This window comes from Ovis canadensis, chromosome 16, assembly GCF_042477335.2.
Source record: "Ovis canadensis isolate MfBH-ARS-UI-01 breed Bighorn chromosome 16, ARS-UI_OviCan_v2, whole genome shotgun sequence".
NCBI classification, from domain to species: Eukaryota; Metazoa; Chordata; class Mammalia; order Artiodactyla; family Bovidae; genus Ovis; species Ovis canadensis.
In genome coordinates, this window is record NC_091260.1 from 75,907,527 (window position 1) to 76,051,705 (window position 144,179).

At 48.1% G+C, this 144,179-nt stretch overlaps 1 protein-coding gene and 1 non-coding gene across 3 annotated transcripts; one reads left to right on the top strand and one right to left on the bottom strand.

Moving 5' to 3' along the window:
* Window positions 1-2,367: 2,367 nt before the first annotated feature.
* On the bottom strand, window positions 2,368-103,913 carry ANKRD33B (ankyrin repeat domain 33B). 2 transcript variants are annotated; one of them, XM_069556075.1, is made up of 4 exons: window positions 103,071-103,913; window positions 44,380-44,509; window positions 19,551-19,691; window positions 2,368-9,273 (listed from the first exon to the last, which is right to left on the bottom strand). In XM_069556075.1, exons 1-4 carry the CDS (start codon window positions 103,434-103,436, stop codon window positions 8,444-8,446), a joined length of 1,467 nt encoding a protein of 488 aa, XP_069412176.1. In that variant the 5' UTR covers window positions 103,437-103,913; the 3' UTR covers window positions 2,368-8,443. The 2 variants fall into 2 exon arrangements, with proteins under 2 accessions (XP_069412176.1, XP_069412177.1); XM_069556076.1 differs by lacking the exon at window positions 19,551-19,691 and having other exon boundaries at window positions 103,071-103,876.
* A 4,569-nt stretch (window positions 103,914-108,482) lies between these two features.
* LOC138422042 (U1 spliceosomal RNA) lies at window positions 108,483-108,646 on the top strand. Its single transcript, XR_011249720.1, has one exon. It is a non-coding gene; the product is annotated as a U1 spliceosomal RNA (small nuclear RNA).
* Window positions 108,647-144,179: the final 35,533 nt, after the last annotated feature.

Genomic DNA, 144,179 nt, shown 5'->3' on the forward strand with positions numbered 1-144,179 from the left:
AGACTGGGGCTCAGGACAGGCCCAGTATGTGCACAGCAGTGGGAAGGAGAAGGCAGGAGTTTTTGCTTTTCTGACCCCCAACCTCTGACCTCTCACCTCACAAAGGACATCATACGCTTCAAACAAGGGAGCCCCATTGCAATGGGGCTTGGTCAGGAAGGATGGCCAGTCTGCAGCTTTCAACCATCACTCAGGTTAGAAGGTAAAAACTGGTCCCCCAAACCCCATGGGCAAGAAGTGGGGGGACCGTGGGATGGCTCACGGACCCCTCTACCCAGAGAGTGGGGACATTTGGCAGCCTTCTTCACAATAGGGTGGCAACCTCCCCACCACAACCCATATTCCCAAACCCTCCTATCTCTGGTGGCCCAGAGAGGAGCCCTCCTGGTCCATCTTCTCCACTCAGTTCTTGGTCCTATTAAAACTTCTTTTTCCAAACCATGAAAAGCTGACATCGTATCCTTGCAGCTACATGACTTCTTGATTTTGTGTTTTAAACAATGCTTTTGAAATAGCAAGGTGGATTTGCATTTCATTTATATACTTATAATTTTTTTATCCAGAAAAATGCATCAACATTTTGTTCAGCTTTGGGGGTTTTTAAGTGAGAGCAGTGATGAGCTTGGGCAGGATGAACAGGCAGGCGATGAGAGGTGGGCAGGGTGGTCCTGCCACAGGGACAGTGGTTCCCGGGGGACAGGGAGCTGTGGGCGAGCTGACAATTTACCTGAGCCATCTGCACATCAAAGTATTCTGTCAGCAGACTGGGGGGTTTCCGGGTCACCGTTCATGTCCTTGGCTGGAAACCAGCCTGGTCGTCATTATGGGAGACAGCAGGGACGACCTGCTGGGAGCCAGTGATCACATGAAGGGCTGCATGCAGAAGCTCTTGAGGAACTCAAGGGCCAGGACTTCTTGACCGCAGGACTGCCCAGAGCAGAGGCACTGGTCCTGGGGCCTGGCCAGCGGACGGGAAGAACATCCCTGGAATACCGTGCCTTACGGCCATCTCTCACCCCTCCTCATTCTCCCAGTCACCACCCCGCAACCCCTCCCTGGAGCCTCATGATGCTGGAAGAAGGTTCCATGAGCAGGGTCAGTGGGGAGAATAAAGACCGCCTCTCTCACTTTCATGTCAGCTCACAAATTTCCTAACAAGGAGGGTCCTTTGTATATTGAAAATCCTTGGACTGCAAGGAGACCCAACCAGTCAATCCCAGAGGAAATAAGCCCAAGTATTCGCTGGAATGATTGATGATGAAGCTGAAACTCCAATATTTTAGCCACCTGATGTGAAGAACTGACTCACTAGAAAAGACCCTGAGGCTGGGAAAGATTGAAGGCGGGAGGAGGAGCGACAGAGGATGAGATGATTTGATAGCATCACTGACTCGATGGACATGAGCTTGAGCAAACTCTCAGGGAGAGGGACAAACTCTCAAGGACAGGGAAGCCTGGCAGTCCATGGGGTTGCAGTCAGACATGACTTAGCGACTGAACAATAACAACAATATATACTTATATATAAATTATACACACACACATATACACACACACACACACACACATATATATATATATCTGAATCACTTTGCTGTATACCTGAAACTAATGCAACACTGTAAATCAACTAATAAATAAACACCCATGTAAGTGTATTTCTAGAAAGATGCACAAGTGTCTGAGGGACTGCCCTGAGGGAGCTTGAGTCATTTTTCATCCTTTATTGTATTTGGTGGACTTCTCTTGTTTTTGTGCATTACTTTTTTAGCTGTTAAAAGAAAATGAAATTAATTAATTCTTTAAAAAGCTTTCCAGGGATGTGTTTTGGATAAAGAAAAGAAACTAAAATGCATTTATGCTGTACCACTTACATAAAAGAACACATATAAAAATAAAACTACATTGCTATTTCTATATAGCTGTTGTTCAGTTGCTAGCTCATGTTTTACTCTTTGAAACCCCATGGACTGCAGCTCATCAGTCTTCCCTGTCCTTCACTATCTCCTGGAGTTTGCTGAAATTCATGTCCTTTCAGTCGGTGATGTTATTTAACCATCTCATCCTCTGTCTCCCCGTTCTCCTCCTGCCCTCAATCTTTCCCAGCATCATGTAAATAAATACAGAGGGACATGGCTGAAGGAAGCCTCCCTACCAGTGGGCACTTCTGAGAAGAGGCAGGATGCAAAGAGATTATTTTCACATGTAAAAAAAACTTACCTTTGAGATACAATGTGAAAAATTAAAGTGTGTCAGATGAAGGAAGTACACACCCACTTTGATAAAAATGAGTAACATTAAAAATACTGGTATCATAGTATCATTTCCTAATTTATACACACTTAAGTTTATCCCAATAGAACACTGTTGTACCATAAGACTGTTTATTTCACAAGTGATTTTTAATTCTGTAGCCACAGTTTTACATGACCACATCTTGTTATACTTTTTAAACTTTAGATACAGAGTTTGTTAGAAGGTAAAGGGAAAGACACATTCTTTCTGCTGAACAAATATATCCCATCTAACTTAAAGATGATTAACCTTTTGGATATCAAGAATTGAAATGGGTGGGGTCACCTTTATTTGTAGGTCCCCAAATAGCCCTGAGGTCTAAATAGGAAAATATCTTTTATAAACCGTAACAAAACTCTCACCTCAAAATAAAACGCTATGAAATTTACACAATTATATCCTTATTCAACATTTTTACAATATCCAGAAACCTACCAGATTTTTAGAAATGACAATGAAAGTAGTTTTACATTCAGAAAACAAAGCTTATACCAACATGACATAACCTGAAACCTGGCCCCTGTGCAGAGTGCACGCAATTCTTCACCACCCTTGTTAAAGACACATATCGTCAGACACCCAGCGTGTGCCAGGCAGAACGAGGGTTTGAATGAAAAGGATTCCAATGAGATTTGCCTTGCCTGTTTGTTTCAATGGGCTCTATTACTCAAATTCCCTGGGATGTCCTAAAGGTTCACAGGGTTACTGGTAACACTGCCAGGTTTCTAGCATCCTTTTCTAGTTTTCATCCAGTTTTGAAAGAGCTATGCGGTTCCAAACCAGCTTCCAGAACGTCTGCTCAGAAACTGGTGTTAAAGTGCTTCAATGCGACCTCCCAAAAATCTGATAAAGCATCAGCACAGGCCACTGCTGGGCCTGCCTGGGTTCATTTAGTTTCTCATCCACATTTTCTTCAAGAGTAGGAGAAAAATGTCCCATTATCATGAAGTGATTCTCTCAAAAACCAAACAGCATGAGCAATGATCAGTTAGCGCATCTCAACACTTGGACAGACTCGGGAAATTCTCAGAGCCTCCGCAGGGTACAGTTCTGCTTCTCAGGTCAGCCTGATACCGAACCATCTGTGACCCCGGGCTTCATGCCTGGTGGAGTTCCCCCCAAGAATCCCCTCTGGATTCTGCCACTCCGTGCCAGGGACGCAGCCAACAGCAGAGAGGACCCAGGCCTGGCTACACAACCTTGTCCAGGAGCCGCCCAGGCCAACACCACCGTCCAACAAGGACACCTGGGTGATGACACACTGGTTGTGTTCTGTGCCACACTGGAAACACTTGAGGGATCCCGGTGGGGGGTCTTGGGCTGTCTCATCCTCAAATACACTAGGTCATAGCTGACATTCCCTGGGAGCTATAGTGGCAGTCCCCTTCGTGAGCACAAAACCCGAACTCCTTCCAGTGTGTGTGTGTATGTGCGCGCGTGCACTCACATCACATCACACGCCTCCACTTGCAGCTGAGAGCCGTCAGACCACTGCAGGGCTTGCCTTTCACAAGAGCCTTATTTCAGGCTGGGTCAGGGGAAGGAGAGATTGAACAGCAGCCATCTCATTCAACTGAGTTCCTCAAAAATGAGCTAAATCAAACCAAGTTGTGGTGGTTTTGGGAGATGGGGCGATTTTGTTTTTCTATTTCTTAAAAAAAAAAAAATTTCCAGTGGACTTTTTCTTAGCTGCTGATTTTAAGTGTTAATGAAGACACACGAATTCAAGGGCACATCCCTGAGCCGCTAACACAAGAGTTGCCCAGAGGTTTGAAACAAATTCTCCAAGCTGGAGCAGGCAGCGCAACCAGGGTTTCAGGAAGAGCTGTTTTGTTGCAAGTTTTTTATAGCAACAGCCTCCCCACCACCGCCAGCACACCATGGTCACAATTATGTATCAATTTATGTATCAATGCCAGTTGTCCAGGTGAATGGGACTTTGTTGTCTAATAGCTCCTGATGGATCATCTCGCTTTCCTTCGCAAGAAGACATGGTCCCCCAGGCCTGACTGAAAGGGGCTCGGTGTGAGCCTGCTGCCCAGAACAGCAAGGACCAGACACACAGACCAGAGTCATGAGGGGTCCCATGAGCCGAGCACTCATAGCCAAGGGCAGAATCCAAACAGTTCTCCATGGGGCTCATGAGCGTGGGTGGCATGTTAGAATGTCCCCAAATACTTAAAAAGTGCCAGCATTTGACAAAAGACAGTTGCAACGAGAAGCTTACAATAGTTCCTGATCAATCTCAGCACTGCAGGGAATACCTGCATCGTATTGGATATCAGGACAGAAGATGAAATAGCAAAGGGTCCCAGGTGAGCCTGGGACTAGGGCTCATTTTGCAGAGCAAGCTGGGACGAAGGATGCAGAGATGGTCTTCTGTCTTAATGTAGTGTGGGTCAGGGGGGAAAACTGTGCCCCTGCCAGAGGCTGTAGGTCACAGATCAGCCCTTCTTCTTAGTCTTGGCTCTTCATCCATCCCTCAGGAGTGCATCTCTTCATAATAATTGGGTACCTGTGACTCTTCCTGGAGACCGCACACTCTGCATCCAATTCAGGACGTGGTCTGGCCCCACCTCGTGGGATTCAGTCTCAGAGTCTCATCTCCACTCAGTGGACCTTCCAGAGACCTAGCTGGCCACTGACGGAAGTGGGCAGAGGCAGCTTGGACTGGCCTGCCCCCTCCCCGCACCCACAAATCCCACTTTCCAAGTGACATCACAAACTCGACCCTCCACCGCAGAAGGAGCGAGTCGCAGGAGGGCCGGAAGTTGAGATGACGACCTAGTGCAATTTCCAAGCCTATTTCTGAGGCTTCTGGTGCCGCCAGGAGCCCATGGGGAGGCGCAGCAGAAAAAAGTCACAAAGGTTCATAATGTTGTGCATTGCATTCCTCGGGTGTAGCCAAAGACATGGAAGGTCTCTGAACACCGCGGTCATTCCAGCTTTTCCCTCCCCTCTCCCAGCAGTGAGCCTGGCACGGGGCTGACTGTAGAACATGTGATTCACGGGAGCAGAGGGAAAAAACCGTCCTCACACCACACACGCAGGTATCAGACGGGGAGGAACCAGTTCTAGAGGTAAAATCGATGGGCAGCCCATCTGTGTTGTCACAGCCACCTCTTCGTACACAGAGGTTGAGTTTTTTTTTTTTTTCTAAATACAAGGGTTCGCTTCCATGAGAGGCAACTGAGAGGCCCTGTGAAGTGATTTCACGTCCACTCCAAAGCCATTTCAGCCGCCAAAGTCCCGAGTTTCTAAGAATCAAGAAGTCTCAATGGGAGGGGTGATTCCCAGGCATCGCCCTGGGGAAAAAGCAGCACTGACATTATCTTAGAAATATTTCTTCTGTCTAGTGTGATAACAACTCACTCAGATGCTAAAAAGTATTAAAACATACTTCACCTTTCCTCCTAACTCTATTTATATATAAATCCCTGAGAAGGTACCTGTCAAGTTGAAATTCACTATTTACAGTTAATAAACATCAGGAGTGCAAAGCAGACACCGGATCCTCCTTGTTCTGTGCAGCAGGGCGGTGCTCTGATCTCTCAGGTGAAGCTGCAAGTCGCTTCTGACTCTTCGCGACTCCATGGACTATACAGTCCATGGAATTCACCAGGCCAGAATACTGGAGTGAATAGCCATTCCCTTCTCCAGGGGAATCGTCCCAACCCAGGGATCGAACCCAGGCCTCCCTCATTGCGGGCGGATTCCTTACCAGCTGAGCCACCAGGGAAGCCCCATCTGTCAGGAGAGCAAGCTAAATCTCCCTCCCTAAATGGCAGAAAGGTGGTGGGTGGGGCGGAATTCTGCACAAAAGCAGCAGGTGAAATCTGCGGTCCATTCACTCTTGAGTGTCTGGAGGGCACGATGCGGCAAGTCATCAGGGACACTGTCGATCTCCCACGACTCCACCACTTTCTGCTCTTTTTAGACCTCTGAGTAGTGGCGCCAGGGACGATCAAGGCATTTTAGCAAAATCTGGAGCAGAAGATAGGCAGAAAACAGAAAGAATAAGGAGGCAAAAGGGCCAGCAGGGAACTTACATGGTGACAGAGCTGGGGGGGGTGCACTGCCCGTCGGTGCCCCCGTCCCTGATCGACACTGGAGGAGAGGGAGGGGTGAGCCCTTGGGGAGGAAAGTGCAGCCAACCATTCAAAGCAACCAAAACATATCAACACAAAACATGGTCTTACTGGCCCATCAGGGAGACAAGCCGTGTTTCTCTCCACCTCGGGGGCCAGCACTCATCTCATCCAAAGGCACTTGGCCAAACCAAACTCTTAGGCTCAAGGGTGACCCACAGCCAACCACATCAGTGATGTTCAAAGCGGGTCCAGACCTCTGGGCCATTCTTCTTGGGCCCTTCTGGAACTAGGGAGGAATCCACTAAAATCTGACTTTAAAAGAATGATTATCGTCACATCTGCCTCCCATTAGCCTGGGTGCAGCCTGATGGTCTGTTCATCGAGGGTTTTGGAGAGATGAGTGTAAAATGCTCAGTGTCTGATAGTGGGGGGTGGGGGCAGGAGGAGGGACAGCCAGTGCCATGCCGCCCAAATCACGAGATGGATGGGCACTCGTCACCACATGGCCAGGGAGCACAATTTCCCCTGTGAATCCAGAGACAGAATAAATGGCTTCCCACTGGTCTGCAATATTTTAAATCTATGGCTTATACGCAGGATAATATTTAAATAAAGTGCTGTTGGTAGTGCATATGTGAAAGATACTCTGCAACCCAGAGAGCCAGAGATTCATTAGCATTTCTCAGCTTTTTGGAGATACAAGTATGGACAGAAAACTCCCACGGAGCGCTCAGGGCCTGGGGCATACCACACCCATGTGCTGCCAAAGTTCCCGAATCTTGGCAAGTCTACAAAGCCTGCATGAGGAGGAACTGAACATCAGGGGCTTTCATCAAAGGAAAAATAAAATTCCACACCAGGTATCTGTCAGAATTGAGTCGGGAGGAGGAAGCAACCCAGCTCACTCCAGGAGAATTTGCCAAAAACATGTTTGCTTAACATTCAGCTCTAATCCCTATTTCTCAAAAAATGTATGGCCCACCTGTCAGTAGTTTGCAGAACTCTACACTTTTAGCGTCTCTTTTTACATCTTAAGGATATTTTAATTCAATTGTCTAAGAGCACATAACTTAATTTTGTACTTCTAGTAATAATTTATTAGAGTTGCCCCCATTTTCTTAAACACTTTTTTTCTATTTTTGAGTATGTTCAAGACTTTATATGCAGATTATCTAAAACCCCTTGCTTAAAATGAGCTGAGTTCTAGCAATACATACACTCTTCTACACAGTCTCATACTTTGACAATTGGGCTTTCTTCATTTTTACCACTGGATGGAAAAGAGAGCTTCAGAAATTAAAGGTAATTTGACTCCTCTGTCTTACTTGATTATTTTGCCATAAAGCAAATGGCTTTATCCAATAGAAATCTTCCACATCACTTAATCCAAATAAGGACGTGTGGTGCTTTTGAGCACCCCCAAGGAGATGGAAAGGCAAAGCCCCCCAATAAAAAAAGCAAAAGGGGGCCGACAGGAGGAGAATGCCACAAATTCTATGTGAAACAGAATAGAGATAGCACAAATAATTATTGCTAGAAACAGTATTTTAAACAAAGGGTCTTCAGACAAATGCATTAAGACCGTCATAAATATTTACAAACAGCCTTGTCACTGGTCAAGTGCTGTAAGTCTGATCATAACTGAAAAATACAAAACTATACAGAAAATGTCCTTTGGATAAACTGGTCTTAAATTTTTCTGCACTGAGGTTCTAAGGGGGGCTTCTCTGCTGGCTCAGTGGTCGAGTTTTAGGTAGAATGCCCACTACGAATACTGATTGCTGGGGGAACTGGTTTCAGGCGATTCAATTAGGGCTTGGCCCAGTTCACTCTTGAGTGCAGCCTGAACAAACAGGAACGTTTTCTGGGCCGCGAAGGGAGGCTGTGCACCCTGGGAGGTGTTGTGCGTAAAACGCAAGGGCGGGGCGGGGTCGCACACTTCCAGGGAGGACCGCACCCAGCGCCCCGACGCCTTCCCCAGGGCTCCCGGCAGTTTCGCATGCCCGGCCGGCGGGCTCTGCGTCCTGCCTCGCCCCCGCGCGCCGGACACACCCCCCTCACGTCCTTTTTCTCCAGGACGACGTCCGCTTTTCCTTCTGCGCGGCGGCCAGCCGCTGCTTCTCCGCCTCCTCCGCCTTCCGCTTCTCCTCCTTGGCCTCCTTGTACCGCCACTTGGGCAGCTGCAGGTGGCTGCTGTCCTTGGTGCTGCCCCGGGCCGCCCGCTCGGGCTGGAAGGTGGGCGCGGGCGCCTTGCTGACACGCACCTTGGGGACGGTCACGCCGGGCCGCACGCTGCTCCGCCGCAACAGCTGCAGGGGCAGGAGGCTGGCCCTCCGGGGAGCGGCCGGCGGCTGCGAAGACGCGAGGCCGGCTCTGGGGGCCTCCTCTTTGGAGACCCCCACAGCCTGGGAAGTCTGGGATTGTGGCTCGGGGCCCTCCGCCTTGTCCCTTTCCTGGGCTTGCGTGTCCGGATCCCCTCGCGATGCCAGGATCTCCTGCACAGCCAGCCGCCTTTTGCCCACACAGGGGGGGCTCTCGGGGCACACGGTCTGGCAGACGATGGCCACGGCAGGGCTGTAGAGGCTCGTGGTCATCTTGACCATGTGGTCCAGGGCCCCCCCATCCTCCAGGCCTTGGCGCGAGCGGGAGGTCAGCGTGGACCGCACAAAATCCGTGAGCTTCTGCAAGCAGCTCTTGGATCCCGCGGGCTTCTGACCCGCTTCCAGGGCCAGTGGCAGCTCTGGCTTGTACTTTTCCCCAAACTGCTCCGGGCAGGGTCGCTCCAGTAGCCTCTGGATGAGCCGAACCGCTTCAAACCGTCCGGTGTAGGTAGCCCACTCCTGGGAGGACATCCCCCGGCGGGAGTCCCTGGCGTGGACATCCGCCCCTGAAAACCAGAAAGAGAAAACAGGAATGGGTGGGTGCAAGCAGGCCTTTTCCTTTCCACAGACAGAAAACAAAAGACACAGAAGACGGAGACAACCGCCTCTGCCTTGGAGCTGGGCCACCTGATGAACCCACACCTGACTGTCACCTCCGGCATTTACTATTATAACACAACCCACCTTTAAGTGCCCGACTTCATGGTTTGTGCTGTGCTTAGTCACTCAGTTGTGTCTGACTCTCTGTGACTCCATGGACCATAGTCTGCCAGCCTCCTCTGTCCATGGGATCCTCCAGGCAAGAATACTGGGGTGGCTTGTCATTCCCTTCTCCAGGGGATCTTCCCAAGCCAGGGATCAAACCTGGGTCTTCTGCCTCGGCATGCGGGTTCTTTACCACTAGCACCACTTGAAAAGCCCCTCTTTCCTATAAAGAAAACTGCCTAAACTCAGCACCTAAATTGTGGAATTTTTTTTTTTTTCATATAGAAATAAGACTTCATGGCTTTCTAGCAATGGAGAGACAGGTGGTTTGTAACACCTGGTGGATGCTACTAGAATGTTCTAAAAATACTACCAGTAACTATCACTGGCAAAGCATTTGCTGTCCTATTTATCTATCAACTCTCCTTTTCCTCCAAGATCTCACTCCTGGAGGTTATGATTCTTATTTTTGCAGGAAGTGTGTGTTTGTTCACTTTGGGTGCTTCAGGTTAGCTGGTCACGGGTCTGTCATCTTTACCAGACTATGGGCTTCCAGGACAGAGGCACATCTTAGTTGTTTTTGCTTTCTGAACACATATCATTCTGATTGGTGGGAGGCATGCATTTAATAAACGTCTGTTACAATGGATGCCAGTCATGGTCGCTGAGGGCACTGCCTGAGTCCTCAAAGCTGATAAGAGAGAAGCGTCCAGACCTGGGTCCTGACCCACAATAGTCTGCGCTTCCCCCTACCCTGCAGGGAGGCCTCCTCCTCTGTGAACTTTCTGTGTCGACACAGCCCAGGTCTAGTGCTCAGGGATTTAATCCCACCGTAATCTAAGTGTACTGTGAAAGTGTTTTGTACATGCAATCAGCATCCACAATCACTTGACTTTAGGTCAAAGAGATTAGCACCCAAAATGTGGGTGAGCCTCCTTCAACTAGCTGAAGAACTTAGAACAAAAGCTGACGTTTTCAGGAGAAGAAAGAATTCAGCCTCAAGACTGTAGCATCCACTCCTGCCCAAGTCTCCAGGATCCTGGCATGTCCTGCAGATTCCAGGCTTACCAATGCCAATTTCCCTAAAACTTGTTGCTGTTCAATTGCTCAGTCGTGTCCAACACTTTGCAACTCTATGGACTGTAGCATGCCAGGCTTCCCCATCCTTCACTGTCTCCCAAAGTTTGCCCAAAGGCATATCCATTGAGTCGGTGACACCATCCAACCATCTCATCCTCTGTCATCCCCTTCTCCACCCTCCTTCAATCTTTCCCAGCATCAGGGTCTTTTCCAATGAGTTAGCTCTTCACATCAGGTGGCCAAAGGATTCAAGCTTCAGCTTCAGCATCAGTCCTTCCAATAAATATTCAGGGTTGATTTCTTTTAGGATTGATGGGTTTGATCTCCTTGTAGTCCAAGGGGCTCTCAAGAGTCTTCTCTAGAACCACAGTTCCAAAGCATCAATTCTTCGGAGCTCAGCCTTCTTTATGGTCCAACTCTCACATCCATACATGACTACTGGGAAAAAAAAAAACCTCCCTAAAATAATTCTCTTATTATATATTTCCCACCCATTCTGTCTTTCTGGAGAAATCTGCCTCCTACATCTCCCTTACACAAGTCACTTCGTTCACAAATCTCCCCATATCACCAACTGCCCCTCCTAATACTGCAAAGTTAATCTTCAATTCAACTTGACAAAATGTTTGTAAATTTCAGTAAAAGAGAAATTAATAAGGAATTGCTGTTCAGTTAATCTTGGTCCAATCTCAGCCATATATTAAAAATCATTCAAGATTTCACGTCCCCTTAGTCATATTTCCACTGGCAAAACAATGTGGGGAAATAGGGCAGTTATCTAGCCTGCAAGCTCTGCAGAGACCAGTCTTGGAAGAGGCTTCTGCATGTACATCCCACATAGACTGGAGTGTCCGACACTCGAAGGCTGGTGAATAAGCACTGAATAGAGGAGGAGGGGTCTCAGTGGCTCCCTTGCCCTGCAGCCCCCATGGCCCATGGCCTAGGCAGACCCAACTCACCTGAGTTCACCCAGTAACACTCTTAATTCTGTGACACATTAAAGAATCACCATATTAGAAGAGTGGTAATTATTTGAAACTGGAAATCAGGATGGAACTCATTAGCTAGAGTACAATTTATAAACTGACTCAAATGAAAAGGGGGCAGTAAAAATGTCATTGCAAAAAATAGATGACACATTAAGCCTTAATTAATTGCATGTCACTTGAAAAGGAGCAAACTGCAAAATTAAAATCTTAATGAACACTGCCTGAAAGAGACATTTTTCAAATGCTAGTGGAAAACTAAAGGAACAGCTGTCAAAAGTTGAGTGTGCCTCTTCCTCTCCAAAATCATCTTGGAAAGTACAAACACTCGAAAGAACAAAGGCCATTCTGACTGTAGTGCCGCCCAAGAGTCTTGAATACTGCTACAAATGAGGGATTCACTTCCTTAAGAAATCACTGTGATTCAGGGTAATATTAAAGGCCTGGACACAGTCATTAAATCATGACAGACAAGTACTGACGATTAGCATTTTATGCATATACCTCTGAGAGAGTATGGAGCAGCTCTGAAAGGCCAGTGTACCAGTCTCCTGCCCAGGAGACTCTTGGTATCCTCACCCTCACCCCCACCCCCGTTGGTTCACCCAGGGCTTCAGCAGTGTAGACAAGAGCTGAGCTCCTGACAGTCAGTTCATTTGCTACCAAGTTGGGTGCTGTGAGTTGTCTGTACGGGATCCTCTATTTTATTCAAGGCAGCAACTACTCAGTTCTAGGCACTCCACCATCACTGGTCTAACCCCGAGTTTCAAAACCTAAGAACTATTTGAACGGTGGTGTTTGAGAAGACTGAGAGTCCCCTGGACTGCAAGGAGATCAAACCAGTCCTTCCTAAAGGAAATCAGTCCTGGGTGTTCATTGGAAAGACTGATGCTGAAGCTGAAACTCCAATCCTTTGGCCACCTGATGCGAAGAGCCAACTCACTGGAAAAGACCCTGATGCTGGGAAAGACTGAAGGCAGATGAAGGGGATGACAGGATGAGACGGCTGGATGGCATCACTGACTCAACGGACATGAGTCTGAGTGATCTCTGGGAGGTGGTGAAGGACAGGGAAGCCTGGCATGCTGCAGTCCATGGGGTCACAAAGAGTCGGACGCGACTGAGCACCTGAACAACACTGACATTTGGGCCAGATGACTATATGTGGAGGAGGCTCTCCTGTGCATCACTGCAGGACTTTAAACAGCATCCCTGGTCTCTGCCCACTAGATGCCACTAGCACTCCACCAGTTGTGACAGCCATAAATGTCCCCCGAGGAACCACACACATCCCCACCCCACTGAGGATCAGAGTTCTAACCTCTCTGACCTGCGATCTTGCCTTCCATTTTCCCAGCCTCCCTTATAACTAGTCAGGGAGCCCCAAAGAGAAGGCCATTGCATCCCTGATCAAAGGGACCCCTGGGACTTCCTTGGTGGTCCAGTGGCTAAGAATCCGCCTGCCAATGCAGGAGTCACACAGGTTCAATCCCCGGTCTGGGAACTAAGATCTCACACAGAGGGACAACTACACCCTGGGGACCTCAACTAGAGGGTAGCCCTTAGAGCTACAACTACTGACACCCACGTGCTCCAGAGCCCACACTCTGCAGCAAGAGAAGCTCCAGCGATGAGAAGCCCACACACCTCAACTAGACGGTAGCCCCCACTTGCTACAAACAGAGCAAGCCCACACAGAGCAACAAAGACCCAGTACAGCCATAAATAAACAAAGTGATTAAGTTTAGAAAAGGGGGCCACGTTATCAGTGATGCTGCTTCCTGTCCGCGACACGGATCTGAGGCTGGCACTCCGGTGAGCATCCCAGCTCTTCATGAGGTGACCAGTCAACAGGGAGGGGCGGGGGGGGGGCATGGAGCTGTGGAGAGTGTGGGGGCAATGCTGGGTCAAGAAAAGGATAGAGGAAGAAACCTGGATCTGTGATGTTCTCAGGGAGTCAGGGCCAGCTGTGTTGGGTGACTTCTAGTGAGCTGAGACAAACAGATGCTTGCTTTATTTAATCAACAGTCAAGTCGGGGTTTCTGTTACTGGAAGAGGCAAACCTCCTAAAAGGGACTAAAGGAAGACAATCTACCTTCTGTTGCTCATTCTTAGGACCCTTTGCCCCAAGAGTCAAGGCTGGGTCCATGGGACCAGCAGGAGGTAGGCAGAGCCCAGGATGCATCACTTCCTTTCCTATGTCTCCATAAGCCCCCAACCCCATATGATGTGCTAACACACTTCAGTCATGTCTGATGTGTAACCGCATGGACTGTAGACTGTGCAACCCCATGGACTGTTGACAGGTTCCTCTCGCCATAGGATTCTCCAGGCAAGAATACAAGAGAGGGTTGCACGCCCTCCTTCAGAGGATCTTCCCCACCCAGGGTTTGAACCTGGGTCTCCTGCACTGCAGGCGTATTCTTTACCATCTGAGCCACCCCAGGAAGTCTATCCCCGAGCAACCCACCCTTCAAACGAAGGCCCCACTCCAGTTCTGCCCAGCCCCACCCCCACAAGGGGCCTTTCTGCTCATGTTAGACATGAGTGGGTCCCTGCTCCATCCTGGAAGGGGGGGGGGGTGTGTGGTCATCTTTCCCTCCCCACCTAGACACAGGTGATTACAACACACCCAGAGAGCTTCCCCTTTTGTGGTCAAGGACTGTTAAGTTTCCAGCCTTATCAGAACAAAACAAGATAAAACCACCGGCACAGGCCGGCGCAGGCGCACCGACACCTGAAAGGTGACTCACAGTAACCCTGCGTTCATTATGCCGCATTTGTAATAAATCAGCATTGCGTGTTTGCCCTCCCCCCGCTCCCCAACCCCCTGGGGTTTCACTTGGGTGCTCGTGACTAAGCGCCTGCGGGCAAGGAGGAAGTTACACAACCTACAGCTGTCAATCAACCGGTCGTCAACTTACGCAGAACGTAAGGCGGGATTTTCCACCCCGCAAAAGCAACGCTACCGCGTAGAGGGAAGGCGTCTGGTTTCCCTTCTCTCCCTCAGGCGCATACGTTTGCTTTGCTCAGGAAAACTCTTGCTCCTTACAACTGCTCCGTGTCTCTCAACTGAATTCTTTCTCATCAAGAGGACAGGAACTGAGGGAATTACTCTATTCTGGCAGTGACGGTCACACAAGATCACTGTGGACCAGCCCTTACAGGCCTCCTCCTGGACCACCTCCAGCCTGTATCTCGGGCACCTGGGGTGTAATCAATACGATATATTCAATATGATATGATATTCTATGTGATATTCAATATGATATGCTATTCAATATGAATATCATATATTCTATATATAATCAATATATCACCTTGGGGTATAATCAATATGATATATTCAATATGATATGATATTCTATGTGATATTCAACATGATATGCTATTCAATACGAATAGGATATATTCAATATATTAATCAACATGATATCTTGGGGTATAATCAATATGATGAATCAGGAGGCAGGGTCATCAGGAAGAGCCCTTAAAGGCAGGGGTCCCACCCCATCCCCAGGCACTTCAATCTGAGAGGTCTCAGCAGCACTGATTCCCACGTGCCCACCCGGTAACTCACATGGCTTCCTTTTCCAGTCTTCCCAGTCTGGCTTCCTTATCCCTGGCTGGCTTCCTGGGGTGACTTTCCCGAACAAATACTTGCCCCTGGTCTCACTTTCTAGAACAAGTACTTCCGTGTCCTTGTCTCACAGCTGGCTTTCGTGGGTGCCCAGGCTGAGACCATGCCCTCGATGATATAAAATCCCTGATTTTTTTGTCCTTCCTCTGCTTAATAACTTGAAACTATTCCAACTTAATTATGGGAAATCCATGTTTTCCTCTACAAGCAGAAAGAAAACTCTCTGGGGACATCGTATCCTTCGGCTTTCTGGAAACACACAGTCAGGGCTTGCCTACAACAAGGATGAGGATGTGATCAGCAGCGGTAATGCCTCTGCTTGTTAAACGAGCCTCCTCCGCCTTCCCGTCTGTTTTGTTCCCCACACTCACAGGGAAACTCGGAGCTTTTGTTTGCTTGTGTTTGCTCCCCAGGTGCTGCAGCAATGACACACGTCAGGTATGAAAACCAGCTCTCTTAAGCAAGTCTGGGACCTGACAACCTCCGCTGGGTTCTGCTTCTCTTCAGAGATAATCACATCTTCCTTACGGTTCTCGGAGCCACTTATTAAACAGACCTGTTACTTAGGGGCATTAATATTCCACTGAATTAACAAGATTCTGCAGTCAGCACCACCCAGCCCCAACCCCACTGTGATATCAGCAGAGCAGACAGTTCTCCTTAGGAAGCCAAAAATGAAAGAGCCAACAGGTGAGCTTTTTAGAACCTAGTTATATTTTTATTAAAAGCCTAAGTTTTGGTAATTCTGACATTACCTTGTTCTGCCTGACAAGGTAAGATAAGAGCTCATAGGCACTCATAGGTTATGAACTATTGGAAAATCTGAACAGTTTAGGGGTGGCATTCAATTCAATGATTCATCATTTCTAAAAGGCAATAGTTCTTATTAAGTATAATGAAATTCAACCCAGATTCAGAAAGACACTCAGGTTCAGAAGAATACTGAACTTGAAAAAATGAAAATGAGATACACAATTTTATCCTAATCATTATTATGTAGTAATGCAAAATGCCTTTTGCTTTTAAAATGATCACAGGATGACCTGATTCTGTACTTTGCTCTTAGCTGTACATAAACATCAATCCAAAAGCAATGCTCAGATTTTAGGATCTTTACAGGCTTTAGTTTTTCTTAATAAATTCAAATGGAAATAAGAAGACTTTAAAAGATTGATGCCAACTGTTTAAATATCTCAACAAGTACCCTTATTGCTGTGTATCAAATTCAGAAAAGACATTCAATCACGTATTGTTTTCTCTTCTAAAACACACACACACACACACACACACACACACACACACACACACATCTACTGTAAGAGAAAAACGTAACCCACCTTCCTGGGGAAAAGTAGAAGATGACTTAGTGCAAACAGCAGAAAATGAAAATATTCTAAAGTTAAACAACAAAAGCCTTAGAGGGCAGTCAAAAGCTTCCTGAAAAAAGGTGTCAGATTCTCTCTTCACTTTCCCCATCGTTTCCCATTTACATCATATCAGTGGCTTTCAACAACAGTCGACTTTCCCAATAGGGGACGTTTGGCAACGTCCAGAGATATTTTTGGTTGTCAAAACCAAGAGGTGCTACAGTCACCTAGCGAGCAGAGGCCAGGGGTGCTGCTAAACAGCCTGAAATTCACAGGACTGCCCAACCCTGAAGAATCACCTGGCCCCAGTGTTGACAGGACCAGGATTGAGAAACCCGAGTTACAAGCTCATTACCCTCCATAAGAAAGTAAAGTATCTCATCATAAGCATATTTTCAAAGGGAAAAGTATCCCATAGTTTTTCATTTAACAAATCATATTAAACACACAAAGTCACTAATAACCAACTTCCTTGGTGCTACCCGCCCTTGGTGGAGGGGAATCTGCCTGCCAAGGCATGGGACACGAGCTTGATCCCTGGTCGGGGAAGACCCCACATGCTGGAGCAACTAAGTCCGTGCCCCACAACTACTGAGCCTGTGCTCTAGAGGCAACTACTGAAGCCTGCATGCCCTGGAGCCCGTGCTCCCCAAGGAGAGACGCGACCGCAATGAGAAGCCCTCGAACTGCAAGGAAAAGCAGCCCCCATTCGCCACAAAGAAAGCCGATGCACAGCAACGAAGACCCAGCACAGCCAAAAATAAATGAATAACATAAAATAAAATAAATAAAATTTCTTTAAATAATAAAATCCATAATAACAATAATGATAACCAAATCTTCCCTGGTGGCTCAGATGGTGAAGAATCCACCTGCAATGCAGGAGACCCTGGTTTGATCCCTGAGTCAGGAAGATGCCCTGGAGAAGGGAATGGCAACCCACCCCAGTATTCTTGCCTGGAGAATCCCATGGACAGAGGAGCCTTTGTGCGTGGGATCACAAAGAGTAAGGCACGACTGAGCAACTAACAATTTCACACTTTTTACTTTTTCAACCATTACCGACGGCTTCCTCCATTCCAGGCAACCGTCAGAATCATGTGTGAACTCAGTCCGTCCCCATCTCGACGCTCGGCAGTAACTACTGATGGCCGCTGAATATCACAGAAGAAACAGGCCTGGGGCAGGAGGTGATTGGCCTTGTGGGTAGAGAGGCTGAACGGAGGAGCTGGAATTTGACACCAGGGTCCAGTTGGCTTTATGGATCTTTCTGCTCTGACCACGTTCAGTCCAGGGATGCGGGCCCTAGAGGTTTGTACCCGTGAGGGATTATTCTAGACTGATGGGGTTGTGATCACGCAGGTGGAAACAGGAAAGGATGAAACCTAATGCCAAATTTGTTAACCAAATAACAGAGGAAAAGGGGGAAAACACATTAGCATTACACTGTCTTAAGCAGGCCCATCTCTCCTGAGATCTGAAAAATGGTTCTGAGATCCTATAATCGCCTGAAACCTGCACCAGACCCAGGAAAAGAGAAAGACAGGAAAGCCCATGCAAGGTCTAGAGTGATTAGGAGGCAACTCATCTAAAAGCAAGAGGGCTTGTAATTCAAATGAATTCACTGGGGGAAATTCCTGGATCAACATGGTAAGATTTGGTGGTGAAAGTAAATGGCTACACTCAATTATAAGATCCAGAAGTCGTAAAAGCAGATGAAGGACCCCCCAAACACAAAAGCATCATAATCACCATTTAATTAGGAGGAACCATCCCTCCCCAATGTTCCTGATAAACTTCGTGGAAACTGTTTGCTGTTGTTTAATTGCTAAGTCGTGTCTGACTCTTTGCAACCCCATGAACAGAGTAGCCCGTCAGGCCCCTCTGTCCCTGGGATTTTCTAGGCAAGAATACTAGAGTGGGTTGCCACTTCCTCCTCCAGGGCATCTTCCTGACCCAACGATTAAATTCAAGTCTCCTGCACTGGCAGGCAGATTCTTTCCTGCTGAATCACTAGGGAAGCCCACAGCTCTTTAAAAAAAAAAAATGAAACTGTCATTGAGTCAAAAGCACAATCAATGAAATTAATTTCAATTAAGATCTTTTTTGATTACAAAAAAGTTTTTCATCTTTGAAGCCTGTCTTTACTTACAGAATTTATTTTTCTTACAGCATTTCCTAAAATATTCCAGTTAAGAAAAGCAGGAGAAAAACTAAAAAACAATCCAAAGTAGGTTGGGAATCTTCCAAGTCCAATCTAATCACAAGGCAGGGGTCTTCCCGGTGTTGCTAGCGGTAAAGAATCTGCTTGCCAGCGCAGGAGACGTAAGAGATGTGGGTTCACTCCCTGGGTTGGGAAGATCCCCTGGAGGAGGAAATGGCAACCCACTCCAGTATTCTTGCCTGGAGAATCCCATGGACATAGGAGGCTGGAGGGCTACAGTCCATGGGGTCGAGAAGAGTTGGACACAACTGAGCGACTTCACACATGCACACACAAGGTACCGAGATGGGAGGGCATGCCATCTCCCCGGGAGCTCGTAGGGTCCAGCGAGATCAGCTGAAGCCAGTGCCAAGAACAAAACCAAAATAAATGAAGATGATGAAATCAAGTAACAGCAACAACAGCGTCCCCCACTGAGTGAGATGTTAAGACGCTCTCTCTGTGCCTGACCCTGGGTGCGGGCTTCATGAACATTTCTCACTTAATTGTTAGAATAACTCAAGGAGGCTGTGCTCTAGGCACTGACTCTCTTTTAGAATGAGGAGGAAAAGATCTTCAATCTTCACTGCAACAGATGGGATCTTTCTAGTTGTGGTATGTGAACTCTTAGATGTGGCCTGTGGGATCAAGCTCCCTGACCTGGGATCAAACTCTGGCCCCCTGCCTTGGGAGTGTGGAGTCTTAGCCAGTGGACCAGCAAGGAAGTCCCAACATGTATTTTTTAAGGCGCACAGTCAGCACTGCCTGGGGCCGAGACCACAGGAGACAGGTGGGGACGTACCTGCTAGCATCAGGGCTCGGATGCACTCCGTCCGGCCCTGCATGGCGGCTTTCATCAGGGCCGTGAACCCGAACGCATTCCTCCTTTCAAGGTCAAGACCAGGGAAATAGTTCAACAAGTAGTTGGTGATGGTGACGTGCCCTGCAAAGAGAAACGCACACGTGGATGGACCACCCTCCACAAAGAGCGAGCATCCAAGAGGGGCTTCCTACACGCAGAGCGAGACAGCGCAGCGTCCGCCTGCAGGGCTGGACCATCTTTGGGAGGGTGGGCAGTGTGTGTGTTTGCCTCCCAAGCCACAGGAGAAAATTCTCAGGAGTCCAGGATACGAGGCGACAGAGGACCCTGCCTGGGCCACAGCGCTGCTGCCTCTGGTTCACTTGAGTTCCCTTCTGCCGACCTGCTTGAAGGCCAGCTGTCCAGGCAACCCGTTGAGGGGACATGGGGAGCAGGGAGGCTGCGGGGGTGGCGAGGGCAAACCTGAGCTGGTCGCACGCGGATGCTGTCAGCTCCCAGCAGGAGAGGGCAACGCAAAACAGAATAGGAAGCTTGGAGCCATTTCCCAGAATTCCAGAGCCTCAGGGAAGAGACGGTCTGCATCTCATCACCATAGCAACAGGATGTGTTAGTGCACACTGCCACCCTGGCATGGCTCAGAAGGTCCTCTCTCTCTCTCTCTCTCTCTCTCTCTCACACACACACACACACACACACACAAATACACACAGAGAACACAGGGAGTATTGCTACCCAGACCCTCATCCATGAACCCAAGCAGGTAATAATATTCGTATCAGAATATAAATTTCTCCCCTTCATCGCCCTGTACTTCCAAAAAAAAGGGCCGGATTTTCTGCTCATTCCCAGAGGATTCTCAAAAAGCCTGCACACTCTTAGGTAGCGGTGAATAAGGAGAACATCATGTGAGAAGCCGTGTTCCCAGGATGCTCCTGGTTCACCCCGAGAAAGATCCTCAGTCAACACACAAAGAGGCTCTGGGGTCAAATGCCCATGCTGTCCGAAGCCTGCTGTCTGACACTGGGCCGGGTAACTCTGTTGCGGGGCTGTCCTGCACACTGTGGGATGGTCAGCCACCTCCCTGAACTCTGCCCACTAGACATCGTAGCTACCACACCTTCGTCCCTCCCAGGCATGACAACCACAAGTGTCTCTGGACCTCACCAAGTATCGCCGGGGGGTGAAATCAGTCCTGTTGAGAACCACTGTCCCAGAGGCTCAGATGTCACCTTTTCAGGACCAAGGTGGACGACGGCCTCCCCTCCTGCTCCCCTTAGCCCTGACCCCGGCACCCCCAGCCCCTCCTGCTTGCCATCTGCATCCTGGCCCTAATGATGGCTAACACACCTCGGGAGTGCGGGCAGTCTGCACAAGGGCCTGGCTGCCAGTCTCCATCCTTTTGAGGGGGAGCTGCTCTGGGTCTTCGTTCCTGCGTGAGGGCTTTATCTAGTTGCCGTGAGTTGGGACTACTCTCTAGTTGCAGTGTTGGGCTTCTCACTTCAGTGGCTTCTAGGCTCCAGGGCTCAGAGGTTGCAGGGCATGGGCTGAGTTGCCCCTCGGCATGTGGGATCTTCCCGGAGCAGAGATGGAACCCATGGCCCCTGCACTGGCAGGCAGATTCCTCACCACCAGACCACCGGGGAAGTCCCCAGTCTCCATCCCTCTACCCTGAGGATTCAGCTCTGAAATCCCCCTCATCCCCACCCAGTGCAGGTCCCTCGAAACACCTCTCACTGTCAGGGCTGCAGGTGTAGGGCCAGGTGGACACTTAGCTGTACTTTCTGCTGTTAACTGGGCACCACTGGCTCCCCTCAGGGAGGCTTCTGCACCTCGAAGAGGCCAGGAAACCTGAAGCTCCTTCCCTGACTGGTACCAGGAAGGGCACCGCGTGAGACTGGGGATATGGCAGAAGAGGTAAGACCTCCCTGGTAGACTGCAGGCACGAGCCCAAAGGTGCTTCCTGAGACTCACACACACAGGCACACACACGCCCTGCACACACACACACACACACACACGCAAGCACGAGCCAAGAGGTGCTTCCTGAGACTCACACACACAGGCACACACACGCCCTGCACACACACACACACACACACACACACACACACACACACACACCCTGCAGGCCGGGAGGCCGAGCAAACAGAGGCCCCCAGCACAGCGGCAGGCAGAAGTCCCCTCTCCTGCCGCAGTGGCATTGCCTGGGCTCCGCCCCGGCCCTGCCAATACATGCACGCCCCTCAGTAACTAACTCCTCCCATGTGGGAGCCCTGTCCTCCCTGTCATCGCACCCCGATCGAGACAGATGTACAGGTGGGACTGGGTTTCCTTCCTCAAACAGCACCAGACGCTGCAGGCTGCTGGCCGAGCGATAGTACCTTCTTCTCATCAGCCTTCGGGTTAAAAACGAAGAAGCAGCAAAAACCAGGGTGTAACTCTAACGAAAGCAGTGTGGTCTGCCCCGGGGCAGACCTCAGCCCACCTCCTGACATCCTCGCCAACACGAAAAGGTGAAGAAACATCGCTGACTTTCTGGGATGAGCGCTGACTAACACGGTCCTGTCACGGGGTTAACAAGCCAGAAACAAATGGGTGGGACCTTTCCGTTCTGTGACTCACAGGTTCCAACCAGAGGCTGACACTTTTTGACTCTCTCCTGTTTACAGAACCCATGCCGCCCCACCCCCCGCCCCGCCAACCCAGGAAGGATGCTAGCTGTCAGATCCCCAAAGCAGCTTAACTGGGGGAAACTGTCAGGGCGGGGGCAGGGGGAGGGGCGGCTTTTGATCTCAGTTGCATTTGTCGTCCAGCTAAGCGCTTTGCAGCACCTGTCAGTTAGATTTAGCCAGGGTCGTAGTGAAACAAATTGCAATTTGCTTAGAGCCATTTTTTCTAAAAAACATGAAGGAGTGTGTCGGACGCATTTTCAGCAGGATGTCCTTTGCACTGACATATGCTAAACGCTCTGAACAGGCAGGGAGAAGAAACATCTAGGATCCACAAAGGAAACGGTCCATTATATAGATCTGTCCTGCGCGTTATGTAGAGACCGGAAAAACCAACACGCAGCCCATGCATTCTGACAACTTGGACTCAAGCTGTTACGACCCATGAAATCACCCCCAGGTCCCGCTGGCGTCCCCAGGATGACAGAACAATACCTCTTATTGCACAGACAACCTCACTCAGTTGAAACAGAGGATGGACCCAATGCTGCTAAGAATGAATAGATGTTAACCTTCTTTACTCCGTCAGTTCAGTCACTCAGTCGTGTCCGACTCTTTGCGACCCCATGAATCACAGCACGCCAGGCCTCCCTGTCCATCACCAACTCCCGGAGTTCACTCAAATTCACGTCCATCGAGTCCGTGATGCCATCCAGCCATCTCATCCTCGGTCGTCCCCTTCTCCTCCTGCCCCCAGAGTCTTTTCCAATGAGTCAACTCTTCTCATGAGGTGGCCAGATTACTGGAGTTTCAGCTTTAGCATCATTCCTTCCAAAGAACACCCAGGACTGATCTCCTTTAGAATGGACTGCTTGGATCTCCTTGCAGGCCAAGGGACTCTCAAGAGTCTTCTCCAACACCACAGTTCAAAAGCGTCAATTCTTTGGCACTCAGCTTTCTTCACAGTCCAACTCTCACATGCATATGTGACCACTGGAAAAATCATAGCCTTGACTAGACGGACCTTTGTTGGCAAAGTAATGTCTCTGCTTTTCAATATGCTATCTAAGTTGGTCACAACTTTTCTTCCAAGGAGTAAACGTCTTTTAATTTCATGGCTGCAGTCACCATCTGCATTTTGGAGCCCCAAAAATAAAGTCTGACACTGTTTCCACTGTTTCCCCATCTATTTCCCATGAAATGATGGGACCAGATGCCATGATCTTCATTTTCTGAATGTTGAGTTTTAAGCCAACTTTTTCACTCTCCTCTTTCACTTTCATCAAGAGGCTTTTTAGTTCCTCTTCACTTTCTGCCCTAAGGGTGGTGTCATCTGCATATCTGAGATTATTGATATTTCTCCCAGCAATCTTGATTCCAGCTTGTGCTTCCTCCAGCCCAGCATTTCTCATGATGTATTCTGCATAGAAGTTAAATAAGCAGGGTGACAATCTACAGCCTTGACGTACTCCTTTTCCTATTTGGAACCAGTCTGTTGTTCCATGTCCAGTTCTAACTGTTGCTTCCTGACCTGCATACAGGTTTCTCAAGAGGCAGGTCAGGTGGTCTGGTATTCCCATCTCTCTCAGAATTTTCCACAGTTTATTGTGATCCACACAGTCAAAGGCTTTGGCATAGTCAATAAAGCAGAAATAGATGTTTTTTCTGGAACTCTCTTGCTTTAAGATGATAATTAACTGAAAGGAGCTTTCTCCTTGAGTAAGAGATAGACAAATGAAAGGTAGGTAGATAGATGATAGGTAAGTAGATAGAGGGACAGATGATACATAGGTAAGCAATAGATAGATGGTAGATGGACAGACAGGGAAGACAGACAGACTGATAGGTAGGTACATAGATTGATGAAAAAATCATAGGCAGGTAGGTAGATGGATAGATGACAGATAGATAGTGAATAGATATGCAGGCAGATGATAGGTAGATAGGTAGGTAGATGGACAGATGGTAGATAACTAAATAGAACCCGGCAAGGAGATCCAACCAGTCTCTCTCTGCTAAGTCACTTCAGTCATGTCCAACTCTGTGCGACCTCAGAGGGCAGCCTACCAGGCTCCCCCATCCCTGGGATTCTCCAGGCAAGAACACTGGAGTGGGTTGCCATTTCCTTCTCCAATGCAGGAAAGTGAAAAGTGAAAGGGAAGTCGCTTAGTCGTGCCCGACCCTCAGCGACCCCATGGACTATCCTAAAAGAAATCAGTCCTGAATATTCATTGGAAGGACTTATGCTGAAGCTGAAACTCCAATACTTTGGCCACCTAATGCGAAGAACCGACTCCTTGGGAAAGACTTTGATGCTGAGAACGATTGAAGGCAGGAGGAGAAGGGGACAACAGAGGATGAGATGGTTGGATGGCATCACCAACTCGATGGACATGAGTTTGAGCAAACTCCGGGAGTTGGGGATGGACAAGGAGGCCTGGTGTGCTGCAGTTCATGGGGTCACAAAGAGTCAGACACGACTGAGCGACTGAACTGAACTTCCTTATAAAACAGAATGTGTCTCCCATTAAAATCTAGTTTGAGCCTAGTCACCATGGACCACATGGAATAGGATTTGGTCCCTGAAGTCGTCAGAGTGGACTTTGACCACATGCAGCTCAAGAACACCTCCTCCCATGGAGCCCATGAGCCTTACCCTGCCTAAAGCAGGGCATAAGTGGCCCAGGGAATAAGCTAATTCTCGCTGACACAGCTTCAGCGGGGTGACTGAGTGGCTATGCGGATGGAGAGCTGAGCACTGAAGAGAGCCAGCTCTGGGAACACCCAAGTCCAGGCTCTGAGCCTGCCGCTTAAAAGCCGGGTGACCTCGGGGAGGTCAGCCAACGTCACTGAATCTGTTTCTACAACGGGAAAAACACAGACAATATCAACCTCACAATGGTGAAAAAGACAGGAGACAAGGTATGTATACAAAGTGCCTAACGGACAAATCTCTGGGCAGAAAAACGCCAAATAACTTATGCACGTGCTCGAGTCCCAAGGAGGTGACACAGTAGAGCCCACCCCTTCACTCGTGGGCTGTAGGTCCAGTCAGAGTCCAGAGTCCAGACCGCACTCCCAAGAGCAGACTGTGAAGACGGCGGCGGGGGCGGTAATCTTCCACGAGAGAGGTCTGGCCAGCACGGCCTCAGCCTGGTCATCGGGGTCAACAGTCATGTCCAGAGTGTGCGTGGACAAAGATTCTCTGCTGATCAAACTTCAGTCGGGCTCCTGAACCTTCTCCCAGATGCATCTGTGCCCTTCCTTGCAAAATCTCACTTTAGCAAGAACCCAGCTAGTCAGTCAACTGAACTCTGGTTAACTCACCCCTGCCCCACTCTAGTATCTGATCTGTTCTTCATTGCCCACCACGCCTCAGGGGCTCTCCAATCACCCCGGCCCGTCTTCATCAGGAATCTGGCTAGGCTGGTTTGGCCAGAATCCCTCTGATATTCCGTCTTAGTAATTTTGCATCCATAGACCCCTCCCCTGCCATTCTGCTCTGTGGCTATCAATTCCCACTTGCCCATTGCAATGGTCCTCACACCTGTCTGATTATTCTGAACAAAGTCAGCCTGACCATCTATAACTGGTGTCATTGAACACTTTAAAAAAAAAAACAAAACCCTTTGTGGGACATCATGAGAATAGTACTGTCCTTTGTGGTGCTCCTTTGAAAAACCCACAGCTCCACTCTCATCATGAAAAACCAATAGACACACACAAATTGAGGGACCCGCTACAGACTACTGCCACCCCAGTGTCCTTGCCTCGGAAATCCCATGGACAGAGGAGCCTGGCGGGCTACAGTCTGCAGGGTCGCAAAGAGTCAGGCATGACTGAAGTGACTTAGCACACACACTGCGGACTGCTAGACAAGCACTCCCCAGACTGTCAAGATCATGAAATCTGAGAAACTGTGGAAACCAGGAGGAGCCCGAGGGGACATGACAACGAAACGTCACGTGGGATCCTAGCCGGGATCTTGGGACAGAAAAAGGACATTGGCGGAAAAACGAGGAAGTCTGAATTTTAACAGATGGACCTGAGTGAATAATAAAAATGCATCGATATGGGTTTATTTTGTTCAATAATAAAATTTGTGTCATAATAGTGTAAGATTCTACCACAGGGGTAACCAGGTGTGGGGTGTACTGAATTCTCTGCACAATCTTTGCAGTTTTTCTGTAAGTCTGAACTATTCTAAAATCAAAAGTTTGTCTTATGAAAGGGGAATCTAGGCAAGGGCCACTCAATAGACTGTAAGGTAGGGATAGTGATTCTCATCTGGCTGCTAGGTGCTATCCACGCCATACACAAGCCTCACCAGTGGAGTGGGGGGTGGCTCATGGGTGGGCGTGCAATGGACAGAGAAGATGGTGACTGGACCCCAGCAGTACAGGAGGGTGGAGAGGAGATGTTGACTCAGAAGGAAGTGAATGGACACGTCTTGGTGATTGTTGGGCTGAGCCCAACAATGGAAAAGCCACAGGTAACTCCTGGGATCAGCCCAGCCCCAGGGTTCTGACTCTGCTTTGGATATTGCTGTTGCTGTTGTTTAGTTGGCCAATGGCGTTTTCTCTGAGAGTACATGGGGGTGGAAAAGTCCATGGTGGCCAAGCCTGACTTCCTATCCCCCTATCTATGTTGCAGAAGAAAAGCAAAGATCCCTTTGGATCACTGCCATGGTTTTAAAGAGAAAAGGTTAATATCTATACACGCTTAGAAGCATCATGTCCACCCTTAATTTCCATTGAGTGACAATCCCCCAAGCCCCAAGTGGGGAATTTTAAACTTTCCCAGTCTCTTTTATTTTTTTCTGAATTATTTATTTTTTGGCTTTGCTGGGCCTGTTGCCACCTGGGCTTTTCCCTAGTTGCGGTGAGCTGGGGCTGCTCACTAGTTGCAGTGCGTGGCTGCTCTTTGAGGCGGCTTTTCCTGTTGCGGAGTGCAGGCTCTGGGCTCAAGGGCTTCAGGAGTTGTGGCAGGGGCTATGATTCCCTGGCTCCAGAGCACAGGCTCAGTAGTTTCTGGTGCACAGGTTTGGTTGCTCCACCGCATGTGGGATCTTCCCCGACCAGGGATCAAACCCATGTCTCCTGAATTGGCAGGTGGCTTCTTTACCCCGAGCCATTAGGAAAGCCCTAAACTCTGCCACTCTTAAGTCACCTGCCTTACAGGAAACCCCTTTGCACCTCCTACTTCACAGAGGAAATTGAAACCACAGACGGGAACTCCCTCTACTTTCCCCCCATCACCCCCCAAACTTCCCCACATCCCTCCTAGAAAAGAGGGGAGGATTCTTCTCCTATTGAAATGCCAATCTCTCCTCCCCATCCAGTGCTCTAAAGACATTCCCCATCCACTGCTGGAGAATATATTCATGCTATAAACAACTTCCTCTTTCTCTTCAACCTCTCCCACCTTGCAACTTCATTCCCACCAGACTGTATTATGGCTTAAATTTTTCGCCTTTTGCCATGTGGCTTCAACATTCTTCAGTTAAGAACACTGGGACTTCCCTGGTGGTCCACTGGTTAAGAATCCGCCTGCTAGTGCAGAGGACACGGGTTCCATCCTTGGTCCGGGAAGATCCCACACGCCGCGGGGCAACTATGCCTGTGTGTTACAACTACTGAGGCTCTCACACCCTAGAGCCCATGCTTCACAACAAGAGAAGCCACCACAATGAGAAGCCCTCACACCACCAGTAGACAAAGCCTGAGCGTAGAAGTTAACACCCACTGCAGTCAAAGGAAACAGCGCTGGCCCATTGGACATCTGTGGAAGCGCGAAACACACACGCTGGCGGGACTGTCTACCTAAGGAGAACATGCCAAGATGATGTGATGGTTCCAGGAAGAGGATGAGAAACGCACGGAGCAGAGCGGCCCAGGCAGACGGGTGCGGCTCACTCACAGACACGTGAGCAAAGGCAGTCTAGATCAGCTGGCTCCCAGCCCATCCACAGATAAAACTATAAACATACGTTAAACCAGGGCTGGAGATTGTCATGCAGCAATAAGCTGGTACACGTGCTCAAGGATCTCCCAGCTTAAAATACACATGGCCATCTTAGTCCATTCGAGCTGCTGTAACGAACTGCCATTGACTGAGTGGCTTAAACAAGAAATAGTTATTTTTTTCACAGTGCTGGAGGCTGGGAAGCTCAAGGTCAAAGTGCCAGCAGATTCTCTCTGGTGAGAACCCACTTCAGAGCCCACTTCCTGGTTCACAGATAGTTGTCTTGTTGTGTTCTCACATGGCATAAGGGGTCAGGAAGCTCTCTGAGGTCTCTTTTACGGAGCACTAATTCTATTTATGAGGGATCCCCTCCTCATGACCTAATTATCTCCCTAAAACCCCATCTCCTATTACCATCCCTTGGAGATTAGGATTCAACACATGAATTTGGAGGGGGGACATAAACATCCAGTCCATTGCAATGATCAACAAGAATCCCTGTGGCCCTGTCTTTGCATTCCAGTCACCTGCCAATCATCTGACATCTTTTCAGTCTGAATTCCAGTCACTTGCTCTCACTATTGCTACTTACAGCCCCACCAGTTCTCCTGAAACCGTCTTCCTTCATTCCCCGATGACTGTCTTGTACCAAAAATCCGACAGTTATGAGTCAGTTCCCACCTTACTAGACATTTCCGTAGCATTAACCACTTGTCTGCTCCATCCAACACTTTCTGCAAATGTCCTGATAGCTCACCCTTCTGATTTTCTTCCCAGCTCTCTGGCCACCCCTCAATGTTCTTTGTGAATTCTTCTGTTCTCTGCTTTCTGAAATGCCACTGTTCCTCAGATGCATGACTAAGCCTTCTTCTCATCCCGTACACCCTCTCTCGGTGATCCTATCCATCCTCACGGATCAAGTCACCAACCTAAAACTTCCAGATCACGTATCTCTAGCTAATCTCTTTTCCTGAGTTTCTTACCTAAGCATTTGTCTACTGGATATTTCATCTTGGGCATTCCACCAACAAATCAAACTCAACATATAAAACTCCAAACATGTTTCTTCCACACCTGCTCCTCCCATCCACATTCTTCATCAATGAAATCACCAACCACCCACCAAAGTGCCCAAGCCAGAAGTCTGGGCTTTCTCTTCAGCCCTCCCCTCTCTCATCAACATCCAAGTATGGAGGGATTCTGCGAAAGCCACCTCTTAAACATCTTACAAGCGTCTCCATGCTTCCCCATCCCCACGTCCAACCTGGGTGAGAGCCACCACCATATCCTTCCTGGGGTCCCTTCCTCTCCTAACCGAACTTGTTGCATTTATGCTTCTTTTTCTACACTATCAGCAAGAAACTCTTCTGATCAACACAACTACTACTTAAACCCTCTCATGCTTTCTACTCTTTAGATAAATTCTCGACTCTTTAACCAGCTAGCGTCTTTCTATCTAGCCCTGCTCTCTGGAGGGTAGCAGAATATACCACCCGAAACACCCAGCTGCGGCATAAGAATTACTTTAAGCCAAAGACAACGGAGAAGAAGCAGATGCAGGAAAAGCTCCCTGTCCTCCCCCATGTGCCCCAAAGCGGGACATACATTTTCTTATTTTATTCTTTTATCTTCCCAGGTTTTATTGAGATATAATTAACATCTAGCACTGTGTTGAATTAAGGAGTACAGTATAATGATTTGACTTCCATATATTGTGAAATATTACCACAGTTCAGTTCAGTTCAGTCGCTCAGTCATGCCTGACTCTTTGCGACCCCATGAACCGCAGCACGCCAGGCCTCCCTGCCCTTCACCGTCTCCCGGAGTTCACTCAGACTCACGTCCATCGAGTCAGTGATGCCATCCAGCCATCTCATCCTCGGTCGTCCCCTTCTCCTCCTGCCCCCAATCCCTCCCAGCATCAGAGTCTTTTCCAATGAGTCAACACTTCGCATGAGGTGGCCAAAGTACTGGAGCTTCAGCCTTAGCATCATTCCTTCCAAAGAAATCCCAGGGTTGATCTCCTTCAGAATGGACTGCTTGGATCTCCTTGCAGTCCAAGGGACTCTCAAGAGTCTTCTCCAACACCACAGTTCAAAAGCATCAATTCTTCAGTGCTCTGCCTTCTTCACAGTCCAACTCTCACATCCATACATGACCACAGGAAAAACCGTAGCCGTGACTAGACGGACCTTAGTCGGCAAAGTAATGTCTCTGCTTTTGAATATGCTATCTAGGTTGGTCATAACTTTTCTTCCAAGGAGTAAGCGTCTTTTAATTTCATGGCTGCAGTCACCATCTGCAGTGATTTTGGCGCCCCCAAAATCTTATCCAATGAGTCTTTTCCAATGAGTCAACTCTTCGCATGAGGTGGCCAAAGTACTGGAGTTTCAGCTTTAGCATCATTACCATAGTAAGTGTAGTTAACATCCATCATGTCATTCACATACCCAAAAAGGAGTATGGTTTTTCTTCTTTGTAACAGACATTCAAAAACTCCTTTCCTTGGTCTTGTCATTTCTCCATAAATATATGGAGATGGCATACATTTCCATCTTCTGTCTTTACGGAAGATGACATATAAGCCAGAGTTCTGAGCCACCTGCTTGAGTTACTCATCTTTACCTGGGTGTCCCCCACTTAGGCATGAGGTCCATGTGTTCACAGATGTCTGGTTCTCTCTTGTTAGTCTTTTATTACAGGGGTCTCACTTGGGAATCCAGTAGGGTAGAGAGAAGGTTATTTTTCCTTCCCTATATCCCCTCTTCATCCTCAGCTCTTGTACCCATGGACTCTGTAATCACACATCTCTCTCTCTCTTTTTTAAATGGTAACTGATTCATATATTTGGCTGTGCTGGGTCTTCACTGCTGCTCGGGCTCCTCTCCAGTTGCAGCAGGCAGGAGCTGCCCTCTAGCCCGAGTCTCTCGTTCTGATGGCTCCTCTCGCTGCGGCTCCTGGGCTCTAGAGCATAGCCTCAGTAGCTGCGGTGCTGGGACTTAGTCGCCCTGCAGCATGTGGGATCTTCCCCAACCTGGGATCTGACCCGAGTCCCCTGCACTGGCAGGCAGACTCTTTACCACTGAGCCGTCAGGGAAGACCACAGCTCTCTGTTCATGCACCCGTGCGCCCTGCCTTCTCTAATCCACTGGTCTTTGCAGTCCCCCTGCCAGATACGTTCTTCCTTTGCTTTTTACCCAGCTACCCGATGGGCCACCCCTTCCAATGGAAGCTCTGCCCTTGTCCCCCAAGATCGAATCAGGCACCTAAACCATGATGCCTCACAGTTCACATTTCCATGTGGCCATGGATTCCCACAGCCACCATAACCCTCATGACCCCGATCGCAAGTCCAAAACTTCCAACGGACAGCACGCTTGGTAAGTATTTAGTAAGTAAAAAAGCTGAAGGATTCCTACTTCTCCCTTGGAAGATGGTCACGTATCAAAAAAGTTGCTAATTTTCAAGTCCATGGTGGCTGTGTCGGTAAAGAATCTGCCTGTAGTGTAGGAGACCTGGGTTTGATCCCTGGGCTGGGAAGATCCCCTGAAGGAGGTCATGGCAACCCACTCTAGTATTCTTGCCTGGAGAATCCCCATGAACAGAGGAGCCTGGCGGGCTGCAGTCCACAGGGTCTCAAAGAATCGGACATGACTGAGCAACTAAGCACAAGTCATAAAAACACATCATCGAGATCACGTGGCCTTCACAATTAATAGTTTTTGATTCATTCAACATGTAACTGGTATCAATTACGAGCTAAAAGTCTTGTTTATGCTTTCATTCAAGGAAAGGAAATAGACAATAAACCCGTGCTGCTCTAAAAATGGGAAAGCATTACTGAATTAGGGTTGTCTAATGGCAATCCCTTGGACTTCAAGGAGATCCAACCAGTCCATCCTAAAGGAGATCAGTCCTGGGTGTTCACTGGAAGGACTGATGCTAAAGCTGAAACGCCAATACTTTGGCCACCTCATGCGAGGAGCTGACTCACTGGAAAAGACCCTGATGCTGGGAGGGATTGGGGGCAGGAGGAGAAGGGGACGACAGAGGATGAGATGGCTGGATGGCATCACTGACTCGATGGACGTGAGTCTGAGTGAACTCCGGGAGACGGTGAAGGGCAGGGAGGCCTGGCGTACTGCAATTCATGGGGTCGCAAAGAGTCAGACACGACTGAGCGACTGAACTGAATGGCAATCCACTCCAGTATTCTTGTCTGAAAACACCCACGGACAGAGGAGCCTAGTGGGCTACAGTCCAAAGGGTCACAAAGAGTTGGACATGACCCAGCACACACACACACAAAGACTTGACTGCTCTGACAGCAGGTACTCAGAGTGGAATTTCCCAAATGAGGCCAGTAGAGGGAACTGTTGATTGGAAATATCAGGTCCCAGCAGCACCAACAAAGAGGACAGGTTCTTTGTTCCCATCCAGAAGAGGGGGCGGGGGAGCTGCAGGTGGGAGCAGCAGTAGGGAGTACACACAGACCATCCTCTCTAACTGGAGAGCACACACAGACCATCCTCTCTAACTGGGGAGCACACACAGGCCATCCCCTCTAGCTGGGGAGCACACACAGGCCATCCTCTCTAGCTGGGGAGCACACACAGGCCATCCTCTCTAGCTGGGGAGCACATACACGCCATCCTCTCTAACTGGGGAGCACACACAGGCCATCCTCTAACTGGGGAGCACACACAGGCCATCCTCTCTAACTGGGGAGCACACACAGGCCATCCTCCCTAGCTGGGGGGCACACACAGGCCATCCTCTCTAGCTGGGGAGCATACACAGGCCATCCTCTCTAGCTGGGGAGCAGGGCTAGCAGCTTCAAAGGAGGTGGCATTGCTGTGCTCAGTCAGAAAGGCTCAGAAAACTGGAGTTTATGGGAAAAGGCAAGGCAGTGCTAGGAAACCTGAGAGACGTGCCAAGCCCTAATTTATTTTAAACAGAAACCGAGTAAAAGCAAAACACTTCAAAAATCCATAAAAATCACAATGAAGTCAGACTCAAATCACGATTGGGTGTAGTGATAATAAAATAAGATAAATACCATGAAGAGGCATTTATCCCTGGCTTAGGCCAAGTCACACACTCTCCTCGAAAGTGGGACCCTCCCCAAATCCAGTTCACAAGTCAGAACACACACGGGCAGCCTGAGCCCCCCGGCCGCTGCCTGAAGCCTCCTGTCTCTAGCGGCAAGTGACATGAAGAATGTCATGAAGGGCTTCTTTGGGGTTATCTGCTCGGTTGTGTCTGACTCTTTGCAACGCCATGAACGGTAGCCTGCAGGCTCCTCTGTCCATGGGATTTTCCAGGCAAGAATACTGGAGTAGGTTGCCATTGACTCAGTGGTAAAGAATCCACCTGTCAATGCAGGATACATACGCTTGATCCCTGGACCAAGAAGATCCCACATGCCGTGGAGCAACTAAGCCCATGCAGCACGACTATTTAGATCACACTCTAAAGCCTGGGAATCACAACTACTGAAGCCCAGGAGCCCTAGAGCCTGTGCTCCACAAGAGACGTGACTGCAATGAGAAGCCTGCTTACCACAACTAGAAAGTAGTCCCCACTCTCTGCAACTAGAGAAAAGTCAGCACATTGCAATGAAGACCCAGCACAGGCACAAACAACAAATAAATTAGTTAAAAAATAATGCCAGACTGGCTCTCAGTGAATTTTCTGAAGAACTTTAAAGATATGTCCAAGCAATAACAGGCTTCAAGGATGCACCAGAGGCTATGTGTGCTGAACCAACTTGATATTATCACCAGTTCAGAAGACCCCTGTGGTTTTCTGATTTCGTCTTACTTCTGCCATTCTGTTAAAGGTGCACAAGAAAGAGGAAAAGGAAACTCCTAAAGTCATCCAATATTTTGGCCACCTGATGCAAAGAGCTGACTCAGTGGGAAAAACCCTGATGCTTTAGAAAGATTGAAGGCCTGAGGAGAAGGGGATGACAGAGGATGAGATGGCTGCATGACACTATCGACTTAATGGACATGAGTTTGAGCAAACTTTCAGAGAGAGTGGAGAACAGGGAAGCCTGGCATGCTGCAGTCCATGGGGTTGCAAAGAGTTGGGCGAGATCGAGTGACTGAACAATAAACAAAGCCAACCCCCGGGATGTAGTTCATTCCTTCCATTATCTCACTTTATACTTTGTTAGGGCAAGTCTGGTAGAGGTTAAAATTACTGGCTAAGTGATATTTAGGGATTCTTGGAGGCTTTACTTTCATACATTCTCGCCATAGGAAAAGCCTAATTCAGGTTCAGTTCTATCTTTCTTTTACATTTTATTTTTTACGTGAACCATTTTTTTAAAAGCATTTATTGAATTTGTTATAATATTGCTTCTGTTTTGGTTTTTTGACCAGGGCCACAACGCATATAGGATCTAAGCTTCCAGACTAGGGATCGAACCCCCACCGTTTGCATTGGAAGGCAAAATCTTAACCACTAGACCACCAGGGAAGTCCCTCAGCTGTATCCTGATTCTGCAGAGGACCTGAGAAAGTTAGGCTTTAAAGAGAACACCGGACAGGCAGATCAGGCATTTGCATCCTAATTTACACTCCAAGGCAGGGCTCTTGACTCTCAGCCGAGATACACAGCTGTGATACCAAATAATACAAGTGTGTGGCCACTTCCCAGTCTTCCTTAACCACACAGATTCAGTGAGGACCAACGCTGACCAGACCAAGTCAACTGGGGTCACTGCACCACCCTGGCCAGTGACTTGTTTGGGCAGGGCCAGGCGTGTGAGGCAAGCCTGACAGCCGTAACCAAAGCTGTGCTGGAGGCTTCTGGAAATGCTCTCCCGTCTCAGGGAACAGAACACGGACCGGGACTTGCTCCTTCCCGAAGCTTCCTACGCTGTAACATGAAGCCACACTGCTTGGAGCTGCCAGGCCATCTTGGGACCAGAGGGAAAAGGTCAAGATTATTTCTGGGAAGCCAGGCCCAGGTCCTGACAACACAATGCCACAAAATGAAGCAACCACCTTTCACCCCCAACTGTTGCCTTCAGACAGGTCATGTTGCAAGAGAAGGCCGTTTTCTCATCGTGGAAGCTTGTTTCATTGGACACTGAGGAGACTGCACCCAAAAGCCGAAGCAGATCCTGCTGCTGCTGCTGCTAAGTCACGTCAGCCGTGTCCGACTCTGTGTGATCCCACCAGGCTCTGCCATCCCTGGGATTCTCCAGGCAAAACACTGGAGTGGGTTGCCATTTCCTTCTCCAATGCATGAAAGTGCAAAGTGAAAGGGAAGTTGCTCAGTGTCCGACTCTTAGTGACCCCATGGACTGCAGCCCACCAGGCTCCTCTGTCCATGGGATTTTCCAGGCAAGAGTACTGGAGTGGGGTGCCACTGCCTTCTCCAAGAGCAGATCCTAGGCGCCAGTAAAAATCACAGAAACGCAATTGCACCTGGTGCCTCAGACGATAAAGACTCCGCCTGCAATGTGGGAGACCTGGGTTCAATCCCTGAAATGGGAAGATCCCCTGGAGAAGAAAACTGCAACCCACTCCAGTATTCTTGCCTGGAGAATCCCAGGGACAGAGGATCCTGGCAGGCTATAGTTCACTAGGTTGCAAAGAGTTGGACATGACTAAGCGCTAACACACACACAGGTGCAAACAGTAAGGGAAGTGCATTTGAGCTGACGCGTTCTCAGCCCTGCGGGACACGCTGGGAAACTGAAACTGGTACAGCTTTTCCTAAAAGCCCCTTGGCAGGGCCTTCCCTGGTGGTCCAGTGGTTAAGACTCCACACTTCCACTGCCGGGGGCGCCTGTTCAGTCCCTGGTCGGGGAACTAAGATCCCACAGGCCCTGTGGCACAGCCAACAACAACAGAAAGCCACTTGGCAGGGGCTCCGTAAATGGACAGGTTGAAAATGTGCCGGTCCTTTGATGAAGCGATTGAGTTCTGAGAATGTGTGTGTACATTTCTTCTCTTTCCTTCTCTGCCCTGCTCTGACCTCCACAAACCACACCTACTGGGTCCCTTAGCCCTGAAGTCTCAGGTGTGACTTAGCAGGGGCCCTGTGGAAGGTGCAAGAGGGAACGCGCCTCTGGTCCCCGCCTGCCTTTCAGCTTGCAGGGCTAAGGCGACCCAGGCTCCAGCTCCTGGGGGCAACCCTCCCCCTCCCTCCCCGCCCTGGAGACCCTTCCCTGACCTTGGGCCCCATCTCCACTTGCAGTCCCCTTACCCATTCCTCGGTTTAGCCTCTGAGCACACCAGCTACTCTGCTGTACCACAAAGGATGTTGGCAGGTACGCGCCCCACCCCTCCAAACTGTCCCCCTCGCATCCCACCAGCCCCGACCCCGACACGAACGGCTGCACTCCAGCGTTGTCTGTAATTGGCTCATTCAGAAACCCTCGAGCATGAGGCTTTAAATTCAGGAGACAGGCTTACGTGGGCCCCTTGTAGACCCAGCACTTAACACAGTTGTTGGACTTGAAGTGACTGCCAGATAAATATTTGATTTGAAAGAAGATCTTGTATGGAAACATGAGCCAGAGTTGACTGACTTTCTCAGCTACTGGACGCCAGGGACATGGCTGTGAACACACCACCACTCAGGTGTGCGCTGTAGGAACCAGGCAAATCTCATGTGCACTGGTCCACACAGAAAGATCTAGATCTGCTGAGTGAAAACAATTAAAGTCAAGTCTCTACAGAACTGCCCCATCCAAGTAAATAGAAGGTGCTTGCACACGCTGGGTGTTTGAAAAGGAGAGACTGAGTTCTGGAAAAGTAACCAGCTGGAACATGGCCAGTCTATGAGAGAACTGGGGAGAGAAGGGACATTTATCTTATTTTTTTAAACAGTTTTTAAAAATATTTATTTTATTTATTTGGATGGACCAGGTCTTAGTTGCAGCATGTGGGATCCAGTTCCCTGAGCGGGGATCAAACCCAGACCCCCTTGTACTGGGAGTGCAGAGTGTTAGTCACTGGACCACCAGGGAAGTCCAGGAAATTTCTAATGATTTTTTAAAATAATACTTCTGTAGTGATTTTTCACTGTAAGCACTTATTACTATATGTTTTTGGCAGTAAGAAACCATCAAATAAATAAAACTGTTATGGAATTGGATTAAAATGGGGGCATCATTTGATTCTATCCACTAAAATCCCAAACAGCCTCTTCGGTTAAAAGATCAGTACGTGAAAGTCATGAACAGAAGCTCAACTGCTGGCCTTTATCCTCGCTGTGATCTATCTAGTGATGGCTGTGTCCCTGTGATAACATCTCACCCAGCTCCGTCCAGCCCCAGCTCAGAGACCCGCTGACAGGCACCTGGGCCACCATTCTGTATGGGAATCTGTAACACTCCAGTTCTCAAAGTGAGGTCCCCAGACCTGAAGCACCAGCCTCGCCTGGGAACTCACTGAAACGCACTGTGCGCGTCTCACCCCAGGCCTCGCTGTTGCTATTTGCTAAGTCGTTTCCGACTCTTTCTGACCCCACAGACTACAGCTCGCCAGACTTCTCTGTCCATGGGATTTTCCAGGCAAGAATCCTGGAGTGGGTTGCCGTCTTCTGCTTCAGGGGATTTCCCAACCCAGAGATTGAACCCGAGTCTCCTGCACTGGCAGGTGGATTCTTTACCACTGAGCCACCTGGGAAGTCCCAGACCTACACAATCCAAAGCTCTGGGGACTGGGTCCAGCCATCTGGGTTAAAACACAGATTATCTACCCATGGGTTACAATGATTCAGCTTGTAACTGAGCAGGATCCTCCGGGGCCTTCCCAGGACAGACACCCCCACCCCCACCACATCCTCTGCCAGCCTCTTGTTTGTACAAAAAAAAAAAAGTTAGCCTCCTAGGCCTTCCCAAGTTCCAAAGAATAAATTTAATCAGAGTAGTGAGAAACGCAGAAATAAAAGAGAACAGTCAAGCAAAACAAATGAGTAATAGTTTAGCCATTAAACAAAGTCAAGGACCTTCAGTTCCTTCTCAAGGGCCACAGGTAATAATCTGAGCCACGTCCTCTGCGCTGTTTTGCAGATACTGAAACCCCCACCAGGTGGAAGAAATTAACTGTATGCTGCCCATAAGCACGAGACCCCAGACCGCTGGGAACCAGAGGCTGATGAGGGTGACTTCCAGTTATCTCACCACCAGCCAGTCAGCAGAACGTCCACGAGCAGATCAGACACCTGAAACCCCTCTTCCTCATCCTGTCTTTAAAAACCCCTCCCTGAAAGCCTTCGGGGAGTTGCAGCCTTTGGAGCACTAGCTGCCTGGATTCCTTACTTGGCACCGGCAATAAACGCTGCCCTTTCCTTCACCACAACCCAGGGTCCGCAGGTTGGCTTTACTGTGTGCTGGCAAGCGGACCCAAGTTTGGTTCAGTAACAAGCTCAAGGCTGACAACCAAGCTCTGTGCTCCGAGGTCATGATACTCTCAGGGAAGAGGGCAGCAAGTCATCATCCCCAGTTGTATCAAAATATTAGGGAAAAATCGCGTCCTCCCATGGAGGCAATTAAGATAAAGAAGGAAACACTGTTTTCTTTAAAGTATAGCACCGTAGAGGATGAGACGGTTGGGTGGCATCACCAACTCGATGGACGTGAGATTGAGCAAGCTCCAGGAGTTGGTGATGGACAGGGAGGCCTGGTGTGCTGCAGTCCATAGGGTCCCAAACAGTTGGGTACGACTGAGCGATTGAACTGAACTGAATAGAACAGAAACCACACTCCACCCTTCCCCGCTCCCAAATAATTCAGTGCCAAACCTTGGTGGGCAGAGCCAGGAGGCTCCCTGCAGGCCTGGGTGGGTGTCCCAGGGATCAGGGCCCCAGTGGAGGGAGTGGGCACCGTGCAAGGGGGAGGGCAGTCCATACAGAGCATGGACAAGTCAGTTAAGTAGGTCAAGGGCTGTGGAAGCCAGGAAAAAGAGGGAATGCATTACATTTTGTTTCTAAAAGAAGATAAACAGGATCCATCGACACGTCCAATCACTAACAATGGTTCCCTCCAGAAAGCAAAAACAGCAAGAATTGCGAGTGAGGAGCTAAGCGATTTTCACCCTTAATTTAATTGCTTGTGTTTTATTTTCCAAACATGACCTACTATATTTTACAATCAGCTTATCAGAACATCAGCAGGGCTGCGTGGAGAAAGCACCCAGGAGAGCCGCCACGCTGCCAGCCTCCTCCGGCACGACCCAGTCTGGGTCGCAGTCCCAACCCCCCACCACACCCACACCGCTGGTACCCACACACTTCAACACACCCCAGCCATCTGCATCCCACCAGCTGCTCTGCAGTCCAACCTTTTTGGAGGGGAGGCTCCACCAGGGACCACGAGCTCTCTTGAGGGCAGAGCAGGAAGTCCATTAACACAAGAGTCTGCCCCCTGTCCCCACTTCCCACAAGAGCAACGGGCAGAAGACTTATCTGTACTAAAAACCACAGAAAGACACCATCCACTGGCCGGAATTCCTGGGAGGAATTTCTGTCAAATGCAGTAGAGACAGAAGCAGGTTGCAGGCAAGGACAGGGCATTACGGGTATTTGACCTGTAATGTACGGGTGAGACCTCAGGGGGCTCCACCAGTGTCCCCAGAGAAAGAGGGGCTACAGAAATGCATGGAGACCCACTGATGCCGTTTCCAACCCCCAGGCACACGAGCCAAGCCCATGGTGCCCCCACGCCCAGCTCCTGCTGGCTGCAGAGACAACACCAGGCAGGGGGCAGGGGACATTCAACCATGATGGCACAGGCTGCTGCCCCACCCCACGCCTGCAGCCCAGGGTGGGGAGCAGCTGCGGTGACCGACCCCAGCCTGCCTGGGTTTCTCCCTCTGGACCCCAGGCTCAGACCCAGAGCCTGGAAAACACACGGAGCCCTTTTTTTCTCTTTTTGCTGAGCCTCTCTCTAACCTTGAAAGGACCTACACCATCATCAGTTTAATTTATTGTTTTTTTATTGGAGGATAATGGCTTTACAATGTAGTGTTAGTTTCTGCTGTACGACAAAGTGAATCAACTCTATATATACATATATCCCCTCCCTCTTAAGCCTCCTTCTCACAAGGCCCCATCCCACCCCTCTAGGCCATCACAGAGCACCGAGCTGAGCTCTCTGTGCTGTACAGCAGCTTCCCACTAGCCATGTCATCTTTGACTTAAATAAACCAGTCAGAGAAGCACGAGCCCTGCATAAAGATAATCAAACTTCATATTCCTCCAAATTCCTATGTTGAAACCCCAGTCCCCACTGTGTCTGTACTTGGAGACGGAGGTTTTGTGCAGGTAACTTAAGGTTTAATGAGGTCATGTGGGTGGGGCCCTGATCCAACATGACTGGTGTCCTTACACGAGGAGACACCAGACCCCTGGATCTCCTCTCTCTGCCGTGCGAGGACACAGCAGGAAGATGCCACATGCAAGCCAGGAGGAAAGGCCTCCCCAGGAACCAAGTGGCCCAGCACCTTGACCCTGGACTTCCAGCCTCCAAAACTGTGAGAATTAAATTTCTCCTGTTTAAGTTCCTAATGTGTGGTATTTTTGTTAATAGCAGCCCAAATGGACTAAGACATTAGTACGCTCATGAAGAAAAAACTACATGAGTTTGAGCAAACTCTGGGAGATAGTGAAGGACAGGGAAGCCTGGTGTGCTGCAGTCCATGGGATTGCAAAGAACCTGGACACAGCTGAGCAACTGAACAACAACCCAGTGAATAGTGTTAAAACAAACTAATGAAGTCATGTGAAGCATTTCCAAAGATCTTAAGAGTAAAGAAAAGAAAAGAAAAAACAATGACAGAGAGTTTTGAAAGGAGGATCTAACTTACACCTAAGAGGGAATCCTGGGAAGAAAAAACAAGGCTGAGGCAGTGTTCAAAGAAGTAACAGGAAAGTGTTTCCGAAAATAAAAATATGCCTAACATGAGTCAAACAAAGAGAGAAGGAATGGAAATACACAGTATGACCGTTTTCGGGGTTTTTTGTTGGCGGTGGTTGGTTGGGTTCTGTGCCTTGTCAAGGATTGGGGGCAGGCATCATCACAGTCTAAGATACATCAGGGTGTCACAAAGACAAAAATCAGGCTGGACTCAGATTGCTCCTCTGCAACACGTTCTTTTTTTTTTTTAACAGGAAAATGGCAAGTTGTTATTTTCTGTGTGACTACAAAATAAAAATATTTTCAAATAGGCAAGAATTCAGAAAGTGCCTCATGGGTATTGATAGCATAGGTACCACTAATACCCCTACACACACAAAGAGCTCTTGCAAAGAAGTAACCTCTTCTTCCTGTTGCTTCTCATACTCTAGGATGAAACTCGGGCTCCAGTCCATGCCATGGCCCCGCTGCCCAGAGATGCCTGACAACCTGTGGCAATCCCAGTGAGAACTGGAGTCTGGCACTCCACACTCTCCACCAGCTGCAGAGACAGCTTACCTAGATGGCTCAGCATTTCAAAGGCCTGGGACCCAAGTGGAGATGATGTTTCTCCTTTCGTATGTCCCCTCATGACCTACCCTTTCGTGCACACCTCTTTGAGTTGGCATCACCCCCCGTCCAGAAGGGCTGAAAGCCAGCCCAGACCCACCTCTCCCCCCGTGGCCCACCATCTCAACCACTGGGACCTGAGCTTTCTGCCACACAGACTGCATTTCTTCTCTGCTCTGTGACAAGGACTCCGTGTCCACCAGGGTCATCTCGCCCCTGTCACCACCCACCCAGCCTCATGCCACTCAAGTGCATCTCCTCACCTTGGATCTAGACCCTTGATCACCTGGTCCTGCTTCCTCATGGGGCCACTTCTTCCCCATCCTGGAGGCGTGCAGTCCTTCGCCCTTCCTAAGATGAGCCAGCTCCCTCTGGGTCCCCGGGCTTTATGGTGTCTGAACAGGCACTGCCTGCCTCTGACCTCTGCAATGCCCAGCACAGGCCCCCTCCTCCATGACCCCAGTCCCAAAGCACCAGGCTAGACGGGGTGTTCTCACCCCAAATCTCCAGACACACCTTCCATCAGAGCCCCATCAGATGGCTATTTAGCTGGACAATTACTCAAGGGCAGAAACACCCTTCACTTCACTACCCCTGGTCCCTGCCTTGGTCCTTGGTCAATGGGAGGTTAATGAGTGATAAGGCCTCGGTCACTGAACGCTTCTCACAAAATCCGTTTACTCTTGTGCACCTGGGCTTTCAGAGTCTGGAGTGCCTCCTTATGAGGGAAGGCTTCACGCCCTGTCTTGCACCAAGGCGGACAGGTGCGAGTGAGCACAGTCGAAACACCTGGCTGATTCTGGGGGTTTTCCACCTTAGGCGTCTTGATTGGAAAGCAGGTGTGCACAGACAACTTCCCATTAAAAGGATGAAACGGCAGGACGCTGAGTCTCTGCTTCCCCCAAGCTCCAAGATCAGCCACTCAGGCAGGCTTAGACATGGGAGTCGGTGATGCAGGGTAGGATAGCGAGGTCCCCCTCGGGTGGCCCCCACAGAAGTTCCCTTTCCAGAATCAACATGCAGTCTGGCCCAGGCATTTTCTACAGCTTCCTGGCCCTGACTCCAGTTCTCAGCAGCTCTCAGCAACACTAAATCATGGCCCACATTCCTTTCATAGACAAACTCCCTTTCTTCTTAACTCAGCCTGAAGCAATTTCTCTGCTGGAAGCTGAGAACCCAAGTGATGCAATAGATAGAATATTGAAAGCCAAGAATTTTGAAAGCGGTCAATTACAAACCCAGTTAATGCTGCAGTTACAAATAAAGCGTATCTGAAGGAACAAGCATAGTTTCGTGTTCGTCTCACAAAGTTAGGGGAGTTAAGTTGCTCAGTCCTGTCAGACACTTTGTGACCCCCATGGACTGTAGCCTACCAGGCTTCTCTGTCCATGGGGATACTCCAGGCAAGAATGCTGGAGTGGGTTGCCATGCCCTCCTCCAGGGGATCTTCCCCACCCAGGGATCGAACCCAGATCTCCTGCAGTGCAGCCAGATTCTTTACCATCTGAGCCACCAGGCATATCCGAGTCCAATTCCAAAATCGGAGAGCTGTGCACGGTGTGCTTGGCAATGCTGGTGTAAGGATCACCTCTGGAGACGAAAATCCTGGGCAGGAAGGATGCTTACCCTTTACAAGGTGCTCTCACCAACAGCCCCGCCTTGTCACGCTGACACCCTCTCAGCAAGAAGGCCCTGGTTTTTCTCTACATCTCCAGGAAAAGTGCAAAGTTACCTCCTAAATGTGTCCATATTTTATACAGTAACTGTCACTACGGTCTCTCCCACTCATGAGTTCACCAGCATCTTTCGGACCCTGGGTCTCCGAGCACTGGTGGGGTGTTAGGCTCTAGGAGAGCTGACATGCAAGCTGGGTGCCCAGTACAGTTTCACAGTTAAAGGCTTCCGGCAGCTGCAGAGCTAATCCCGCCCCACACTGAGTCCCGCACCAGCGGGTGAACTGCGCTTGTAACAGAGAACAGACCCTACTCCATACTGGATCTATCCCTTTCCCCGTAGCCCTTGTGCCCCAAGGCCTGTGCTTAGTCATGCAGGATCTCCACCTTCTGTAAGACAATGACGCCTCGAGCCTGAACTGTACAGGACAGCCCATTCTCAAGGCTCTGACCTTTAAAAGTAGAACACATTTCCGTTCATATAGAGATTAAGGGTGGCAGAGCAGAAAATAACAATTGTCCTGGTGGAGATTTACAGGAACCTTGTGACCAGACCTGCCCAGACAGCCGCAAGAACAGAGGATTCTAGCACCGAGAAGTTGGTCAGCGACCAGCCACACACCTCCTCCCCCCTTTTAGTAAAAATGAAGCCGGAATTCTAACTCGGGTAAGATGGTTCTTTAGGGGCCCTAGTCCACCATCTCCTCGGTCCTCTGGCTTTTTGAATAAAGTCACTATTCCTTGCCCCAACTCCTTGTCTCTGGACTGACTATCCTGTCCTGCAGACAGCAGTATGGGCGTGGACTCAGCAACACACTGTCCCAAATGCACAAACAGAATGCACCCACCCTCAACCCTTTCCTGTCCTTCTCAGCAGTAAAGCATGACCTCTGATCAGTGGCACGCTTGCGACACCAATCTCAGGAGCCGAGGTCAAGTGCAGGCCCTCACGGCCTGGGGGCCCTGGTCCGACCTCGTGGGCTCTGGGGAGGGAAGGGGAAGCTGGGTCTTACCTGCCTGGGCAGCCGTGATGAGGGCCGTGTTCCCCTCGCTGTCCTGCCAGTTGACATCAACATGGGGGCACTCTGCTAAGACCACCACAGTATCCACAAAGCCATGGTAGCAGGCGACAATAAGGCCGGTCTAGAAATGAAGAGGGAAGTGGGTCAGAAGGGCAGAGCGAGCACCATCGCCGCAGACCCTGCCAGTATTCCGGTGGGCGGGACGAGCAGGGGTGAGAGGTCAAGGACCCAGTCCCAGTTCTCAGCATCCAGCTGGAGCAGCCGGCCATGGTCCGTTCTCACGTGTGTGCGGAGCGCCCTGCCCAGACAATTTTGGGTACGCCCTGCCCTCCGGGCGCTTGCATTCCATTCTTTGTTGTTTGTTTTTACATCTACATTTATTTCCATCTTCAGTTATACATCTTGAAAACTATGAATTCATATCAACAACTAATTTTAATCCAACCTCACTAGGTTCTTTCTAGTTTTTCTTCCTTGCCGTGAATGCAATTCCCTTTGTCAACAATGAGAACACTGGCTCTCGTTATGCTTAAATATTTATTTATTTATAAAATGTCTTGCATTTAACTATTTCCTGCCTTTACCATGATCCCACCTCGACACAGATTTATTTCTCATCCAGCTCCAGAAGCCGGGGCAGCCTGCCAAACGGAAGTCTCTTACTTCCTTGCAGAGTTGCCAGGTATCGATAATTTGCATTCCATTCTAACCGGAGGAAAAGGCATCCGCTACAGACCTGAGACATGAATGTGTTACAAAGTAGACTCCTCGGGTCAGGGAGGTTGTGAGGCCAGGGTCCATGTGGCTCAGCACCCGGAGCAGGGGAGGGTTCACTGAGACGGGACATTGGATGTGGACAGAGGAGGTGGAAGAAGATGCCAAGGGGCCGTGGAGGGGGAAGGTGCAGACAGAGGGCCAAGTCTGGCCACCCAGGGACCAGCCTGCAGGTTGCTGACCACAGGTGGTCTCAGTGGCCAGGGCAAAACTAGAGTTTGCTCTGAGTGAGATGGGGAGTGATTGGGGCAGTCCACTGTCAATTGAAAGTGAAAGTGAAGTCGCTCAGTAGTGTCTTTGCGACCCCATGGACTGTAGCCCACCAGGCTCCCCCCTCCATGGGATTCTCCAGGCAAGAGTACTGGAGTGGGTTGCCATTTCCTTCTCCAGAAGATCTTCCTGACCCAGAGATAGAACCCAGGTCTCCCGCATTCCAGGCAGACGCTTTAACCTCTGAGCCACCAGGGAAGCCACTGTCAATTACCTGCATTAAATTCTGGCTGTTGGGTAGAAATCAACAGAGTTTTCTATCCAAGCAGTAACAGTTTTCTGTTTTATTGACTACGCCAAAGCCTTTGACGGTGTGGGTCACAACAAACTGTGAAAAATTCTTAAAGAGATGGGAGTACCAGACCCCTTGACCTGCCTCCTGAGAAACCTGTATGCAGGTCAAGAAGCAACAGTGAGAACTGGACATGGAACAACAGACTGGTTCCCAATCAGGAAAGGAATACATCAAGCCTGTATATGGTCACCCTGCTTATTTAACTTATATGCAGAGTATATCATGCAAAATGCCAGGCTGGATGAAGCACAAGCTGGAATCAAGATTGCCAGGAGAAATATCAATAACCTCAGATATGATGGTTGAGGTATGATGACACCAACCCTTATGACAGAAAACGAAGAACTAAAGAGCTTCTTGATGAAAGTGAAAGAGGAGAGTGAAAAAGTTGGCTTAAAACTCAATACTCAGAAAACTAAGATCATGGCATCCAGTCCCATCAATTCATGGCAAATAGATGGGGAAACAATGCAAACAGTGAGAGACTATTTTTCTGGGCTCCAAAATCACTGCAGATGGTGACTACAGCCATGAAATTAAAAGACGATTGCTCCTTGGAAGAAAAGCTTTGACCAACCTAGACAGCATGTTAAAAAGCAGAGACATTTCTTTGCCAACAAAGGTCCGTTGAGTCAAAGCTATGGTTTTTCCAGTAGCCATGTAGGGATGTGAGAGTTGGACTGTAACGAAAGCTGAACGCCAAAGAATTGATGCTTTTGAACTGCGGTGTTTGAGAAGACTCAAGAATCCCTTGGCCTGCAAGGAGATCCAACCAGTCCATCCTAAAGGAAATCAGTCCTGAATATTCATTGGAAGGACTCATACTGAAGCTGAAGCTCCAATACTTTGGTCGCCGGATGCAAAGAACTGACTCATTGGAAAAGACCCTGATGCTGGGAAAGATTCAAGGCAGGAGGAGAAGGGGACGACAGAGGATGAGATGGTTGGATGGCCTCACCAATTCAATGGACATGAGTTTGAGCAAGCTCCAGGAGTTGGTGATGGACAGGGAGGCCTGGAGTGCTGCAGTCCATGGGGTCATGAAGAGTCGGACACGACTGAGGGACTGAACTGACTGACTGGAGTGGAGGGTCAGGGGTGTGGTGTTCTCATTCCCATCAGCCACACATACAGCTCCTAAGGCCCTTGGAATGCAGTTTTTGTGTGCTGATGAGATGACTCACAGTGGGGGCGGGTGCCAGGTGGCTTCAGGTTGGAGCTGGTTTCTAGAAAGCTTAGAAGGGTTGATCTGTTAGTTCTACTGCTCCCCCCCACACACCCACTCCTATCTCTGGGGTGGAGTAGAGAAGGATTGAAAACTGAGACCAATCACCAATGATTCAACAGCTGTACAGACCATGCCAGTTAATGAAACCCCCATAACATTTGAAACAACAGGGTGCAGAGAGCTTCTGCATTGGTGAACACACCGTGGTGCTGGGAGGTGGAGCTCCTAGAGGGGGTAGGGAAGTCCCACAACCCTCCGCCCACACCTGGCGCTTTTCTTCCCTCTGTGCTTCTGTTCCTGAGTTGCAGCCTTTATAATAAAGCAGTCACAGGGCTTAAGGGGCTTCCCTGGGGGCTCAGTGGTAACGAATCCACCTGCCGATGCAAGAGAATCATATTTGATCCCTGGGTCAGGAAGATCCCCTGGAGGAGGACATGGCAACCCACTCCAGTATTCTTGCCTGGGAAATCCCATGGACAGAAGAGCCTGGTGGGCTGCAGTCCTTGGGGTCGCACAGAGTCAGACACAACTGAGCAACTGAGCACACACACAGTGGGACTTAATGCACTTTCTCAAGTTCTGTGAGTCGTCCTCACAAATTACTGAACCCAAGGAAAGGCTGTGGGAACCCCTAAATTTATAGCCAGTCAGTCAGGAGGAGGCCCCTGATCCCGGCGACTCACATCGGAGGTGGGGGCGGCCTTGTGGGACTGAGCCCTGAACCCACGGGGTCCCCACTGACTCCAGATAATGTCAGAATTGAACTGTTGGACACCCTGCTGGGGTTGGAGAACTGGAGAATTAAGTGTAGAAAAACAACCTGGATTTGGTGTCAGAGAAAACCCACATGCTTGGCATGAGAAAAAACAACCCCACAGGGACTCCTGCAGATGCTGGACAGACGAAGATGCAGGTGGTCACTCTGCACCGGGATCAGGACAAAAGCCCCACGTGCCGGCCCCCTGACCACAGATTTCTAGCCTCCAGAACCCTGAGAAACAAATTCCTGTTGTTAAGCTTCCTGTTGTTGGGCTTCCCTTGTGGCTCAGCTGGTAAGCAATCCGCCTGAAATGCAGGAGACCTGGGTTCGATCCCTGGGTTGAGAAGATCCCTGGAGAAGGGAAAGGCTACTCATTCCAATATTCTGGCCTGGAGAATTTCATGGATGGTATGGTCTATGAGGTCACACAGACCTGTTTTATGATGTTTCCTTAGAGCGGCCAAAGGTGATCAAGACACTTTGCAACAATGGATTCAGTGACAAATAAACCCCAGAGTTAGAAATCAGGAGTGAATGAGCAGGTGACTGAGCTTTACCAGTCGCACCCACCAGCGCTTGGGGATGCAAAGCTGAAGTTTAGGGCAACCCCACGGTGGCTCAGCTCTTTTTACCAGATTTTTTTTTTTTTTTTTTTGCTACACTGGGTCTTTGCTGATGCACACAAGCTTTCTCTAGCAGTGGTGGGCGGGGACTCCTCTCTAGTGGCGGTGGGTGGGGACTCCTCTCCAGTGGCGATGGGCGGGGACTCCTCTCTAGTGGCAGTGGGCGGAGACTCCTCTCCAGTGGCGGTGGGCGGGGACTCCTCTCTAATAGCGGTGGGCGGAGACTCCGCTCCATTGGCGGTGCCCAGGCTGTTCACTGCAGTGGCTTCCCTTGTTGTGGAGCATGGGCTCTAGGGCCCTCGGGCTTCAGTAATTGCTATTTGTACCAGATTTTTAATAAGAATGTAATTTTTCATGGAATGGGGAGAGGACGTGAGCAACCCCCCTGCTTATTTCAATAAGGCTCCAAGTTGCTCTCCCAATATACTATACTAAATGTCAAGCATTACAATTTTTAAAGAGTACTATTGATTCTTTAATGCTGACATTCATACTGCCGCCAAATGAGCTGTATAATTCTGTGACTACAGTAAAGGCTATTTCATTTCTTCTTGCTTATGCATTCTTTGAAACAGGTCATTCTATCTATAGGATGAAATGTTTCACAATAATTTAATTTAAAGGAGAAAAGAGCATGGAGTCAGCCCAGCCAGGCTCTAACTTACAAGCTTTCTGTGTCTCTGAAAACCAGAGTTCACTGCTACCAACACCTCTGTCCCGCCAGCTAACCTGTCGACTCACTGCAATGGCCCAGAAGACGTGAGATTCCCCTTGAACTTCTTTGAATGATAGTATTTCTCAAATATTCTACAATTTCCTCCTGACTTACAAATGAGGCATGTTGTACAAAATATAGCCACTTCCTTTTTATATAATTCCATAAGAAGTTCAGATTTACCACAGGAAAAACAATCCAAAAATATAGATTAGAAAAAAAGTTTTCAGTCCAGACACAATCACACACATACTTTAAAAAAAAATGTAAACCAAAACACAAGACTATTTGCTGTATGTTTGTCAGAAATACATGGTAACAAAAGTACTTGTGTGTCAACGTTTCCAGCGGCCACGGGGCATTATACATATGGCATAATCTTAGTAATTTAATGGATTTCTACTCTTGGACTCTTGAGATTGTTTTCCATTTTTCTCCAGTATGAGTCAAACCTGCCATGAAAATTCCTAGAGCTGAGGCTGTGTGAGTATCATTTCTTATTTTTCTCAAGAGACATTCTTAGAAGTAGTATTTCTGGATTAAAGGAAAGAGTTATTTTGAAAGTTTTTTTTTTTAATATATATATATTGCAAACCTGTCCTACAGAAACATCTTAAAGGACATCTGCCTTTGCTAATCCTGCCATCCAACGCTTAGGTAAGATTCGGGGAGTTCTCTGGCAGTCCAATGGTTAAGAAGCCACACTTTCACTGCAGAGGGCTCAGGTTCAATCCCTAGTCTCGGAACTAAGATCCCAGAAGCCATGTGGTGGTGTGGCCAAAAGAAAAAAAAAAAAAAGAATTCCAGATTAAAAGGAAGAATTCCCTTTGGCAAGTAATGAATAGAGAAATGCTCCCCAGGGTTCCTGAAGTTCTCGATTCTTTCAAATCATCACCTCCACTCCTCTACCCCAACAAGAAGGGTCTTTTCTAGAATCACAACACTTCCAGCCCCTAAGGTAAGCCTTCCCCAAATGTACATAGGCCCTTCCTGAGAATGGCCTTGGAACTCTTAGCATAACCTTAGGTCAGAAGTGAAGATTATCAGAAAAATAACACAGATAACAAAATATAAGGGCTCAGGATAAAATGGTGCTGAACACAGAAGTAGTAGCTCTAGTCTCGACAGAAACTTCCACGACTATTAAAAATCATTAGCTGGGGCTTCCCTGGTGGCTCAGAAGTAAAGAATCTGCCTGCCAATGCAGGAGACACGGATTCTATCCCTGGTCCAGGAAGATCCCACTCGCCATGGAGCAACTATCAGGCCTGTGCTCCAGAGCCCAGGTGGGCAACTGCTGAAGCCTGTGGACGCTAGAGCCCGTGCGTCACAAGAGAATTCACTGCAGTGAGAAGGCTGCGGACCACAACTGGAGAGGAGCCCCCGCTCACCACAACTAGGAAAAAGCCTGCACAGCAAGGAAGACTCCACACAGTCAAAACTAAATAAAATTATTTTAAACCCACAGCAACAACAAGAAAAAATCATTACCTTTTCTCCTATTTTCTGGGAATCTGTCCCAAATATCTAACATTGCATTTTTAAAACTAGCGTTTAGCTATAACTTCAACTCTTAGGGGGCTTCCCTGGTGGCTCAGATGGTAAAGAATCCACCTGCAATGCAGGAGACCCAGGTTCAATCCCTGTGTTGGGAAGATCCCCTGGAGAAGGGAATCGCTACCTACTCCAACATTCTTGCCTGGAGAATTCCATGGACAGAGGAGCCTGGTGAGCTACAGTCCACGGGGTCCCAAACAGTTGGACACAACTGAGCAACTAACGCACACACACAAACTCTGTTTCGTCCAGAGCATCTTGGTACCCCTTACAGGAAGCTGGAAGGAGAGGTACACTGGCAACCCCGGACCATGGCCTCCCAAGACCATTCAGAAAAGACCTGTTGCAAAGGAAAGTACTGTTCCCCTGCTGAATCCACAGAAGCCCACTTGGCACATGGTTCTCTGAAGCCACAGACAGTTTATTTTTTTAATTACAAGCAAAGCATTTATGAGAATAAAATATTGTTATTAGAGTAAAATAAAAGTAAGCTACCTACAAGTGGAAGCCTCCATATGGAGATCAGCTAGAAACTCTAGGTCCTCAAAGTACAGCCCTAATTTTCAAAGCCTACATACAGTGAGAAAGACTGAGCAACAACAACCAAAATGTCACACTGTTTTTGCTTAAAAACTGTAAGCATTTGTATATCAAAAAACAGAGATAAACAAACCAAAACCCCATTCCTTGCAGGAAGAAGGGATGATATAGGTACTTCCCTGCTGCTGCTCATGCTAAGTCACTTCAGTCGTGTCCGACTCTATGTGACCCCATAGATGGCAGCCCACCAGGCTCCCTCGTTCCTGGGACTCTCCAGGCAAGAACACTGGAGTGGGTTGCCATTTCCTTCTCCAATGTATGAAAGTGAAAAGTGAAAGTGAAGTTACTCAGTCGTGTCCGACCCTTAGCGATCCCATGGACTGCAGCCCACCAGGCTCCTCCATCCATGGGATTTTCCAGGCAAGAGTACTGGAGTGGGGTGCCATTGCCTTCTCCAAGGTACTTCCCTGGCAGTCTATTAAGACTTCACCTTCCAGTGGACAGACTGCAGGTTCAGTCCCTGGTCAGGGAGCTAAGATCCCTCATGCCTCACAGGCAAAAAACCAAAACATAAAACAGAAGCAAAATTTTAACAAATTCAATAAATAATTTTTTAAATGGTCCACATCAAAATAAACTTTAAAAGAAAATTTTAAAATGAATGTATAACACTAGCTTCCTTGGGTGGCTCAGACGGTAAAGAACCCATCTGCAATGCAGGAGACCTGGGTTCGATCCCTGTGTTGGGAAGATCCCCTGGAGGAGGGCATAGCAACTCACTCCAGTATGCTGGCCTGGAGAGTCTCATGGACAGAGGAGCTTGGAGGGCTACAGTCCATGGTGTTGCAAATTTGCCATGACTGAGTGTCTAACATTTTCTAACGACATCATTTATTATATTAACAGACTAAGAGGGAGGGAGAGAAAAAAGATCATCCTCTAAATGTGTTAAACCTCTCAACACACACACACACACACACACACACACACACACGAAAATGGACACAAAACACTTAGAAGGATTACACCAAGATAAAACGGGAATGGAAGAGAGTTAATTTTATGTGTACTCAGATATTTCATCAAACATCATTCTAAATATTTCTGTGAAAGCATTTTTTGGATGAGATTAACATTTAAATCAGTAGATGCTAAACGGTGAAGACTCTTGAGAGTCCTTTGGACAGCAAGGAGATCCACCAATCCACCCTAAAGGAAAGCAGTCCTGAATATTCATTGGAAGGACTCATGCTGGAGCTGAAACTCCAATACTTTGGCCACCTGATTCGAAGAACTGACTCCTTGGAAAAGACCCTGATGCTGGTAAAGACTGAGGGCAGGAGGAGAAGGGGACGACAGAGGATGAGATGGTTGGATGGCATTACCGACGTGATGGACGTGAGTCTGGGTAAACTCCAGGAGTTGGTGATGGACAGGGAGGCCTGGCGTGCTTCAGTCCATAGGGTCACAAAGAGTAGGACACGACTGAGCCACTGAACTGAACCTTCATGATGTGGGTGGGCCTCATCCAATCAGCTGAAGGCCTGAATAGAAAAAGACTGATCTCCTCCAAGCAAGAAGGGATTCTGCTAGCAGACTGCTTTTGGACCTAAACTACAATTCTCCACTGGGTCTCCACCCTGCAGAGTTTGGCTCACCCACGCTTCCATAATTGTGTGAACCAATTCCTTGAAATAAATCTATCCCTCCCTCATATATAGAAATACAGACATAAATGGACAGCTATGGATAAATCTCACCAACTATACAGCTATCTCTCTAAATCAACATGTGTGTATATAGCTACAGAGGAGCCTGGCGGGTTACAGTCTGTCCATAGGGTTACAAAGAGTCAGACGTGACTGAGCGACTGAACACACGCATCTAACTATGTGTATCTCTCTATATCCATAGATACACACACTCTCTTCTGGTTCTAGCTCTCTGGAGACCCCTGATGAATACAAGGTCGGTGGGGATGGAACATTTCAGAGAACTCATTTCACTTTTCACTGTTTCAGTATAATTGTTGCGGTTGTTTAGTCACTGATTGTTCAGTTGCTAAGTCAAGTTGGACTCTCTGCCACCCCATGGATGACGCCATGCTTGCCAGGCTCCTCTGTCCATGGAGATCTCCCAGGCAAGAATACTGGAGTAGGTTGCCATTTCCTTCTCCAGGGGATCTTCCTGATTCACAGATTGAACCCATGTCTCCCACACTGGCAGGCAGATTCTTTACCACTCAACCACCAGGGAAACCCTTTGGTACAATTAGAATCCTCTAAAACAAAGCCATATTCATGAGGAACTTACATGATTTTAATTCACAATAAAAACAAGCAAGCAAGCACAGTATTTACATTAATAAGTCTCATAAGGAAATACAGTTTTATCACAACTGTAAACAACTAAAAAGAGAGAGAGAGAGAACCATCTGTGAAGAGGGGGGTGGGGGCAGTGGGCAAGAGAAACGGGAGCTCACGAACAGCGAGGGGAGAGACGGAGGCACCAAAAGGCAGTTGCAAAGCCCACAGCCATGTGGCACAGTAACGCAGTAATCCCCCTGATAATACAGAAGAAAGGGGACATTGCCCATTTGCAATCGTAAGAAAACATTTCGCCATTCATAGTGCAATTTTTTAAAGGTCAGTAGAAAGACAGTAAACTTTAGTTAATCGAAAATTTTTTATTTCTATAAAATTCCTTTCTCCATAATAATACCATCAATAGGAGCAGGGAAAAGTTTATGTGACCTTATGAAAGAAATTCAGAATTCTGGTCCTCTAAGGATGTTTGTCGTCATTCAGCCACTAAGTCGTGTTCGAATCTTTGCAGTCTCGTGGACTGCAGCATACCAGGCGTCCCTGTCCTTCACTATCTTCCAGAGTCTGCTGAAATTCGTGTCTATTGAGTCAGTGATGCTATTTAACAGATGTCTTCCTCTGCCACCCTCTTCTCCTTTTGCCTTCAGTCTTTCCCAGCATCAGGGTCCTTTCCAGTGAGTCGGCTCTTCAAGATATATTTCTAAAAGGCGACCACGCATGACCACTATGGTGGGCATAATCTGTTAGGTAAAATGTGTTGGGCATTGTTTCAATAATCTCATTTATGATTAAGCACCATGACAAGAAAGTTATTTCCAGGATGGTCACTGCCAGGTCCCTGGCCCCAAGAACACAGCGAGGCTGATATATCCTTGTTGAATACATGAAGTAGTACCAGAACTTTGGTAAACAGTTTCTTTCTAGACGGCAAATGGATTTGAACTTCCACCATCACATTCGTTGGTAAGGGCTTCCAGTGGTAATGCCAGTGGTAAAGAATCTGCCTGCCAATGCAGGAGACATAGGTTCAATCCCTGAGTCAAAAAGATCCCCTGGAGAAAGAAACGGCAACCCACCCCAGTATTTCTGCCTGAAAAATCCCATGGACAGAGGAACCTGGTGGGCTACAGTCCGTGGGGTCACAAAGAGTTGGAGGAGAGCTAGTGAACTAAACAACATCAAAGAAGCCCAGCAGCTATTACAGTAACATTGCCTTGAGAACAGGAATATTTCTTGCCATATCAGGAAACAAGGATGGCACAGTCACCAGTGATTGCAGCCACCAAGGACAGCAAGTTGGTGAACCCAGGGGGAACTCAGGCAGGAAAGAACACCTGCCATCAAGCAGCCATCAGACTGCAGCCACTCGCTATGGTGAACCCGGAGGAAACTCAGGATGTGAAAACTCAGGACACTGGCCCCAGACAGCTGAGGTGCCTATCAAAGGAATGATCTCAGGGGGCCCAGTCTTGCATCTTCCCATACATAGGAAAGCACTAAATTCCATACTTCGGGTTATCTGGTTTTCTTTAATCAACAATAATCCTTTGCTGTTCAGACTTCATCCTTTGTTGCAAAACTTCTACACAACCTGGCTCCTCCCCCAGGGTTCCTTGAGATGCTCTCTGCCAGGCTTAAAGTCCTATAAATTCCCACCAAATAAAACACAACTCTCAACATTCAGGTGTGAGTTTGTTTTTTTTTCCCTAAATCAACAGCCTGAACTTGCAGACTTTAAATAACTCTCATCAAAACTATTACTTTGTCAGTGTGGGTTAGGTGTCATGTATCTCATGAAACATTGGCAGAAATTCCCTGGCGGTTCAGTGGCTAGGACGCGGTGCTTTCACTGCTGGCGCCCAGGTTCGATCCCCGATTGGGGAACTAAGATCCTGTAAGCCACGAGCTGCAGTCAAAACAACAACAAAACTGCACACAAAACAAAAACAAAACCCACATTTGCTGATACGTGTGACAGGACACTGCACTCTGAGGCTTGTTACCAGGTCCCCGGAGCCATGTATACAGCTGGGATAGCAGATGGGGTCAGGGGGCAGATGGCAGGTAGGCAGTAAAGCCCGTAATCTCAGAGAAAGACTGTCCGTGAGCCTGAAAATCTGTCAGACAAACATCATAAAACAGCTGCTGGGCTGGCCTTCTAGCACTAAAAAACTGCAGCAAAGTTTTCCTCTGTTAACTTGAAAGACAATGCAAATTAATATCAGGGCCTAAGAAAAGAATATATTCCACTGGGGGATGAAGGTGGAGATCCATGGTGAAAATAAATTATACTACTTGGTTACAGCAAATACAGTGTTGTAAGAGAGACAAGGTCCCCATGAGGGACTGGCTTTGTGGTTCAGCTTGGCTCAGTGGTGCAGACACACAAATAGTGTAAGAAGGCTGACTTGCAGTCTCCATTCTGAAAGTCTTTTGAAAACACCTTCTCACCATCTTGTGAAGCTCTTCACCCAACAAGACTCCGAAGGAAAGGGGCATCTTAAAAAGGGCTTAAGAATTCCAATTTCCCATGACAATTAGCTCATTATTTCAACATATTATAGAAAGAAATGATGGGTATGAAGAGGCTATAAGGTCAGCTCCGCAGGCAGGAATCCCTTACATGGGCCTAACCTGGAATGGGGCTTCCCAGATGGCTCCATGGTAAAGCCAAGGCAAGAGACCCAGGAGACACGGGTTCAGTCCTTGGGTCGGGAAGATCCCCTGGAGGAGGAAATGGCAAACCACTGCCGTATTCTTGCCTGGAGAATCCCATGGACAGAGCAGCCTGGTGGGCTATAGTTTATGGGGTCACAGAGTAGGACATGACTTAGTGACTGAGCACAATCTGGAATGATTGTGAGAGAAGGCGCCCTCTGTCATGTGGGGATACACACACACACACAGACACACACAGACACACACACACAGACACACACACACACGCAGCTTGCGGGGAAGCCCATCACTGCAGGTCTTAAATTCTTCTATATGAAATGGTGCTGGGAAGGCAAACCCTTGCCGACTGAGCCAGGGCTGCTGAATGAAGTCAATCACTAAGCACAGGCAACAGGCTTCCTCTCAAATCCCCAGGCATTCAGATTTGCGTGCACTTTACATGCTATGACATCAGTTTCCCTGTAAACGCACTTGAGCTGGATTAGTCTCCGCGGAGTGCTGTTACAAGTCTGGAGGGAGGAAAAAGGGCATGTCCAGGTCTGGTGCAGCAGGGGTGGGGCATGGGGGTGACCACTGGCCGTCAGGCAGACCTCCAGGGGGTTTCCCACCACAGGGTGTGCCTCAGCACTCTCAGCAGCCCAATCACAGCAAGGAACCCCACGGGCTTTGCACAGCTCCTGTAACAAATGCTTCCTGAGGGCTGAGTTGTGCCAGGGATCAGCTTGACGCTGGGGAACCAAGTGGAACCAGACCCAGTCCCTGACCACCTGTTGGCACTGGCTACCACCAACCCCAAGGCAAAAATTCCAACACCGAGCAAACTAAAACAGAAATATAACAAACACGTTCATGGGATCTAGTTCCCTGACCAGGGATTGAACCCAGGCCCCTCACATTGGGAACCTGGAGTCTTAGCCACTGGACCACCAGGGAAGTCCCCTGGCACGTTGATTTCTGGCAGAAATTTGAAACAATTATGAGGAAATATCAGCTTTTGTTAATGTAGCTGATGAGACGTAAGTGTTTGTAGGCAAAATAAGAGGGCAGCAGAGGATGAGATGGCGGGAAGGCATCACTGACTCAATGGATGTGAGTGTGAGCAAACTCCAGGAGATAGAGAAGGTCAGGGAAGCCTGGTGTGTTGCAGTCCATGGGGTCGCAAAGAGTAAAACATGACTTAACAACTGAACAACAACCACATATGTATATCTATAAATGTGTCAACAGTTACTATCTACAACAACATAGTAGTATGTATTTATAAATGCGCCAATAGTTTTGGAAAGAATTGTCCTTTAAGATTATGTCTTTGCTACTTGATTGGCCATCAAATGTACTTTCCTCTATAAAATAACAAGGATAGGCAATTTATGATTAGCTTTTTAATTTCTTTCCTGGCATGAAAAATGAAAATTTGATAATGATCTCATGCCACATATTCCAAAAACATCTTACACAAGGCCAGCACACCAGCCTGGAAATCACTGTTCCATGAATACCATTTAGCGCCAGAGCATGGGCTTCTGAACTGAGCCCCCTGGTTGGGTTCTCCCCAGGGCCATACCTTGTCACTACGCCTACCTGTTTCTTGCCTCGAACCTTTGCAGACCCACCAGTCCTCATCATTCAGCCCACCTGTCACTCATCAGATTCTCCTAAACATCCTGAGTCAAACCCTTTAACTACTTATTTTCTGAGGCTCTCACTGGACTTCCCCGCACACTCTGCTCCTTACTGGAAGGTGCTCAAAACGGAGAGCACATCATGGAGCTTTTTTAACTTTTCCCCCAGTGCCCGGTGTCTGCAAGACACTGAATGAGCACTTTCTGAATGAATGAAACACCTCTGAGATGTGTCAGAATCTCCCACCAGGACAAGGACTCAACTTTGAACTGCAGCCCTGAGGCGAGGTGTCATGAGCTCCGGGCTTTTTATCTTACTTCCACTTTAAATAAGGAAATGACTCAAGGTCCTGGGAAGACCTCAAAGAAGACAATTGCCTTTAGTGTGGTAAGTATCACCCTAGGCTGGTGAGTCCAGATCTGAGGCTGGATAATAGAGATATGAAAGCAACATCCAAAAGCAAAGAAAACGAAGGCAGTTCCAAGAATTCCACTGCAAGGATTCATCTTAGGGACATCAAAAGTACGTCAAGAGATCTATACCTGCAAAAACCCGAAAACCACCCGAATATACATGGAAGATGAGTGGCTAGTGAAGCACACACACTGGGGATACTTGTTGACCCCAAGAGGAACGAGGCAAAAAGCACGTGCTGATGTGGGAAGAGCTTCACAGGGTAGCAGTAAGTAAAAAAAGAAGAAGAACCACAGGTAGGAACAGTGAACAATCAGCCCTACATATCCACGGGTTCCACCTCTCCGGATTCAAGAAACTTCGGATGGAAAATACTTGGAAAAAAAAAAAAATTCCAGAAAGCTCCAAAAGCAAAACTTGAATAGCTATGTTCTGTCAACTATTTACATAGCATTTATATTGAATTAGACATTATACATAATCTAGAGATGATTTAAAAGTCCATAGGAGAATTGTATTGGTTATAAGCAAATAGTACATCATTTTATTTAAGGGACTTGAGCATCCTTGGGTTTTGGTAATGAGGGACGCAGCATCCTGGAACCAGTTAAACCTTGGATACCAAGGGACAACGATGTACGACATAACCTCTTTTGGGGTGGACTTCCGAAATGTGTGCATGGCGCCTGCAACGACACTATTAGTAAAAGATCTTCTACTTTTCCGAAAGAGGATATAAGAAATTTAACTGGTCACCTTCAGTACAAACTGGCAAAGAGGAGCCTTCAAAGCTGTACTTTGTATTTGAAATCTGTTTCAACGTCCTTTTGAGGCATGTACATTTTCTCATTATACAAAGAAAATGATATTGGCAGTGAGGTTATAGGTGAAACTTAATTTTCACTCAGCTGCTTTAAATAAAGAGATGCTTAATAAATTGTTTTAAATAAAGAAATAAGTATTACTAAACACAAAACATATAAAATTACAGCAGGAGACTTCTTTCAGCAGCAGGGCTTACCTTTAGATTTATTGTTTTTGTTTAATCGCTAAGTCATGTCCAACTCTTTGGAACTCCATGAACTGAGCCTGCCAGGCTGCTCTATCCATGGGATTCTCCAGGCAAGAATACTGGAGTGGGTTGCCCTTTCTACTCCAGAGGATCTTCCTGATCCAGGGATTGAACCCATGTCTCCTGCACTGGCAGGTGGATTTTTACAACTGAGCTACCAAGAAAGCCTCTATCTTCAGATTAGAAATGGATAAATTCAAGATTGTCATAATTCAAAACAACTTCCCTGTAGACTAATTTTGCATAAAATGTGAATTTTATTGTCACCGCAAACTGCTTGTTTGGATTTACAATAGATTGTTAGTGATTTCTGGAAACTACTTTGTTCAACTATATATAGTCTTTTGTTCAAATCCAATAATATATATATATGTATATATATAATTATATATAAAATGTATATAGGAAGCCACCCTAGTGGCTCAAATGCTGAAGAATATGTCTGCAATGCGGGAGACCCAGGTTCAATCCCTGGGTCAGAAGATCCCCTGGAGGAGGGAATGACAACTGACTCCAGTCTTCTTGCCTGGAGAATCCCACAGACAGAGGAGTCTGGTGGGCTACAGTCCATGGGGTCGCAAAGAGTCAGGCACAACAGAAGCAACTTAGCACACACACATATGCACACATACACACATACATATATATATATATATATCCAAATACATACATACAGATACTTTTAGTACTCCAAATACTTTTAATTTGTTTGTATACTCCTATTAGGGAAATTAAATGAATAGTCTGGCTTAGGTTTCAGAGATAAAGCAGAGCAAGCCTCTGACCTTGCTTCTAACCTGCCTGGACACTACTCTGACGGTGGGTGACTATGAGTGACTGCCTGCTGGGAGTGCAAGACTGGCAGCACGGTAGGTAAGGTGGGAGAGAGATCTTGAGATTGTTGAGCCCCCGGAGGAGACCTGGCCAACCAAGCCCCAGGCTTAGTAACATTCCAAGTTTTTTTACAAAACAAAACAAACGGCATTAACTTGAAACCCAGCTTGCAATCTAGTCACAGACTGATGATATCAGTTTGCATTGCCGTTGTGGGATTACAAAAACGGGAACCCCAAACTGCAGTCTTTGAAGTCTCACCCACGGAGCGGAGCGGATGTGCTACCTGGGACCCTTTCCCAATTGGAACTTAAGATGTGCAGAGACACGGGACTTCCCAGAGCTGTTGGTCAAAACCCATTCTGGGGATATATTCCATGCTCTTTCTAGTTCTCTTCTTTTAATGTTAGTAGATTGAAAGCATGCTAGATAATTCTCTAATAAATATTTGTAGTATTTATTTGTATACAACGAATGGCTTGTTAACAAATCCTTTGAACCTGAGATGAAAGTGAAAACTTTTGCAAAACAATTCCTATTCCAAAGGCTATATACCCCAGAAGCTTGTCTAATTTTCTCAATAATAACTGGTTTTCAGACAGTCTTCTTACAAGCATTCAGTGTTGGAAAGCCACACCTGCAGTTGACCTGAAGGCAGTGACTGTCAATAATAACATGCTCCTCTCGCCATTTATTTACTTAATCTATTTGAACTTAGGCTTGGAATGTTTATGATGGGTATACAAAGCTCAACAGAGATCTTTAAAGAGAACAGAAAGAGCACAAATACGGAAGACAAAAAGGTGTAGAAACCACCCTCCCCAGTGAGAGAACTCATCAGGGTGGGCTGCCCCAGCACCTGAACACACACCAGGGTCGTAGCCCTCCAGCCCCACTCACCCCTTCAGATCTTACTGCCCCAGCCAACATCTGACATCAACCTCATGCGAGATCTTGGGTCAAAACTGCCCAGCCAAGCTGCCCTTGAACTCCTGAGTCTTGGAAACTGTGAACGAAAATAAATGCTAATTATCTTTTTAAGTGAAAGTTGCTCAGTCATGTCCGACTATTTGCAACCCTGTGGACTATACAGTCCATGGAATTCTCCAGGCCAGAATACTGGAGTGGGTAGCCTTTCCCTTCTCCAGGGGATCTTCCCAACTCAGGGATCGAACCCAAGTCATCGGCATTGCAGGTGGATTCTTTACCAGCTGAGTCACACGGGAAGCCCAAGAATATTGGAGTGGGTAGCCTATCCCTTCTCCAGTGGATATTCCCGACCAAAGAATTGAACCAGGGTCTCCGGCATTGCAGGTGGATTCTTTACCAACTGAGCTATCAGGGAAGCCCCTAATGTCTTTTCAAGTCATTGTATTTGGGGGTGATGCTGAAAGAGAAGGAACCTATGGTCCTTGTCTCTCATGCCCTCTGCATTCCTTTTGTCTATGGAAAAACTTTGGCCAAAGAGTAAGTTTAATGAGAAGTGAGAACAGGCAGAAACAGAGAAAAACAGGCAAAGGGGACCACATAAAAATAGTTTGATCATCAAGCGTAGTCAAGGCTCTTTCCTCCTCACGGGCTACAGATAACATTCTGAGCCACCTCCCGTGGGCTGTCTTGTAGATACTGAACCCCCCCACCAGGTGGAGAAGTTAACTGCATGGTAATCAGACTGTAGCCATGACGTAAGCTGCCACAGTTCTAAGAACTGGCCTCGAAGAAACTGGAACAAACCGACCCTGGAACTGAAGATTAACTACACCCGAAACAACCAACATGACGCTGGTCAGACCACCGATGCCCAATTTCAAGATGACTGTCAGAGCTGACTGTGCTGTTTCTGCATGGAGCCCCCTCTCTCTGCATATAAGAGCCCTAGCCTCCAGACTGTTGAGAGGGTGGGGGGAGTCGACCTTTGGACAGACAGTCTGTTTCCTTTCCACCAACTTGGCCTCTTTATTGGCTTTTAGGCGGTGAGCAGCTGGACCCTACTTTCGGTTACAATGTCAGGCAGCATTAGATAAGCAATCCAAACACCAGCAAGTCCTAAGGATAGACTTCAAAATCCGATCACAGTCTTCTGAAGCTCACACATATGTTAACAAATTCATCCTGAGAACTGGATCCTTAGATTCAGGTTGAACATATGCTTATAGAAAGAAATACATGATTAAATAAAATGTACTAGTATTTCATTAATAACTATTGAGAGCTACTAAATATTATGCCGGTTACAGAGATACAATTAATGCTACAAACCAGCTAAGAATATTTCCGCTTTGGGGCTTAACACTCTCAGAACGCATGAAAACAATGCTATTTTCCCCCTTTTTTTCAAAAACTTTTTCCTTTAGAAATTTTTAAAAGTTGAAGGATATTTTTATTACATAATCTTGTATGTGATCAAACAATAAAAATGAGGTTATATAAAGATTAATTTCAGTTATAAGGGAAGACTGAAATTATACTATAAAATGAAAATATATATGCTTTAATAAACTAGTCTGTAAAATTATGTATCAATAATGCAAAAAAAAAGTGGCAGCAAGAATTCAGTAGATTCTGAATGGTGACATACAGGTGACTTCTTTTTCTTTATACTTTTCTGTAGTAAAAAAAAGTCCCATATTTTCCTACTATGACTTTACTTCATTTAATAATCAGAAAATTTTAAATTTTTAAGGAAGAAAAGTTCTGATAAAGCTTCCCAATCTCCTGCTTACAGTCAGTGGCAAATTCATAGACCAGGAAGAAACCGTACAAACAAGATAAAACTGCTTCTTATTCCTTTTCTGGAAAGAATTGGGGAGAGTTCACCTAACATTACCATCAAGTAAGCAATCAATACAGGAAAAACCAATTGGACCTTTCAGGATCTGTAAATTATGATCAGCTTTATGCATCTCTTACAAAAACACCCCATGAGGTCTCAAGAAAGAAATCCAAGCTGTCCATTATGTTGGCCTCAAAGAATTGAAACCCTTGTTGATGTCTAACTTCCTCAGCTAAGAGCCTCTCACTCCGGCTGCTCTGCTGTCAGCTCTGACAACGGCATGTTCTACTTGTGATAATAAAACTCTACAACTCATTTCAAGGCCATTTTTTCACAAATATTAGGTCTGTGATGCACAAACACAGGTTTGGGTCACATAGAAAGTGATATAAATTGTGCTAAGTACTAAGTCACTTCGGTCTTGTCAGACTTTTGCAACCCCATGGACCGCAGCACACCAGGCTCCTATGTCCATGGGATTCTCCAGGCAAGAATGCTGGAGTGGGTTGCCGTGCCCTCCTCCAGGGGATTTCCCAACTCAGGAATCGAACCTGCATCTCTTTATGTCTCCTGCATTGGCAGGCAGGTTCTTTACCATTAGCACCACCTGGGATTAGGACAATCCAATCCAATTGATGAAGAATGAACAACCTAGGTAATTATTCTCCCAGTCTGCCTATTGTATTCTATTGGTTCAGGTTGGACCCTGGCCACTCAAAGCAGGGGTTCTTGTCCCAGCAGCAGCATCGCCTGGGAGCTTGTTAGGAATGCAGATACTTGGGCCCCGGCCCAGACCTAATGGGTCAGAACCTGCATTTCACAAGACCATGGTTGGTCCAAAGGACAAAAAACGTGAAGCTCCTGGGGCACAGGCTGGGGCTTTCGGAAGAATGATGGCTGCTATCGCTATACCTGGGAGCCTACGGTACAGACTTCTCCCGGATCCCAGAAACAGAGCTCAGCTCGCTTTCCCTGTTAATTTTCATTCCAACTGGTTTGGGGAGGCACATCCACTCTCTTGTCATGTCCAGTTCCCATCATACACACATCAAATTCTCGCCTAATCCTGGCCCAGGTGCCGATAGCACTTCCTTAAATGACCCCGATTGGTTGTCTGCCACCTGCTCTCTGGTCCTTCACCCTGAGTCATCCTTTGGCAAATTGCATCCCTGGGCTAGGACGGAGGGACCACAGAGAGAATGTGAGATAGCAAGGCTCTGCGGGCTGTACTTGCCTGATAGATTAACTGTTAGCCCTACAGTGTACGAAACAGAACAAGCTCCAGGGAAGGCAGGCTCCCAGGAGAGGAGGATCACACTGCTTCCAGAACTCTCTCTCCCCCAACCGTGAGCACTGCTCACCACCCAACAAGCTAGTAACGTCTGCGGGTACCTTGGGCGGGGTGGTGTTGAGAAGACAAAGACGAAGTTTGGAATCAGACAGTCTGACCCACTTAGGAAATTCAGTCTGGAGAAAGTGACAAGAGAGTCTACAATGAAGACCAGCCCAGCCCCAGGGGACAGAAGCCTGGAAACACATCCGGACCCGGGAGAGGACTGGCACCCACCCAGCTGGGCCTGGTCAGCCAAACAAAGGCGGGAGTCCCAGGGTCCTTGGGAGTATGGAGATGGCGGTCCAAGTGTCAGATGAGCAAAGGCTGGGGACTGATAGCTCATGGGGAATCAGGAAACTCACAAGCAGATGCACCCGGCTGCCTACAAAGGAGGAGACAGCTCTCCAAGTCCTGAGTGTTGACAGGAGCTAAGGAATCTGAATTGTGCCCGAAGCACTAGCGGAGAACCACTCACGGTCTGAGGCAGGATGTGTCAGGAGCAGATTTTCCTACTAAAATCCTGCCTCTCAAATCCTAGGCCTGGCGGGGGGTGGAGGGCGGTGAAAGGGGAGCTCTTCCTCCTTTTCTTCTTTTTATTTCCAAAATATTCGTTAAATCTGTGCCCTCCCCGCTCGCCTTTTACTCTTTTGTGATTTAAGATGTAATGGAAACTGACATCTGTCTGTCTGACTCATAGCTGTCAGGGCGGGCAGCTTCAACAGAACATTCTGGGCTTAGGGATGTCTGTTCTCCAGGTGTTCATTAATGTCTTGTAACTTGATTTTTTTTTTAACTCGAAAATTTAAATTGTAACCTTTTCCAAATATGAAGGTTCTTGATATCATTAGTCATCAGGGAAATGCAAATTAAAACCCCACTGAGATACCACCTTACACCCACCAAAACGACTAAAATTAAAAAGATTGACAATACCCAATGCTGGTGAGGGTATAGGGTGCCCAGCAGGTGGGAGTGTTGAATGGAACAACCATATGGGGAAACTGGCAGTTTCTAATAAAACACACCACACGTCTGCCTTCTGATCCAGCAATTCTACTCATAGGCATAGTCCCAAAAGAAATAAAGTCTATGTCCACACAAAAAGGTGGATAGGAATGTTTGCATGCTCAGTTGCTAAGTCATGTCTGACTATTTGTGACCCTATGGACTGTAGCCTGCCAGGGTCCTCTGTCCATGGGATTTTCCAGGCAAGAATACTGGAGTGGGTTGCATTTCCCTCTCCAATGTTTAGTGACACTTTAAATCGCAAACAATCCGAACATTCATTCAGCAGGGACTTCCTGGCAGTCCAGTGGTTAAGACTTCATGCTCCCAATGCAGGGGGCACGAGTTCAATCCCTGGTCAGGGAACTAAGATTCCACAAGCTACATGGTGCACCCAAAATAAATAAATAAAATAAAGAGCTGTCATAAAAAGAGAGATAGAGACTGGATAAGCAAACTGTCTTATAGTCAAGCTTAGAAACACCACTCAGCAACCAAAACTAAATTCTGATTCAGGCAACAATACCAATAGATCTCAGACTCACTGCTGCTGCTAAGTCGCGTCAGTCATGTCCGACTCTGTGCGACCCCACTGATGGAAGCCCACCAGACTCCCCAGTCCCTGGGATTCTCCAGGCAACACTGGAGTGGGTTGCCAATTCCTTCGCCAATGCATGAAAGTGAAAAGTGAAAGTGAAGCCGCTCAGTCGTGTCCGACTCTTAGCGACCCCATGGACTGCAGCCTACCAGGCTCCTCCAGCCATGGGATTTTCCAGGCAAGAGTACTGGAGTGGGGTGCCATTGCCTTTTCTGCTCAAACTCACTATGTGATATGAAATAAGCCAGATACAAAAAAGTACATTGCTATTTGTTTCCATTTAATGAAATCCAAGGACAGACAAAATTGATCTATGGTAATAAACAACAGTGACGGGGTGATATGGGAGAAATTTCTCCATTAATGGAAACATCATGTATATTGATCTGGATGATATTTACATGCTTATATTCATCTGTCAAAATTTATGGACCCATATACCCTTAAGAGTTATTCATTCCTCTGTGTGCAAACTGTATGTCATAAAAACACAACTTAGCCAAAGATACACAAATGGCCAGAACCACAATGAGATTCCACACTACCCATACCAGGCTACCTCTTAGAAGCCTACCAGAATATAATGGTTACAAATAAAAATAAAACAACAACAAGCAGAAAATACCGAGTGTAATTTTTCCACAGGGAAGGCCATGGAGAAATTGGAACCCTTGGGCACAGCTGGTTGGAATGTAAAATAGTGCAGGCACTATGGAAAAGAGCTGGGTCATTACTCAGAAAGCTAAACATAGAATTATCATATGATCTGGCAATTCCACACCTGGGTACACGCCCAAAGGGACTTCAAGCAGGGACTCAAACAGATATTTGTATACCCACGTTCATAACAGTATTATTCACAGTAGCCAAAAGTCAGAACAAACCGGGGTCCATTAACAGGTCAATGAATAAACAAAATGTGCTCCATCCACCCAACAGACTACTATTCCTTTAAATTAAGTGAGGACATCCTAACACCTGCTACAACATGGCGAACCGTAAAGACCCTGTGCTACGTCAAAAAAGCCAGACGTGCAAGGGTGAATGCCGCAAGAGTCCGTGTGTGTGAAATGTCTAGATGAGGCAAATTCACGGAGCAGGAAGTAGATTCGAGGCTACCAGAGCCAGGCGGAGGAGGGCAAGGGGAGTTGTTGCCAAGGTTACAGAGTTTCTGCTTGGGGTGACGACCACATCATGGAAACAGCTAGGGGTGACAGCTGAACAAGATCGTGAATGCAATTCACGCTGTTGAATTGAAAGCCGGTTACAGTCGTTAAGAATGGGGTTTCATGTTATGTTCCTTACACATTAAAAATTTTCATAGTGGAATATGCCAAAAAAAAAATTAGTTCTATAGCTTAAGTGGCAGAGAAGGCAATGGCACCCCACTCCAATGCTCTTGCCTGGAAAATCCCATGGACGGAGGAGCCTGGTGGGCTGCAGTCCATGGGGTCGCAAAGAGTCGGACATGACTGAGCAGCTTCACTTTCACTTTTCACTTTCATGCATTGGAGAAGGAAATGGCAACCCACTCCAGTGTTCTTACCTGGAGAATCCCAGAGACGACGGAGCCTAGTGGGCTGCCATCAATGGGTTCGCACAGAGTCGGACATGACTGAAGTGACTTAGCAGCAGCAGCAGCAGCAGCTTAAGTGGACAAATTATATGGACTATGAATGATACTTCAATAGAGCTGCTGAAAATGAAAAAAAGAAAAGCAAGCAGCTTGAGGAAACCCATACGTGTGTGTGTGTGTGTGGGCATGTGTGCGCACACATGCTCAGTCGTGTCCAACTCTTTGTGACCTCATGGACTGAGCCCGCCAGGCTCCTCTGTCCATGGGATTTTCCAGGCAAGAATTCTGGCATGGATTGCCATTTCCTTCTCCACGGTCTTCCCAATCCAGGGGTCGACCCCACGTCTCCTGCGTCTCCTGCACTGGGAGGTGGGTTCTTTAGCACTGTGCCACCTGGGAAGCCCGCACACAACCTGGGTAGATCTCATAGCCATTTTGTCTCACCTGAAAGAAGTACACACTCTGACTCCACGGCCGTCCCCAGGCTGGTTAGACTAGCCCATGGTGATAGAAATCTGAAGGGCCGGCCTGGGTAGGAGGGAGTAAGAGGAAACTTACCACAGTGATGCAAATGTTCTTTATCCAGAGCTGGGGGCATGATTGCACAAGGGCAAGAATGTGTCGAAAATCACCCAGCTGCCCAAGAAGAATCTATTATGCCCTCTACTGTAAGTAGAGTATGTCTCAAGAAACAATTATTCCTACGAAGCCAAGTTAAAAAGCCATATGGCATTGATAGCGCTGAGAAGGGTGTGATGGAGAAACAGGACCAGGGGTGAGAAACCTCCTGAGTCACTTTGGAGAAGGGAATGGCAACCCACTCCAGTATTCTTGCCTGGAGAATTCCACGGACAGAGTAGCCTGGCGGGCTGCAGTCCACAAGTTACAGAGTCAGACAGGACTGAGCGACTGACACTTTCCCTTTCTTTCTGAGTGGCCCGGGTAGACAGGACTCCACCGAGGCCATGGGAAGCCAGCCCCAGAGTGATGAGTTCATAGGCATGGGGGGCGGGGAGAATGAGAGGAGAGGGAGCTGGCTTCTGACTGGGGGCCCTAAGAAAATATCCATCATCTGCCAAGAAAAGAAACACATCAAGAGCATCCAGGACTCTTGGTAAACAAATCAAGGCTCAGAAATCTGCTGCCAATTAAAGGAAGCCTCGCAGGAACACAGGAGAGACATTCAACTTGAATCAGAGGTTTGGGGTATTGAACACAAAGTCTAGTTAATTTCAAAGGGAACAGATGCATGTGGAGTCATTTGTTTTTTAAAATATTTCTGTATTATTTGGCTGTGTTGGGTCTTTGCATGTGGAGCCGTTTGTTTGTTGTTGTTTTAACATTTATTTATTGTTTGGCTGTGTGGATCTTAGTTGCGACACACAGGATCTTCGTTACGTTATGCAGGATCTTTCATTACAGGACAGGTTTCATTGCCCTGAGGAATGTGGGATCCTAGTTCCCGGGCCAAGGATCGAACTCACGTCCCCTGCATTGCAAGGCAGACTCTTACCTGCTAGACCACCAGTCCCTGTGGAGTCGTTTCGTTGGCTTCTTTGGGTTTGTTTTTTTTCTTCCTGGGAACAGTTGGCCTGATGCATGGCAAAACCAGTATGTTCCCCAGGTACAGGCAAAACAGGGTCACCCTGGACTCTCCCGTGAGTCAGTGAGTACAGTGTCCTTTGTACCAAGGATCAGAACTCGGGACCTTCCATACCCCAGCATCCTCCACCGTCTCCACCTTCGGTTCCGACCTCATGCCCGCCGGTCCAGCAAGAAGGGAAAAAATGAACAATGGCCAGAGTTCCAGCGTCATAATCATCTGGATGGTGGCGGCGAGAAACAAATGGGACAACACATCCAGGTGGGACCCAGCGATGAGCCCAGAAGCAGCATCACATTCATCTCTGGGAGTCCAGGTGGGACCCAGCGATGAGCCCAGAAGCAGCATCACATTCATCTCTGGGAGGACTGTCAAGAAGCCCCCACCCTTGGCACACCCTGCCCCCCAGAGCCCTCTTCTAAGACGTCTCCTTCCCCTCAGACATCTGAGCCATGAGCTTTCTTCCTCACCTACACACTGAGTCCCCCTCAAAAGATATATCCCCCCAGAGAAAGATATACCCAAGTCCTAACCCCTGGTGCCTGTGGACGTGCTCTCATTAGCAAACAGAGTCTTTGCAGATAGAATTAGGTCAAGAATCTTGCTGCTGCTTCTTTTTTTTTTTAATTTTGGTATTTTGGCCTCGAGGTATATGGGGTCTCAGCTCCCCAACCGAGGATCAAATCCGCACCCTCGCATTGTAAGGTGAAGTCCTAGCCACTGACCACCAGGTCTTCCTGGTGAGGTCATCCTGGAGATTTGAGAGGCAGAGGCATGGCAGGGGAGGCCATGTGAAGATGGGGGCAGAGGTTGGAATGATGGCGCCAGCAGCCAAGAACACCCAGGGTCACCAGAGGCTGGGAGAGGCAGGAAGGATCCTCTCCTAGGGTCAGCGGAGGATGCACAAACCCACTGTCACCTTGAGTCTGCATTTCTAGCCTTGGCACCGTGAAAGGATGGATTCGGTGGTCTCAAGCATCCAGTTTGTGGCCTCAGCCCTAGAAAACGAATACATCAGTGATCCAGCACCACACTTGCCCTGCATCCTCCAAGCATCTCCTCCACTGACCCTCCTCTTCTCCCACTCAGGACGGCACCCAGGGGTCCAGCCTCACCCACCTGCCACAGAAGCATAACCCCCAGAAGATCACCAGCCTCCTGGCCTGACTTGACTCCCCTCACTCTCTACACTCCTATGTTCCCTCAGCTCAAAGTCCATTCCTTCAACTTCCTGGTTCCCCTCAGGAGGAAAAGTCCAGGGTGGGTCCCTGCTCCCATCCCTAGCCTGAAAGGGCCTCGGAGACACCTTTGTGATAGAAGCAAGTATCGTTTGGTGCATTTGCAAAAATAAGATCCAACCAGGTCGGGCAGTAAAACACTCAACATACCTGGCAATTTGCTTAGCTTTTTGATTCCTCTGATTACCGGTAACCTCAACTTTTAATAAATGGAAAAAATGGCTGGTTATGGAAATGAACAGAAAGAATAATCTGCAAATAGACTGTAGGTGATACAAAGTGCTGTTCCTTCAGAGTGGCTGAATGCAAAGAAAACCCACCACCTGGGCCACTGACACCATCAAAGTGCATCAATCCACATGAACAGCGAGTTTATGGTTCTCTAGAAGATGCGTTCTGAGTGGAGCCCACCAGCTTGCAGCTCACTCACTATTCCAAGATCCTGGTTCCCTGTTAAGGAGAATGTTACATTCTCAAGAATTATCTACCCACAGGAAGATGCTGCCAGGGCATGGTACACAGGTGCAATTCACAGACCAACAGACGGCTAAGATGCTCTCTTGCCTTATGTAATCCATTCTGGCTTTCGGTCTCTCACTTAAGAGTGACACGTGCCTGGGGTCCTTCCAAAATCAGCAGCCAGAAAGTTGATCAAATACTCCAAACACACACCTGCAACATTTTGTCGCCATTGTTGTTTTAATAGATTTTATTCTTTAGAGCGGTTTTAGGGAATTCCCTAGTGGTCCAGTGATTAAGACTCTGCACTCTCACTGACAAGAGCCAGAGTTCAATCCCTGGTCAGGGAACTAAAATCTCATAGGCTATGCGGCACGGCCAAAAAATAATGTAAGAATAAAGTGAAAAATAAAAATAGAGTAACTGTAGGTTCACAGTCACACTGAATGGAAGGTTCAGAGATTTCCCATGTGCAAAGTTTTAATATCTCAAATAACATCCAGAGAAAAGGAAGTCCTTTGCTATATTCAAATTTCAACAGTGCAGCTATAATAGCTAAGACCAGCCTTTTCTTTTTTTCTTAAGAACATAATGGGTTAATACCTAAAACTCTACAAAAAAACAAATGAAAAAGAAATACAGCATAAAAAAATAAATATACGCCGTTTTAAAATGGGTTATTGCCTAGAAAAGGAAAAGTGGTCTGAGTACACTTTAATCTTCAATTAACAAGAGCTACATTATATAATGTTGTAACAGTAAGATAAATGTTACTTGTCTCCAACCATTAGACTCAGTCAACAGATGAAGTCAAGGTATACACAAGAATAATTACAGTCAGAGGGGAAAAAAATGTTATTAATCTTGTCAGAACACAGGGAGAGATGGTGTGGGCAGAGGGGGTATAGAAAGGTCAGGAATGACCTTCCTTTAAGAAGTCCAGAAATACTGACTAGAGCTGATGGAAAAGAGGAAGGTTGAAGTAAAATATATGCATAGGTTCTGGACAGTTAGCTTGGCCAGGGTTGGAACCTGTGTCCGCTGCACTGAAAGCATGGAGTCTTAACCACTGGACCCCCAGGGAAGTCCACAACTAGCTTTCCTGATCTGTAACGTAAGTGCCTGACATCAAGCTTTAGATTGCTATGTGTGTGTTAGTTGCTCAGTCGTGTCTGACTCTTTGTGATCCCATAGACTATATAGCCCACCAGGCTCCTCTGTCCATGGGATTCTCCAGGCAAGAATACTTGAGTGGGTTGCCATTCCCTTCTCCAAGGGATCTTCTCAACCCAGGTATTAAACCCAGGTCTCCAGGATTGCTGAGACATGTATTAATATTTCAGAGATATCCATCTCAAATAAACACATAGCCAACGATTCAACTACAAAGAGAGGCCGGAAGTCCCCCACACGATGTTCTGTTTAGAAAGCCTCAGGGGACCTAGATAGCAGCCCATCTATCCAGATGGGCGCCTTCCTTTCTACACTTTCACTCCCACTCTTTTGTTTTAAATTCACCAAAAAAGAGTAAATGTGAGAAACCCTGGCCCTTACTCTGCCAACGAAGGCACAACCCCAGGTGGTCCTCTCTCTGTCTCCCCATCTGCACCCCCACCCCCATGTGGGCCCAGGCACACCCTGTGCCCAACAAGTCCTGGAAGTAATAAAACTTGCTTTTTCAAAGTTTCCTGACGGTGGTTGCTGAGGTATGTCTTGCAGTCCTGCGGAGAACCACAAGGGCTGGCCCAGGCACAACCTGGGCTCTGCTGGGGAACTGTCTGTGGGGGCTGCCACAGGAATGGGCCCCAGGCCTTCCAAGCTTAGAGCATCACAAAATAAAGGCATTAGAACCGTAATATAAAAGATGCTGGGTGTGTGTGTGTGACTGTAAAGAGGGGGGAGAAAGGGGGGGTTGCTGTTTAGTTGCTCAGTCATGTCTGACTCTTTTGTGACCCCATGGACTATAGCCCACCAGGCTTCTCTGTCCATGGGATTTTCCAGGCAAGAATAAGGGAGTGGGGTGGCATTTCCTTCTCCAGGGATCTTCCCAATCCAGAGATGGAATCCACTTCTCCTGCACTGGCAGGCGGATTCTCTACCTCTGAGCCACAAGAGAAGCCCCTAGAGAAAGAGAGCTGCGGGTCAGCAAAAACTCCATCTTTGCTGCAGGCAGTCAATAGTATTGTCCCAAATGGGTCAATCAAAACACCTGTTACGAGCAAGCTGTCCATCAACAGGGCGTGGCCACCGGAAGAAATGCAAGTGGGGATGGTTATCAGGTCTGGGAAGCAGACGGAAGAGGGAAGGGTCTAGGGTGAGCAGCCACAGCTGTTCATGCAAGCCCATCTGTAAGATTCTCTTTTCCACTGTGTGTGTGAGCGATTTTAACAAAAAAAAAAGGGGGGAGGAGATCAAAAGACACAAACGTCCAGTTAAGAAATAGATGCTCCATGAAGATGTAATGTACAGCATGGTGACTATAGCGAACAATGTTCTATTTTTTTGTTCGAAAGTTGTTAAGAGAGAAGATTTTAAACACTGTATCATCAGAAGGGAAAAAAAGTATTGTGCTTATGTGTGGTGATGGATGTTAACTGGACTTACTGTGGTGGTCATTTCACAATACAGTCGTCCCTCGGTATCCACAGGGAATCAGTTCCCAGACACCCACAGATACTAAAATCAGCAGAGTCTCAATTCCCTTATAAGAATGACACAGTGTTGCATATAACCCACACATCATCCTTACACTTCAAATCATCTCTAGATTCCCTATAATACCTAACACAGTGTAAATGCTATATAAATAGCTATAAACACAATGTAAATGCTATATAAATGGTTGCCACCTGGCAACAAGGTCAAGTTTTGCTTTTTGGAACTTTCTGGAATTTTTTTTTTCAAATATTTTTGATCCATGGATGTAAATCTGAAGATTCAAAACCCATGGATACAGAAAGATACTGTATATAAAAATATTTAATCTTTATTTTGTACACTTGAAACTAATACAGTGTTATAGGTCAATTATAGCTCAGTGTTTTTTTAATGGGAAGAGGAGAGCAAAGTACTAAGAATGAAAAACAAAGGATCTTAAATGGTAAAATCTAAGCAGATGGCCCAAAATAAGATCCTTATCATCAAAGGTCAAGGTGTATTTAAGGAAGAATCTGGAAAGTGGATAGGTTATTTAACCAACATTGTTGAAAAAATTGATTATTAAGCAGGAAACACACACATTCCATGTATCAAGACACAGATTAAAAGGACTAAAAAATTAAGAGCAAAAATAAATATATACATATACATTTATATTCTACAATATTAACTGATGAGACAGGAAAGGTTTCAATAGCATAACAATGAATAAAATATCAAATAAAAGATAAAAGTTTTACTGTACACAAAAACAACTTTCATTTACAGAAAGAATTATAAGCAAGATTAAAAGGAAATTTTAAAATACCAACCAAAGTTAACACAGGATTATTTAAGTAATCATACAAACATTACTTCTTGGCCTTTTGACTAAGACCAAACGTAGTACGGGGGCTTTCCAGACGACACAGTGGTAAAGAATCCACCTGTCAATGCAGAAGACGCAAGAGAGGCAAGCTTGATCCCTGGCTTGGGAAGATCCCTGGAATAAGAATTAGCAACTTGCTCTAGTATCCTTGCCTGAAAAATTCCACGGACAGAGGAGCCTGGTGGGCTACAGTCCATGGGGTCACAATGAGTCAGACATGACTGAGCAACTGAGAAGCACAAATGTATTAAATATCAGTATAAATATACCAAAAGCACAACACTTTAAGTGGATAAAGAACAGAAAAATTAAACAAAAATTACTAGTTAGCAAATTAAAATATTAATGAGACACCACATACTTAACGAAAAAGACTGCATTTCAGACATTCACAGAAGATGGATCACTCAATTAATGGTGTTGGACAAATGCCCTGGCCATATGGGAAAAGATAAGGTTGGATCTTTACCTCATGTCTTATGCCAAAGTGAGTCATTAAATAATATACAACCATAAAAACACTGGGAGAAAATTTAGATAACTGTTTCTATAAAATTGTTTTAAAAAAGAATTTTGAAGCATGATAGCAAAGCCAGAAACCATAAAGAAAAAGAGAAATCTGACTAAACAGAAATCTATTCCTTCTCAGCAAAACAGTCTAAAGAAAGTAAAAGGCAAATGATAGGAACTTTCCGTTCCAGCCATGAAAACCCTGCTTCGAGAGATCCATTCTCCCACTGAAAACAATGAGTAAGAGGGAAAAATTTGTTTTTAAATCTATCTGGAGGCATCAGACTTCCAAGACAACTGCGACCTGTGGGCCTGGCATCCCAGAAAGCAGGTGAAAGCTCCGAGATAAGCTTCCACTCTCCTATCTTTTCCCGTCGTGGTATCTGCTGATTCATAAAGGCGGAGAGGGGCTTCCCTGGTGGCTCAGTGGTAAAGAATCCAGCTGCCAAGGCAGGAGATGTGGGTTTGATCCCTGGGTCAGAAAGATCGCCTGAGGAAGGAAATGGAAACCCACTCCAGTATTCTTGTCTGGAAATCCCATGGACAGAGGAACCTAGTGGGCTACAAGTCCATAGGGTCACAAAGGGTCAGACACAACTTAGCACCTAAACAACAACAAGAGCTGAGAGACTAAGAGAAACTTAGCAGAGAACAGCAGCGATGACCAAAGGCATTAAGCAGAGTAAACCACTGTCCCAGGAATTAAGGAGACGCCACTGGAGTCCATGGCCTCTCAAGGGTGACAGGCCTGTTGAACATTCCACGTTCTCCTAGGAAGCCTGATGGGCTAGGCCCGCAAGAAAGGCAAGCCAGAGACAGACCAGACCTTACAGAGACCCACACAGCCTATTATCACCTGTCCCACTCTAGCTGCCAGAAGCAAATTAAAGCCTCTCCGGAGAAAGATGACACCACCTAGAGCGACTTCGATTTTTCATTTACAGTACCTAACGTTAAAAACAATTACCAGAAGTATCAGGTGAAAGGCATCAGACTTCCAAGACAACTGCGACCTGTGGGCCTGACATCCCAGAAAGCAGGTGAAAGCTCCGAGATAGGCTTCCACTCTCCTATCTTTTCCCGTCATGGTATCTGCTGATTCATAAAGGTGGAGAGGGGCTTCCCTGGTGCCTCAGTGGTAAAGAAACACAGACGACAGACAACATCTCTAAGAGCTGTATATTGAAGGTATGAGGCTGTAATTCACATGTAACAGAACACAATGACAAACAGAGAATTTCAGCAGAATAATAAAGTATAGAGTAACTAAAACTAAGAATTTTAAAAGGAGCGAAGAAGTAGATTAAGGTGAAGAGAGAGTCAGTGAACTGGAAGATGAGTTAACCAGAAATGCCCAGACACTGGGGCGGGGGGAAAGGATGGAAAAGATAAGGGGGAAGAAGTGGATCATGGTAGAAAGTTCTAATGTATTGGAATGTGGTGTCACAGAATGGGGGAGAAAAGGAGAATGGGACAAAACAATATTTGACACGACTGTGGCAGAGAATTTTCCCAAACTGACAAAAGATATAGAGCCATAAATTTAAAAAATTCTGCAAGCCCCAAATAAGATTTAGAAAATAAACCCAAACTGGAAAAGCAGTGTAGAACATATGGTAGACAAAGAATAATACTTTTTAGCATATTTTTAAAGTTCTTAGAACTCAGGAAGAAAAGACAGATTAACAACACAAAAGCAAAGGAAATAAAGAAGTAAAAGAAAGAGATGTACATGGCTAGGAAACATGTTTTAACCTCAGTAGTCATCAAAGACACACATATTAAAGTGAGTTATCGTTTTCTGACCATGAGTTAGAAGAGATTAAAAAGAGTGAACATAACTAGCTTTGGTAAATGGAAGAAAAGGCACTCTTGTAACTTGCAAGCAGGCTTACTCTTCTGAAGGCGATCAGTTACAATGTGTTACAGCCAGTCAGTCAGGATAAGTAGGTTGCATGGCAGTAACAATCAGCCTCCACATTTCAAAGGCTTATGACAAAAGTCTACTTTCCCACAGGACATGCCCACTGCAGGCGGGCTCTTTCCCAGTTCTCCCTCTGCTTGGAATACTATGGGTCTCATCACAGAGGGAAATGAAGGTATGGCAAGTCACACGCTGGGTCTTAAAAACCATGACCAAAGTTACACAAATCAGATCTCACACTGAATCTGCCAAAGCAAGAGGCACGCCCAAGTGAGACACCACAGGAAAAGAAGTCTATCCCTGCTCCAGGGAGAGACAGGAGTATTCGTGAAAATAACAGAACCCTCCATGTGGCTCCAAACTCAAGACCCAACGATTTCCTTAAAAATAATTAGATCAATTGGCAAAGATACATGCAGACCACTATACTACCCATAAATGACAAACTAGAAATCACCTCTTAATGTGTTTAAGTAAAAGAGCTCTAATCTTTCTGCTTTTGTAAAAGTTGAGTGTATTTATCCTCAGTCTCACTTTCCTCTCCTGTGTATTTGCCTGAGCCAGAACTCACTGAAACTGACTGTGAATCCTGCACCAAAGACTAATTATGACTCACTTCTTATGCCGAACTCTAAAAAAGAAGGAAGTCACGCGTTTTCTAAAAATGAAAACTATCCAAAAAACAGGATATCTTGCAGTAATGAAAAATAATGATGTGTATACGCAGATATGAAAACATAGCCTCAATAAGCTGCTAAGGAAAAAAGCAGATGATAAGTATTATAAGAAATGACTCAAGGTATATCAAAAGTTTAATTCTCAAGATCAGTGATTTTCATATTTGACACTCTACCTACCTATGTTATCTGACTATTTACAATAAGTGTGTATGACTTTTAAAGTTGCAAAGACCAATAAGCCATTTCAACATTTTTGATAATCAATGTGCTGTATGCTGAGGACTCGGCAAAAGAGGCAGGCAATTTTATAGTGTGTGGGTGGAAGGAGAAATTAGTACAATCTGACTAGAAAGCAAGATGGCCTTTAAAAGGCTCATACTCATTAAACTAATAATATACCTTCTAAGACTGATCTGAAAGGAATGTGCTCCAAGTGCCAATAGAAAATATACTAAGACATCCATTCGTCAGGACATTATTCATACAGCAAAATCTCAGAAACAACCAAAATACCCCCAAAATGACTAACAAAACGATGCCGTATACAGAAATGGGTTTTGAAAGCTCAAGATTCTAAAGTGCGTTTAATATAGAAATGAGCTCAGGGTATGCTCATAAGCAAAAAAAAAAAAAAAAAAAAAGGCAGGGTCCAGAACTGTATTTATAAATCAGCTTTAGAGATACACAGACTGACAGATTGCATCAAATGTTAACAGAGGTTGGTGTGATCATTCACAGGGAAAAATCAAGTTCTATCTCGAAAAGCCTTCACAAATCACTCGTATCAGAAGCATCAGCCACAGTGAAAACTTCTGGGACCCCCAACTTCAGTGCCCCTGGAAATCTAGCAAGCAGAAGATTTTCCCAGCCTCTGAGCCAAGCACATACTGCTGCTGAAAGCCAGGAAGCAAAGAATAATGTCCAGAGAAATGTAAACGTATTGGAAAAGGCCCGCATTTGCACTGAAAAAAATCCTTCCCTGTTTGAATCTGCTGACTACAGGAGACCAATAGCAATTTCCTCAATTATGCATTAAGAAAGCACACCAAAAAACTTAGCATGAAAAAACGAGAACCATTCGGTTGGTCTAATGTTGTAATGAAGTGGATGGAAAATAGAGATAAGAAAGCATTTCACACATACATACACACAGTTACAGGGTCCATACACACGGTGTTTCACAGTGTATCAGGTTCAGACAATGATTTCCAACCAGCTAAAGACCTCCTGGCTCTTTCTCCTTCGTGCAGAGCTGCACGATTCCCACTGTCACAAGATGGAAAAAAGAAATACAGCTGACCCTCCAACACCACGGGTCTGAACCGCACAGGTCCACTTTTCTGGACCTGTGTTGCTGGTTAGTCCCTAAATCATGTCCAGCTCTTTGTGACCCCATGGACTGTAGCCTGCCAGGCTCTTCTGTCCATGGGATTTCCCTCTGAGTCACCTGGGAAGCCCCAGGTCCACTTAACACACGTACTAAATACAGTTCATAAAGTGTGTATTTTCATTTTACAGATCTTGAAATCAAGTAAGTGTGAGGGGAAAGTTTCTGTCCCGTGAGGCACTACAATATATGGAAACAAAACAGCTAGGGTGTGAGTGCAGACTGTCCAGACCATTTCACCTTCCTGCCCTTGGGTGAGTCACTTATCAATTCCTTTGTTTTTGAGGCAGAGATGGCAGGTGCAGGCGGATTTTTGACGGCATAGAGGGTGGAGCCGCTAACCCCACATTGTTCAAGGGTCAACTGTACTACTCAGCATGGCGCTGAGCCAAAGGACAAAGTTTTCAAACCACTTTCTCATTGATCCGGTTCCTTGAAGACAGAGCTTGAGGACATGTAGCTCTCCAGACCTCGGGACTCCTGCCCAGGCCGCGACCCTGAGAAGGCATCAGGAAGGATCCATGCAGGAGAGCAAGGAGGTGGGAGGGGGTCGCTGTGCTCAGAGGTGCCTTCCTATATCTCTGGCCCCAGAACTATCTCTGTGCTTGATGCACGCATCTGAGCCCTCAACCCCTGGTGGAAACCCATCAAACACATGGCCCAGCAACTCCCCTTCCAAGGGGGCGCCCATCATACCTCTCAGGCAGACAGCCTCTGGGCAGCCAGGCCACAGGCCGACCAGGGAAGCCACAAGCTCCCAGAACTGCTTTCTAATTTAAGGGGGTTTTCTTGGGGTTTCCTTTCACAAGAGCGAAGCCTCATGCTCCACAGACTCACATAATCTCACATTCTCAGATTTCCTGTGTGGAGCAGAAATGACGACCCAGATCTGCAAATGAGATCTGAGAAGCCAGAGCTTGCAGCCTGGAGAACAGGGGAGTTTGGAGGAGAATGGAGACGTGTGTGTACGGCTGAGTCCCTGCCTTGTTCACCTGAAATTATCACAGCATTGTTTGTTCATTGGCTATCAGTTCAGTTTAGTCAGTCATGTCTGACTCTCTGAGACCCCATGGACTGCAGCACGCCAGGCCTCCCTGTCCATCACCAACTCCCGGAGCTTGCTCAAACTCATGTCCATTGAGTCGCCAATGCCATCCAACCATCTGTCGTCCCCTTCTCCTCCCACCTTCAGTCTTTCCCAGCATCAGAGTCTTTTCCAATGAGTCAGTTCTTCTCATCAGGTGGCCAGAGTATTGGAGTTTCAGCTTCAGCATTAGTCCTTCCAATGAATACTCAGGACTGATTTCCTTTAGGATTAACTGGTTGGCTCTCCTTGCAGTCCAAGAGACTCAGCTATACTCCAATATATATAATCAGCTATACCCCAAAACAAAATACAAAGCCAAAGCTTGAGCCTTCCCTGGTGGTCCAGTGGTTAAGACCTCAAGCTTCCACTGCAGGGGTTCAATCCCTGATTGAACCCCGCATTGTTCAAGCGTCAACCATAATACTCAGCATGGCGCTAAGCTGTAGGCCAAACTTTCCAAACCACTTTCTCATTGATCCGGTTCCTTGAAGACAGAGCCCGAGGATGTGTAGGTCTCTGGGGCCTCGGGACTTCTGCCCAGGCTCTGACACCGAGAAGCCTGTCAGTCTGAAGGCCTTGCGTTGGGCCAAAAAAAATAATAGAAAAATAAAACTAAAAACCAAAGCTTAAGGATACTGGATGGCAAGCCCAAAAAGGGATGTGTCAATCAAGGACAGTGTTTGAGGAAGGTAGTTGCAAATGCTGTATGTATCTGTGAAATATTTGATGATCTGGGGACACAAATATTGAAAAAGCATCAATCCAGTTAAGTATAACATAAGAGGCAAGCTCACCAACAGTCCTTATAAAGCTCTAGCCTAGAATACTCTGTCCTCCTAAAAGAGCACCAGTTTCAGGGAGATGTTCCTGAAACTTACACTTCAGAGTGGAAGCAAGTCTTTTCTCCTCTAACACGTTACCCAAGTCTGTCTCTGAGTGAGGTCATCGGTCACTTCTCATCTCTGCTTCTGCTGGCTCTACCACTTCATTCTGCTGTAGACTCTCTGGCCTCCTAGCTGTTCCAGAACATTCCAGGTCGTCCACCTCACAGCCTTTGTTCCTGCTGCTCCCTCGGTCTGGACCACTCTTCCTCTAGATGCTCACACCCAAAGATTTTCAGTTCCACAGTGTCTGTACTCAAAGGCTGTCTCCAGAGCATCCACCCGACGCTGTGTAACCCGTGACCTGCTGGTCTACCCCTGGTGGTGGTGGTTCACTTGCTAAGTCGTGTCCGATGCTTAGGACCCCATGGACTGTAGCCCGCCAGGCTCCTCTGTCCCTGGGGATTTTCCAGGCAAGAATACTGGAGTGGGTTGCCATTTCCTTCTCCAGGGATCTTCCAGACCCAAGGACTGAACCCAGGTCTCCTGCATCACAGGCAGAGTCTTCACCAACTAGGCCACAGGGGAAGCCCCCCTCTTCCTGCCCAAAAGCACAGAGCTCCATCTGAATAGGAATTTCCCCTTTACTCAGAGCTCAGTTCCCTAGAACAGTGCCCAGTGCAGGGCACACACTTTATCCTGATGTTTCTTTTTAAAGGAGGAACTGCTGCCCAGCGTCTGCTTGTTTTCCTGGTAGAATGTGCCACACGCTGTCCTCTAGGTGTGAAATGGCCATCTCTGGCTCCTCATATGCTTCGCCAGCAATTGAATCTCCACCAAGCATGTGGGTGCCGCCTCCCAGGTCCTCCTGGCTCGAGGATAAAGATGGAGTCATCATCATGATCGGCAGGTTCAGCAGATATGGAGTGGATGGGTCATGCCTTCTGTGGAAAACCTCCTCATATTACATCTTTAAAAGCACTACTTGTCCAATTACGAGTATTTTTCAAAAGGAAAATAACAGTCAAATGTCAAGATTCTAACAACAAACACTCCAAATAAGAAACTGAGAAGTGTTTACAAGTGCTGGGCATTCTACTCAGAGGTTTCTTTCTCATGGAATAGGAGCTCTCAGAAGAGCTGGTAAATACAAATCTACTAAGTCACTTCAGTTCAGTTCAGTCGCTCAGTCGTGTCTGATTCTTTGTGACCCCATGGACTGCAGGACGCCAGGTCTCCCTGCCCATCACCAACTTCCAGAGTTTACTCAGATTCATGTCCATTGAGTCGGTGATGCCATCCAACCATCTCATCCTGTGTCGTCCCCTTTTCCTCCTGCCTTCAATCTTTCCCAGCATCGGGGTCTTTTCAAATGAGTCCGTTCTTCGAATCAGGTGACCAAAGTATTGGAGCTTCAGCTTCAGCATCAGTCCTTCCAACGGATATTCAGGACTGCTTTCCTTTCAGATGGACTGGCTGGATCTCCTTGCTGTCCAAGGGACTCTCAAGAGTCTTCTCTAGCACCACAGTTCAAAAGCATCAATTCTTTGGTGCTCAGCTCTCTTTATAATCCAACTCTCACTTCCATACACGACTACTGGAAAAACCAGAGCTTTGACTAGCTGGACCTTAATTGGCAAAGAAATGTCTCTGCCTTTTAACATGCTGTCTAGGTTGGTCATAACTTTTCTTCCAAGGAGCAAGTGTCTTTTAATTTCATGGCTGCAGTCACCATGTAAATTCTTTAACTTTAAAAAATACAAAAAAAAAAAAAAAGCCCTCCAAAAAACACCTGACGTTTTCCTGGAAATTTCCTGGTGGGCCAGTGGTTAGGGTTCCAGACTTTTGCAGCCAAGAGCCCAGGTTCGATCCCTGGTCAGGGAACTAAGATCCCACAAGCCACATGGTGCGACTGGAAAAAAAGAAAAAGTATGTGAAATTAATTCTCTAGCTTACACATTTCGTATAATGAAAATTGGCAAGTAAAAAAATTTTTTTAATTTAAAAAATAAAAAGCATCTGACAAAACTTTCACTGAGAAGAGGGAGGAGAGAGCAACCAGGCTTGCCAAATACTCTAGATCCTTCTACAGCCTCAAGAATTTCTCCATATAAAAAAGCACTCATGTCTACATACAGTTAAAACAATTTTGGCGCCTTTATTCTCTATTTCAGTAGTTTTCAAGCAGGAAGTAGTTTTCCCCTCTTTCCCTATAGAGGGACATTTGGCAATGTCTGGGGACATTTTTGGTTGTCACCCTGGGGCAGGACAGATATGCTAGTGAGTGGAGGCCAGGGCAGCTGCTCGCCAACCTGCAATGCACAGGCCAGCTCCCACAACAAAGAATCAGGCATCCCCAAACATCAGTACTGCCAAGGTTGAGAAGTCTCAGTACAATAAAGGCCATTTATAACAAACCCATAGCTAACATCTTAATCAATGGGGTAAAACTGAAAGCCTTTTATCTAACTTCTGATACAAAGCAAGGATGACCACGCTCACCGTATCTATTCAAGACACTACTGGAAGTACTAGCCAGAGGTATCAGACAAGAAAAAGAAATAAGAAGCATCCAAAGAAAAAAGGAACAAGTAAAATTATCTGTTTGCAAATGCTTTGATTCCTGGGACAGGAAGAACCCTTGGAGAAGGAAAGGGCAACCCACTCTAGTATTCTTTCCTGGGAAATCTCATGGACAAAGGAGCCTGGGGGGCTATAGTCCATGGTGTCACACAAGAGTCAGACATGACTAAACAACAACAGCAACACGATCTTATATAGAGAAAGCCCTAAAGACTCTACTAAAAAAAAAAAAAATTGTTAGAAAAAAACAAGTCCAGTAAAGTTACAGGATAAAAAAATCTACCTGCAAAAATCAATTGCATTTCTTTATATCAACCAAGATCTATCCAAAAAAGGAAATCAAGAAAACAATCCTATTTACAATGGGATCAAAAAGAATAAAATACATAGGAATACATTTAATCAAGGAGGTGAAGATCTGTACCTTGAAAACTATAAAACTTTGGTGAAAGAAATTGAAGAAAACACAAAAAAGTGGAAAGATACAGAAGCATTAATGTTGCTAAAATGTCCGCACTATCCAAAGTGACATACAGATTCAACACAATCCCTATCAAAATTCTAATAGCATTTTTTACAGAAATAGAGAAAACAATCCCAAAATTTATATGGAACCACAAAAGACCCCAACCGGCCAATTCAATCTTGATAAAGGAGATACAGTTGAAAGCATTACACTTCCTGATTTCAAATTCTATTACAAAGCAATAGTAATCCAAACAGTATAATCCTGGTACAAAAACAGACACATAGATCAATGTAGCAGAATAGAAAGCCCCAAAATAAACCCAACCATGTGTGAAACTTAAAGTGAAAATCGCTCAGTCGTGTCCGACTCTTTGCAGCCCCATGGACTGAATATACAATCCTTGAAATTCTCCAGGCCAGAATACTGGAGTGGGCAGCTGTTCCCTCTTCCAGGGCATCTTCCCAACCCAGGGATCGAACTCAGGTCTCCCACATTGCAGGCGGATTCTTTACCACCTGAGCCACCAGGAAAGCCCAAGAACACTGGAGTAAGTAGGCTATCCCTTCTCCAGTGGGTCTTCCCGACCCAGGAATCAAACCGGGTCTCCTGCATTGCAGGCAGATTCTTTACGAGCTGAGCTACCAGGGATGCCCAAACAGGTATGGTCAACTAATTTTAGTCAAAGACACCAATGGAGAATACACAATGAGAACACACAATGGAGAAAGGATAGTCTTTTTAATGAATGGTACTGGGAACTGTGTTCACTTGCAAAAGAATTAAATTGGACCCTTATCTTACACCAACCACAAAAATCACTTCAAAATGATTAACAACTTAAACGTAAGACCTGAAACTGTATTTTCAAATCAAAGTTCTATAACTGGCAGCAAGACACAGTAGCCAAACTTTATCCAACAGGCAGATACAAACCACCTACTGTCTGCAACAAACTCTGCTTGACTCAAGAGAACACAAGCTGAATGAATGAGGCCAAGGACTTCCCCTCATGGAGCTCATCAAGCATAGAGAAAGATATCAACCAATCATTAAAAAACACAGCAGAAAGAAAGGAATCTCATGAACAAATTGCAAACAGTGATGAGATTCCAGCCTCAGAGAGAAGCCATCCAGCGAGGGGGGCGGGAGTTCTCAGAGAAGGTGGCACCTGAGACTGCCTTGCAATAGTGAGAGAGGAATGTGCCTGTCCTAGGGAGAATAAGGATCGGCCGGGATTCTGGGGACAGCACGTCACCTGCTTCTGTGACACAGAAGGAAACAGTGGAAAATCAAGTATTGCTGGGGAAGCTTCAAGGAAAGGCTGTTGCTTCATTATTTTTTAACCTTTTTTTGGTGGCACTGGGTCTTAGTTGCTGCAGGAGGGCTTTCTCTAGTTACGGACAGTGATCTAGTAACCTTCGTTGCAGCGCGTGGGCCTCTCATTGCAGTGGCTTCTCCTGCTGAAGAGCACAGCGCTCTAGGCACGCAGGCTCTCAGGTACGGGCTTCATAGTTGAGGGGCCCGGGCTTAGTCACCACCATGTCATGGGGAATCTCCCTGGACCAGGGATTGAACCCATGTCCCCTGCATTGCACATCCACTGTGCCCTCTGAGAAGTCCAAGAGCGAGCTTCTGAAGATAATGCTGTTGTAACACAAGCTACACAAATGAAAATAAGTCCAGTGGTAGCAGAACAGACTGAAAATGGTGAGATGCGGTGGGGAGATCCACGGGGGAAGTACCACGTTTGTTAAGGTGAGATGTCTCAAAGCCCCAGATTAGAGAGGCAGTGAGACCCCAGTGAAAAGCGGGGCACCATCACCAGCTTAGAACACGACTGTATATGAGGTGAGTGAGGGTGGGTCAACTGCTGAATTGCAAATATGAGCAGCCAGCAGCATGGAGCAACCAGAGTCAGCTACGTAATTTGCAATCCTGACGCCAAGGGAGAATAAGGAGCCCCAGATTCAAAATCATTAAGAATTTCAGGACAGCAAAAGCAGAGCAGCACCCCAAACACGGGCCCTTTCAAGCACAGAGCCCCGGGGCTGCACCGGTTATGTGCCCACAGAGGCTTGGCAACAGAAGCAGTGCAGAAAAGTTGGGGCTGGGGGGTCACGATGAGTTCACGGAAAGTCCGAGCTGCCGAGAGGTTGGCGGGAGAAACCCTGCAGCTGATCTCGACTGCAAGGCTGACTTCGGGAGAGCAGTCGTGGGCTGAGAGCTGGCATCAGCTAGACCAGCCTGGGGGCGGGGTGGGGGTTCTGCCAGCAGGTGAGATTCTCAAGGAATGGCTTCTGCAGAGACAGAACCAATTGGGGATAGAGACACAAACAGATGTATTTTAAGGAACTGGTTCACATGATGGCGGGGGCTGGCAGGCTGAAAACTCACGCAGGAGCCGATGCTGCAGTCTCACGGCTCAAATTCTTCTTCCCTGGAAACCCGGTTTTTGCTCTTGAAGCTTTCAACTGATTGGACGAGACCCACCCAGATCATCAGTGGTCATCCTGAGTTCAAGCCAGAGGATGGTGGCTGTTAACCATGTGCACAAGATACTTGAAACAGCACTAGTGTGGTTAAATAACTAGGTGCGATAGCCTAACCACGCTGACACTTAAAAATAACCACAGCCAGGGAGTAAAGAGAGACAGCTGGTTAAAAGAGCCTCAGGCCAAATAAGTAGAAACCAGAAGGTCCAGGGCAGACTGGAAGTGGGCAGTGTGTGGGGGACCCAGGAGTCTCAGGAGGTGGCTTTGTGGGGTGTGATCCAGCCTCAGGGATCGGATACTGTCAGCCCACTGATCATGCAGTGGGCTGCTCGTGCCATGGGCACTCTACCCCACCCCTCAGCTCCCCAGGGAGGGAGGTCAGTTTCTGATTCCATAATGCTGGTGGTAGGGACGGGGACGCGAGGCACAGGCAGCCCTGTCCTAGGCCAAGGGTGGGCTGGGAGGGAAGAAATCAGAGCTTAAGAGTGTGAAGCCAGAACCCAGGAAAGGATGCTTTCCGACGCCCAATGATGAAACCGCAGACTGAGTGGCAGGCGCAACCAGAGAAGGTGCAGGGAACAGCCCCCCAGCCCCCGGGGCGAGGCTGGGCATCGGTCACCAGGGCAAGTACCCACCAGCTCCACATGCCCTTAGCTTTCAGAAGCAGAGGAAGTTTAGGTGCCTGCGGGCAAGTGAGTCGTGGGTTTCTTTGATTTGGAGTTGGTGCGTGTGCGTGTTTTCTTTTTTAGGACCAGAGAGATCCAAAGATGTTGCAAGAAGAAGGGAAAGAACTAGCACAGGGAAAGGTGGAAAAGGTCACGAGAGGCGGTGAGGGACAGCCGCCAAGGCAGGAGCAAGTGGGGACCAAGTCCACCCTGGAAGGGGTTTCTCTCAGCGGGGCAGGGATGGCGATGACAAGCCATCCACAGCCTTCACTGAGCACTTCCCAAGTCCTCGGCCCCGGAGACCAGGTCAAGGACAAAACCAGGCTGGCCTTGCTCACAACACAACCATTATCCCCTGATGCAAGAGGCAAAAAGGTGGGGAAGCCAGAAAACCCTGAGGACGTGGACCTCCAGCCTCTCTCAAGACCAGATAGCGAGGCACACACTCTTTCAGGAGGAGTTGGCAGAAACATTAATGGAGATGGAAATGCAGTCCACCAGGGGTACCAAGGGTTTCCCTGGTGGCTCAGACAGTAAAGAATCCACCTGCAATGTGGGAGACCTGGGTGTGATCCCTGGGTTGGGAAGATCCCTTGGAGGAGGGCATAGCAACCCACTCCAGTATTCTTGCCTCGAGAATCCCCACATAAGTCCATATAGTCAAAACTATGTTTTCTTCCAGTAGTCACATACAGATCTGAGAGCTGGACCATAAGGAAGGCTGAGCCCTGAAAAACTGATGCTTTCAAACTGTGATGCTGGAGTAGACTCTTGAGAGTCCCTTGGACACCAAGGAGATGGAGTCAATCCTAAGTGGATGGTGAAGCTGAAGCTCCAATACTTCGGCCACTTGATGCAAAGAGCCGACTCATTGGAAAAGATCCTGATGCTGGAAAGACTGAGGGCAGGAGGAGAAGTGGGTGCAGAGAGTGAGGTGGTTGGATGGCATCATCACCTCAATGGACATGAGTCTGAGCAAACTCCAGGAGACAGTGAAGGACAGGGAAGGCTGGCGTGCTGTAGTTCATGGGGCCACAAAGTGTCAGACATGACTGAGCGACTGAACAAGGAGTACCCAGAGTGCACATCAGAACCCCCTGGAGGGTTCCCAATTCCCAGGTCCCCACGGACACTGCTGGACTGGGGCCACACTTTGAGGATCTCAGAGGCAGATCACAAGCAGAGGTGAATAAAAGGACAGCTCCGCCCAAGGCTCAATGTGACAAGGCTAAAATTTGGGGCTTTGCATACTTTTTTAAAAAGTGTGATTTCTTACCATACACCGTAATTTACCAGAAATTTGCAATTAAGATCTTGAAAGGAGATACTAGTTGCTTAGGGTTGGAGGGGACGGGGAATAGAAGGAGACAGCTGAAAGGTAATAGAAGGAGACAGCTGAAAGGTACAAGGTTTCTTTCCTCGATGGATGTTCTAAAGGGGGCTGCACACATCTGTGAATATACTAAAAAGCACTGAATTGTAAACTTTTAAATGAGTGAATTGTATACTGTGTGAATTATATATCAACACTTTTTTTTTAATACATTTTCTTCACTTTCCTTTTCAGATTACTTCCTTTAATTTTGCATTTTGGGGATTTCCCATCACGTAGAACTTCAGAAGTTTAATTTCCTTTGAGAATTTTTTTTTCTATTTCTAGGCATATTCTGACAACTTAATTTTGAACTGTTTCATTTTACGCATCTAAACTTCTGTTTAGAATCCCAGAAAAGCAGGATTCTCTTATTTTTAGAGAGGGAGAGTCTCTATATGTAAGCCCATCCCATGGTCCACACACAGACTCTGGAATTTTTTGAGTAAAAGACCTGCACATATATTTCCACAAATATTAAAAAAAAAAAACAACTATGTACCTTTTCTGTAAGTGGAAAGACACTTTAAATGCATTTAAATATATATATATATGTATATATCTCCTTTCAGCAGTTGATGTGTTTTGCTATAGTTTAAATGTCTGTGTCCCCCCGAATTCATATGCTGAAATCCTAACCCTCAGGTGTGATGGTCCTAGGAGGTGGGGCCTTTAGGGGATTAGATCATGAAGGTGGATGAGTATTCTTATGAAGAGACCCCACAAGGCTCCTTCCCTGGCTCTGTCAAGTGAAGATGCAGAGAAGATGCCCATCTGTGAACCAGGAATCAAGCCCTCACCAGACACTGAATCTGCAAGGCCCTGATCTTGAATTTCCAGCCTCCAGAGCTGTGAAAAAATAAATATCTGATTTTTATAAGCCACTCAGCCTGGTGTTCTGTCACAGCAGCCCAAATGGATGAAAACGGGTTTTAATAGCTAACATTCAGTAATATCCACTTCTTTGGGGGTAGGGAAAGTTCTCGTTTCTTCTTGCCTGCGTGCCTGTTAAGTCGCTCAGTCGTGTCCAACTCTTTGCGACCCCTTGGACTGTAGCCCGCCAGGCTCCTCTGTCCATGAAATTCTCCAGGAAAGAATCCTGGAGTGGGTTGCCATTCCTTTCCCCAGGGGATCTTCCCAACCCAGAGACTGAACCCAGATCTCCTGCATTGCAGGCAGATTCTTAATCATCTGAGCCACCAGGGAAGGCCCCCATGTACTTGTACCTCATTCTAAACAAACCAAAGGATTTAGATTTGTTTACGCCAAACATTTTTAAATCGTTATTTCTGTTTAAAACAAATCCACCAGAGACTTCCTGGTGCATTTTATGACAAGTAACTGAATTTTTTTAATTTTATTTTCTAATTGGAGGAAAAATGCTTTACAATGTTGTGTTGGTTTCTGCCATACAACTGTGCAAATCAGTCATAATTCTCCATGTACCCCCTCCCTCTCATGCCTCCCTTCTCTCCCCACCCCACCCTTCTAGGTCATCACAGAGCGCCAGGCTGGGCTCCCCGTGTCGCACAGCAACTTCTCACTGACTGCCTGCTTTACACATGGTAGTGTATATATGGCTATACAATTAAGTCGCTGAATTTTTTAGAGAAATGAATTTATTCTGCTTTCCGGGTATGGCAGTGGAGAGGAACCCCACTCCAGGCCCTCCTGCCATGGGTCCACCCAGATCAAGGGCTCCCCCATCTCCCAAAATCCTCCCAGGAAGATGCATCTGTGCTGTGTCCCCCATGGCTGGCAGCTCTCTCGTGAGATCAAAGGACCCAAAGCGACTACATTTAGGCAGATGCTTCCCTCTCCATGGACGTGCCCCAGATACTACTGTTGGTGTTCAGTCGCTCAGTTGTATCCGACTCTTTGTGATCCCATGGACTACAGCGCACCAGGCTTCCCTGTCCTTCACCATCTCCCAGAGTTTACTCAAACTCATGTTCATTGAGTTGGTAATGCCATCCAACCATCTCATCCTCTGTCCTCCCCTTCTCCTCCTGCCTTTAATCTTTCCCAGCATCAGGGTTGTTTCCAGTGAGTAAGCTCTTCGAATCAGGTGACCAGAGGATTGGAGTTCAGCTTCAGCATCAGTCCTTCCAATGAATATTCAGGCTTTCTTTTTTTTAGGATTGACTGGTCTGATCTTCCTGTCCAAAGGACTCTCAAGTCTCTTCTCTAGCACTACACTTTGAAAGCGTCAATTCTTTGGCACTCACACTTCTCTGTGGTCCAACTAGAACTTAACGCAACAGCTTTCCTCCCAAGTAGCTTTTCCAGGTTCTGCTGAAGGAGGAACTCCGTGGTCAGTGGGCCTTTCAGCTTCTGTGAGGTGACGCTTTGTGTGTGGCCCCAGTACACACACATCCTAGGCACGGTGACTGGCCATCCCAGTTGGCCAGGGGCACCGGGGTTTCCCAGGATGTGGGACTTTGATGCCAACACAAGGAAATTCTGGGCATACCGGAGAGACCCGATCCCCCTTCAGCACCAGTGGGTGCTTCCCACCCACCAGCGCACATGGAGGGTGAGCCTGGGGACCTCAGAGGTGGCCTGTGCCAGCACCCCTCAACAGAGTTGGGCCTGCGGGTAACGATGCATCAGTCACTCCCTCCCCTGCTTCACGGTGTCCTCTATGTCCCTTTGCACTTCGGAAGCACAGGCTCCCCTAAGAACTGGGTCCTCTTAAACAAGACGGACAGCAGGCAGGAGCGTCTCTGTGTGACACCAGGACTCCTCGCCCTGGTCCAGCCGTCGGACCATCCCAGCGCTACCGTACACAGAATTCATTTCCTAGAAACCCACCCATTTCCTATGACCAAGGGAAAAAGGCCTGACTCACAGATCCACAAAACCATCCAGGCGGCTATGTCACTGCTGCTATTTTTAGCACACAACCATTGTGTTCCCAAATACAAAGGCTGGAAGGCCTAGAAGGAAGCAATGCAGCCTGACCCTCCTGCCCGGAGCAGGTCGGGCCAGGTCCTGGGGGACGCCCGGGAGGTGAAACAGAAGTGGAAGGGGACCTCAGGAACCCAGCGCAGCTGTGTGTTCACAGCAGAACGTCGCGACTGGGTCAGGCCCTGATAGTCCCACAGTGTCCTACGCTCCCACCCAGGGCTCTGCACGACCGTGAACCCACAGGAAATGAGTCTGGACTCTGCCCATTCTCCTGCAAGCCACCAACGCCACCGCCCACAGTCAAAGGTGCTCCCGAGATGGGGTCCCAGTCCCCTGCCTCCCCTCCCACCTTGCTTCGCCTGGACCCATGGCCCCAGCCGCCACTGTCCTCAAGGTACGAACGCATAACCCCAGATCTACCCTCTTAACTAATGTTTACATTTACAAACGGGCCCTTACCAAGTGACAGACACACTATTGGCTTGACCGCTCCTCTTTGGCTAGATGTTTAATTTGCTCCCATCTTTTCCCTTGGTTGAAATTGAAACTACAGGACTAGAAACCCATCTTGAGGTTAATTCACCCACAGAAACAACGGCTGCCCTCACTGAGCACCCACTGATTCATTCTGCCTAGAACTTCCATGAGGTTATTGTGAGCCTCATAAAAAGCACCCCCTTTTCTAGATGGGCATCTGGAGGAAACTGAGGCTGGGAACCCATGTGACTTGTCCAGGGTCATATGACCAACCGAAGGCTACCATCTCTGGCCACCACACTTGCTTCCTCCTCTCAGAGCAAAGTTCCATAGCCCTTCCCACAGGGGAACATGCCCATCACTAAGAGCGCAGACTCTGGTTCTGTACATCTAGGGAGGGCCTGCAATCCTGCATTTGGGGAAAAACCCTAGATGACCACCTCACTGAACCACACTTGAGTAGCAACATTCAAACACCGAATATTCCCATCAGTTCCATCTCCCCATATTAACTAGTGATCCTGCTTTAGCTTCCAAAATCCAGCCTATTCATGTGGTAGGGCTACAGATAAAAGGTAATGCATGCCTTCCCTCATTTTTACTAAATTTTTGATTTTGAAATAGTGGTCAACTGACACGAAGCCACCCCTTCAGTCTGTCTCCCCAGTATCAACTTCTTGCATAATTACAGTACAAAAGCATCATGAAAGGGGCATTGCTTCATTCAGAGCTTGTTCAGGTGTCCCCGGTGTGTGTATGTGTGTGTGTGTGTGTGTGTGTGTGTGTCTGTGTGTGTCTGTGTGTGTTCCTCTGCCATTGTAACCCTCATGCAGCTCCAGGTAACCACCACCACGATCTAGAAGCAGGCCTGTCCCAGCCAGAGTACCATCCACTCCTCTCCACAGAGCCCTAACCCAGCAACTCCCAGTCTGTTGTCCATCTCTGAAAGTGAAAGTCGCTCAGTCGTGTCTGACTCTTTGCGACCCCACGGACTATACAGTTCATGGAATTCTCCAGGCCACAATACTGGAGTGGGTAACCTTTCTCTTCTCCGGGGGATCTTCCCAAACCAGGGATCAAACCCAGGTCTCCCACATTGCAGGCGGATTCTTTACCAGCTGAGCCACCAGGGAAGCCCACGAGAAGGTCTCATCTCTACAACTGCATTACCTCGGGAAGATTACATAAACAGAACCACATGGCATATAATCCTTAGAGACTTTTTCTCACTCAGCCTAATTTCTCCACCTTCCTTCCTCCCTCCCTTTCTTCATTCATTTCTTCAGCTATACTGGGTCTCCACTGCTGCGCAGGCTTTCCCCTAGCTGCAGCAGGCAGGGGCTCCTCTCTGGTTGTGGGCCCAGGCTTCTCGCTGCCTTCTTGCTGCTGAGCATGAGCTCTAGCACACAGGCTCAACCCTCGGGGCCCAGGGGCTTACGTGCCCCGAGGCATGCGGGGGCTTCCCAGACCAGGGACCGAACCTGTGTCTCCTACACTAGCAGGCGGATTCTTTACCACTGAGCCTCCAGGGAAGCCCTTCACTTTTCAACTGACTTCCCGTGTCTTTCCTTATCCCAGCAAGTGTGCTGCTATAAATGCGATACCCTTTACCGGCAGGCACCGGCCCTGAGCAGAGGTCCTGCCTCTCCCCTGGCCTCGCCTCCATACCTCTCTCCGCTGGGATGTCCCTCGCCAGGTATAACCTCTCGCCCAGGAGCCAGATACATTTCAGAAACAGAAGCTGAGGGAAATGCTTGCTTCCTCCATCTCCCCCTACCCATCACACGCCTGCCTGGATCTGAACTCATTCAGGGCTGACATCGATATGCCTTTAGAAGCATACGTTGCTTTTCTGATCCTTTGAAACTGCTCTCAAATCCCACCCCTCCAATCCAATTTTGCCACCTACCCAACTGTCACTCAGGATTTCATGTCTCGCTTCATTTCCGTGTCTCTGACTTAGTAGAAATAAGTAAATGCCACCCTCAACTGTCTTTAAAATTCAGAAATACCATTAAAAAGTAGTCTCTATTCTTTTTGTACACACACATCGAGTGACATCAAGGATTTTTAATATCCTACTTCATCATAAAATCTGAACTCATAAACACACACACACGCCATACATACACCATTATTCTACCAACTGTCTAAAAGAATAATTTTCCAACCATCTAGAATGAAACATATTTCCTTTGTTCACATATTTCCTTTGTTCACATAGTTTAACAACTTCTCTACATCCTTCTTATTTCTTTTAATTAAAGGAAATTACATATTTTTACACATATGGAATTATTTTGACTTAATTTGGAGAAATTATAAAATATCACATGGTTATGATTTAGATAATTGGGGCTTCCCTGATAGCTCAGTTGGTAAATAGTCTGCCTGCAATGCAGGAGACCCCCAGTTCGATTCCTGGGTCGGGAAGATCCGCTAAAGAAGGGATAGGCTACCCACTCCAGTATTCTTGGGCTTCCCTTGTGGCTCAGCTGGTAAAGAATCTGCCTGCAATGTGGGAGAGCTGGGTTCAATCCCTGGGTTGGGAAGATCCCCTGGAGAAGGGAAAGGCTACCTACTCCAGTATTCTGGCCTGGACAATTCCATGGACTATACAGCCAGACGTGACTGAGCGACTTTCATTATGATTTAGAATTACTGGCCCAATAGGCTATAAAGTCAGTTTCAAAAATTTTCAGAGTATTACGCAGACTATAGTCTCTGAATCAGGCTTCAAAGGTTATTTTATATAAAGAATAACAATATATATTTTAAAAATTAAATACCCTTCTAAATAACTGCTAGGTCAAAAAAAAAAAGAGGAAATCATTAATGTAAATGAGAACATAACAATAATAAAATGTTACATACCAAAACTTGTGGGGAAAAATGAAAATGATACTTTGAAAGTTATATGTAGAATAAACCTGAAGGAAGGAAATAATAAAAAGGAAAGCAGAAATTAATGAAATAGCGAAGAAGGAAACAGATCCAGAACAAAAGCTGATTTTCTGAAAAGACAATAAAATATTTTTGAAGAGAGAAAGTCGGACGTGACTGAGTGACTAAGCAGCACCACAAAAGAGAAACAGCTTAAACGTAAAAAGTGCCAAAATACAGGATATAATATGTTATAGCAGAGATTAAAAAGAGAATTCTGTAAAAAGCTCATACTACTAAACTTTAATACTTAGGAGAAAAAAATGGAACAGCTTCCTAAAAAAAACAGAAAGATTACCATAATGGATTCAGGAAGAAAGAGAAAATCAGAATAATCCTATAACCATCAGTTACTGACCTAAAGGTCTGGTCAGAGGAACTGAATTTTAGTAACTTACAATTAGTTAAATCACACTTAAAGCTTTCCCCATACTGTAAAGCTTTCCCTATACCATAGCCTCATCTACTAGAAGTTGTCATTCAAAATAGTTTTAAACAATAGCTCACTTATCATATTGACCTGAAGGCTGGGCAAATAAATGAGATTCAGAAACAGTTTCTAAACCCTCTTACTGCTTTAGATTTTTATAACACCTCTGTCTTAGTCTTCCTTTACAAACACAGGATGGAAAAGAAATCAGCAGTATAAAATCAGCCCACAGAATTTCTGGGTAGCCCATTCCTCAAGTGCAGCCAGGAAGCAAAGATGGAAGGCTCAGAAACCCCTTGGGGAGGCTCACAGGGGTCATGAACAGCTCACCATGAACAGCTGCCGGGTCATTCTAGAGCCCAGTTCTCCTGATATATCTAGAGGCCCTCTTCCCTGAGCCCCACTTTCTTCTACTAAAAAATGATAGGAACCACCAACCTCCAAAATCCATCCCGGCTTCAAAACCCCCTGACAATGCTTCCCCTAGGTTTCTGAAACACACACACCCACCAGGTGAAGTCACTTGGTCGTGTCCGACTCTTTGCGACCCCGTGGACTATAGCCCATCAGGTTCCGCCGTCCATGGGATTCTCCAGGCGAGAATGCTGGAGTGGGTTGCCATTTCCTTCTCCAGGGGAATCTTCCCAACCAAAAGCAGCATTAAATAAAACCCTGTCCATCAAAATTAAAACAGGCCTTCAGGAGCTGATACTCACTGAGGCTGGACGGTTAGGACATGGGAGGTTCTTAATACCTTCTACTCGGGCACCTATCTGAAATATTCCTCAATAAAGATAAATTTTAAATAAACAGAAATGCTGAGGGTTAGTGAACCACATCCACTACAAGCAAAAGCAAGTTCACACTTAGAGGATAAATCCAGGCTTGGCTTTGTAACCTGCTTCTGCAGAACTGACGCTGAACCTTTCTTGATCTGCTTGCTCCCCGGCAACTCGGCCCCTGCCACGGAGAACAGGCCCAGGCCAGCCTGCTGCAGGAGGAGAGACCACACAGAGCAGAGACCAGCCACTCCGGCCAAGACCATCCCCGTCCTGCCATCTGCAGCCAACCCCCTGCTAAAAGCATATTCGGCTGAGATGGGCTGGGCTGGCCACCCTCAGCAACATGTGACTGGTGTGTACACCCCTGAGGTTTCAGTTATTTGTTATGCAGCGTTGCTGTGGCCATAGATAACTGATACACTTACATGAGGAACACAAGGGACACTTTATGATACTATAGTGGTGAATACGAGTCATTACACATTTGTCCAAACCCACAGAATGGCAACCCCCTCCAGTATTCTTGCCTGGGAAATCCCACGGACAGAGAAGCCTGGCGGGCTATATCCAGTCCACGGGGTCCCAAGAGTCAGACATGACACAGAAAGGAAACAACAATACAATGTCCAACACCAAGGGTAACCAAGGTAAACCATGGGGTTTGGTTGATTGTGATGGATCAGTGTAACTTCATCAGTTACAGCAAACCACTCTGGTGGGGGATGTTGACAATGGGGGCAGGAGGATGTGCCTCGGGAGAGTAGAGGATGTAAGGGAAATCTCTGCTCCCTCCCCTCAATTTTGCTGTGAACCTAAAATTACTCTTAAAAACATCGTGTCCTTTTTTTTTTTTCCCACTTTGTGTTTTTTTTTGCCACGCCTCACAGTATGTGAAATCTTAGTTCCCCAACCAAAGATCAAACCTTGCCGCCTGCAGTGGAAGCATGAAGTCTTAAGCACTGGACTGTCAGGGAAGTCCTGTCCTTTTTTAACCAGAAAATGAAAGAAATGGGGGACTTCCTTGGCGGTCCAGTGGTTTAGAGTCTGTGCTTTCACTGCAAGGAGCGCAGCTTGGATTCCTGGTCAGGGAACTAGATTCTACACGCTGCAACTAAGACCTAGCCCAGCCAAATAAATAAACATTAAAAAAAAAAATCACTTCCTCAGTGATCAATGCAAAGACGTAAAGGACAACAATAGAATGGGGAAAGACTAGAGATCTCTTCAAGAAAATTAGAGATTCCAAGGGAACATTTCATGCAAAGATGGGCACAATAAAGAACAGAAATGGTATAGACCTAACAGAAGCAGAAGATATTAAGAGGTGGCAAGGATACACATAACTATACAAAAAAGATCTTCATAACCCAGATAACCACGATGGTGTGATCACTCACCTAGAACCAGATATCCTGGAATGCGAAGTCAAGTGGGCCTTAGGAAGCATCACTATGAACAAAGCTACTGGAGGTGATGGAATTCCAGTTGAGCTATTTCAGATCCTGAAAGATGATGCTGTGAAAGTGTTGCATTCAATGTGGAAAACTCAGCAGTGGCTACAGGACTGGAAAAGATCAGTTTTCATTCCAATCCCAAAGAAAGACAATGGCAAAGAATGTTCAAACTACCGCACAATTGCTCTCATCTCACACGCTAGCAAAGTAATGCTCAAAATTCTCCAAGCCAGGCTTCAACAGTACATGAACCGCAAACTTCCAGAAAATCAAGCTGGATTTAGAAAAGGCAGAGGAACCAGAGATCAAGTTGCCAACATCTCTGCTGGATCACTGAAAAAGCAAGAGAATTCCAGAAAAACACCTACGTCTGCTTTATTGACTATGCCAAAGTCTTTGACTATGTGGATCACAATAAACTGTGGAAAATTCTTCAAGAGATGGGAATACCAGACCACCTGACCTGCCTCCTGAGAAAGCTGTATGCAGATCAAGAAGCAACGGTTAGAACTGGACAAGGAACAACAGACTGGTTCCAAATTGGGAAAGGAATATGTCAAGGCTGTATATTGTCACTCTGTTTATTTAACTTATATGCAGAGTACATCATGAAAAATGCCAGGCTGGATGAAGCACAAGCTGGAATCAAGATTGCTGGGAGAAATATCAATAACCTCAGATATGTAGATGACACCACCCTTATGGCAGAAAGTGAAGAACTGAAGAGACTATTGATGAAGATGAAAGAGGAGAGTGAAAAAGCTGGCTTAAAACTCAACATACAAAAAACTAAGATCATGGCATCTGGTCCCATCACTTCATGGCAAATAGTTGGGGAAACAATGGAAACAGAAATTTTCTTTTCTTGGGCTCCAAAATCACTGCAGATGGTGACTGCAGCCATTTCTGAGCCAATTGAGCAAATGGGTGAAGGGGTCTTTGAAACATTTCAGCAAAGGGAACTGGAACTTAAACATGTAAGAGAAGAATCCCATCAAGAGAGGAGGGGGCTTCCCTGGTGGTCCAGTGGTTAGGGCTTCGACTTGCATTGCTGAGGACCCGGGTTTAATCTCTGGCCACGGAACTAAGTTCTATAAGCCATGTGGCATGACTTGAATAAATTTAATTTTTTTTTTTTAAAGGAAGGAGTACAATATTTTCAAGGTAGCAGAATTGGGCCTAATTTGGTTCAAGAGCTGTCTGACATTCAAGCCGCCGTTCTGTAACAGTGAACACAGCACAAACGTTTCCTTTGGCTGCAGTCCTCTCTGCAGAGTTGTCGGGGCCTTGCCTCAGAAGAGAAGTGAAGAATTAAGAAGGAGAATTGTCCCCAAGTCAGCGGGAACAAAACAGGCATAAACCTACAAGACAGCAGAGCACACTCTGAATACTTCTGGATTGTTTGACAAATATTTACATGTTGCATATTCAGTTATGCAATCCTTTTAGAACAATAAATATTTTAGAAGAAGACTCTGCTGAGCCAGGTCCAAAATTCTACTGGATCTCAGGAACCAGGAAACAACACACCTTTTTTTTCTCTTGGCCATGCAGCGTAGCACAGGGTATCTAGTTCCCTGACCAGGGATCAAACCCTTATCCCTTGCATTGGAAACCTGGAGTCTTAATCACTGGACCATCAGCAAAGTCCCCAGAACATACCTTCTTAAACAAAATAAGTCTGATCCTTAGTTTACTCCAGCCAAATGAAACTTCTCTCACCCTGGCAAACTCTCTTCTCAATGGACCAGAGATCGACAGTTCAATCAACACAAACCCCTAAAAAGCCTTTAGAGACATTTTCCTTTTGGGAAGCTGCTATCTGCAGCCTGTGAGCAGTTCAGTTGTTATTATCTAGTCACTCAGTCTTATCCCGACTCTGCGACCCCATGGACTATATAGCCTGCCAGGCTCCTCTGTCTGTGGGATTTCCCAGGCAAGAATGCTGAAGTGGGTAGTCATTTCCTTCTCTGGGGGATCTTTCCAGCCCAGGAATGGAACCAGCGGCTCCTGCATCGGCAGGTGGATTCTTTACCAGTGACTCACCAGGAAGGCCTGAGTAGTCTGCTACTTAATGCAATTTCCCTTCTCCTCCAGCAAAAACGCTCAGGCTTTCCATAAGCTTTTCACTGCTGCTGATCACAGACCAGCCCCTGAACAGCTCTGGACTCAGGACCTTTGCATTTGCTGTGCCTCTTCCTGGAGTGCTCTTCCCGAGTTTTCTTCTCTGCATCTTTTCGCTTTCAGTAATGTGACTCCGGTTTTTTTGTTTGTTTGGTTGGTTGGTTTGTTTTTTTTTGGCTGTGCTGGGTCTTCATGGCTACAGTCAGGCTTTCCCTCCTTGCAGCGCGCAGGCTTCTCACTGAGGTGACTCCTCGTGTTGCACAGCACAGGCTCTAGGGCGCTCGGGCTTCAGTGTTGTGGCACACGAGCTTAGCTGCCCTATGATGTACGGAATCTTCCCGGGCCAGGATCAGCCTGTGTCCCCTGCATCTGCAGGGGGATTCTTAACCCCCGAGCCACCAAGGAAGCCGTCTTCTCTACGTCTTTGCCAGGACGTCACCTGTTCTCTCGAATGCCCACCTTACCTCCCACTGCAGCCCTCAATTGCTGAACACCCGGACTGTCCTCCCTTGGCTCCAGGAGCTGCTGGCTTGGCTGGGGATGGGAGGAAAGACTTCCCTGAGGAGACGCCCTGAAGACCTGAAGCTGAAGGCTGTGAGTGGCTGAGTCGAGTGGCCCTGTGTGGAGGGATATCACAGCCCCGAGGCCGGACACAAGCACGCTGGAACCAGATTTCCCAGCTTCCCATTTCTTAACCAGCGGCTCCGGGCCGGCCCCTCAGCAGCTAGCCCCGGAAAGCCCCTCTGGCTTCAGCGACCACATTGTCCCGCACTGTGACCGACCACTGCCTTGGTGCCATCTGGCTGCCTAGAAGGCCCTCCCACCACCACCTCCAAAGTCACCCTTCACTGGCTTCCCTGATTGTCTTCAGGTCCAGGTTTCCAAAACATTTGCTCTGCACTTCTGTAGAGCTCCTCTCACATCCTGCCTCTGGGTATAAGCACTGGGCGCTATTACCCTCTAAGCACTGGGCGCTAGTACTCTCTAAGCACTGGGTACTATTATTATTCTCTAAGCACTGGGTACTATCACTCTGAGATCTTCCTCAGTTAAAAGGTGAAGACTCTCAAGGCAGAGACCGTTTGATTCAGGCGACCCTGCAGTGCCCACTCGTGCCTGGCACACAGTAGGTCTGCAGTGAATGCTCATCAGTGACTCACTACCCCATCTGCTACAGGGTTGTGTTTTGGCCCTTGTGACACTTCACTCTTTCAAAGTGCTTCAGAAAGACAAAGGCTGTTTGATAACAGGATCAAGAAGCCACCGGGAAGAAGAGAAGCTCTCACCTCACCCCCTCAAAGCCCAGAACACAGGACCCGCTCCTTCTGATCAGAAGATAAAAGGGCTTGATGGGCTGTGAGCCTTTGTCATTGATGGGCTGTGGGCCATTTCTCCATCCTGATTTGGTGGGGAGCAGAGAGGAGGCTCAGAGCAGAAAAATGAAGGGAGACTCTGTAATCGAGGGGGAAAGCACAAAGAAAAATAGCTTTGCCTGATCGCAAGAAAACAAAACAAAACAAAACAAAACAACCTGGAGGATGGGGAAGGTAAGTGAGTGAAAAACAGGGCAAGACAGTAAACACGGCCACATCAGAGAGCTGTGTGCCAGGGATCTAGTGCTCAGTAGCCTGGCAGATTGAAGCTGCCATCAGCCCCACATCATAGCGGGGAAACTGAGGCAGAGAGGTGCTGAGAGACCGGAGCTGGCCACCCCTGACTCTGCACTGAGGGAGAGGCTTTCATAGTGAAAGTTGCTCAGTCACATCGGACTCTTTGCACCTCAATGGACTATGCAGTCCCTGGAATTCTCCAGGCCAGAATACTGGAGTGGGTAGCCTTTCCCTTCTCCAGGGGATCTTCCCAAGCCAGGGACTGAACCCAGGTCTCCCGCCTTGGGGGCGGATTCTTTACCAGCTGAGCCACAAGGGAAACCCAAGAATATTGGAGTGGGTAGCCTTTCCCTTCTCCAGGGGACCTTCCTGACCCAGGGATCGAACCCCGGTATCCTGCATTGCAGGTGGATTCTTTACCAACTGAGCTATCAGGGAAGCCCTCGAGGCTTTCAGAAGAGGCGGCAAAACTCAGTGCGACAGACCCAAGCCCCTTGGGGATGGTTCACGTGGTCCTCGGTGGTCTCCAGTGCAGTTGCTTTCCAACTTTCTCTTTTGCCCCCAAAGGAAACACAACAAAGCACAGCCTAGTGGAGCCCAAAGTGGGGGCTGGGCAACCCAGGCCCCAGGAGACCCCGCGCGGCCTCCAACAGGGGAGAGATCCACCCCATCCCTGACCCTTCCTGACCTTTGTGGGGCTTCCTTTAAGGCAGCCCCCGGTTACCAGCTTCAGGAAACAGGTCTCCCGTGAACATCTGTGAAAAGTCACCTTGGTAAAAGCGAAAGCAGAGCTGCACAGTCAGCCGGGGCCGCCTGGCGGCCAGAGGGAGGGCTGGGGTGCAGGCATCCCCGGGGTGTCCCAGGGTCACCGGGGTGATGCTGCCCACGCGGGCCCCTCTCCAGCTCTGGGAGCCTTCGGGATCTAGGGTCCAGCACCACCGGACACATTACACCAAGACGAGAGCCCTCCCCAAGTTCAACTGCGGTGTCAAGTTCGACCATACCTGCAGGAGCTCCAGTCTGCCTGAGCAGGGCCCAGACCACAGGCAGAGGAGGAACACCCCCGCGCCCCCCTCCCCGGCCCCGCCATAAACCAAAGGCACCCGGCTCCCCCGGTTTCCAAGGAGACACACATCCTTCCCTTCAGTGTGGGACCTCCCCAGCAAAGGCACCTTTCCTCTGGCTGCCCGCCAGGCAGAGACTGCCCATCCCGCGGGACCCGGGGACAGTAACAGGCAGGGAGACGGCGCCCCTGGCACCGACCCCGGGCACCTGGCCGCTGCGCTCACCCTGTGGCTTGTCTCCTACCGCGGCTTTGGTGGGCTGCGTTCCGAGAGCCAGTCTTTCTAGAGCCAACTTTTTCTTTCTTTTTTTTCTCAGTGTTTCTCATCGTCCCCGAGTCTTGTCATGACTCATGAATCCCTCGTGCTTCTCCCCACCCCCACGCCCGCCTGCCCTGCGGCTGTGCTCCTGCCGCCCGGCTGTGCTCCCCTCCCGGGACCTGCCCGGGGAAGGGGAGCGCGCGATGGCCCCCGGCTCTCCGCGGTGACCGTGCGGATAGCCCAGTCGGAGATCGCGCTGTCCGGCCACCGCGTGGGTCACCGGGCGCGGCCGCGCCTGAGCAGAGGGAGGGATGCGAGGAAGCAGGGAGTCCCAGAACCAACTCCGAACCCGGGAGGCGAGCAGAAGCCTACCCGCGCTCGGGCATGGAAGGCAAAGCGCAGGGGCAGCGAGAGGGCCGAACCCTGGGGGCACTGGGGGCGACTGGGGCATTTTGCAGAAGGAGTTTCCCCTGCAGGCGAGGAGGGTTGATGGTCAGAGGGGACCGGAGTGAAGGGACCCGCGAGACGCCCCAACTCAGATCCCAGTGCGGGCCCCAGGGGAGCATCGGAAGACTCCGCGGGCGGGAAACTAGAAGGGGCTGCGGTGAGCACGCGGGTCTGGCGACGGTCCCCGCGGCGCTGTGACCTCGGAGCAATTGTGCTGCTCCCTCCGGCCCGGGATGGGCAGGCCGCCCAGGGCGCCGAGCGCGCCGCGCTCCCGTGGAGCCGGGAAACCGCGCTCTCGGCCGCGGCAAAGTCATCTCCGGGCCGGGGCCGAGGAGGGCGGAGGGGCCCCGAACCCCGCGCGGGCGCGCTCTTACCCGGCCGTTGCGATCGGTCTCCTGCACCTCTTCCGCGCTGGGCCCCCGCCGCACCAGCGCCCTCAGCAGCCCCACGTCGTTGGCGCAGGCGGCGCGCAGGAGGGTTGCCGCCTCCGGGACGCCCTCCGGAACGGCCTCCGGAGCGCTCTCCGCGCTCACCGAGCTGTACTCCTCCTCATCTCCGTAAGGGTAGAAGGAGTCGTCCGAGGCGACGCTGCGGGTGTCGGGCAGACTCGAGAAGTCCTCGTACTCCTCGTAGTCAGCTGGGTCCTCCCCGGCCTGCGCGTCCCGAGGTGGGGACGGTGGCTCTGGGGACACGCGGCGCGCCCCGCCGCCCTCCGGCCCGGGCCCGGCCAGCAGCACCATGCCGGCGGCCAGGGCGCGGGCCGGGGGGCCAGGGAGCGGGCCGGGAGCCGGGGACGCCGGGCGCGCACCGAGGTCACCGCCCCTTGTCCCCGGCGGCCCCAGAAAAGCAGGAGGGCTCTGCGCGCTCCAGCTCGGCGGAAACGCGCGCCGGGCGGCCGCGCTCCAAGACTCGAGTCACACCGGAGGCTGGAGAAAGCCCCTCGGGGGTAGGAGGAGCCGCGGGGGCTTTCCGAGCGCGGCGGGCGGGCGCGGGCGGGGACCGCGCGGGAAGCGGGCGGGGGAGGCCGAGCCCGAGGAGGCGCGCGCCCCGGGGTCCCGCGCCGCACCCCCCCAACCCCCCACCCCCACCCCGCAGAACCCGGCGCGATCCTGGCAAAAGTTAAGAGCTAAGCAGGGGGCGCCTCGGCCCCGCGGGTTCGGCGCAGCCGGCTGCTGTGCCCGGGAGCTGAGAAATGCGCACGCGGGAGAACCAGAAGCGACAACTAAAGAACCCGAACGCCCTCGTGGCTGGCGGCCCCGCCCCTGCTCTCGGGATGAGGGTGAAGGTGGGGGTCGGAGGATGCAGCGGGCTCAGCCGTCGGGAACACCAAATCCCTGGGCCCAGAGCCGCCCCGGGCGTCAGGCCTGCGGGCTGGGGTGGCGGGGTGGGGAGAGGGTTGGGAGGTGGGCAGTTTCTCAGTGTCCGAGACACCCAGCCTGTTTGTGCATTTTTTCCGGGAGTCTGGGCTCTGAAGCCAACTTCGCTCCCCGGTTAAGACGGCCCTGGGCACGGAGGACGGGTGGATGCGTGGGAGATGGTGGCCAGCTGGGGACCCTGCCCCTCTGAACCGGGAGCTCCGGGCTGCCCCCGGGAACATCCCAAGCCGAGGGGGCGCGGGGGACCCGGGAGAGGACCCGGGTCAGCGGTCCCTTTCAGATGGCTTCTCAACGAACGCCTCGGAGCCGCTGTCCTGGAGCCGCCGGGGTTGGGGGGATGACATTTGGGTGGGAAGGGGCGGCTCCAGGCCCGAAGGGTTCCCCCCTTCCTCACCCCTGGCCGGGGTCCCTTTATCTGCGGAGTCGAGACGGATTCACGGTCAGAAGCCACCACCCCGGCTCAGACTCCGCGGCTGGTTGCCAAACGCAGAGAGCCGGCCCGCAGCGACGGCCCGGGTCCCATCCCAGAACGCCCCCAACCCTGGCCCCCCCCCCCCGGCCGGAGCCTGGCCTACCCCGGGCACCCCGCCCCGTCGGTCCCAGCGCAGGAGGTGAGGACCCGCCGCGGGGAGCCTCTGACCTCCTGGAGGAGGACGCACCGTGGGACCGTGGGCCAAATCCTCATGGAGAGAGCTTTTAGGATGGGGGAGATGTGGCGTGAGGGTTGGGACCGTCGCGGGGCGTCACATCTTGGACAGAAAGCACCTCAGGTCCAGGGGCGGACGCGGAGCCCACGGGTGAAACAGCGCCTCTGTCTCCTCACTCTCCTTTCCTTTAATTTCCACCGCTCTGGACAGCGTGCCTACCAGGTGCCAGCGCCTGAGAGGCCCTCGGGGAGCAAAGGTGAACAAAACCGGGCGGCCGCGGGAGCTGGGGACAAGCTAGAAGATCCCAGGCCTGGGCGGGCAGGCTGAGCGCCACAGTGGGGAACGCGGTCAGAGACACCACCGGGGGTGGGTGGCGGGGCCTGAGTGAGGTCCCAGCTGCCCAGGCCTCTGCATCTTGAAGCTCTGGCGTTCTGTGCGACGCGCCGGTGGTGATCCCCGAGGCCTCCAGTGTCCTCCGGGCTCACCGGGAAACTGGCATCCCCCAGGTCGGCAGGACGGGGTGGGGCTGCGGACCGGAGCGATGGACGCCCGAGCGAGCCTTGAGCCGAAAGTGAACCCGGGCGCCCGGCCTCCTGTAGCCCGGGGCTTTCTCTCAGAAGCCAAAAATACCCCGGGTCGGAGTTCGCTTTTTCTTTTCTAAGTAGCCATATTTACATAAATCCCCACTGGAAATTTCCACCTTTCAAGACTGACCGCTGTTTTTGGTGTTTCCAGAGGCTAAATGAAGTCAGGGGATTTTTACAAGTTGAAGTGACCCTCCCCCTCTGCCCAGGCAGAGAGATGAGTTTGCTAACCCTCCCTGCCTCTCAGCCCAGGCCAGCTGTGAGGTATCCAAGTACCCAGAGGGCTAGGACGGGGGTCCCTGGGGATGGGGCAGGAGCCTTCCCCGCGCTGTGGTCTTGGAGTGGGGAAGTGGACCCCCAGGAGTGGGCGACCCCTCAGTCCTCATCCCTGGGTATTTCACCACCAAAGTTAAGCTCTATCTTCAGAGTTCACCACTTCCTCTTTTCCTTCCTTGGAAATTTGGTTGCAAATATCACTACATGGTGTAACCTTTAAAGGTAAACTTCTGAAATGGGCAGCTCCAAATAAAAACTAGCCTTTTGTGAGGGATCCAACTCCAAACCAAACTGGTTTTCCCTTTTAGAAATGCTCCCATTTTACCACAAAGACAAGAGATGCTCAGTGTTGTGAGAGAACACACAACTAGGCCTTGGAGATTTTAAGTCAACGTTATACGTACAAAATCTACCCAAGGAGAAAGCAGCTTATCAAAACTGCCAACACACTCAGGAGAACTCTTAAATAGGTAACATTTTGCAGAACAGTATTTGATCCAAGATAGTTAAGTTTCAATGGAATAGCTGAATTCAATTCTTTTGATTGATGATGTTTAAGTTTTTAATATTAATATTCTATTATTTTTTTCTCTTGAGCTTTTTATTTTGTATTGGGGTATAGCCAATTGCCAATGTTGTGATAGTTTTATATATGTATGGCAATTAAACAGCTAGTTGATTCAGTTGAATAATTTGTCCTTGGGCTATTTAAAAAAAAAAGATTCACTATTTTAGTTATATTTCTCAAAGAGGCCACCTAACTGTAATAGCTATAACAGGAAGGTCTTAAAAAATTACAAGCAGTGTATTTAAAGACTAAAAATTGAATGCACCTGTAATGGCACACTCCCCACAAAATTTGTTTCGAAAGCAAAGTGAGATGACCTCATGGTGGAGCCATGCATGAACCCTCCCCGTGCATGCGTGTGCACTGAGTCGCTTCAGTCACTTCAGACTCTGTGCAGCCCACCAGGCTCCTCTGACCATGGGGATTCTTCAGGAAAGAAATACTGGAGTGGGTTGCCATGCCCTCCTCCAGGGTATATTCCCAACCCAGGGATCAAACCCATGTCTCTTATGTCTCCTGCTTTGGCAGGTGAGTTCATTGCTCATCAAATAACCAAGGTCCCAACCTCTAGAATGGAATGCATGGCAGAATGATTTTAAGCATTTCATATGCCTGAAGTTTAGCAGGCAGTAACTGTTGACTTTCATTATTATGAAAGTTAGAGTATCCATTCACCACATGACATAAACTACTCTGCAGCATCGGGTGCTCCAAATGTGTTGCCCTATTTGCCAAGAGAACTACCCACGTGAGGTGAATGAGAAATGCTTTTCATTTTTTCTTTTGGAAGGCAGTGAACCTTGGGATAAAGTGCGGACTGTGCTATCTGACAAACTGACTTCTGATGACATCTCCACTGTTGAGTTGCAATCGTAATAGTTCTAGATCTTGACTGAGTTACACCTGTATTTGACCAACTCCTAGTCTTGATATTTAAGATATTCATAGGATTTTCTTACTGTATCTGTAAAGAAAAAAAAAATGTTGCTGGCCATTCCAGTTCTACAAGGATCAAGTGATAAGGCATTGCAGTCACCCACTGACAGGGGAATTCAGAATGGAAAAGGAAAAAAAAAATTTGTGCTTTGGATAACCCCAGATGGTTAAGATACACATCTAAGGAAAATTTTCCATGATCCTAGATTCTTGCATCTTTCCATACGGAGAAAAAAGCACTAAACTCGTTAATTTGAGATGTCTGTTCTTTGTGATTCACAGTGATCTTTTGACGCTCAGTTCCATGGTTTTTTCCAGCAAATTATACATATAGGTCCCTCAGACAGTAAAAGAATCTGCCTTCAATGCAGGAGACTCAAGTTTGATCCCTGGGTCAGGAAGAGCCTCTGGAGAAGGCAGTGACTGCCTACTCCAGTATTGCCTGGAGAATTCCATGGACAGAGCAGCCTGGTAGGCTACAGGCTATGGGGTCACAAAGAGTCAGACATGACTGAATGACCAGCACTTTCCTATTCCACTCCGTACCTCTTTCAAAGCAGTTCTTCGGAGTTATCTGAGAGGCTATTTCCCAGACTATATCCTCAGTAAGGTCTCGATAAAACTTAACTCGCAGATTTTACATTCTGTGCTTTTATTTCAGCACCTGAAACAGGAGGCAAGGAGGGTGGGCACAACCTTTGGAAGAAAGACACAGCCATGAAGACAAGGAAAAAACTGGTTAGAACCAAGTAGGTCCAAGATGGCGGAAGATTCAACCTCCAGGGGACTGTGAGCCTCGTCACATGCTTATTATAATAGGCGCTCATTATAATATGCGCTCATTATGCTTATTATGCACTCATGTGCCCATGGCCAGGCTTCTCTGTTCATGGAATTTTCCCGGCAAAGATACTGGAGTGCGTGGCCCTTGCCTTCTCCAGGGATCTTCCTGACCTAGGGATCGAACTTGGGTCTCTTGCATTGCAGGCAGATTCTTTACCATTTGATCCAACAAGGAAGCCTCTATTATAATATATTAGCATCTAAATGACACCTCTACCAGCACCGTGAAGTGAAAAGTGAAAATGAATTTGCTTAGTCGTGTCCAACTCTTTGTGACCCCATGGACTGTAGCCTACCAGGGTTGCCATTTCCTTCTCCAGGGGATCTTCCCTACCCAGAGGATCAAACCCTGGTCTCCCGCATTTCTGGCAAATGCTTTACCCTCTGAGCCACCAGGGAAGCCCAGCACCATGACAGTTCATCAGAGGCTAACCATAAAAGGCCCAAAATTGGGGGTATCCCAACTCTTGAAAACTCTCAACCATTCACTGAAATAGAATTAATTCTCCTACTCCTTCACCTATGGAAGTATTCAGCCCGTAAAAACTAACCACCCATACTTACCTGGCAGGGGAGATACCATGATCACGAAGGTGGTTTTCCCAGGGCGAGGCTTATCCATTGCACTCCGGATGTGCTGACCCCTGCGATTTCCCCAAATGTGGGAAACTCGACTGCATAATTTGTGGTAGTGGGGGACTGCGTTCGCGCTTTCCCCTGGCAAGAAAAAAAAAAAAACTAACCACCCCAAATTTCCAGGCCTCTCACCTTCTGAGAGGGTCCACACCCTGTGGAGTGTGTTTCTCTCAAGGCCTATCTTGCCTTTTGAGATAGACTGCGTTCTGTCTATGAAATGTGTATCTTTCTAAATAAATCCAATTCTTACCTATCACTTTGTCTCTCACTGAATTCTTTCTGCTACAAGATGTCAAGAGCCTGAGCTTGGGGAATTCCTTGGTGGTCCAGTGGTTAGGACTTTGTGCTTCCACTACAAAGGCCATAGGTTTGATTCCTGGTCGGGGAAGTAAAGGGTAACTGAGCTCGCACACCACTACTAGAGAGTCCAAGGCCCGAAATGAAAGATCGTGCATGATGCAATGAAGATCCCCTGTGCCAAGACAAGACCTGATGCAGACACATAAATAAAACAGGTAAATAAAATATTTTAACAACAACGACAAAAAGACTGCACCTTCAAGCCCCAGTCTGGGTTTTGGCCAGGTTCCAGCCCCAGCCCTTGGTTCAAGTCCCATCTGATTTGCATGGTTTCAGCAATGAAATAGAAGTAACTTAGCATGTCCTGGAGTCCATCTACAGAAAGACTGGGCCAGATTATCCATCTGACCTACTTAGAGATCTAAGGAGCAGCCTCTTGTGTATTTCTGGCTCTCCTCATTAAAGAGATTAACCGCCCTCTGCCTCTAACTCCATTCAGTGGACAGCGATGAGATCCCGCCCGCTGTAATCGGGACTGGTGTAGCCATTTAAGAACTTCATTTTCTTTTAGGGAGGATTTCTGCCCGTGTGGGTAGATATCTGGGAGAAGCATGTACATGTGTGCTCCTCACTGCCAACCCTTCTGCCTTGCTCCTGCTCTTGATGGGAATTAGAGATAAAAGGGTATTACTAGAGAAGCCATGTTTCCTTCAAGGACAAAAGCCTTGGCTCCTCATCTGAATAAAAGTGGTTGAATTTTTAAGGTTAACTTAGGGAGTCATATGTGATATAAAAAGCTATTCAAGGAACTACTCAGCAGAAGACTACACCACCCACCCTGGCCTTCTACCCTAGGAACAGGGCAAATACCTATTTTTCCCCATCATTACCCCTTTGTCCATGCACCTATAATAGTTTCTATTACTGTTTTCCAACAATTTTTTGCGAAACTGTCTTCCTTCTTATAACCTGAGAATTCACAAAATTCAAGGACCAGGTCTTACTAGTTTTTTGTGTGTGTGTGAGGTATAGTTGATTACAATGCATTAATTTCTCCTGTACAGCAAACTGATTCTGCTATATAGACATTCTTTTTCATATTCTTTTCCATTATGGCTTATCACAGGATATTGAATATAGTTCCCTGTGCTATACTGTAGGAACTTAATTTATTACTAGTTTTTTAACCTCCAGCATCTAAGAGGATGTCTGACCATCTTGATTGAAAGTGAAAGTGAAGTTGCTCAGTCGTGTCCTACTCTTTGCGACCCCATGGACTGTAGCTCACCAGGCTCCTCTGTCCACAGGATTTTCCAGACGAGAGTACTGGGGTGGGTTGCCATTTCCTTCTCCAGGGGATCTTCCCGACCCAGGGATCGAACCCAGGTCTCCTGTATTGCAGGCTTTCCATTCTGAGCCACCAGGAGAAGACTTGACATCCTAAACCAGCCTCTGCCATCTCTTGGGACCTTCTGAATTTAGACAAGATCAGGTACAAAGTAGCAACCTGAACTTGCTACTTCTAAGTCTTGAGACCTTCAGGAATTAAAAACCAACATAACATCAAAGGTAGGAAGACAGTGCTTCAGGAAAGAAAAATTAGCTGTAACAAGATGGTCACGTCCCAGACCTTGGGTGAGTCCCTGGGTCAGGCTACCAAGTGAGCATCCTTGACTTCACGCAGGAAAGAATTCAAGAGCAAGCCATAGTAAAGTAAAAGCAAGTTTATTTAGAGAGATACGCATTCCATCGACAGAAAGTGAGAGTGACCCCAGGGTGTGGGGTTGTTAATTTTTATAAGCTGATAATTTCATAGGTTAAAAGTGGGAGTATTATTTCAATTAGTTGGGACAAGTGGTGGGCATTTCCAGGAACTGGACAACCGCCCATTTCCTGGCCTTTTATGGTCAGCTCCAGAACAGTCAAGGCATCTGTAGGTGCATCATTTTGCTTGCTGATGTGTTACAGTGAGTGTATGTTAAGGCTCAAAGGACTTTCCCTCTGGCTCAGAGGTAAAGAACCCGCTAGCAATGCGGGAGATACAGGTTTGATCCCTGGGTTGGGAAGATCCCTTGGAGAAGGAAATGGCAGCTCACTCCAGTTCCTGCCTGGGAAATCCCATGGACAGAGGAGACTGGTGGGCTACAGTCTATGAGCTTGAAAAAGAGTCGGATGAGACTTAGTGACTAAACAACAGCAACAACAAAATACTAAGGCTCAAGGTGTCTTGGAAGTCAAATCAACCACCATATTGGACCTAGTTGGGTCTAACCAGTTTGTGTCGTATCCAATGGCTATGTCATTTTTTTTTAAAGGTTGTGCCCTACTCCCTTCCTGTCTAAATAGGACCCTGGGGGTATGTCCGGATTCTGTACCAACTTCTGACTATTAGTGGTTCTCTAAAAAGCCAGATTAATATCTTGCCATATGTAACCACCATACTCAGACTGCTGGGACCACATACCAAGGAGACTCAGGTCTCACCCAGTGCTGGTGGTCCCGCCTCTAGAGGTGCATCTTGTCAATCAGGAGGAATGGGGTGATACACACGGCTCTGAGCCTGGACCCACCAGTCCTTAGGGCAGGGCCTCCAGGCCCCATCACTGTCCCAAACCGAGCATAAATCCCATAATCAAAGCAAAGACTAAATCAGAATTTTAAAATTAGTACCATCAATCATTCAGCATGGCTTACACCTATCACTTGGCCTAACTCTGGCTGGGTTTCCTGTCAAACCATGCCCAGGAGGTCAAAGCTAAGGGCAGAGAGAATTTAGGCTGAACATGCAGTGCGTGATGGGAGAATCATTGGGCAAATATTTTTAAACAGAAGTAAAAATTAATTCCCTGCTACATTAGTTTGTTTACAGTCCTGCTGTAACAAAACACCACAAAGTGGGTGGCTTAAACACTAGGAATGTGTTCTCTCACGGTTGGGTAGGCTAGAGGTCTGAGATCAAGGTGTCAGAAGGTGAGTTTCTTCTGAGGCTGTGAGACAGGATCTGGTCTGTGCTCTCCCCGGGTTTCCATGGATTTGCTGGCCCTCTGATTCTCTTGGCTTCTAGAAGCATCACCCCACCTCTGCCTCCATCTGTGTGTGTTTGGGGGTCTGAATCTCTGCCCTTTTTAAGGGACGCCAGTCATGCTGGATTAGAGCCCTCCCCAGTGGCCCCATCTTAACTAATTAGATGTGTCACTGGTTTTCAAGCCAGGGCACATTCTGAGAACCGGGAAGTTAAGCCTTCAGCATTAGGGGGACATTTTCAGTCCATAACTCCTGCCTCAGGAGCGCCTCCGTTCTGTTGGGGAGATAGAATAAGCAACATAAGCTCATGAAATGCATAGCACGGGAAACAGTATTACAGGCCGAGAAAAAAACTAAGGGGAGAGGAAATGGGAAGGATCCAGGGGTTACAGTTTGAGTTGAGAGAGCTAGAGAAGGTCCCACTGAGGAAGGAGCTTTGGAACTAAGACAGAAAGGCAGTGGGAGTGTGAGCTATGCCAGCCATGGGGTCCTTATCCGTTCATGCCTCCTGTTCCTGAATGAATAAATAAAAGAGATGGCTGAGCAATCTCGATCCCAGCTTTCTTTAGCTGCTAAACCTAAAACAACCCTCCCACCTTGCCCGACCTAGATTATCCTACCCAAACCCGGAAGCAATCAGCTCATCAATTCCGAAGACACCCTGGGCACAAAGTTTTTGGGAACCACACGCCCCCCTCTTACAATAGGAGGTGCAGTCGACAGTTACAACATTTTATCAGCTCATTTTTACTCTTTGGCTGTGAGGGTATAGATTGTCTCAAGAATTCACCACAACATTTTGGCATTTTATTCTTGGACTAAAAGTATCCCCCCAGTGTACGATGCTAAAAAACCCCACAGTTCTGTTCTTCCCTCTCTCATGGGCGGTTATTCAGTCACCTGGTTTTACTAAGGAGGCAGACGCACACTCGGCATCTCAGTCTGCACATTTTATCACGGACTCCTCCACGGCCTCCTCCCCGCTGGTGACTCCGCCCACCGTCCATGCGGCAACATTCGGCTCGGAGTCCCCCTCACCAGACTGCAAGGATGCTTACAGGGACCGGCACCCCTTCGAGACCTGGTTTCTGAGACAGACAGATCTCTTTCTTCCCCTGCCAGCCCTCACAAACATCCTCCTTGACAGAATTTCTTTTTTTAATATTTATTTTTATCTGGGTACTTTCTTAGCTTCGCAGCGTTGCAGTTGCGGCACACGGGATCTTTGATCGTCATAGGCGTATGCCGGGTCTTTCGTTGCCACTGTTGGGGCATGTGGGATCTAGTTCCCCGACCAGGGATGGAACTCGAGCCCGCTGTGTTGGGAACTCATAGTTTTAGCCACTGGACCTCCAGGGAAGTCTACTGACAGAATTTCTTTTTTTTTTATTATTTGTAATTGGAGGATAATTGCTTTACAATATTGTGTTGGTTTCTGTCATATACTAGCATGAATTAGCCATAGGTACTGGACATGGAACAACAGACTGGTTCCAAATAGGAAAAGGAGTGCATCAAGGCTGTGTATTGTCACCCTGCTTATTTAACTTCTATGCAGAGTACATCATGAGAAACGCTGGACTGGAAGAAGCACAAGCTGGAATCAAGATTGCCGGGAGAAATATAAATAACCTCAGATATGCAGATGACACCACCCTTATGGCAGAAAGTGAAGAGGAACTAAAAAGCCTCTTGATGAAAGTGAAAGAGGAGAGTGAAAAAGTTGGCTTAAAGCTCAACATTCAGAAAACGAAGATCATGGCATCTGGTCCCATCACTTCATGGCAAATAGATGGGGAAACAGTGCCAGACTTTATTTTGGGGGGCTTCAAAATCACTGCAGATGGTGACTGCAGCCATGAAATTAAAAGACGCCTACTCCTTGGAAGAAAAGTTATGACCAACCTAGGTAGCATATTCAAACGCAGAGACATTACTTTGCCGACTAAGGTCTGTCTAGTCAAGGCTGTGGTTTTTCCTGTGGTCATGTATGGATGTGAGAGTTGGGCTGTGAAGAAGGCTGAGCACTGAAGAATTCATGCTTTTGAACTGCGGTGTGGGAGAAGACTCTTGAGAGTCCCTTGGACTGCAAGGAGATCCAACCAGTCCGTTCTGAAGGAGATCAACCCTGGGATTTCTTTGGAAGGAATGATGCTAAAGCTGAAACTCTGATACTTTGACCACCTCATGCGAAGAGTTGACTCATTGGAAAAGACTCTGGTGCTGAGAGGGATTGAGGGCAGGAGGAGAAGGGGACGACCAAGGATGAGATGGCTGGATGGCATCACCGAGTCGATGGACGTGAGTCTGAGTGAACTCCAGGAGTTGGTGATGGACAGGGAGGCCTGGCGTGCTGAAATTCATGGGGTTGCAAAGAGTCGGACATGACTGAGCGACTGAACTGAACTGAACTGAATCCCAACAACACATGCACTGCCTTGGTGACCAGGTCACCCCCATGTCTATGGGAAACCAGCGTAATGCTTAGTTAGCTCTTGACATCACTGTCTCCCAGGATGCACTTGTCAAAGTGACCCTCTGCTGTGCCAGAGCCAGGACACTTGCACAAGTTGCTAACGTGGTCACCCAGCTCTTTGATGGATTTCACCTGCTCATTCAGGTCACAAGTCTCAGTGAAGTTACCCGAAAGTGAAAGTGAAGTTGCTCAGTTGTGTCCGACTCTTTCAACCCCATGGACTGTAACCCACCAGGCTCCTCCATCCGTTGGATTTTCCCGGCAAGAGTACAGGAGTGGGTTGCCATTTCCTTCTCCAGAGGACCTTCCCGACCCAGAGATCGAACCTAGGTCTCCTCCATTGTAGGCAGATGCTTTACCGTCTGAGCCACCAGGGAAATCCTAATGGGAGTTATTTTGTCAGTGGCCAGTTTGTGCAGTTCTGGTAATAACTGGTTTACCGTTTTCTTTCCCAATGTAAAAAGCATGCCCCAGTGGATTCTCACTTCCCTGATGGCTCAGTTGGTAAAGAGTCTGCCCGCAATGCAAGAGAATACCTGCAGCACAAGAGACCTGGGTTCGATCCCTGGGTCAGGAAGATCCCCTGGAGAAGGAAATGGCAACCCACTCCACTATTCTTGCCTGGAAAATTCCATGGACAGAGGAATCTGGCAGGCTACAGTCCACGGGGTCGCACGAGTCGGACACGACTGAGCGGCTAAACCACCAGTGGATTCAGCCTGTCCTCCCAGTCGTCACGGCCCAGTTTCTTGACCTCCTCAAGGAAGATCTGGCCACCTCGTTGGCTCTGCAGCTTCATCAGTTTCTCCTTCTCCTCACAGGAGATCAGTGAAGAAAGTACTTGGGAAAGTTCTTCCAAGCTACATCATCGGGTCAAAGTCGACAAGGCACAGATGGAGGCGGGGAACTCCAGGTTGATCTGGAATCTTGTCTTTGCTGGTGCACCGGGGGCATGTGGGTGTCCTGGTGGTGACGGCAGGGCCCCGGGAGCAGGGTGATGGAGGTCTGGCTCTGAGGGACCAGCTAGGGTGGGGGTCGCGGGCCCAATGCTCCAAGCACAACTGAAGCAGGAAACCATGGCAACTCTCCCACAGAATCTGTCTCCAATTCAGACAGTAGAGCCCAACGAATATTTGTCTTGTGGGGGAGCAGCCCAAACAGAATCTCTATGACCCAAACCGGAGGCAAGGGGGACAGACAGTGGCTGCCTCGCCGGTTGACTGAGTGGGTGGGCATTAGATCTGGAAGAATGAAAGAGAGTCAGTATTTCAGCTCCCTTCAATCTCGGTGGAGCCTCAGCCTGTGTGTGTCTGCTGCTGAGTCACGAAGGAGGACCTGGGTCCTTGCTGTCTTGTAGTATGGTGGACTCTGGCTGTCCCCACCTCCCTTGCCCCAAACCCTCCAGTCTCAACCAGAAGAGCTTTCATGCTGAGCTGGGGAGGGGAGTATCTGTCCCCTGAGCCCCACCCCCGCAGCACAGAGGCCAGAGACCCCAGCAGTTCTGACCGTGATTCCCTGCCCCTCACCATGTCAGTCTGCACTCACCCTCCGAGCCCCAGGTCTTGGACCCAGATTGCCTTTCACGAGATGGTCAGGGGAATGGAACCAAATCGCTCTCCAGCCGGAGAGTCTCAGATAGTCTCTCCTTTTAAAGATATCTGAACTATAGCCCTCTATTCTTTATTTTTATCTTCGGCCATTGCCACATACCCTGTGGGATATCAGTTCCCCGACCAGTAACTGAACAGGTGTCCCCTGCGACATCAGGGTGTTGATGCTCAAACTCATGCCTGTCGAGTCGGTGATGCCTTCCAACCATCTCACCCTCTGTTGTCCCCTTCTTTTCCTGCCTTCACATCAGGGTCTTCTCCCGGGCCCTAGAGCACAGCCTCAGTAGTCACTGCACGCAGGCTTAGTTGCTCCATGGCCTGTGGGATCTTCCTGGATCAGGGATTGAACCTGTGTCTCCTGCATTAGGCAGATTCTTTACCACTGAGCCACCAGGGAAGCCCTGGGGATGACTCTTGCCAGGGGGAAAACAGGACTGAACCCACACACCAGAAAATCGGAACACGTCCCTCTGCCCCCAGGCACCGTGAGCCCGAGCCTCAGATCTCTCAAACGAAGCAGGATCGTCCCCTTGCAAATACTTCTAGTGACAATGCTTCCCCTGGTTCTGCCACAGGGTCATGTGTGAACGCTTGCCACTCAGCTGGAGCAGACACTAGAGAGTAAAGTTAAAATGCGGCAAAAACGACTTGAGTTCTACACATCGGGTGGAACACATTTGCTGTAAGTCCAAGGCTGCCTTTTTTTCGTTCTAGCTGTGGACACTCAGGCAGTCTCATTCCTACCCCAGCTCTTAATGCCTCACTTGATCTGGTTCCTAGACCTCACCAGACCCCGGAACCCTCCAACCCCTTCTTGGTTCACCCAGCACTGACTGTCATTCCCGCTCTTTCTTCTTTCCTGGTCTCAGGTCACTTTTACGAGGTCTCACCCAAACTCTTCTCGAACCAGACTCTGCCTCCAGATCCTGCCTTGACCTTCCACCACCCATAACCATTTAATCTTTCCCTTGGGGTCATCCCCACCACCCCTTGCCCAGACCATCACCAAGGCTGTTGAGTACCACCCATCAGGGGGTCTTTCCAATGTGGGTGTGGTCTCCACCTTGAATTGGGCATGAGTCTTAGAGCCCCTCAATAATCCTCTGTCCAATACACTGCCTTTCTAGACACACACCACTTTCTCCCCCTTGAAGCCTACCTGGGCTCAGCAGGCACCCTGACCCTCCAGGGTCAGGGATGCCCAAGGCTCTTAGCTCTGTATCCATCCTCTCCAGGTAATCATATCTTCCCCTTGGCTTTCTCCCACCACGGGGCTCCTGAGTTAAGCTTTATGAACCCACTCCTCTCCCCCAAACTGGCTCTTCTTCTGCCCTTCTTACGCTTAGTGACACCATTACTGCCCAGAAACCCAAGTCAGAGACTCGATCCTCCTCCTCACCCCCAGGCCTTCCCTAGCATTACTTGTGCTCCCCACCCTTGCCTCTTTGCCTTTCCCCCCCAACATCAAGACACCTGCTTGGGGTCTTACCTCTGTATCCCCAGCGTGGTGCTGTCCATTTTGCACAGTGGGGCTCACGGCAGGATGATTAAGTTTAGGGTTGGTACATCAGGGTTCAAAATGCTACTTAGAATCAACCCTTTGACTCAGTAATTCGACTCCTGGTTATGCAGCCTGCACAAACGTGTGCAGATGTCCAATAAGGCACAGACTGGGCTCTTCAGAGAAGCTTTCTCCTTCATGGGAAAGAGGAGGCAGGAAGAGAAGGAGGTGGGAAACGAGAAAGAAAGAAGGCACGTGTTCACCAGCAGGAGACTGGGCACACTCATTGTGGTGGTGGTGGTTCAGTCGCTGACTCGTGTCTGACCTCATGAGCTGCAGCCTGCCAGGCTCCTCTGTCCTCCACTATCTCCCGGAGTTTGTTCAAAGTTGTGTTTATTGAGTCAGCGATGCTCTCTAACCATCTCATCCTCTACCGCTGCCTTCTCCCTTTGCCTTCAATCTTTCCCAACACCACGGTCTTTTCCAGTGAGTTGGCTCTTCACATCAGGTGGCCAAAGTATCGGAGCTTCAGCTTCAGCATCAGTCCTTCCAATGAATATTCAGGGCTGATTTCCTTTAGGATGGACTGGTTTGATCTCCTTGCAGTCCAAGGGACTCTCAAGAGTCTTCTCCAACACCACAATTCAAAAGCATCAATTCTGCACCACTCAGCCTTCTTTATGATCCAGCTCTCACATCCATACATGACTACTGCTATTCTTATTATTAGCCCTCAGTAAACTCAGAGTCCCAGCTCTCTCCCCACCCCAGAAATTCCTTTAATCCTTGTAACTGGAGGCTGTGCCCCCCAAGAAGTCCTCCTGGGAACCTTGGGGGGGTACTGCCCACCCCGCCTCTTACCTCCCACTGAGAATGGAATTCATGTCTCCATCCCACTCAGCCTTGCGGTGGCATGAGGTAGGGCCCTCACAGCTCCAGGTCTTCTGGGGGTCTGGAATGCAAGACTGTTTCTAAGGCTACTCATGGTTCAGGCATTTCTCTTTGGCTTGGAAGCTTAACCATTCCTCATTCTACTCATATTGTTGTTTACCCCTCAATTCGCCAAGGCCAGGTCTTGGGGAATGAGAGGTTGCAAGGACTGTGAGAGGATGATGAGAGGATAAGAGGATGCTAGGACTGTGTGTCTGTCCCTCTGACCTATTACCACACATTTTAACCCAAAGAATGACACTGACGATGAAGACTGTGCCCAGCAGCTCCCCATCCTCAACAGGTCCACTGGAAATAAACACTGTCCATCTTGTTGGGGGGACATTATGAACCCCCACCCCACCTAAAGGAAACAATGAGCTTCCCTTGGCAAGTAGGATAGTCTTCCTGCTACTGTTTAACCTCTTTATGCTTCAGTTTCTCTGTCTGTAAAGATGAGAATAGTAATAGTGCCTTCTTTTTCGTTTTCTTAATGAGGAGTAAATGAGCTAATTTATGTAAAATGCTTAAAACAGCACCTGGCACATAATAAGAATAAATGCCTTAGTGCTGGCATTACTGTTGTTGTTCTTCAGAGCAGAAGCTCATGGTTCCTCCAGTTTAACTATCCTAAAGGGTGAGCTGTGGGCTTCCTCTGCTCCGAATAGACTCCAGTGGTTCCAGATTCTGGAAGAAGGGACTGGAGACGCAGACTGGAACTCGCTGAGAGTATCAGCCACCTGAGACGCAGGTACAGTCCGGGAAGACTGAAAACTGATTGCACCAGATGGTAAAGAGATTAGGCAGGAACGCCATCGCCACGGGCTCCCCGAAGACAGCAGTAAGAGCCCACCTGCCAATGCAGGGGATGCGGGAGACCGGGGTTTGATCCCTGCATTGGGAAGGTCCCCTGGAGAAGAAAATGGCAACCCATCCAGAATTATTGCCTGAAAAATCCCTTGGACAGAGGAGCCTGGCAGGCTACAGTCCATGGGGTCACAAGGAGTCAGACATGGCTGAGCACACGCTCATATCATCATCACACCCTCCAAACCTCCAGTGCCTTCAGGCGCCACAAAATTGAGGGGACCTGTCCTGGGTCATCTCTGTAGCCGAGGCCAAGCTCATAGTGCTCACTGCACCACAGGCCAATAAACCAACAGATGAGTTTTGAGGGCAAGGAATAGAGCTTCCAAGAGGTTGGCGGACTAGTGTCCCAAAGAACCATCTTGCCTGATTTAGAATTCAGGCCTCTTCTATACTAAAAAGGGTGGGGGTTGGTGAGTAAACTCAAACATTCCTGGTTCCGGTCAGCCTCCAGAGGGAATGTGTTCATTTCCTCCTCCCTGTAGTTATTCACAAGTGGGCTTGGTCAGAATGTTTCTTGTGGGCTAAACAAAGATACTTTAGTTCAATGCTCATTACCTGGGAGGCAGGGCTCCCAGAGATAGGCCGTGTTGTATAATATAAACTTATAGGCAACATCCCTTTAGTGATTAACTTAGAGGATGAGATGGTTGGATGGCATCACAGAAGCGGTGGACATGAGTTTGAGCAGGCTCCGGGAGTTGGTGATAGACACCCTGGCATGCTGCAGTCCATGGGGTCGCAAAGAGTCTGACACAACTGAGCAACTGAACTGAACTGAACTGTGTAACAGAATACAAAGGTTCCTTGCTATACCTTGAGGGAGCTCATAGCCACCTCCCAGCAGCTGTGGCAAGTGGTGTCACCTTCCTTAAGTAGGTCCCGCTTTAACACAACCCTGGCAACCCTTCCATACCTGGGCACAGCTGCGCAGTGGGACATGGTCACCTCCAACCTGCCTGCCTTCTCTCCGTGTGGCCCAGAATGGGAGCACAGAAATACATGGAAAAGCTTCCAGAACCCTCCACAATGTTGCAACCACAGGCCATATCTGGAGTTACCAGCTCCCTCCTACCATTAAACCCAGAAGCCCCGGTGACTTCCTGCTCTCAGCTCTCAGTGGGGAGACTGGTTCTCCGACCTTTCTCCACTCGCTGACAATCCCTTCCTGGGGCAGGCCTCGTCTTTCCTACCAGAGGGACTGCTTGCCAACCTTGAAGATGGAAGAGCCACCCAAGGTGCAACCACGGATATTCCCTGGGCTTAAGGCAGTTTTAGATCTTTGAAACGTTCCAGATGCCAAATCCACTTCTCTGACTCTAACCCTATATACGTGCTGTGCTTAGTCACTCAGTCGTGTCCAACTCTTTGCAAACCCATGGACTGTAGCCTGGCTCCTCTGTCCTCCGGGCTCTCTCAGCGAGAGTACTGGAGTGGGTTGCCATTTCCTTTTTCATATTCTATTACATTCAGCATGGTCTTTGATTTGTTCAATGTATTAGAATAATCATTTCAGATAATAGGGGGGAAAATAATTTTTTTTAAAAAAGTAATACCATGAGTTCACATACATATTAAATCAAATGCTTGTTCAAGATATCACCCAACAAATGAAGGAACCAGGCACACATGGGAACGTGTTCAAAAGAGACTCCGAAGAGCTGACCCTCTTATACATCAAGAATATTGAAATGAATGTGCAAATGAAGGAAACACTGGTGGTTCCAGGTGCAGGGAGAGAAGGCAGTTGAACCTCTTCTGAACAGGACAGACTTGCATGTCTGTAAACACGAACTGTTTGCATTGCTCTCAGTTACTGTACCTGGCTGAAGAGCATACACCAAGAACTCACCTCCACCCTGCACCTGTGAATGGGCCCTTATTTGGAAAAAGGATCTTTTCGATGTAATCAAGTTAAGATGAGGTCCTCCTGGATGAAGGTGAGCCCCGAATCCAATTTGACTTCTATCCTCAGAAACAGAAGTTTGGACACAGATGTCCAGGAAGAACTTCCTGTGAAGTGGAGACTAGTGATGTGTCTATCAACCAAGGATCACCAAGCGTGGCTGGTGGCTGGAGTGAGAAGCTGCGAGAGTCGGGGAGAGGTCTCCCAAGGCCTCCAGAGTGAGCGTGGACCTGCTGACACCTTGATTGCTGACTTCTAGCCTCCAGAGCTCTGAAACAACCTATTTCTGTTCTAAGCTACTTAGTTGGCAGCACTTTGTTACAATAGTCCTGAGAAATTAACATAGGCACCTACAACTTACTGAGATAGAAAACAGCTCCAAGACTATGAGAGACTAGAATCAGACAACCTGGAAGGTTGTGCTGTTGGTAGACAGGGTTTTCCTATATTCCATTAAAGTTCCCTGCCCTTAGCATCCAAACTTGTGGATAGCCTGCTTTAAATCTACCTGTCCTTGATTATTATAAGTCAATTCCCATGTATATAGGACACTGGAGAGGCACCCTTTGTAACATATTGTTTAATGCAAACATGATTCTCCACACCAAAAAATAAAAAACTGACAAATTGCGTTTTGATACATGTCTCTCTTCCTAACCTGAGGGTTGCCTACTTTAAAATTTGGTTTTACGTCCATTTAAAAAAAAATCAGGGTAGTCGAGATTGACCAGATAACTCTTGGTTCTCTGAGATTCATTGCTGGGTCATTCCATGTTAAGCTCTTTTTTTTTTTTTTTTTTCCTGGCCTACACTGCATGGCTTCTGGGATCTCAGTGCCCCAGTAAGGGATTTAACCTGGCCCCCTGCAGTGGAAGTGTGGAGTCCTAGACACTGAGTCACCAGGGAATTAATTCCCAAGGACTCTTTCTTCAGAAGTATTTAGTGGGAGTTGGAGAGAATGTCAGAATAAGGGCTGGCAGGTACGAGAAATTTGGTGAAACATATTAAGTAGTCTAATCGAATGTTATATTTGGGAAATTAAAAACATATTTACTGCATAATACAAATTACAGAGAACAAATAAGTCTCCTGAATGGTGCATATAGGCAGAAAATAAAGCAAGAAAGGCTTTAGAGGAAACTCATGTGTTAAAGCGTCTGCTTGCAATTCGGGAGACCTGGGTTCAATCCCTGGGTGGGGGCGAAGATCCCCTGGAGAAGGAAATGGCAACCGACTCCAGTATTCTTGTCCGGAAAATTTCATGGACGGAGGAGTCTGCTAGGCTACAGTCCATGGGACCTGCAAAGAGTAGGACACGACTGAGCTACTTCACTTTCACTTTTCACTTTCGTATGTTAACACAATATATTCTGTTCACCTGGATTATAAAATCTAATTTCTTCTGCTGCTTCCTACTTCACCGTATGTGAGTTTGCTGTTTAAATACAAGTGTGCATATATTTTTTAAAATGTGTGTGTGCTCAGTCACTCGGTCGTGCCCAACTCTTTGTGGCCCTGTGGACTGTAGCCTGCCAAGCTCCTCCGTCCATGGGATTTCCCAGGCAAGAATGCTGGAGTGGGGTGCCATTTCCTCCTCCAGGGGGTCTTCCCCACCCAGGGAGGGGCCCCGCTTCTCTTGCTTCTCTTGCATTGGCAGGTGGATTCTTTACCACTAGTGCCACCTGGGAAGCACCCCCCCACCTTTTTTTCTTTAAGTAATTCCCAGGCAGTCCAGTGGTTAGAACGCCATTCTTCCACTGCAGGGGACATTGTTAGGGACCCAACGACGGTCTCTAGGACCTGAGTCATGTTTACCAGAAAGAGACAGGATATGCGCTCATCCTGCCTGGCCAATCATGTAACGCCAGCTACTCCTGTAACTGAGACAAAGAACTGCCTGTATATAAGCCGCCATACTCCTTTGTTCGGGGCTCTTGTCAGATTCCCTTGTGTGGGATGAGACTTGGGCCCTAGCGCGCTAGGAATAAACAAACTCCCTTCTTGCGTTTGCAATACTGTGGTGGACTTGCTCTCTCGGTCGGTTCAGAGATACGGGCTCGGAGCATAACAGACATGAGTTCGATGTAAAGCATGTGGTGCTGCAAAAAAAAAAAAAGCAATAATAATAACATTGGATTTTATAGATAATGTAATAAAGTATGGAAGTAGACTCCAGAATAAAGAAAAAAAAAAGGAGACTCTGGGACCATCTTCTGTTATAAGTTAGTGCTTGTCCTTGAACTTGAGTGGGCAACATTAGACTTCTATCCAGAAAGATTATTTAAATCTTGCCATGGTGACATTCAGTGTGGTGGACTTAGGCCAAGGACACAGTGGACATGAATTTGAACAAGCTCCGGGAGATAGTGGAGGACAGAGGAGCCTGGCATGCTGCAGTCCACGGGGTCAAAAAGAGTCGGACGCAACTTAGCGACTGAACGACAACAACGCTGACGTCTAATGTGGTGGACTTAGGCCAAGGGCACGGTGCTGGGAAACTGAAAGTGATCTCAGCGGTCTAAACTTCAGACTGCCCTGGGGGTCTGGACCCACCACCACACCCCTCCTCACTCTACAAGTGCAGAACCAGGTATTTCCATCAACACCTTTCACTTTTGCTTACTCTCCTTTTTAACTTTGGGTGACTGAAGATGGCATGAAAACTTTTTGCCAGTGTTTACTGTCATATACAGAGTCACGCAAAGGGGTGGAGTATTTTTTTTTTTCCAGTACGTTGGAGTTCCAGAAGTACTGTGTAATTATGACAGAAATTCTTGATTTAGATGACATTTTAGTCAAAATATTTTCAGAGGACATTTATATTTATCCATTTATTTTTCCTTCAAAGGAGAACTTTCAGCTGCACATACGATTGGACAGAACTAGAATATAATATCGGGAATCGACAAAGCACAGAAGGCTTTGTATGATTCAGCTTTTTCCATTACTAAGATTAAAACAACACTGACAACCAAAGCCACCTTTCATGGTGAAGAAACGAGAGAAAATTTGCATTCTTACTGCCGCCCAAGCTTCCTCTGGAGAAGAACTAAGAAAAAGATTCAGATTACTGTTCATGCCAGTTCAATTCTTCAATCAAATAGTCATTAGCGAATGAGCTTAGGATATCAAACTTCACGTTTTGCAAAATATTGATTTAATGACCCTCTTTTCCCTATTACTTAAATTAATCGAGGAAATTGAGCTTAATAATATGGTTAGGCATAATGGCTTGAGATACTGTTGGAAAAGAGCTTAATAATTTGATGAGGCACAACAGTTCAAGATACTGTTGGAAAAGAAATGTGGTTTTAGAGATCATCGAGAAAGCTGATGACAGTTTTGAAGCTGTGTAAAAATTCTCCAAAGTAAATGATTCAAACTGCAAAAGAGCATCAGTGAGGTTCTGCCCTGGTGGTGCTCCCAAAATACTGGGCTTTGCAGATACAGAGTGAAAATCAAAGGAAATCACTCATTTCTGGAATGCTCTGTATCACACATCACCAGCATTACATTTCAAAAGTCTGCCCAGGAATTGATAAGCAAAACTCAACCAACAGTAATCAATTGCATGAACAGCTATGCATCTGAGAGTTGCCTCCGGTGATTTGCTTTGCTCTATATGAAGATATGAATGCCAGTCACAAAGCTCTCCACTGAGGTTTGATGATTGGCAAAGGGAAATAAACATTTTTACCTGCTGGGGAGGTGGGTGTCTTATGTGTGGAATACAAGGGTAAAAACATACGACTGTGAACTTCTTAAAATGACATCTTCAGCAAATCTTGTCCTATCTGACAACTATACCTGCAAGTTTGAACATAAATTTCCCCTTATTAAAACACTTAGCGCCCCCAACCAAGTCACGGACGTTGAGAAATCATGGCTAAAACTGTCTTTTTATATTTTTTCAACCTAAAATTTTCAAAGACAAGGTTCTTGAGAAATATTTCTTAGAGGGCTCCCCTGGTGGCTTAGTGGTAAAGACTCTGCCTGCCAAGGCAGGAGACACGGGTTCAATCCCTGAAGTGGGAAGATCCTGCATACCGTGGAGCAATTAGCCCAGTTCACCGTAACTATTGAGACTGTGCTCCAGAGCCCGGCAGCCGCAGCCTCTGAAGCCTGTGCGCCCAGACCATGTGCTCTGCATCACAGATAGAGAAAAGCCGCTCAGCAACAGGGGCACAGCACAGTCAAAAATAAATAATTACATTTTCTTTTAAATATTGCATGGAAAAAATTACCTTGCATCTAGGGTGTGTCTAGGCTGAATTCAGGAACTACTTTCTAGGTGACATGGCTGGATAATCTCATTTCAGAGTTCATCGAGAAATTCCTTTTCCCCTAATATTCCGTATCTGCCAGAAAACATCGCCAAGGAGAAACGCTTCTTGTTTAGGCTTCTGCCAAAGGTAACTTTCAAAAATCACAACAGAAGTCCTGGCAGAGGATGACTTTTCCTCCTTTTCAGGGGTAGCAGATTTCACTGGGGTGCAGGCCCTCTGTCCTGGGGAAGCCTGGTGTTGGGGGTGGGCTGGGGATACCATGTCCAGAGGCTGGGCTTTGGTTAACCAGCACAGCATCCCGGTCACACCGTGGGACGGACCAGCAATAAGCCTATGATGGAAAGTATCCAATCACGTGACCCTCCACCTTCTTGGGGATTTGCAGACAGACCCGCTGTGTCTCCTACTGGACGTGAAGGAGGAAGAAGATGGCTTTGACTTCTACAAGTGCACAAGGGGAACACAACTCAGGACAAAACGGTCTCCAGAACAGGAAGACAGCTGGAGTTCCCACATCAACCTTCAGAAAAATCTGCGCACCTCTGGACTTCCATTATGGGAGCCACAGAATCCCCTGTGTCTTCTCAGCTGGATTTCTAATTACTTGACACCTAGAGAATCTTTGCTAAATCTGAATTTCTCGCCTGGGGGCGAGTATGGCAAATTCAGAAACTGTGAGACACCAAACTGCCTGGAGAGAAGGGTGCCAGTGGTCTTTAGCCCAGTTTTGAAACAGTTCTTGCTACATGCTTGCAAAATGGTCAAACTGTCTTTAATTACATCTTGGGAAACTGGCCATGTGTCCACGGAGATAGAATCTGGGAACTTAGTAGGGAATGTTCTGAAATGTGTTGGCCAATTTTTATAGCTTCTTGTAAGGTTTTAAAAGGAAAAACAAGAAATACAGCTTGGGTTAAAGGTGGACCAGGAGGAATGAGACCCAATAATCCCTGTTAATCATGATAGAGTCTTCACTGACATGATGACTTTGAACACTTAGAGGTAAAATATCTCTCCTTTAAAAAATATGAAAGCATTCCTGTGTGACCTCATTTTTCACCCACACATAGTTCATTATTTTTTTCATTACTACAGACTTTGAAAACAACAGCACAACAGACCTCGTGTCTAAAGGTCATGATGAACTCCGGTCTCTGTCTCCTGTAGGAGGGACAAAAACTGCAGTGTTTATATGAGCTGACAATTTTTAAAATGCGTCTTTAGAGACAAAAGCATCACTTTCTTCTACTATTACCATTTGTATTGGTTGGATCTTTTTAAATCATGTTGTTTTGAAATTTCCAATAACATTAAAGGAAAGCATATGATTTTTTTCCCCTCAAAAATAAGGTTAGATTTTGAAGTTTGAGAATATTCTGCTGGAGAATCTGTAAGCAGGAAAACTCAAGTTGCTTGGATATGTTGTCAGAGGGAGCCCAGCACCAAAAATAATTGAGAGATCATAGAACAGACAGCAATGTTTGAAGAAGTAAGGAGGAATTCAATTTACCAAGGAAAAAAAATCACGTATCTTTAACTTTTATAGAACTTGTCTATTTTAAAAGAAGAAGTAATTGAACTGATTTCCACTTTTAGCCACCTCCCTGCCAAAGTTCTCAAAGCTTGTTTTTTTCTCATGATGATAATACCTGTACCTTGCCTTTTAGTAGCTCCAGGGAGTTTTGCAGATATGATCTCATTAGTTCTGATTCTACCCTTGGATATTTTATGCACATTATCTTGCCTTTGTAAAATGACTGTGCTTCAAAATGGAAAATGACACCAAATCTCCTGCAGCTCTTTTCTTAAATGCTCTAAGTATGTAAATGTGTGCGTTCATCTAGGTTGTTGATTGCAAACAACCAAACTCCCACTGCAGCTAGCTTAATCCAAAGAGGGCTTTATTAAAAGACACTGAGTAACTCACCGAAATGCCTGGAGAGCAGAGGTTCTGGTTCACAGACTGGCCATCCCAAACCTCATCCCTGCAGGGTTCTTTTTAACAGGTTTTACTTTTTAGAACAGTTTTAGATTTACAGAAATGTCGAGCAGAAAGTACAGAGTTCCTATAAGACCTGTACCATTTTCCCTATTAATAAAATCTAATATTAGAATCCTAAAGGAAATCAGCCTTGAATTGGATGTTGCTGAGCTGAAGCTCCAATACTTTGGCCACCTGATGCAAAGAACTGACTCATTAGAAAAGACCCTGACGCTGGGAAAGATTGAGGGCAGGAGGAGAAGGGGACGACAGAGGATGAGATGGTTGGATGGCATCACCGACTCAGTGGACATGCATCTAAGCAAACTTTCCAGGAGGTAATGGAAGACAGATGAATCCTGGCGTGATACAGTCCATGGGACTGCAAAGGGTCAGACATGACTGAGGGACAGAACAACGATGGCATTTATTAAAAATAATGAACCAATATTGATACCTACTATTAACTGATGATTGTAGATCATTCAGATTTCCAAAGATTTTGCCTCGTATTCATTTTCTGCTGAAAAATCCCATCAAGGATTCCACACTACGTTCAGTTGTCAGGTCTCCTCAGACTCCTCGCAGCTGTGACAGTTTCCCAGACTCTCCTTGATGGTGATGACCTTGACAGTTTTGAGGAACTCCTCGGGCTGACTGTAGGATGCTCGCCTATCAGGATCTGCCTGATGTTTTTCTCATGATTAGACATGGAGGGTGGGCTGGGGGAGGACGGTCACGGAGGTAAATTCCGTTTTCATCACCTCCAAAGGTCCACACTGTCAGCATGACTTATCACTGTTGATGTTGACCTTGGTCGCTTGGCCAAGGAAGCATCTGTCAAGTTTTACTCCTGTACCATTTCTCTTCCCCCGTCCCCCTTTCCACTGTGTACTGTACTTATTTAGTCTGAGATCACAGAACTGTAGGCGATAAAAGTGCTGTGACCACTAACACCAGCTTCAGGGCCCCCAGGCCATCTGCCTCCCTGGATGCCACCTGCGCTGGTAGAAGGTTGGCACTGCAGCTCCATCACCCCTGCATCTTCCACAGGCCCTACCCAGTGCCCTGCACACAGTAGGCACTTGATGAATCCTTGAAGACTCAGAGTAGAACTGGGTTTTAGCTGAGAGTTAATAAAACCACTCGGGATGCTGGTAGGCGTGTAAGGGCCAGAGCTGCAGGAGCCGACTGAGATGGGCTGGGCTGGTGAGCATCCACCCGCAGGAGTGGCCAGAGGCCAGGGCTCTGACCTTTTTTATTTTCCACATCTCAGAGACACAGAGAAATCTGCTGGGCTCTGATCTTGACTGACCTCGTCCCATTCTGCATTTAAAAATCCTACTTGGCAGAAGTTGACTTAGGTACCTGGGTTTTATTTACTCCCGCCCCGCCCTGCCCCCCAACCCCAACCAAGAAGCAGAAACTCTTTCAGGTCCCTCAGGTCAGGGGGGTGGAGTTTATTGTCTTAGGGGCAATGAATCTCTTTTGCAACCCACAGACTGCAGTCCTCCAGGCTCCTCAGTCTTTGGGATTTCCCAGGCAAGAATATTGGAGTGGGTTGCCATTTCCTTCTCCAGGGGATCTTCCTGACCCAGGGATCAAACCTGGGTCTCCCGAATTGTAAGCAGATGCTTTACCCTCTGAGCCACCAGGGAAGCCACAGGATCTCCTAAAAGTCCAAGGCCAGGACACATGTTGGGCTGGGCCTTGGCCACACTGGAACTGGCCTTGGGGATGCCCCTGGCAGGTTGGCCATCTCTCTCTTATCTCCCCATAGCCGTCCGCATCACTGGATTCTTTACCTTGCACCCCACATCCTTCTCTGGTCCTCCCCCCTCCCCCCTCACAGCACTCGGATGGGCCTGGGGCCCCATGGCCCTGCTCTACCAGCTGATTATGTCCCGTGGCCCTGGCCCCACCAGCACCTTGACCTTTAACTCTGCTGGATGAATTCCAGAAACCAGGAGGCTGATCAACCTGGGACTCTCTTTGCATCAAGGCCCTCCATGCCGATCCTTTTGCAGACAACCAGAGGCACTGCTGTTGTGTCGGTAGCCCACTCACCCTTGGCCAACTCAGTTGAGGCCCAGAAGGCCGTCAGCAAGGGCCCGGAATGGGGGCAAGTTCCCCGAGACAGCAAGCGAGCTTCATGTTACCCGAACACCTAGAAACAGCCTGGCCTAATTCGCAGCTGAAATTCAGTCACGAAGCTTTTGGAATTATCTAGAGAAGTCAGGGTGTGTGTGTGTGTGTGTGTGTGTGTGTGTGTGTGTGTGTGTGTTTAGGGAGGCAGTGGGGATCAAACCAGCAGGGTGGTCCACTGTGAGGTTCTGCCTGCGAACACCTCAACTCCATCACCTCTCCGTTCAACTTCCGACAAATTCCTCCATGCAACGTTAACCTCCGTTCAACCTATTTCAGGGAATCTGCTTTGATAAAATCTACGGAAGCTGTCTACTGTGTGCTCCTCCAGACGGGATTTCATCAGTCTGTTCTTAAAGTTCTTTTGCATGTCTGTGCCTGTCAAGTGGGGGTGAAAGTGAAAAGTGAAACTGTTAAGTCGCTCAGTCGTGTCCACTCTGCGACCCCAGGGGCTGCAGCCCACCAGGCTTCTCTGTCCCTGGGATTCTGCAAACAAGCACACTGGAGTGGGTTACCGTCTCTGTCTCCAGGAGATCTTCCTGACCCAGGGACAGAACCCGGGTCTCCTCGCATTGCAGGCGGAGTCTTTCCCTTCTGAGCCACCAAGGAAGTGGGGGTGAAGGGACACCGGGCGTGTTTACAGAGACTCCTTGGAGTCAGCGCACCGCACCCAGTAATAAGGATCAACACTAACCAGGTGCAGGCAGGGCCGCGTGGGGGCCGGCTCCCGCAGCCAGCTCTTGCCTCCGCGGCGGCACCGGCCCCTCCGGCTGCCGGCTTCACGCGCGCGGGCGGCCGCGTGGGAGCGGCTGTTTGTTCCTTTCCACTCGCACAGCGTGTTCTTCCAGCAGGAACTTTATTCCCTTCTTAGCACCAGCGCTTCCTGGCGGGCGGGGCTCGGGGTCCATCCCCTGTCCGCCCCCCTCTCCCTGCTACCCTCCCCCATCCTGAATCCTGGCTTGGTCCTTGGGCGGCAAGAATAAAAGCAAAGGGCGGGAGCAGGGAACACCCCCCCCCCCCCCCCCCCCCGCCCAGCTCCCCAGCTGGACCTCTCAGCTCCCAGCCCCGCCTTGCCTCTTCTCCGCACTTCAGCCTCCCCCACCCCGCCCCCAATGATGCTCTCTCTACCCACTTTCACCCCTCCCCTTCCCCCTTCTTCCCTTTTCTCTCCCCTTCTGCCCCCTCCCGTCCTTCTCCTCTCCAGGCGCTGCAGCCAAACTTCCTGAGTCACAAGCATCTGTCTTTCTTCCTCCCCGCCCCCCTCCCTAGTGGATGCCATCCCCCCCCCCTTGAATTTTCTCCTTTCTAGGCTTGGCCGCCCCCAATCGCACCCTCGTCTGCGCCTCACACAGCCCAGAGCAGGCTTGGCCAGGGCAGAGGAGGCTGAGCCCAACTTTCACGAGGTCTTTATTGCAGAAGGACAGTGGGACATCTAGGGGGAATGGGGGCGGTACCTTGGGAACTGCCAGGGAATATTTCCCCTGGGATATGAGTATCCTCACCTAGAGCAGCAGCAAGGAGCCAGAGCCCCAAGGCCCCCAGGGCCCCTGGGAATATAGCCCAGTTGGTAAAGAATCTGCCTGCAGTGCAGATGACCTGGGTTCAATCCCTGGGTTGGAATGATCCCCTGGAGAAGGAAATGGCAACCCACTCCAGTATTCTTGCCTGGAGAATCCCATGGACAGAGGAGCCTGGCAGGCTACAATCCATGGGGTCGCAAGAGTTGGGCAGGACTTAGCGACTAAAGAGAGAGAGAGGGACCACCTTTAGGGGAAGGATTTGTGCGCTAAGTCGGGTCAGCCCTGTGGGACTCTGCGACCCCATCCATGAACTGTAGCCTTGCCTCGCTCCTTTATCCATAGGGGTTCTCCAGGCAAGAATACTGGAGTGGGTTGCCATGTCCTCCTCCAGGGGATCTTCCAGACTCAGGGGCTGAATCTGCATCTCTTACATCTCCTGTGTTGACAGGTAGGTTCTTTACCACTAGCCCCCCATGGGAAGCCCCAGGGGAGGGAATTTGATTCACCCTGAAACCATTCACTGCCCCAGGGGGCAGAGGGAAGGGGGCACCCAGGAGGAGCATTCCACTGGCCTGAAAGGAGACCTTCCAGCTGGGACGATTGCAGGAGACTGCAGTAGCTGGGCGGCCAGGCCTCCTTCCCGAGATGTCTGCCTCCTTCCGTCGCCTGTGGAGCGCCAGGGTGCTGTCACCCGGCCTGCTGATGGGTGCTGGGAGTGAGCAGGTCCCATACGGAGCCAGCGCTGCCTTATGTAAGTGTTTGCTTAAAACAGTCAAGGATAGGAACATCAGCAAGGATGGGCGTGCAGTGCTTTCCGGGTACCGTCCCATGGAACATGTGATGTGAAATCTTTAATTAGTAGTAATGAGTCTCATTCCTTTCAGACAGGGAGCATCCACCAGGTGGCTGAGGGGCCCATCTTCCGGGAGGGGCCCTTCAGGAACCACAGTGGCTCTGGTCAGGTGTAGGATGAACAGACAGTGGACACTGCAGGAACTTTGCTCAGGGTTGGTGGTTGGTGGTTTCAGTCGCTAAGTCGTGTCCGACTCTTGTGACCCCACGAGCTGTAGCCTGCAGGCTCCTCTGTTCATCGGATTCTCCAGACAAGAATACCGGATGCACTCCGTTCTCCAGGCGATCTTCCCAACCCTGGAATCGAGCCCTGATCTCCTGCATTGTAGGCAGATTCTTTACTGACTGAGCTAGGAGGGAAGCCCTTGCTTCGGGTTGTTGCTGTTCAGTTGCTCAGTCATGTCCAACTCTTCGAGACCCCAGGGACTGCAGCCCACCAGGCTCCTCTGTCTTCCACCATCTCCTGGAGTTTGCTCAGATTCATGTCCTTTGAATCAGTGATGCCATCCAACCATCTCATCCTAACCATGCTTAGGGTGATCTGATCCAAATTTGTGTGTGTGTTAGTCACTCAACCGTGTCCAACTCTTTGCGACCTCATGGACTGTAGCCCACCAGGCTCCTCTGTCTATGGAATTCTCTAGGCAAGAATACTGGAGTAGGTTGCCATTTCCTTCTCCAATCTAAATTTAGATCTGGAATTGAAATTGGACTTTGATTCTGTGGGGCTTGTTGGCTTTATGTTGTTTTTGTTTGTTTATTTATTGTTTTTGTTTTGTTTTTAATCATAGCAGGGTCCTGCAAAGCACATTTCAGAAAGCTGAAGTGAATTAAAAAGGATTCAAGATCTTCACCGGGTCTTGACTGGTCGTCAAGCGCAGCAGTTCTCCCAGCTGAAAACAAGATAAGCTAAGAAGTATATTTTCGAATATTACGACTGTGTTTGCTTCCCTTAAAGCCTGGAAAGCAAAATTAAAATTAAGTCTGGTTTGGGTGTAAATAATATATTTAAGCTTAAAAAAAAGAAAACCTAACAACAGCGCGAGAGGAGGGATAGGATTCAGAGAAAGCTGCACATGGAAATCCAGGGGCTCAGTGCCTGTGACCGTGGCTCCGGCTCCAAGAGGAGCCGGGCTCAGGAGGACCTCGGGAAGAAAGCAGAGGGGGGTGGTGAGGGACTGCGGGGCAGGGAAGGCCACCCCCCAAAGAGGCATCATTGTGCAGGAAGTGAGGGTTTGGTCTGTATTTTCATTATGACATCATTACATAATTGTCCACATTTGCAAAAAGTCATATACCAGTATACGGTATCAGTTATGTAATATTATAAATTACATTGTACTATGTAAAATCAGGGGCTTCCCTGATAGCTCAGTTGGTAAAGAATCCACTTGCAATGCAGGAGACTCCGGTCCAATTCCTGGGTTGGGAAGATCCCCTGGAGAAGGGAAAGGCTACCCACACCAGTGTTCTGGCCTGGAGAATACAGGCTATACAGTCCATGGGGTTGCAAAGAGTCGGACACAACTGAGCAACTTACACTTTCACTTTATGTAAAATACTATATATAAATAAGTTATCTATGTATAAATTATACTACATAATTATTATTGTATCTACAAAAATAATACTATCATATGAGTCTATAAATTATATTTGTAATGTGTAAATGGTTTGACACTTCAATGAGCTGACTTAGAAAAAGAAAACATCAGAGGCGGGGGAGGGTTGTTCGTAGCGAAGCTGCTGCCTGTCCACCCCATCCACAGGACGCTGTTAGCGAGGGACTTTGACCCCCTGGGCAACTCACCCCACCCCAGTTGGAACAAAAGGACATTGGAATAAATCAGGATACCCTCAAGGGTCTCCCTGGCCAAGACGTCCACCCGGTTCTGTCCCTTCCAGCACCCATACACCTCTCGGCTGTATCTGAGAAGACCGAGCAGCATCAAGTCCCCGCAGACGAGAGGCAGGACCGCCCGGAGGTGCCTGCTCCACAGGAGATCTTCAGGCAAAGAGACCCCCAGCCCAGGAGTCCCAGCTCCTAATTACGGTGACGCTGATCGTGGCCGGACCTGTGGTCTAGACCTCTGCTTTCCTCACTCTGTCGTGGGTCTTCCTGCTGTCTGGGCTTTACATCATTTTCATCATTTCACTCGGTAGCTACACACCAGACACTTGTACCCCTAAAAGCACATCCTGGAATTTACCACTGAGAAAGTGGAGGCCTCCTCGCAGTGTGTGAGCTTTCCCAGGAGTAATAGCTTGGCTGATGCAGGAGAAACATGTGGGACAGGCAAGCAAGTTGAGGGTGAATCTCAACAAAAAGCCTGGCGTCCCTGTGGCCCAGTGGTTAAGACTCCGGCTTCCGCTGCAGGGGGCGTGGCAGCAGTCCCTGGCTGGTGAACTAAGAGCTCAGATGCTGCATGCCACGGCCAAAAAGAAAAAGACTACCTATTTCCTGCCCCCAGAGTGGAGCTGAAACTGGTTCACTCAAGGCTCCCAGATCCTACTTAATTTTGCTCACTCTGGAGCTGAGAAAACCATAAATTTTCTCTTCAGGGTGTGTGTGTGTGTGTGTGTGTGTTCACATAGCTACTTTGCAGAATTACTCTGCTTGCCCAATTGCTCTCTAATGCATAGAGATGAGAAAGGAAGTCAAGTTCCATTTCCCGGGCAGCCTCAGCATTCTTCATTTTTGCACCATGTGGAGCTGCCTCCTCTTTAGATTTGGGGTCCATGTAGAATAACGCTGGGCTGGAAGAGGAACACACAAGCTGAAATCAAGATTCCCGGGAGAAATATCAATAACCTCAGATATGCAGATAACACCACCCTTATGGCAGATAGTGAAGAACTAAAAAGCCTCTTGATGAAAGTGAAAGAGGAGAGTGAAAAAGTTGGCTTAAAGCTCAACATTCAGAAAACTAAGATCATAGCACCTGGTCCCATCACTGCATGGCAAATAAATGGGGAAACAGTGGCTGACTTTATTTGGGGGGACTCTGAAATCACTGCAGATGGTGACTGCAGCCATGAAATTAAAAGACGCTTACTCCTTGGAAGGAAAAGTTATGGCCCACCAAGACAGCATATTAAAAAGCAGAGATGTTACTTTGTCAACAAAGGTCCATCTAGTCAAGACTGTGGTTTTTCCAGTAGTCAGGTATGGATGTAAGAGTTGGACTATATAGAAATCTGAGTGCTAAAGAACTGGTGCTTTTGAACTGTGGTGTTGGAGAAAACTCTTGAGAGTCCCTTGGACTGCAAGGAGATCCAACCAATCCATCCTGAAGGAGATCAGTCGTGAGTGTTCATTGGAAGGACTAACGCTGAAGCTGAAACTCCAATACTTTGGCCACCTGATGAGAAGAGCTGATTGATTTGAAAAAACCCTGATGCTGGGAAAGATTGAAGGTGGGAGAAGGGGACAACAGAGGATGAGATGGTTGGATGGCATCACTGACTCAATGGACATGAGTTTGGGTAAACTCCGGGAGTTGGTGATGGACAGGGAGGCCTGGTGTGCTGCAATTCAAGGGGTCGCAAAGAGTCGGACATGACGGAGCGACTGAACTGAACTGTAGAGTGTGAAGAGGCCGTGTGTCTCCCTGGCCTCGCTTGGCCCAGGCCCCAGTCTGGAGAAGGGCCTGACTCCATGCCCGGCCCTGAGCACGTGCTGGGTTGGGGGGGTACTTCCCAGGGGTTGGGAAGGCCTCCGGGTCCCCGTGGTTCACCTGGGCTCGGAGATTCCAGCAGGCTCCTCCCATTCCCAAGGGCTCCTCTCCCTGTGGCGTTTTTCTGAAAGGCAGCCACTCTGGGCAGGGCCTTCTGGGGTCAGTCACCCCCTCCCTGAACCTACTGTTGCCCTGTCCACCAGTGGCCCTGGGCCCGCACCCCAGACGGTCACGGGTCCCCCCCACCCATCTCGTCCTCTGTGATCTTAGACTCCTATGAGCGTGGGGCACATCCTTTAAAGGCACTGACCTGCCCGGAATGAGCCTCCGTGTGTGGCCGCTGTGCCCTCAGCATCCCCAGCCTGGGACAGGGGCATATGGGGGTGATGCTGGAAAAAGAGGGGGCGCACAGAAGAAGCAGCGGGTGTGGAAAGGGACAAATTGTACTGACTTCATCATTTTTCATGTAGGAAGAGTTTCTAAAATGGCTTACTTTTTAAAAAGCCAAACAGATCCCAAAGCCTCCGCTTTTTATAGAACATCAGTCCTGGTTCCAAATTAGCAAGCCTTAATCTTCCGCCTGGTCTAGTTCTGAAGTGACTGTTAAGCTGCTGGGTTAGGACGATCATCCTTGCCGAGGCTGGGGAGGCGGGGGAGGCGGGGAAGGGGCGGGGTGTGGGCCAGAGCGCAGGAAGCCGTCACCCAGCCTCTGAGCAGCCCCTGTGAGCTGGAAAGGCACAGTCAGAGGGGGTGGCCTGGGCTCCGGTGCCCCCGGCATCCCCAACCGTCCCGGGGAAAGCTTGCTGGGCCAGCGTCAGGTGCGCCACCCTGAGGCATCTTTTCTCCCGCTTTCTCTTTTGAGCATCACTGGGGGATCGTTCACCTAGGATCACGCTGGCAGTGCATCGTGTTGGTCAGGAAGAATTCATTTTCCGTGCAAATCAGAAGGTTTCTGAAAAAAAGTAAGATGTTTTCGGAGAGCTGTGCTCGGCCCCTGCCTGGAGCTCAGGCACCAAGCTGCTTCCCCTGCTTGCTTCAGGGCAGCCTTGAGCTGCGGCCCCAGCTCCCCAGCGCCGCCCTGGGGGCCAGGCCAAGGACAGCACCCACATGGGAGCTTCCTCCACTTGGACCCTGTGTATTCGTTTCCTCAAGTACTGTAACAAAGAGCCACAAACTGGCTGACTTCAGTTCAGTCCCTCAGACATGTCCAACTCTTAGCAACCCCATGGACTGAAGCATGCCAGGCCTCCCTGTCCATCACCAACTCCCAGAGTTTACCCAAACTCATGTCCACTGAGTAGGTGATGCCATCCAACCATCTCTTCCTCTGTCATCCCCTTTTCCTCCTGCCTTCCATCTTTCCCAGCATCAGGGTCTTTTACAAAGAAAGAGTCGGTTCTTCACAATCAGAAGGCCAAAGTATTGGAGCTTCAGCATCAGTCCTTCCAATGAATATTCAGGACTGATTTCCTTTACGATGGACTGGTCAGATCTCCTTGTGGTCCAAGGGGCTCTCAAGAGTCTTCTCCGATACCACAGTTCAAAAGCATCAATTATTCGGTGCTCAGCTTTCTTCACAGTCCAACTCTCACATCCATATGTGACTACTGGAAAAACCATAGCTTTGACTAGATGAGCCTTTGTCAGCAATGTAATGTCTCCACTTTTTAATATGCTTTCTAGTTTGGTCATAACTTTTCTTCCAAGGAAAAAGCATCTTTTAATTTCATGGCTACAGTCACCATCACTTAAAAGAAGAGAAACGAATTCTTGTAGTTCTGGATCAAGGTGTCATCAGGGTTGATTCCCTGCCTCTTTTCTGGCCCTGGGGGCTGCCAGCGATCCTTGGGGTTCCCTCACTTGCAGAAGCATCAGCCTGGTCTCCAACATCATGTGGCTTTCTCCTCTGTGTGGCTGTCGTGCTGGGTGAGGGGCCCTCTCTCATTCAGCATGACCCTCTGCGATCTCAACTTGGTTACGTCTGCAGAGACTCTGCTTCCAAATAAGGCCATGTTCTGAAGTTCCAACTGGACAGGAGTTGGAGGTACAGGGGACACTAGTCAACTCCGTACACCCAACAGTAACAGCCACAGCTCCAGACAGACAGGGGCCGGTTTCCTTTCACAGGATGTGTCCAAGAGCTGGGTCGTGCCCAAAGTCTTGAGATCCGAGGGCATGGAGGGGTCATGAGGACTGAGCCACCTGAAGGCCAGGCTCGGGGGCTGGGCCCTCCAGCAGCTTCCCTCACTCTGGACACCGTGTCTCCTCTGGCCCAGCCTCTCCCAATACCCTGGGGGCTCTCCTCCCTGTCCCCCCCCAAGAGATGCTGTCCCCATCTTCAGAACTTCTCCCATCTTTAAGTGAAATGACTACATCATTCTATCTGCTCATTGTGCAAGCCTTGGACAAATTCTCACACATCCGCACTTGACTACCCATCTCACCACTCAGCATCCTGGTGGATTCCACTTTAGCCATGTTTAAATATTTGAAGATTATTTTGGGGGTGGGTACTTTCCCTGGGGCTCCAGTGAAGACTCCGCCTTCCAATGCAGGGGGGCGTGGTTTCAATTCCTGGTCGGGGAACGAAGATCCCCGCTGCCACAGGGTGCGGTCAAAAATGAAACTAAATTAATAAATAGAGCAAAGTCAAGGAATGAAGTCATCCATTTATTTAAAATAATTTTTTTTTTTGGTACGACACAAACGAACCTGTCTACGAAACAGAGACTAACTCACAGACACAGAAAGACTTTTGGTTGCCAAGGGGGAGGGGCTGGGGGAGGGAAGGCGTGGGAGTTTGGGAATAGCAGATGCAGACAAGTATATATAGGACGGATAAACAACAAGGTCCCAGTGTAGAGCACAGGGAACTATTTTCAATATCCTGGACTAAACAGTAATGGAAAGGAATATGAAAAAGAACATATTAATATATATATATAGCCAACTCACTTTGCTGTGCTGCAGACAGTAACAGAGCACCGCAAATCTACCGCACTTCAATAAAAGAAATGAAGACTAGTTTTTGGACCCGGGATTTACAGATTCAGGTCCATCATCACCCTTGGTTCAGCACACATCATCGTGGTAGTGGTTGTCCCTCAGTCGTGTCTGACTTTGCGACCCCCATGGACTGTAGCCTGCCAGGCTCCTCTGGCCCAGGTGAGAACGCTGGAGTGGGTTGCCATTTCCTCCTCCAGGAGATCTTCCTGACCCAGGCGTCGAACCCGAGTCTCCCACATTGCAGGCAGATTCTTTACCAGCTGAGCCTCCAGGGAAGCCAGCACAGCATCGTGGTGCCTTGCTTCTGTTACTTCACTTCTGTCACGCGTCTCAGAATATAACAGCATGGCGATGACGGCTGATGCTTGTCTTTTGTGTTGGGCGTTGCTCCCAGTGTTTCGTGCGCATGTTCACTGAATCCCTATCATACCCTCGGCCGTGGTGTGCTCCGCCAGCACCCCATCACCCCGACGAGCTTGTGAGGAGAATAACTGTTACATTCTCGGGAATTTTGTGAGTCGGTTCTTAAACCACTGGGAGCTTGAAATGGTCATTATGGAAATGTTTACCTCCACAGAAACCAGCAGACACCACAGGTCAAGGTCCTTGAATTGAGAGCCCCTTTAGCTTCATGCCATTGCCTGTGGGGTTGGCACTCTAATGCTCCCACTTTACAGATGAAGAAACTGAGATGCCTGCCAAGGGCACATAGCTAGGATAGGGCGAGCCTGAATCTGACCCCAGGAAGACGCCCAGCCTCACAACCCCATAGCCAATATTCACCCCCTGGTGTCTCCCACCCACCACAGGCAGCCTCCCCAGGTGTTAAAAACTCAAGATGGAAATTCCAGTGACTGCATAATATTCCATTATATTACCCCTCAGGAGAGCAGAGACCGTTCAGTGGGTTTCCTTTCCCGCAATGGTGAACGCAGCTTCACTTCTAGAGTGACAGGAACAAAATCTGGGACGGATTGACTGTGAGAGCTGCCGCTCGACTCGCTCACACACACACTCACACACCCACATCCACACATTCACACGCATGTGCACACACAGACACATGCAAACAGACACAGGTTCATACACCTACATATACTTTTTGCTCCCCATATGCACACGGGCTTCTCAGGTGGCGCTGGTGGTAAAGAAGCCTCCTGCAATGCAGGAGACATAAGAGATGCGGGTTCAATCCCTGGGTGGGGAAGACCCCCTGGAGAAGGAAATGGCAACCCACTCCAGTGTTCTCGCCTGGAGAATCCCGTGGACAGAGGAGCCTGGCTGGTTACAGTCCATAGAGTCAAAAACAGACACAACTGAAGCGACTCAGCATGCACACACACACACACGCTTCTACAGTCTCCCAGCACTCAGCACGGAGACAGCCTTCAGGACACATCAGGTTTGGGGGTTCTTTCTCTTCCCAAGAATTAGGATTCCTGGGGGCAGGGAAGCCAGGACCAGTTCCTGAAGTGCTCAGCAAGGTGCCCAGCCTGTATAAAGGGCCCCACGGCTGTTCTCAGATGAAGGCAGAAATCATGAAGAAATGGGCAAACATATCTCCGACTTGGAAAACTCCTTGTGACATCTTAGTTATCAACATCTCTTTCCTCGTGGGGTGTATTAGTTTACTCACACTGCCGTAACAAAACCCTGCGGACTGGATGACTTAAACAACAGGAATGTATCGTCTACCAGGTCTGGAGAAAGAAGTCCAAGGTCCAGCAGTGGGCACGTCTGATTCCTGCTGAGGCTGTGGGGGAGAAGCTGGACCGTGTCTCTCTCCCGGCTTCTGGAGGTTTGCTGGCCATCTTGGTGTTCCTTGGCTTGTAGGCACTTCAGCCCAGTGTCTGTCTTCACGTTCCCGTGACATTCCCCCCACGTGTGTGTCTGTGTGCAGATTTCCTCTTTTTGTAGCAGTCCCATTGGATCAGGGACCACCCCCCACTCTAGAATCACCTCATCTTAGCTAATCGCATCTCTGACAGCCCATCTCGGAGTCACGTCACATCCTTGAGGACCAGAGTTTAGGGCTTCAGCTCTGAATTTGGGGCAGAGCTTCCTCAGTGGCTCAGTGGGAAAAGAATCTGTCTTCAATGCAGGAGACACAGGAGATGCGAGTTTGATCCCTGGGTGAGGATGATCCCGTGGAGGAGGAAATGGTAACCCACATTAGTACTCTTGCCTGAAAAATCCGTTGCACAGAGGAACCTGGTGGGCTGCAGTCCATGGGGTCACAAAGAGTCGGACCTGACTGAGCAATTGAGGAGGTTTGACAAAATTCAACTTTAGACCTGTGGTGCTGGAGAAGACTCTTGAGAGCCCCTGGGACTGCAAGGAGATCAAACCAGTCAATCCTAAAAGAAATCAACCCTGAATATTCATTGGAAGGACTGATGCTGAAGCTGAGCTCCGATACTTTGGCCACCCATGCGAAGAGCTGACTCATTGGAAAAATCCCTGATGCTGGGAAAGATGGAAGGCAGAAGGAGAAGAGGTCGACAGAGGAAAAGATGGTTGGATGGCATCAAAATGATTGGGTGGTATCATCGACTCAATGGACATGAGTTTGAGCCAACTCTAGGAGATAGTGAAGGGCAGGGAAGCCTGGTGTGCTGCAGTCCACGGGGTCACAAAGAGTTGGACATGACTTGGCAACTGAACAATAACAACGTGGGCATCTCACCTTCTCTCTCCCCTGCAGCTCCCCACGCCAGGTGGGCCATTTGAGACAATAACACAGAAGACAACTGTGTACTCTCTCATCTCTTAACTGCTCACTAAACTTTCCTCTAAATACCCTACATCCACTCACTGGGTCATGATACAGCTTTCAGGATTCATTTGGTAGAAATGAAGCCAACGGAAAAGACCGTAAGGTAACGGATATTTCTACACCGTATCTGAGGCTCCGACCTTGAGCTATCTTTCCACACATCTGACATGAGAAAGACTATGGTGTGATTGTCTTCGGGGTTACTTAATCATAAATCTGCTAAATCCTCTCAAGAAGAGAGGAGGATTAAACAGATGGCCCCTTCAGTCTGTTCCTTGTGAGCGCAGCATTAGTTTAATCATGATAGAAATCTCACATCTATTAATGTCTCTTTCAACAGTTCCTAATTCACATTCTTCATAAATATTCCAGAGAGCAATGCAGCGATTTTCTTAAGCTAATACACAAGAGGAGAAATTTGAGAGCCTTCTAAGAAGTTATCAAATTTGCCCCCGGCTCCCCTCCCCTGCCCCCAAAATTGTAGGCTTCTAAGGTTGGGCTCTTCTCTGATAGACTTCCATCAAAAACTTGTGACTCAAATCTTTCCAAGCACAAGACAAGAGATTAGGGCTGTGGGAGGGATCTGTTCCACCAGCTGTGTGACTTTGGACAAATTACCCAACCTCTCTGAGAGTTACGGCCAACATGCATAAGTGTACGAGGCACCTAGAATAGTCAAATTCACTGTGTCAGAAAGTACATTCATTGGCAGCTGCCAGAGGCTGGGAGTGAGGCGGACTGGGCAGTTAGTGTTCAATAGGGTCAGAGTTTCAGTTTAGGAAGGTGAAAAATCCAGGAGATGCGCGATAGAGTTGCACAACGTGAATGTAGTTAGTGCCGCTGAACTGTGCAGTTAAATAAGGTTAACATAGTATGTTTTTATATTATGTGACTTTATCACAATTAAAAAAAAATTAATAAGAAAAAAGAGAGAGGGAGCACACAACCTCCTTGTCATGGTGGGCGTGGGGATTAAATGAAATGATATGGGTGGAGTCTCTGACACAGAGCAGGCCCACGCTAAACACCGGATCCCTTGCACCCTCCCCTGAGAAGGGGTCTTAACCAGCCTCCCATCCCCTCCCCGCTACCCACAAGGAAATTACAGCCTCCCAAGCAGATGAGTCACTTGCAAATATAAAATGTTAGTATACAACTGCTCTAATGCATTTTTAAATAAGAAACTCGTAATTATGTTAGAACTCTGGATTCTAGAATTCTGTCAAGACAAGAATTATCAGCCTTGAAGTTCTGCGATTCTCCCCCACCCTTCCTCTAAACAAACAGCCTCAGCTCAGGCTTGGAAATGCCTCCAGTGCCTATGTTTGCCTGCCTGACGACTGGGCCTGCCACATGGTCATTAAGTAAGGGAGTGGACAGTGGGTGAGGTCCAGTGGTGCTGGGTGCAGAGAGCCTGACCACCAGCGCAGACACCCTTGTGGTTCCTGTGTGCTCGGAAGCCCAGAAGTCTAAGACTGCTGGACAAAGCCATCAGGGACCCAGGCTTCTCCAACTCTTGTCCAGTGGGCTTTTCTGGTTGCCTCTTGGTTTCAAAAGGGCTGCTGCAGCTCTAGACAACATATCTTCTTTCAAGACAACAAGAAGGGAAAAGGGGAGGCTCTGACCATGTCTGTGTCTTTTATCAGGAAAGTAAGAGTGTTCCTTGCAACCCCATGGACTGGAGCCCGCCAGCCTCCTCTGTCCATGGGATTCTCCTAGCAAGAACCCTGGAGTGTGTAGTCACTCCCTTCTCCAGGGGTATCTTCCTGACTCAGGGATCCAACCTGAGGCTCTCACGTTGTGGGCAGATTTCTTACTGTCTGAGCCACCAAAGATTTTGCAAAAGCCAGGGGACTTCTGCTTCCTTCAAGGGCACATATTTTGCTAACAAGGCAGAGGTGAGGGAGGGCTTTTGCATGGATTGCTAAAGAGTCTGCCATAGAAACTCAGAATGTTCTGAAGGCAGCCATTTAGGAGAGGGGCTAGTAAATAAGTTGATGCCTTTCTGAGATGCCAGGAATTGGGGCTAGCCCTGTCCTAGAAGCCTTGTTATTCAGGCTCCTCCATTATTTTTGTGAAGACAGAAAAGAAAGTGGAAAATGGTCAGCACACACACACACATACAACACTAATCTGCCTTTTTTTTTTTTTTCTGTTTTTGGAGTGCCATACTGCACATGGGCTCTTAGTTCCCAGCTAGGGATTGAACCCCTGCCCCCTGCAGGGGAAGTGCGGAGTCTTACAGTAGTATCACCAGGGAAGTCCAATCTATTGCTCTTTAAAAGCAAGGACAGTTTTACAGTTTGGTCTAATGTTTTGGAGAGAGCAATACCCTGATCATTCTGGTACATTCATATTCGTTTTGGAAACAATGCTTGTGACAATAAATGAAAATGACAAGCTTTTGAAAAGCATGCCTAGACTTGCCCATCTAAAAGGAGCTTGTCATGGGGTGTCGGCACATCCTACTTTTCAGTAATACAGCTTGCCTTTGCCGAGACATCTACGTGGTCCTTACAACATCCAGGTGAAGAGGCACATAAGAAAACCAGTTTGATTGCTTTCAAAAGCAGTCCTCAATTTTCACCTAAAAATGCCTTATTTAATCCAAATTTGATCGCTCCCTTTCTCCCCAGAATCTGCTCTGAATGACTCAGCTTTTGCTAGAATTCAAATCACCCTCAGCGTTTGAAGTTGTGCGGTTTTTTTTTTTTTTAATAATATATCGTAGACAATTTACCACAAGGTTTGAAAGCAATC

What these genes read in the sequence shown, in the direction of transcription:
- ANKRD33B (XM_069556075.1), bottom strand. Translation starts at nt 103,436, where the DNA reads ATGGTGCTGCTGGCCGGGCCCGGGCCGGAGGGCGGCGGGGCGCGCCGC. An exon ending in AGACCGATCGCAACGGCCGG is followed by an intron (nt 44,510 to 103,070) that starts GTAAGAGCGCGC and finishes CTTCATTTCTAG; the next exon opens with ACCGGCCTTATTGTCGCCTG. An exon ending in CCGAGCCCTGATGCTAGCAG is followed by an intron (nt 9,274 to 19,550) that starts GTACGTCCCCAC and finishes TCTGGTTTTCAG; the next exon opens with GGGCGGATGTCCACGCCAGG.